This window comes from Scardinius erythrophthalmus (assembly GCF_964197995.2).
Source record: "Scardinius erythrophthalmus genome assembly, chromosome: 9".
Classification (NCBI taxonomy): domain Eukaryota; kingdom Metazoa; phylum Chordata; class Actinopteri; order Cypriniformes; family Leuciscidae; genus Scardinius; species Scardinius erythrophthalmus.
In genome coordinates this window covers 2,377,865-2,520,821 of record NC_138229.1, presented here as the reverse complement: position 1 = coordinate 2,520,821, position 142,957 = coordinate 2,377,865, and the positions used below count along the sequence as shown (strand labels likewise).

Genomic DNA, 142,957 nt, shown 5'->3' with positions numbered 1-142,957 from the left:
AGTAGTACATATATATAAATGCCTCATTCATTCATACATTGGGGATTTGATTAAATTACCTTATGCTGATACATGAGAATGAAATATGTGGATTTCTAACAGCTGGATGTTCGTCATGAGTTTAACAGTGAGAAGCTGCTCGTGCATGAGTTCATGCCAGCAGATCTTCATCCTCAGTCTTCAGCACATGTGACCACACACACACACACACACACACACTCCATCCGGAGCGGCGCGGCCCCTTTAACACGCACGGGCTAGTTTTTCTCTTTGGTTATCTAGCTGTATGAGTCTATGAAATATCATAAAGCTAGAGAACCGAAAGTAGAAACTAATCCACAGACTTCATGAAGCGCAGACCCGAGGCGCGCGCCGGAGAGAAAGAACACACGGGCTCGAGCGCGTGCTGCGAGCGTGTGTCACACAGGATTCTGTGGAAGTGCACGGGCAGAATGCACGCATTAAACTGAATTGCATTAGAAATGTGTGTGTGGGATCCATTAATGACGCATGTTGCGTTCAGGGAGCGTGTGTACGCAAAGCGCGCGAGCGTGCATCACTCCTCATGTGGGCATCATCAGAACGCGCGTTTGTTTCAGGTGCTCCGGGCGAGCTGCACGTGTGTGTGTGTGTGTGTGTGTGTGTTGTATTTTAGCCCTGCAAATGTCCGTGTCGTTCTTTATTGTTCTGCATTTGTTGTCGCAATGTCGCGCGCCGCGGTGTGTGCTGGTCCGGTGATGTTGCTCATTCAATGGTGTGTTAATAGTAAAACCCGCTAAAAGTTTCAGTGCATGCATGCACAAGGAATATTTGGGAATCATATAGGAACACTGACAACGAGAGTCTTTCTAGTGCAATAGTATGCAGAATAAGAATATGGAAATGCATGAGCATGACTAATATAATTTATAAAACATAAGGATGCGTTCCCCATATTAAATGAAGCACATGATATGTTCTTAGAACATAAATGATTTCAGTTGAGCTCATGTTTTATGGATCTGGCTCAACAGAGTCAGACCATACACACATATACCTACACATTATATAATAGGCTACACACAATAGATATCCATAATGCATATTATAGCCAACACAACACAAGCCCATGCAAGGATTTATTCTGATGCAACAGATTCTGATATACATTAACACGCTTTTCTGAAGAGAACATCATGCTATTATTATGATATTGACCATAACATATCTTTAGGTCTGAATGCATGTTAAATATACATCATGCTCATCTCAGGCTCTCCAGGCTGGAGGCGTTTTATGTATTCGACAGCGTATTGTAGATTTATAGTTATTGTACGGATTTTTGACATGATTTTCGGATGTGATGTACGTCTCCTTGTGTTGAGATCCCATGTTTCTTTTCTTCTTCCATGATAATAATCGGCTTTTATGTTCTTTATATCAAGAGAGTGTCAGTGAAATTACTTCTAAATTAAGTTATGAAGCATGGCAGACATTATTATTATTGTTTATGTTGAAACATGATGTATGGTAAGAATTGTAGCATAATCAAGACAATATAGGGTACAGTTCCTCTTTAAATAACATTATTCAATTTAAGAAATATTATACACAGCTGGTGATGATAATAACATTTTAAAAGCACAGAAAATTACCATAAGATCTGTCGAAATATGAAATATGATTTACTTCTAATGTTTTCCTGTCTCTCTAATTTCAGCATGTGGCGAAAGTGTGTCAGCGATGCTGAACTCTACACTTCAGCTCACACACACTTCAGGTAAAACTGCAGTTTTTAATCCGATGCCATTGAAGAAAAGCTGGACATACAGACAGCGTCGTATATTTTAATATGCGTTTCATAAACAGTTTTATGTACAATTTGCCTAATTTGGATGTTTTATTCACAGTACATTTCTAAAATAGAATTAGGATGTTAATGTTTGCCATTTACATGTTTTTTGTGTTGATGTATAGCATTTGTGTTGTGTTTTCATCTCTCTGGATCTAACGCCAGTTTGTGCTATTAATGCATAATGCCAGATTTATGGTTTATTTTATTGCTGATATGAGCAAAAAGTGTTTAAAACAGCAGAATAAACTCAATGCTGAGTTAAGACTAAAGGTCACTCAGAAAAACTCATTAGCTAATCCTTGTTTTCTATTCTAACGTGAACCAAACAAATATCATTACCTGCAGAATACAGAAATATTCAGTGAAGACTATCTTCTATCCTTTTTTCACAATATGATCTCAGCATTATGCGGTTTGGTATGAAACCGATGCAGTAAACAAGCAGAAGATCATGTGAAGAATCCAGAGACCCAGAGGGACTCATTAACAATTAGCACAATTATTAACATTCACTTCCACAAACCACACTTTCCCAATGCACAAACATCTAAACTGAGAACACTCTTATTTCTAGAGCTGAAGAACAAGAAAAATGACAAAAACCCATAATTATTCAAATTTATACTTCCAGAAACGACTCTTTCCTCTTGCACAAACAGTTAAGTATAAAAAGATAAAACTTACTTCCACAAACAAAACTCTCTGAATGCAGCTAAACTGAAGACATGGTTACAAATGATAAAAAAAAAAAAGATTAAGATTTATTTCCACAAACGACTTTTTCTGAATGCACTTACAGCTAAACTACAAACAGTATTATTTTAGCACTCAAGAACAATAAAAAACCCATAATTATTCAAATTCACTTCCACAAACAAATCTTTCCTCATGCACAACCAGCTAAACTGAAAACAGTCTTATTTTAGTGTTGAAGAATGACAACAAAAACATACGGTTATTAAAGGGGTGGTATAATGCCATTTTCACAAGATGTAAAGTAAGTCTCTGATGTCCCCAGAGTGTGTGTGTGAAGTTTTAGCTCAAAATACCCCACAGATATTTTTATATAGCATGTTAAAATTGTCACTTTTTGATGGTGAGCAAAAACACACTGTTTTGTGTGTGTTCCTTTAAATGCAAATGAGCTGCTGCTCCCGGCACAGGGGGCGGAGCTTCGAGAGCTCGTGTCCTTTTACCTCACACACACATGCACTGAACATTTAAAAAACTTTTAGCCTTTTATGTTCAAACCGGAGTCAGAAAGATGGAGAGACTCGAGAAGAAGTGACAACATGTAGACAACATTTCTGAATGATTAGTTGATGAATTTATGAAGCTTATGTGTAGTTATCTTCTAGTCACTGATTAGCATATTCTGCCTTGATAATCTATAAATCGTGTTCAGGGGGCGGGGTTTATGTAAATTCTAGGGTTGGTGATGTCACTAACCCAGGAGGAATGTGGTGTAGTCTCTACCAGCCGTTTGTTGTAGTCCTTAAAAAGCCATTTCTTTAAAAGCAAATATCTCCCTTTGCTCTGAACTTTGAGCGTTGTAACTTTGCAGATGTTGTTTATGCTCAAACAGCAACATTACACACTAACTAAAGTTAGAAAAGTCAAATCATATTCAACCACCCCTTTAAAATTCACTTGCACAAAATCAGTTAAACTGTCTTATTTTAGTGTTGAAGAATGACAACAAAAACACACGATTATTAAGATTCACTTGCACAACGACTCTTTCCGAATGCACAATCAGCTAAAGAAAGAAGCGAGCATGTTTGAGGCTGGTGTTGTTCGGGTCCTCTTTAACATTTCTATGCAAACTAGAGGTTGAATAATGAGCAGTATTTCTGCAGGGCGAGAGAGAGAGAGAGAGAGAGAGAGAGAGAGAGAGAGAGAGAGTCGGGGCCCGGGGCCTCCATTGGTGCTGCGCAGCTGTGAAAAGAGTGGGCTTCTTTTTCCCACGGCCATCCAGACACAAAACACCCCTCGGCCCGCCAGGGTCATGTCACACCGCTAATATATACGACAGAGAGAGACACACACACATCCAAGTTCTGCAAATTAACGAGCTGTCTGACGAGAGAGAGAGAGAGAGAGAGAGAGAGAGAGAGAGGGAGAGAGAGAGAGAGAGAGAGATTGTCTGTGTTTCATGCATGAAGCTTCATCTCAGTTTGTGTTTATGATTCACTGATTCGCATTGATAAATGTTTTAGATCATCTAATTCTGACTGGATGAGCCAAATACTATATCGTTTCATAAACATTGTTGTCTTTTATCATATTGCGACTAAAAGTAGTTGCAGTGATTTTAGTGGTATCATCTTGTGGCATTTTGCTTTAATAATTGGATCAATTTAAGTACAAATATGATATAATATGACTTAATCTACTAGGTAATGGCACTAAATCTGATCCGCAAGAAAAAAAAACTACATTTGCTTTTTAAAGTGCAAAATCAAACCTGATAACTATCAAGCAGCAAAAGATTATTTAATATCAGCAAAAGCTTTTAATAGCATACATACACATTAAAACATGTAAATAAAATACAGGAAATATACAGGAAAATACTATTTCAAAATTTCGCATTTTATTCAATGTGTTACTGGCCGTTTCTTCATTTATGACATTTACTAGCAATTTCTGAGTGAAAATTGTTTCTGTACCAAATTACTTTTCACTGTATGGTTTCTTCTGACTCTAGATCCGGAGAGATGCAAAAAAATTAAACACTGCATTAACATCCTAATTCTATTTCAGGAATGAATAAAACTAAATCAAATTAGTGTATTAAAGTTCATCAAGCAGTAAATGTTATTCATTGTTTTCCATCATCCATCTGTCTGGTTAAACTTGGCCTTGTGAGACTCTATAGACACACACACACACACACACACACACACACACACACACACACACACACACACACACACACACACACTGCGACACATTCAATGAGATCTCTGATCTATGGCCAAATAATAGGGGTCCAGCTGTGTGTGTGTGTGTGTGTGTGTGTGTGTGTGTGTGTGTGTGTGTGTGTGTGTGTGTGTGTGTGTGTGTGTGTGAGGACTGTTGAAACAGTGAATTTGGTCCACTTTTGAACATGGGAAAATGTTTGGAATATAATTTCTGGCTCCAGGAATAACTGTTGACAAGAGTTGCTTCACACTGAACAAAAAGTGAAAGTCTGTGGAAACACAAAAATGACAAACATTTGATGATGTCAGGGCGGATATTTCATTTTAAAATATGCATAACTTTAATGAATTTGAAAATTAAGCTTAAAAGGCCTCGTTGTATGAAAATATTTTACATCATGATTTCTTTGCATTACATGTTTTGTGAATAAATATCATAATACAAGTATATGACGTACACTACCGTTCAAAGTTATTAAATGAATGATTAAATGTGTAAAAGTGGCAAAACAACAAACATTAAAGCTTTAAGAAACATTATATAATGTTTAAAAGGTCAGCTGTCCGTGTACTTTAAGAAATGAATACTTTTATTCAGTGAGGAAGCATTAAATTGATCAAAAGTGACAGTAAGGACATTTATAATGTTACTAAAGATGTCAGATAAATGAACTTTTCTATTCATCAAAGAATCCTGAAAAATAAATTGCATCATGGTTTTCACAAAAATATGAAGCCGTTTTCAACACTGATAATAATCATAAATGTTTCTTGATCATCAAATCATCATATTAGAGTGATTTCTGAAGGATCATGTGACCCTGAAGACTGGAGTAATTGATCACAGGAATAAATTACACTTTACTGTATATTCACATAGAAAACAGATGATTTACATTATAATAATATTTCACAATTTTTTCCAGAATCCATCCTGCTTTAAAGAGCTCAAACATTTAAAGCGACAGCATGCGTTTAGAATAAAAAATGTTATCAATCAGTGGTGTGAACACTAATATAATATCATTATAGTTATTGTTCTTGGTTTGAACTGGTCTTAAAGGGACGGTTCACCAAAAATGAAAATTCTGTCAACATTTACTCAACATTTGAAGAATGTTTCTGGTCTCCATTGACCTCCATAGTATTTTCTACAGGACTACCAACTGTTTGGTTTCCAACGTTCTTCAAAATACCTTCCTTTATGTTCAACAGAAGTTTATGCAGGTTTAGTTGAAGTAAATGACGACAGAATTTTCGGTTATACTTTATTTTAAGGTGTCATTGTTACAGTGTAATTATATATTTAAGTACTGAGTAATATTGATTAACTACATGTACTTACTATAGGGTTAGGGTAGGATTAGGGTTTGGTTGAGGGTTAGTTGCATGTAATTATGCATAATTTACTGTTATTACTATGGTAAGTCCATGTAACAAGGACATTGGAAAATAAAGTGTTACCGAATTTTCTTTTTTGGGTGAACTATCCCTTTAAAAAAATTTAAAATAAAATGTTCACTTAAAAGTTTTTTGAAGAACCAAAAACGATATTTTTAGCGATCAGTGCTGTAATGCTCATCAGTCTCTTCCAGTGTTTTCCTGGTTTTCCCTCTCTCCGCAGGGAATAGCGTTCCGCTCAATTAGCTCGGCGGTTCCTTGTTTACCCTTCTTTATGTTCCTGCAACTCAAAGACACAAGCCTGTCCTTTCAGTAAATACGGCCCGGCGCGTCTCTCCTCCCATGCTGCTTTCTTCCGTTCCCGTGTGATTCAGATGGAAATGTCTGGCTGTAATTAGTTCAATGCGAGGATGCTCAGGGCGATCAGCGTGTGTATTGTTAGGAGATGTATAGGGTGTTAAAAAGGCCCTAAAAGCGGCCAGGGCTGAGCATCTACGCAAACTAATAGAAAACAACCATAACAATCCTAAGTTCTTATTTAACACCGTGGCGAGACTAACAAATAAACAGATGTCTCCTGAACAAAGTATTCCATTACAGTTTAGTAGTAATGATTTCATGAAGTTCTTCACTGAGAAAATAGAAAACATCAGAACCACAATTGTAAACGTTCAATCCTCAATCGCGCCTTATAATTCAGCCTCAATTATCACGCCGCAAGAACAATTACAGTGCTTTTCAACTATAGAACAAAAAGAGTTAAATAAATTTATCATTTCCTCTAAAACAACAACATGTTTATTAGATCCCATACCAACTAAACTATTGAAAGAAGTGTTACCTGTAGTGGAAGAGCCTCTCCTCAATATTATTAACTCGTCTTTATCTTTAGGTCATGTTCCAAGAACATTTAAATTGGCAGTTATAAAACCTCTCATTAAGAAACCACAATTAGATCCGAATAATCTAGTAAATTATAGACCCATTTCAAATCTACCTTTTATGTCTAAAATACTAGAAAAAGTTGTGTCCGCTCAACTGGGCTCTTTCTTACAAGAAAATGACACCTATGAAAAGTTTCAGTCTGGATTCAGGCCGCATCATAGCACTGAAACTGCGCTCGTTAAAATCACAAATGATTTACTTTTAGCTTCTGACCAAGGCTGTATCTCAATATTAGTTTTACTTGATCTTAGTGCTGCGTTCGATACTATAGATCATACAATACTCTTAGATCGACTACAAAATTATACTGGTGTTCAAGGACAAGCATTAAGCTGGTTTAGATCGTATTTATCTGACCGCTACCATTTTGTTTATTTAAATGGAGAAAAATCTATCATAACTCCAGTAAACTATGGAGTGCCGCAGGGATCTGTGTTAGGCCCTCTATTATTCTCAATATATATGCTGCCACTTGGAAATATTATAAGGAAACATGGAATTAGTTTCCATTGTTATGCTGATGACACTCAAATCTATATTTCATCACGGCCAGATGAAAACGCTAAATTATCCAAATTGACAGAGTGTGTTAAAGATATAAAAGATTGGATGACGCATAATTTTCTTTTATTAAATCCAGACAAGACAGAGGTACTACTTATCGGTTCAAAAAACCACCCACAAAACCTCTCACAATACAACTTTAACATAGTAGGATGTCCTGTTACTTCATCCTCTACAGTAAAAGACCTGGGTGTTATATTAGACTGCAACCTGTCTTTTGAAAATCATATTTCATATGTTACAAGAACAGCCTTTTTCCACCTTAGAAACATTGCTAAGCTACGTAATATGCTATCAGTTTCTGACGCAGAAAAGTTAGTTCATGCATTCATGACCTCGAGACTAGATTACTGTAATGCGTTATTAGCCGGTTGTCCTGCATCCTTAATAAACAAGCTACAGTTAGTCCAAAATGCCGCCGCTAGAGTTCTAACTAGATCAAGAAAATATGATCATATAACACCGATTTTATCATCCCTACATTGGTTACCTATAAAGTCCCGTATTAATTACAAGGTATTGCTACTGACTTATAAAGCCCTAAACGGCTTAGCTCCAGTCTATTTAACCGATCTTCTATCGCCCTATAATCCATCGCGCTCTTTAAGATCACTAAATTCGAGGCTTTTGGTCATACCTAGGATATCCAGATCCACCAAAGGAGGGAGAGCATTTTCACATTTAGCACCAAAACTCTGGAATAGTCTTCCGGATACTGTTCGTTGCTCAGACTCACTCTCCCAGTTTAAAACTAGATTAAAGACGCATCTCTTCAGCCAGGCATTCATATAATACTTTTAATCCTACAGTTAAATCCGACCTCTAGTTCATAAACGCCAGAGGAGAACTGGCCCCCGACTGAGCCCGGGTTCTCCCAAGGTTTTTTTTTTTTTCTCCATTAGGTCACCTGATGGAGTTTTTCGGTTCCTTGCCACTGTTGCCTTTGGCTTGCTCAGTTGGGGATATTTGGGGATATTTAATTGAATTAATCAATCAACGATACTATTGATCAGCATTACCGAACGTAGACGTTCCACTAGAAACAAACATTGATGTATTGTTCTAATTTATTACTGTGAAGCTGCTTTGATACAACCTGTGTTGTGAAAAGCGCTATATAAATAAACTTGACTTGACTTGACTTGACTTAATGTACTGAAGGACTGAGCCCAGCTTTTGAAAACTCCTCTTAAAGGACTCGAGGCGCAGGTGATTTCCCAGCGACCGGCCGGCGATGCACACACACAGCTTCACACACACACTTCCACATCAAGAAATGTGAGTGTTCTGCGAGCCTTTACAGACATACAGAGAAATCTATCGGCTGACAGTGATGCAGTCCTTGCTGAACAAAAATTCAGATTTGCATCACATGGAATAAAATACATTTTTAAATATATTCACATAGAAAACAGTTATTTTAATTTTTAATATGTTTCACTATTTTTACTGTATTCTTGATCCAATAAATGCAGCTTTCGTGAGCAGAAGAGACAAAACCTTTTTTTTTTTAAATGAACTTTTGACTGGTAGAGTATGGTGATATGAAATATGATGCTGTCCTTGCTGGTGTTTTCGATAACTCATATAAAATATGTGCAAGTATTTAAAAAAAAAAGAGAAAGTAAAGTAGGCTATATAAAAAATATATATAAAATATTTTTAAAAAAAATCAAGGGAATCATGTTTTTTCTCCTCGTAATAATGCTGTCGCTGCGATTTTTAAAGGGGTTATATGATGCTTTCAATGTTTTCCTTGTATCTGTTTGTGTGTGTATATGATCTGCAAACTCACAAAGCTCATAGTCTCGCACAAAGTGTTTTATTCTGTCTGATAGAGAACACTGATCCAGATAATATGTCCTCAAACATCCACAACACAATGTGAAATATAGGCATAATGCCGTCCAACAAAGACGACGAGGATTCAGGGAATCGTCATCATGTCGTGGAGACGCTGTGTGTTTGGATGCGCTTTTGCTTTCAGAGGTTAAACATAGTGTCCGGCACAGATCCGGCCCAGATCCGGCACGCGTGGAATCCACATCTGGGCCGACACTATGTTGCTGTCTGGGAGGTTACGGTTTATTTATAATGCTATTCCTGAGTAGTATAACACAAAAGTTTGATTTTGCAAAATGCATGTTTCAGAGAACAGCTTCCTGAACCTGGCAGAGTAAAACTGTATAGTAATGCAAGTCATGCAAGTCTGGCTCAGATCAATCAGCTTGATCATCTGCTCTTTCGGGCTATAACCAGCGACATTATTAACTGTGTTTAAAAGAAGCTGAAGAGATTATGGTAAGGGCCGTTACATTTCCGACACACTCTTGGCCAATCACAACGCACTAGGTAAGCTGGCCAATCAGAGCACTTTGAGTTTTTGTGGGAGGGGCTTCGTTGAAACCAGAACTCAATCCGAGCGTTTCAGACAGACTGGGAATAGAGGTGCTGCAATTATGTAATAATGCTTTAAATATTTCATGTTGACCTACTACTGTATTACACCCAATAATCAAAATAATGTACTTTTAATGTACAGCACACCTGTAAAAGCAGCAAAACAAGAATTTACAGTTTTTTACTGTAATTTTACAGTATGTTACTGTTATTAATATGACGCATATGAGATGCATTTAAACTCAAAATTGGTTATAATGCGAATGATTCATCAATGCACGATATCGTAAAGACATTATTTTTTTGTCGTCATTGAATAACTTGCTCCAAATCTGAAAAGACGTTATGATGGTGTTTATTTCTTTAATGTGAAATAATCTTAATTAATAGTCAAATTTCTTTTAGCTATTGCTATCCTGCCATTACAAGATCTATTTCATATAAAAGTTAATGTGTGTTGTCTTGGCCAGGACACTCTTGAAAAAGAGATTTTAAATCTCAGTGAGTCTCTTCCTGGTTAAATAAAGGTAAAAAAAAAATAATATTTTTTTTTATATATATAATAGTAAAGAAAAGCTAGATTTGCTAAAGAAGCATTAGCACTGGAGATGCAGAGATGTTCTGGAGGGTGAACGTGAAAGTGACCTTCAGCCTCTGAGGGCCTGCTGATGTTTGCAGTGAATATGCAGTTTTACTCAGAAATACTTCATAATGTGGTTGCGGATGCAGTTTCATGTCTCTACAGTTGGACACAGATAAACTACTAAAATGAGCGGCTAAGCTCTTTTATTCTGCTCTCTGGCCACCTGCATCTAACTAGCTTATCTGATGCATTCAGACGATCAGCATCAGCAGAAACTGACCCCAAATATTACGACCAATCGCAGTCAGCTTCAGCTTCGGTCCTTCCTTCTCCGTGGCAGAGGGAGCCGGAGAACAGGGTCGTTACTATGGATACAAATTATAAATGCCAACCAGCAGGGAAACAAATAAAAAGCTCTTACGGTCCAGAACGTGTGTGTGTGTGTGTGTGTGTGTGTTTAAGTTCACAGAAAACACGTCTTACACTCGCCAGAGAATCGTACAGTAGCAAACATGCATGCATAACTAATGCTTCCCATTCCTGTCTCCTCATATCCATCAATTTATGAATGCAAGTATGAAAATGTATACCTTGAATGCAATGTAAAAGCATGTATAAATGTAAAATTTAATTACTATTACTAATTGATAAAGAAAAAGCTCACACTTTATGCATTTCTTCAGTGCTCTGTACAGATACAGATTGTTTCAAAGCAGTGATAAGCAGGACAATAACAGTTAATGTTGGAAAATGCATTAATTTCAGCTGTGAAGAAGCTCTACAGGAGACAACTGTGTCCATATATGCTATAAAAACTCAATAATCATGCTTACAAAAACGACAAACACAACAGAAAGTCTGACAGCGTTCTAGATCGAATCTGAGGATGATACTAGGAAAAATCTGAGCGTCATAAAACGATCAAATATCATCCTTATATTGTAGTCACTGCGTTCATAAGCTGTAATTTATGGAACGAATTATGTGCCATAATTAAACAAACAAATCCAGCATTTTGCAAACAAACTCGATCTGCTTCACAAAGGAAAACTCGACTCGCAAACAAACAGAAAGCAATTGTGCAAGTACAAAGGTCAGTTTGAGTGAAAATGCAGTGGAGTAACAAATATGTATTGTGTTTTTCAAATATAAATAAATGAGCCAAGATAATACTTCACAAATAAATACAAACCATCCTACAAATTGCATGTAAACTTTGAACAAATACCAAATCTAGTGCATACAAATCAATATCTGTCTGTTATGATTGTGTGACACTTGGCTTTTTATGAGTTTTCCTTTGTGAAGTAGATCGAGTTTGTTTGCAAAATGCTGGATTTGTTTGTTTAATTATGGCACATAATTCGCTCCATAGAAATTACAGCCTTAGATATTCAGTGTGTCTGTTTAACACATGTCAGACTGCAACTGTGTGTGAAGAAAATCTCTCTCGTGTTGAATTTTGGGGCGAGTTATCGTGACAATAACGCATTAAATTCCAATAATCGCAAAGAGCTTTGTGCTTTGATACTTGTGATAAGAAACAAAGTCTCAGCTTTCAAATTCTGTCCATTTTATCACGAAATTCGAACAATAAATGACGCTTAGACACTCTTAAATGTGAAGTGACGAATCGCTGTAATATCTCAGTCAGTCTTTTCCTCCACTTTACAAGTTATTGCATGAAAAAACATGCATGAACATCAGAAGGAATGTTGAAAGATACAGTAGAACTGACTGAAATATATATCATGGCTCATGTAATCTCTAAATCAGTGTTTCAATCGCGGATAGACGTCAATAAAACCGCTGGTGAACAATGCCACATGGGGCTCTATCTTGCACCCAGTGCAATTGACTTTGTACACCGACGCATGTATCATTCCTATTTTGCACTTGCGCAAAGCGCGCTTTTCCCTCCACAGAAGCACGTCGGTAAACTAGGGAATGAACTTGCGCTCCCTGGGCGGTTCAGCGCAAAAAAGGAGGCGTGTTCCGGCGCAAACGTTCCTTCATGCTATTTTGCAGGTTTAGAAAACAATTGCGCCACTAACCAGGAAAAAATAGTTTTAAGTCAGTGGCGCGTTGCGCATGTTATTCATATGCTATTTTAAGGGCGCATGCTTGGCCATAATCAATGTAGCGTGTGCACAACGCGCATACACTTTGATTCTCTCATCTCCTCAGAAGCAGCAGTTTTCATTTTTGCAAATCACACATTATTACGATAGATAGATAGATAGATAGATAGATAGATAGATAGATAGATAGATAGATAGATAGATAGATAGATAGATAGACAATTTATCATAAAAGCATACATCTAGCTTACACATTTACCCAAATTATCATACGCCTATTTAACCGAAGTTAATTTGGGTGGGTTTCTCCATCCCCAACGTCCCTGACGAGAACGTCGGTCTCCTCGGCTGTGAACCGCTCCTGGCGCGCGCCTGACAAATCCGCCGTTACAATAGGAATCCGCTTTAGAACAAGCGCGCCTGCTCTTAAAGGGAATGTGAGATGACGCTCTGATTGGTTTATTTCACGTTACACCCAAACCACACCTATGAATAATGAAGCTACTTCAGACCAACCCATTTTAGATTTGCGCCTGACGCAAGAGTCATTTATCCCGCCGGGAAAACAGCAACAGCGCCCGAGACCCGCCCACAAAGTTACTTGCGCTTTGCACTTTGACACTTGCGTTTCAGATCGTTAAAATAGGGCCCAAGGTGTTGCATTTAGGAAAGTTATCCACAGTTCATTAGCTGTAAAAACACTAGAGAGATTATTTACTGTTAATTATATATGTATATTTTTGGATAAATTTGCCATGAAGACAAGTGTTTATGAAAACTACCTTATGTGATGTGCAATAAAGTTGCATACAAACTTTTCAGTTTCTTTTTTTTTCCTATTAACTATTGTTATGACATTGGTATCAGCAGATATCATTCTGAACAATCGGCTATCGGTATATCGGCTGATGAATTTAGTATCGGTGGCGGTGCATCTCTAATTATTACCAAAAAACAAAACAAAAACACGACCACATTCACACACACACACTTCTTTCCCCTATTTGTATTTAGAAATACTCACATTTCATTAACTGTAACTATTTGCATGAAGTCTTTTAGACATATCGAGCAATCTGATACTTGTCTTTTTTGTGTCCGCAGAGAAGGCCGTATGAGAGAGACGGAGAGATAGACATGTGAAGTTCACAGACTCTCGTCCTCTGCGGAGACTGGGAGGAGTGGGATGAGGAGACCGGGAAGAGTGGGATGAGGAGACCGGGAAGATAGGGATGAGGAGACCCAGAAGAGTGGGATGAGGAGACCCGGAAGAGTGGGATGAGGAGACCCGGAAGAGTGGGATGAGGAGACTGGGAGAACAGCCCGAGAGATTGATTGATTGGAAAGAGAAAGGAGAATCAGCCGAGGTGAGCGGACCAGCGCTGGGTTTTACTACGCGATCGAGTTTCATTACCAAGATACTGTTCCAATCAACACATTATTAATAAATTACACTCAATACAGCTCTCACTCTCACTCGGTCAGACTCAAAAGATGATTAGCCTTCTTAAACTGTGATGTGTGTCATTTCTGTGGCACCAAACAGAATTGCACAACTTGATTTTTACATCGTATAGAGTGTGTGTTGCTTGTAAAATAGTGTGTTAGTGTTGGTTCTGGAAGGATTTTTTCCATTAATTTTTTCCCATGAAAAACAATCTTTAAAGCGTAATGAGCCGTGAACCAGGCCAAGAACTATAACACTGGTGGAGGTTGAGGAGATTCCCCCTTCTGTACAGCGCTTTGATTGTCCATAAAATCACTATATAAATGTAATGAATTATGATTATAACATTACAAACTTGATTTGAAGCAAAAAAGTATTTGAAAACCAGTCAAGAAGACAAGACTGAACTTAACGGCTTTAGTGAGGGAAAGAACTACAATCCCATTTGCGAATGACATAATCGAATTAAAAACGAGGAATATAAAACTATGTATTTAAAAATGGCGATTCTATCTATAGAAACAATATATTTTAAGTTTATTGCAAAATATGCATATACATACAAATCTTTAAGTATACTGAAGCATAGGAAGATTGACTCGATATGTCATCCGCAGTGCTTCATGGGAGTGGGCGGAGCTAAAGAGATCTTGGTTTGCTTGTGATTGGTGGAATTTTTGGTACAGCATTACATTAGCATTTGGTACAGCAACTTAAAAATAATTTGAATACGGGCTAAGGTGGACGGGGGCTTTGATTGCTAAGGTGTTCTGGGGGGTTTCCAGGTGGTTGCTTACTCAAGAGTCAAAAACAAACAAACAAACAAAAACTAAGTGAGAAGTGTTACTTCTGTGACACTGTCTGCCATTGGTCAAACAGTCCCACTCAGAAGTTGGCAAACAAACTTGTCCATTTGCTCAAACAAACAGAATCACTGCGGCTCCTGCGCTTGAGAACGTGTCTCCATTATCTTTAAAATCCTCGTCAAGCATGGTTATTTTTAAAAAGGACTTGAAGACTTAGTTATTTTAGCGTTTGATTAGGTCTGAGAACTGCGTGATTTTCTTGCTGTCATGTTTTGATGTTATTTTATGTTTCTATTTTAGAGTTATTTACTATTTATGGACAGCGCTTTGGTCCATTCTAATGGTTTTGAAAGTGCTTTATAAATCAAAGTTGAGTTGAGTTGAGATTAGTGTTTTAAAAGCATCACTTTTCAAGAAGTCAATCACTGATTTAAAGTGACTGAATATTAGGGGAAAGTATTCAAAGAAAGGGTTCGGCACACACTTCACCATTTAAGTACATAATGGTTGCTAGATGAATCTTTAGTGTTTCTGTGTTCCCCCACGCACTGATTTGTGGTCTCATTATGTCTGGCCTCTTTGTTTTAACGCTCTCTTTAAGTCGAGCGCATCTCAGTGCCCGTCTGCCAGCGTTCGCCCGTCGCTGTGAAGAGCATCTGGCTGGCACCACAACACACAAAATGGCGGCTACTTCTGCCAACCAGCCGTTTCCCTCCAAAAGATGGCGTCGTCTTCCACCGTTTGCCATCTGTGCGACCGTTAGCGGTTCATAAACTCTGTCTAATTGCATTTGCATATCCTTGATTTAGCTGAAGACGGGGGGGAGGGGTCGGAGAAAGCAGCTGATCGCTCGTGAACGCGGATCGTGAGCATGCAAATCACTTGACGGGAGAAACAATCCATTCAAAGGCGCGTTTTCTGTCGCTGACATATGGAACGTGAGACATGGCGAGACTAGGAGGAGTCTCTAATAGGAGGACTGAGAGTAATTAGTTAGTTTGCTCGGAAAGTGCATGTGGTTGAACATGATAGAAAACAATAGATGAGCTTCATAGATTGTGATTTAGAAGCATGCTATCTTTCGAGGCTCGGGACGCTTAATGGAGGCCTCAGTTGTGTTTTAATGAAATATCAATATGTTTCTCTTAAGAAAGAAATAAAGACAGACACAAATGAGTCAAGAAATGTCATATAGTAGTAGGGCTATAAAATCATTGTGGCTCAGATCATCCGGGCCGTGTGATTGACTGAAATACAACCGGAATCGCGATTATCAAATAACAAAGGCTGTAATTCATTTAAATAAATGGTTTTAGAGTCATTTTTACAGCTCTGCTGTAAAATAGAAAAATAATAATTATTATTATATTTTTTTCGAGTACTAGATTTTTTATTTTACAGTAAAACAATACAACTGTAATATGTATTATTTTTGTTTTATATTTTAATTTAGTAACAATAATAAAATGATAATAATAGTAATTTATTATTATTATTATTATTATTAAATAATAGATGCTTATTTAACAGTAAAATACAAGAGTAATATTTCTTATTTTAATTGAGTAATAATAGTAAAATAACAATAATAGTAATTTGATATTATTATTTTATTTTTCTCTAGAACTAGATGTTTTATTTTACAGTAAAACAATACAACTGTAATATGTATTATTTTGTTTAATATTTTAATTTAGTTATAATAATAAAATGATAATAGTAATTTATTAATCTTATTATATATTTTTAAATACTAGATGTTTATTTACAGTAAAATAATACGACGGTAATATTTCTTATTTTAATATTGAAATTTAGTATTATAATAATAATAATAATAATTATTGTAAAATCGATTTATAATCACAAATTCATTGTGAAAATTGTGCAGCCCTGCGGAGAAACACAGCAAACCATTTTTTAAAAACCTTTTTATTTAGAATTTTTATTTAGAAAGAAAAAAGGAGACATTTTAACTTTTCTTTTTTCCCCTCCAAATGGTGCAGCCCGAGTTCAGCCTGAGATCTTTGACCTTTGATTGAAGACTTTGATATCTGAGCAGAGTTTGAGTCGCTGTTGAGATCTCATCTACAACTACGGCTTCAGCAAAAGTGTCCATTCTCTCTCTGTTTATTTTCAGTGATGTCTGTGTGGAAGAGCTGAGACGTTAGAGACGCCAGTGTGAGCGTGAGGCTCTGTCCACTGTCAGTGTCTTGAAATGAACTGGGTCTAAGACAGTTTTAAATGAGTTTCTAATTCTGCCGCGACACGTTTATTTATAGATGAAGTGAAGCTGTCAGAGATGTAGGACAGAATCCGTGTGTTTCGTTCCCCTTGTGGAAAGGCTTTGACGTCCTCCTGTGGGTTTGAGGACAGAGATGAAACTCAAACATCCTCTTTATTCATCAGTCGCCCGAACTGAACTTCACTGTCCCCGATCCGCGTGTTGTGTTATAAAACTCTTTTTAAAACTGGAGACGCATGCACACATTTCAGTGTGTTCAGTTCACTGTGTTAACTGCTGTTTCTTACTATTAGTTGTGAAATTTTATAGTTTCTACACCAAATTTTGTGTAGATAATATATCAACAATAATAATTAACATACAGTATGTTTTGTTAATATACAGTGTGCAATGGTGGAGACAATGTGTGTGTGTATGCGTGTGTACATGTGTGTGCTTGTGTATAATGTATGTTTGTGTGTGTGTGTGTGTATGTGTGTGTGAAAGTGAGTGAGTGAGTGTGTGTGAATGTGAGTTTATGAGTGAATGTGTGTGTGTATGTGTGTGTGTGTGTGTGTGTGTGTGTGTGTGTGTGTGTGTGTGTACCTACTTAACTATATTTTGGGGACATATTTGTACCCAGAAGTGACTAAAACTGACAAAATCTCCAAAATCCTCCTTTAGGGACGTCCTCACTTGTAAATCTGTTATAAAAATTAAAAATAAAAAAAGCAGAAAGTTTTGTGTGATAAGTAGGTTTAGGGGTCGGGTTAGTGTGAGTGTGTGTGTGTGATGAGTAGGTTTAGTGGTCGTGTTAGTGTGTGTGTGTGTGTGTGTGTGTGTGTGAGATGAGTAGGTTTAGGGGTCGGGTTAGTGTGTGTGAGTGTGTGTGTGTGATGAGTAGGTTTAGTGGTCGTGTTAGTGTGTGTGTGTGTGTGATGAGTAGGTTTAGGGGTCGTGTTAGTGTGTGTGTGTGTGTGTGTGTGATTAGGGTGTGAAGGGGGTTTGCACTTGAACATGAGGGGTTTGGGGTTCATGTCTGGGGTAGTTTTAGGGGAGGGGGGTGTCTGTCTGGGTCTGAATGAAACCCATTAAAACCATCCACGTGTGTGTGTGTGTGTGTGTGTGTGTGTGTGTGTGTCGCAAAGACAGAATAGTGTCTGGATCGGTGCATGTGTCCATTTGCATACTCTTCACTGGCTGAACATATGCCATTCAGTCTGAACAGATGCAATGACAAACACACATGCAAATGACTCTTAAGCTCCGCCCCCTGCGAAACACAAGCTATAAATTCAGCGTATCACGCGTCAACGGACGCTGTGTGTGTTTGGGGGTCGCAGGAACATCGCATTCGCCAAATGTGATGCACAAAACACACTAAATAGTAATGATGTCACAGCCTCCTCCTGCGCATGACGGCAGCCAATCAGAACACAGCAGGAACAGGAAGTGGATGAGAGATGCTGACTGCACCCTTTATGTGCTGAAAAGGAATTAAAAACTAAATGGGCCTGAAATAATAACAATAAGAAGAAACTTGAACTGTCAGAAATGTAATTTTGTTTTTATAGACATTGAATGATGGATTAAATGTGTAAAAGTGGCAAATGCAAACAAACATTAAAGCTTTAAGAAACATTATATAATGCTTTAAAGGTCAGCTGTCCGTGTACTTTAAGAAATTAATACTTTTATTCAGTGAGGATGCATTAAATTGATCAAAAGTGACAGTAAAGGCATTTATAATGTTACTAAAGGTTTCTATATCTAATAAATGCTGTTCTTTTGAACTTTCTATTCATCAAGGAATCCTTAAAATAAAATGCATCACTGTTTCCATAAAAATATTAAGCAGCACAACATTGATAATAATCATAAATGTTTCTCGAGCATCAAATCATCATATTAGAGTGATTTCTGAAGGATCATGTGACCCTGAAGACTGGAGTAATGATGCTGAACATTCAGCTTTGATCACAGGAATAAATTACACTTTACTGTATATTCACATGGAAAACACTTATTTTAAATGGTAATAATATTTCACAATTTGTACTGTATTTTTGATCAATTGATGAGCATAAAAAACATTTTTTAAAAATAATGCTGACCCCAAACTTTTGTTGGTATTATATATCCTAAAAAAAGATTTTCTTCCCTATCGTGAAGTTTATCCGAGTGAAACGGCTTCAAGAACAAATGTGGGCGGGGCTTGATTGTGGCTGTGAGGAACTGATTGGATGGTTGTGGTTTGCTATTGGCTGATCTCATGTGAGTGACAGGTTAAAGCCCCGCCCACATCATCAGAGAAAGAGAAGAGATGCTGCAAGAGGAACTTATTCTTATTCAAGATTTAGATTTAAAACAATAATAATGTGCACAGAAAAATTATTTACATTCACACTTTATTTTAAGGTGTCATTGTTAGTGTAATTATATATTAAGTACTGAGTAATATTAAGCAACTACATGTACTTACTATAGGGTTAGGGTAGGATTAGGGTTTGGTTGAGGGTTAGTTGCATGTAATTATGCATAATTTACTGTTATTACTATGGTAAGTGCATGTAACATGTAACAAGGACACTGTAAAATAAAGTGTTTATGATCAGCACTTCACCTCAACAAGAAACATGATCAATGCACCAGTGTTTATAGTAAACTGAATAGTTACGCTGGACTGTGTGAAAGTTTGAATGAGTGTGTAATGCCGAGAGAAGAAGCACGTGTCCAAATTCTGAAAACTGGAAGATAATTCTGACTAAACCTGAGCATCATGACACACAAACGCCTCTAACCTTCAGTCCCCTCGCAGCTTTCCTCAAATTAAACGAGTATTTCAGGCTCGGGTCTTTCCAGCGCTACGCTAGAGAAGTTCAGGGAGTTTGTGGTTATTAATCTCAGACGGACGTTTGTGGACAGACAATGTGTGTCTAGACGGCTCTGAACGTAAATATTCAGTCGAACGCTCGTCCCGAGTGCTTTTGTGGGGCTCGTCCCGAACCGTGGGAACGCTTGAGCGAGAAGGGCCCTAGAGGTCAAGGTCACAGCGAGGCCCTCGTCTGTATGGCTGCCCTCGTCTGGGCCTGAATGCAAATGAGCCGCTCTGATTAATAAGCAGCGAGAGTGTGTGTTTGCTCAAGTTCACGCTTCTTTTATGAGACACACGGTGACTTTTGTGATGCGGTCTGATGTACGTTCAGACTCTGCTGTTCATTTAGAGTCTCTCTCTCTCTGTGTTGTGTGTGTGTGTGTGTAATCTGACGTTTATCTGTCGCCGTGGTAATGCTCAGAATTCTGAAGACTCGTTACATTCACGCATCTTTAACTTTCATGTCATTTGCCGCTTTATTTGGAATCTTAAGAAATTCTGTTTTTTGAACAGAATCAGTTCACATTACAGACCAAAATCAATTAAATAAAGACATTATATTTTGAATAAAGAATTGTTTTGTTTTTTTGTATTACGACATTTTTTTATGACAAACAAGCACAATTTCCCATTAAATACAGTAGAATCTAGAAACTAGTATGAAAAATGATATAATTATATATTATTAATAAAATTAATGTAATGGTATTATAATTATAACTAAAGTATTTATTATTATGGTTATTCATAATAATAGCACAATTCTTCATTCCAGTTTCATTCTATTGTAATGAGATTACTGTATTAATAATAATAATCATGTTTGTATTTGTTTTACTGCATTTAGTTTGATTTAATTAAAAAATGATTGACTTTCTTACCATAATAAAGTATTACTATGAATTACTGAAAAAATACCGTGAATCTAATAAGAATAACTCAACATTAAAATGTCCATATGCATTACAGTAATGCAAATATGCTTCATTTTCATTAAAATAATGGCACGATGCATAAAGTCTTCATGATCTTAAAATAAGCGTTTTTTTAATGCAAAATAATCTCTTTTGATTTTGGGGTGAAATATGAATCAAGCATGAGTTATAATCATACATGTTTTCCCGCTTCACATCATTCAAACACATTTTATTGAAAAACACAGTTCAGACCTATAAATGAGGTTCAGACATTATTAAACAGGACATCATGTATAAATGTTCATCGCCTGTGTTGTATATTACATACACACAAACAAACATGCACATACTGTGTTATATATCTACACATGTTTTAATTCAATGCGGACAGCACTAGTATAGATCTGCAAAATCAATGTGGAAAGCGGCTCAGATTATTTGCTGATAAATGTTAGAGGCTTGTTTTTGAGATGTTTTCCGAAACGTGAGATTTCTGAGGTCTTTTTCTCATGCTAAACTATATAAATGTGAGTAAGCTCTTGTGAGAGAGCGCTGGAGGAGGGAATGTGCAATTAAACACGAGCACACCATTAACTGTAAATGCGCTGGATGTTAAACGACATGCTGCCGTTAATTCTTTAAGCAGAGAAGACATTACCTCATCAGGAATGCTTCATTTACTTCATAGATCTGAACACGTTCTGTTCCCGTTTCACCTCATATCTTGCTGTATCTTCCCTCCTCTCTCTCTACACATTCAATTCTGTTGAGCTTTATAGGCGTGACTGAAACATTCTAATGTTACGATCTGTAAACAGCATCTATTTGGATAAAATAACAGCAGTAGTTTTGTTCATGCAGTAACTTTAACATTTAGTGTTAGTGAGTTTTTCTAACACCGTGTCCTAACTACACACTACACGCGATAAAAGGTTATTTTCCACATTAGTGTGTTTGTCCTAACCAGCCGCGACGGCGACACGCGACGATTCTTCTGCGACGTCGCGCTGGAACAACAAACACAAAGTGTGGCGATGATAATCTCAGGTGCTGTTTATGTGCTTTATTTAATGTTAAAAACGTGTCATGTGACTCTGAATATCATTTAGTGCTCCAGCTTTGTGGCTGTAAAAGCAGCAATGGATAATTCACCTCAGATCTTCAAATTAAACAAATGGAAACAAGAACGTTCAAACTGTGATCAAACAAGTGTATTCTTTGACAAAGATTGTTTTAGTAACTCAGTAGCCTATGTATTTTTAATAATGTTTAAATGGTGTAATATTTGTGAATTTGATTATGTAGCTACTTATCCATTTTCTTGCGAGTGCCGCGAGACTCCGCCCACACGCTGTTCTGATTGGCTGACTCCACCCACACTCTGTTCTGATTGGCTGTGGGTTTTGGTTGATTTTGGCACATCTCGCAGTTGCATCTAGTGTGGACAGACAAATTATTTGTCGCTGGAATCTTATCGCATCGCGTCTGGTTAGGACACAGTGTTTTCTGAACTCAGTAATGCCGCTTTAGTGCTCATCTCCTCCTCCTCGTCATCAAACTTCATCTCTTTTCTCCCGCCCGCTGCATAAAACCTTTCCAGCATGTCAAGAAAGCGTCCCCTCAGCTGGGGCTCCTGAGGGCCCGCAGGGTTTCTCGTTCCCCCTCCTGTCCATCATATCTCAGGATCTAGAAGATGATTTATCGGGTGGCATGAGGACGACGAGGGCTGACAAACACTCAGGCATAGTTTTTTGTGGATTTGTGGCCTGACATACACATTCATGAATTTGGGAAACCACAAAGTAATCATCCATACTGTTTAAAAAGAATTAAAGGCAACACTTTACAATAAGGTTCATTAGTTAACTCTATATTAACTAACATGAACTAATAACGAGCAATACATTTGTTACTGTATTTGTCAATCTTTGTTAATGTTAATAAAATCCAGCTGTTCATTGTTTGTTCATGTTAGTTCACAGTGCATTAACTAATGTTAACAAATACAACCTTTGATTTTAATAACGTATTAGTAAATGTTGAAATTAATATCAACTAAGATTAGTATTGAAGCATTGTTCATTCTTAGTTCATGTCAACTAATATAGTTAACTAATGAACCTTATTGTAAAGTGTTACCGAATTAAAGTTAGCCCATAAGCAGTAAAAACAGAAAAACAGTAATTTGACCTGGGCTGCACTGTGTTTTTTGACAAAGAACCAGTTCAGAAGAGTCATTTACACTGGGCGCGCTGCAGCAAAAATACGTGTTTTCTTCTCATTATTTTGTGAATTGCAGTGGCACTGAAAAGTGGCAAAGGAAACAAAGCTTGTATTTTTATTTTATATAATTCTGGGGTGGCAATGCTCTTTCTCACGGTGGAAACAATGAAAGGTTTATGCAGGATTACGCTGATTTCTAAGTTACTTTCAGTGCATGTATCTTGCATGGAGAATTCAAGAATGCATTGCGATTAGCACAAGGAGTTCAGATGCAAAAGCCTCTAAGTGCCATCTGAAATCTTCTTATGGAATGATCATTTTTATCAAGCTCGTATACAGTATATAAGTTCAGTAATTTCACTTAAATGACAATTAATAGGTAATTTGAATTGCCATTTAAGTGAAATTACTGAATTTAAATATATGAGCTTGATAAAAATGATCATTCTAGAAGAAAATTTCAGATGGCACTTAGAGGCTTTTGCATCTAAACTCTTCATATATGCTGTGTGTGTGTGTGTGTGTGTGTGTGTGTGTGTGTGTGTGTTGTATGTGTGTGTGTAAGTGAATTAAGTAAATTTTTAAATAAATAAAAGTATATGTATAAATAAAATTGTGTGCAGAAATTGTGTAAAGAAATGCTGTGTAAAAATGGTAAATTTACTTATATTTATATTTTATTCAATATCTGAAAACAGGATGGATGGATGGATAAATGGATGGATATTGGATGGATGGATGGATGGACGGATGGATATTGGATGGAAGGATGGATGGATGGATATTGGATGGATGGATGGATGGATATTTGATGGATGGATAAATGCATGGATGGATGGATGGATATTGGATGGATATTGGATGGATGGATGGATGGATATTGGATGGATGGATGGATGGATGGATGGATGGATGGATGGATGAATGGACGGATGGATGGATAAATGGACGGATGGATATTGGATGGATGGATGGATATTGGATGGATGGATATTGGATGGATGGATGGAAGGATGGATATTGGATGGATGGATGGATATTGGATGGATGGATGGATGGATAAATGGATGGATATTGGATGGAAGGATGGATGGATATTGGATGGATGGATGGATGGATATTGGATGGATGGATGGATGGATGGATATTTGATGGATGGATGGATGGATATTTGATGGATGGATAAATGCATGGATGGATGATGGACATTAAAATATACTGTATATAAGGCAGGTGTTGGACTCGCGCTCCTGAAGTCTTGGTAAACTTTACAGGTGTGCAGAATAAGTCATAAATAGATTGGGCTGAGCTGTGGGCCTGTATGGGGTCAGTTTCTGCTTTCTCATCACTACATTATATTTGGAAGCAGATGACCCGTGCGTTTGAGCCACCTGTGTTTACCGTCTGGCATATGGGTCGGACACCTACAAACCCAGGGGTCCTCGAATCAGCGAATACTCGTTGTTCAGAATGTAATACTAGTGTACTGCATGTATGAACTGCTTATAGTTATTGCATGTGGAAGTATGCAGTAAACGACAATAAATATTTCACTGTTGTCAAATGATCCAAAAAAGGTTATTTGTTATGTATTTTTGAATATAATATCATTACTCCAGTCTTCAGAGTCACATGATCCTTCAGAAATCATTCAAATATGATGATTTGATGTTTGAGAAACATTTAGGATTATTATCAATGCTAAAAAAAGTTGAAACTCTGATACATTTTGTTTTTCAGGATTCTTTAATGAATAGAAAGTTCTAAAGAACAGCATTTATTTGAAATAGAATATTTTGTAACATTATAAATGCCTTTACTGTCACTTTTGATCAATTTAATGCATCTTTACTGAATACTTTTGAATGGTAGTGTAAGTGTGTAGTATTTATACACTATATTACTATACTATATATAAAAATACGAGTGACATTAACTTTAGTGTTTCAGATCTCTGTGTATATCTGTGTATTTTCACCGAATGAAACAGTACGGACGACGTCATTGGAAAGTGACTGATTTAAGAGCAGTGTGTGTGTGTGTGTGTGTGTGTGTGTGTGTGTGTGCCGTACCATCAGTATTTGCCCTCTGGGTCTCATTTCATGGTTTAAAAAAAGATAATGAAAAGCTCTGTGAAAATGGTCTATTAAAACTGTAGATCTCCTATTAACACACACACAGACGAGAGACAGAAACTCTCGAGCTCGACCTCGTTCTGTGTGTCTCCAGAGGATCCAGAGCGGTCAGCAGAAATAGTTTGACCCAACACACACACACACACACACACTGAAGAGAGGGATACGGTGAAGCGGTGCAGAATGAAGCCAGGAAACCACAGGTGATGTTGAACTAATAGAGATCAACACTTCCACAGTTGATTAATCACAGTACATTAAAACAGTTGTAAAGTTTTCTGAAACTTCGTTATGTGTAAACATGCAAACCAGCCGGTATTTAATTAAATCTGCACTAATTTGCATACATTTCCAGGAAATAAATCTGAACGTTGGATAAAGCCAGGCTAAAAATCCTTGTTTCGTTTTATTGACGTGTTAGAGTTAAAGGTTTTACTGAGGGGATTCTGGATATCTCTTTTCATCACTGAATAGATCAGAAAAAATACATATTCATCATGTTTTTTAGGAGTAAAAGGTTCTATAAAGTTGGCTGAATGATGTATGAAGAAACCCCTCAATAAAAACCTTCAGAATATAGATGGGAATAAAACTGTAAAATTTGGTGTGTGTAAGTGTTACTAAAGTGTCTGTACATTCACTACAATAGTTATTAATCTTCGTTAATGTTAGTAAATAAAAATAAAACTGTTCTTTGTTAGTTCATGATAACTCAATCTAATAATTTTAAAGTCCCCCTGTGGTGTAAATCCAGCGTTTAATGTTGTTTATGTGTCTATGTGGTGTTTTTAATCTGCTTTAAGACAAACCATGTGTAAGTTCATAAGTCGACAGCATTGCTGAGTATTTCCTCCTTAAAACTGCAGTGAACCAAAGACAGTCTCAAAAACACGCTTTGAAATCGCTGGTGTTTCTGACGTCACAAACTACCTTGTAACCAATCAGATCAACGTGTGATCGCCAACCAGTGGATCTCTGAGCTGAGTGAGTGAGTGGAGGCGGGGCTCATTTGCATATTCATAGAACTGCGCGTACTAAATGAGGCAAGGGTGTCGAGTTACACTCAAGATATTTTAAGGCATGAAGAATTAAAAATGTTTAAATATGTAATTTTTGGTGATCAAAGATGAGTTTTAAGGGATGAAATGATTGACTTTAACAGATAGGCAACAACTTTTCAACATTTTAATAATGCATTAGTAAATATTGAAATTAAATGCTTTAGAAGTATTTTTCAGAGTATAGTGTATTTCATATGCTAGATAAACTCACCATTAATATTAGTGCTGAATTGCGTTGTAGTTTCTGTCTCTCTGTGCGCTGAGATTTGGGTTTATGCAGTGGATGCAGAATAAAGGATTTCTGGGGTTTAACAGACAGGCTGTGACCTCTGACCCCAGTCACCGGGGGGGTGCGGTTCCCATAGGCTGGTGTGTGTGTGTGTGTGTGTCTTCTGCCGTAGTGGTGCCGTAGCCTTCATTCACTGCACAGTCACGGCCTCTTAATGCAACTCTCAGTCTGATTCAGTGGAGGTGTGATCCGATGACATGTGTTTTTAATGAGGGGCGACGTCTTTGTTGGCCAGACACAATATACCGGCGCTGGAGAATGAGAACGGTCCCGCGTGCAAAATCACACTAGATGTTTTCTCTTTGAATCTGTCACTCTCTTGTTTCTCTACCTCTTTCTCAGAGTTAAAGCGGTGGTATAATGCCCCTTTTCACAAGATGTAAAATAAGTCTCTGATGTCCCCAGAGTGTGTGTGTGAAGTTTCAGCTCAAAATACCCCACAGATATTTTTATATCGCATGTTAAAATTGTCAGTTTTTGAGGGTGAGCAAAAACACACCGTTTGTGTCTGTCCCTTTAAATGCAAATGAGCTGCTGCTCTCGGCACAGGGGGCGGAGCTACAAAAGCTTGTGTCCTTTTACCTCACACACACATGCAATGAAAAACTTTTATAGCCTTTTATGTTCAAACCGATGTCAGACTAAAGTTAGAAAAGGGAAATCACCCCTTTAAGACAAACCCTTTAAAAACCTCAAACACACCCCGACACAAAACCCCTTTAAACTTCTGTTCATTGTCAGATACAGCAAAGATATGGAAAAAAAGTGCCGTAGAAAAGTCATTTGCTGTTACATGCACCAATGATACATTTTTCTAAACGTCATATAATCATTTTATGTATTCATAACTTCAGTGAGCTCACTATTTCTGCCTTAAATTATTTTTATAAAAAATTTTTTTTTTAGCTAACAGTGATTTTGTATATGTACATTTCTGAAATACATAACTTAGATAGTTTCCTCTGATTACAGATCACTCTAAATTGTTATTGTGAAAATGTTATACAAATAAATGTGAATTGAATTGAATGGTTACAGCCTGTGATAATGTCGTCACAAACCAGATCGCAGTGCTACACGTTTAACCAACGGTTTGTGAAAGCACGGGTGAGTTAGGAACTGCAAATCATGGTTTCCACAGAAATATGAAGCAGCACAACTGTTTTCAACATTGATAATAATCTTAAATGTTTCTTGAGCATCAGATCATCATATTAGAGTGATTTCTGAAGGATCATGTGACACTGAAGACTGGAGTAATGATGCTGAACATTCAGCTTTGATCACAGGAATAAAGATGTTTAATAAATAAAACTTAAAAAAAAATTAATCCAAGTCTCATGAGCTTTTTCTCATATTTAACAAGATCTCAGACACAATCAGACACTCAGCACTGGAAAAATCATCATCAGTGTTCAACATGAACACACACACATCACACACAGAAATACATACACCTGCTGTTCATGTCTAAGTGTCTTTCTAATACAGATCAGCTCTCAGACACACTTATATTCCCCTCAGTCTCTCTGTCACACACACACACACACACACACACACACACACACACACACACACACACACACACACACACACACACACACACACACACACACACACACACACACACACACACACACACACACACATCCAGACAGTCTGAAAGTGCTAACTAGACACCCTCCACCCCCAACACACACACACACACACACACACACACACACACACACACACACACACACACACACACACACACACACACACACACACACACACACACACACACACACACACACACGTCTACATATTCAGACTGTCGTTCAGCTCTATTATGTCTACAGACGTTTACACACATCTGTCAGTCAAAGTCAAGTGTGTGTGTGTGTGTGTCTGTATATACAATATAAATAGTGTTTGTGTGTATAGACAGACAGATTGATTCAGCAACTTTAAAGGCTACACAGATGTATAAAGTTAAAATTAGACAAACCTGTAAAAAATGCTTATGAAATAAAATGCCAGTTTGATTTAAAACATTCTTCCAGGTGTAGAAATATTCATGAAGAGATGTGATGTTAAAGACGTTAAATATGGTGTATTTGATGCCGTTTATGATCTGTGTGCTTCCGTTAAGATGAGGTGGAGCTGTTGACCCTGATCTCCCAAAAATAATGATGTCTGAGACTAAACACACACACACACACACACACACACACACACACACACACACACACACACACACACACACACACCAACGACCTCTGTGTCTGTCTATAGGCTCATGTCACTGCACAGTCTGTCTGGCCGCTCAAACACACACACACACACACACACACACACACACACACACACACACACACACACACACACACACACCAACGACCTCTGTGTCTGTCTATAGGCTCATGTCACTGCACAGTCTGTCTGGCCGCTCAAACACACACACACACACACACACACACACACACACACACACACACACACACACACACACACACACACACCAACGACCTCTGTGTCTGTCTATAGGCTCATGTCACTGCACAGTCTGTCTGGCCGCTCAACACACACACACACACACACACACACACACACACACACACACACACACACACACACACACACACACACACACACACACTCTGTCTGGGTTCCGAACGTGACCTTTGGATCCGGGGCAAATTCTGTGTCGGGACCCCCTGAGACCCAAATAACATGACCCACGGGACAATAAAACACACACACACACACACACACTCAAACTCTCTCTCACACACTGTCTCTCTCACACACACACACACACACACACTCAAACTCTCTCTCACACACACCCTCTCTGCATCCATTTTTTTTTGTAAGGGTGTGTATAATATTTAATAATATAAAGACTAATACAGACACATGATGATGGACTGATGTTGTGTTTATGCTCTTCTCCACAGTAAAGACGTGAAAGACAAACTACGGCGATCTGACCTGATGATGAGATCCTCTGTCGCCCCGAAGATTCACTGATGTCACTTCCTGTGACAGGAAGACGGATGAATATAACGTCACCTGAGGACTTCAGCGCTGGTGGGAAGAAGCACAGGCCATCAGACACAGCTTTGGGGGAAACACATTCTGGACATCATCACCTGCAGAAGCACACACACACACACACACACACACACACACACACACACACACACACACACACACACACACACACACACACACACACACACACACACACACACACACACACACACACACACACACACACACACACACACACACACACACACAAAACAACAACAGGTAAGGGAATCTAAAAATGCACATGCTTTTATTTTGTTAAACATGCTTAACAGCTGAATGTGATTGATTCTATATTTCTCTCTCTCTCTCTCACACACACACACACACACACACACACACACACACACACTCTCTCTCTCTCTCTCTCTCTCTCTCTCTCACACACACACACACACACACACACACACACACACACACACACACACACACTCTCTCTCTCTCTCTCTCTCTCTCTCTCTCTCTCTCTCTCTCTCTCTCTCTCTCTCTCTCTCACACACACACACACACACACACACACACACACACACACACACACACACACACACACACACACACACACACACACACACTCTCCTCAAGCACTCTGTATGAATTATAAAATCTGTAAATGAATATTTTAATAACTTTTGGACCTGTAATGTAAAGACCCACAGAAGCCTTCATTCACCCGATTCAATAAATAATACTGAAATGAGCAATTAAATATCAGTAAAGCTGTAATTCATCATTTAAACCTGGAATAATACTGAATATGTGATGATATTAAATAAAGCATCTACATATATAACTCTGTCTGGTGTGAGTATTTAACACTGTGGTTTATGTCATTATCTATCTAAAGGGAAAATCTTCATGAATGTTTTGGGTATTTTATGGATGTGTGTGTATAGTGTGTTTGTGCATCTTTCTTTACAATTATAATTACACTTTACAATACAATGACATTCAGACATGTTTAAGTGCGACTTCACAGTTTCAATCATTTCAGGCTGTTGAGGAAGAGAGAGAACGAGCAAACGCTGTTAATGGTCTAATGGTTTAATCTGGTTTTCCAGCATATATGCAGATGTGGAATATGTATCTCTTCTTGTCAGCTGGTTTGGTGTTGTTAGACACAGACAGTAAAACACTTTATCAGGCAAAAATCATGTGCTGAATTTACACAGAATAAAAGTTGACATTCTGGTGAATTCACCTCTACACCTGAAAGTCCTTAATGTTCATTGTTTATTCATTTTCAACCAAGTCATTAAGATTGAATCTATATACACTGAAATAAATAATGCATAAATTAATGAGTAGAAATAACAGAAATGGCCCAACACACACACACACACACACACATGTGTGTGTGTGTGTGTGTGTGTGTGTGTGTGTAGCCTATGTTTAAAACATTTTACAAAAACAGTTTATTTTTAGTCAGTTACAAATAGTTAAAATTCCATATTGGGAACTACGGAAACCCAAGGTAATAGCGTTTTCAGCATAACAAAATAATTTTATCGTGTTTTTTAGTTATTATTACGCTTCACGAAAGAGAAATACGTCACTCACCATTTCTCTCGTCATCCGCACACCTTTGACCAGCGTCTGTCAATCAATCATCATTCAATCTGCCGTTTTACAGCAGCATAAACTCCTCCTCAAGCGTCTTACTGTCGCCAGGCCAACACAACATCTTTAGAGAAAACTTCGAGAATCGAGATAAACTTCGACCATACAAAACACACTCCAATCATAACGCATGGCCTCTGGGGGCTTCCGTAGAAAAAATGTCAAGAAATGCTTAAAACATGCTTTGGTGAACAGATTGTCAATAAATTAAATCAAATAAAACATCATATCACGAGTAAAAAAATCAATTTAAACTTTTTGGTTAATTATCATATATCTGAATATTAGAAAATATATTAGAATAAAAACTAAAGGGTAATGCAGGCCTATTTGCATATGCATTAATATTCTAATCATATTCAGACTTTTTATTATTATTAGCCCATTATTTTATGTTTTTAATGTATTATAGGCTAATTGTGTGATGTACTGATTTCCGAATAAATCTGTTATTTTCATGCATTTTGAGCCAATGGCCCTTTAAATGGAATAACAAAGATAAATTCATTTCCGTGTGGACACGCCCCTTTCCGACATCCTCCAGTCAGCTGTTTCCATAACTGTGACGTCATTTCCTGTGAGATACAGTGAGCCTCCTTATGTATATTCTTTTATTGGAGCTTTTATTGCAAGGTCATTAAACATATATATGTTCTAAAAATCTATCTATCCATCCATCCATCTATCCGGCCACAGGTCACTTGTTATCGAACATTTTCCTGATTGCAGCATCAAAACAGGATCTTATGTGTGTTTGTTGAGAAAGTATTGTACTGTTTTCCTGACTGGTGTCACACACACTCCTCCTGTTGTCCTCAGTGACTGTCATCAGTGCAGAGGGCCTGTAGTTCAGTAGTTCAGCATCAGTGTCCCAGCGGCGGCTGCTGTGCTCTACATTATTCATGAGCTATTTGAATACACGCAAATACATTGTCACAGCGCCAGGTACCCATGGCAACGACCGGTGACCCCGCCCCCAGCCAGCATCAGCATCAGTCCTGCGTGTCTGCGCGTCTCAACATCAGGGAAATAAACACTCATGATACAATGATTAAATATTCAACAAATGCATACTATTATATTATTAATATTATTATGGGTTTTCAAATATGTTGTTGAGATTCTTAAAACTTGGGTTAACTTAAAAGACTCAGATGAAATATTATAAGTAAAATAAAATGAAATATAAGGGGTTTATCAGGTCAGGTTCAGGGCATCGACACACTCGGGAGATCCTTCAGGATTATTGGGTCTGTAGCGCCATCTAGTGGAGAAAACATCGGACTCTGTGTTCAAATCTGCACATTCATATTTGTCCATTTTGAAAGCAAATCTGATTAAACTGTTTAAAATAACCCCAGTGATAATAATGTGGTGATAATGAATTTAATGTTTTTGAAAGAGTCTCTTCTGCTCACCAAGGCTGCATTTATTTGATTAAAATACAGTAAAAACAGTGAAATATTATTATAATGTAAAAAGCTATTTTCTATGTGAATATATAGTAAAGTGCATCAAAGCTGTATTTTCAGCATCATTACTCCAGTCTTCAGTGTCACATGATCCTTCAGAAATCACTCTAATATGATGATTTGATGCTAAAAAAACATTTATGATTATTATCAATGTTGAAAACAGCTTCATATTTCAGGAAGTTCAGTACATGCACTCTCTATGATGTCATATAGAGGAGATCGGGGCAAGTTGTCACAAGTTCTGTATCTCAGTAACTATCAGGTTTTGAATCAAAAGCATTAAAACACACACGTTTTTCTCTTACGCTTCCTCAAGTCAGAATAATGTGTGTGCATTCTGTCCTTCAGACTAAAATAAATATTATTTGAATATCTGCTGGCTATTAATGCAATTAAATCACACTGACATAAAGATAAGAGTCACTGTATAATGATGAAGGGAGATTTGAACTGTTCTCAGGATCTTTCATATGTTGTAGTTAAATATAGTACATTAATTACAGTGTATGTTGTGCAAAACAATGGTTTGATATCGGTGTGCAACTCTTAGTACATTCATGATTTTAAGTCAGCCTGAAAAGTATAGCTTATGTTATGGAACATGGCTAGACAGTATTTTCAAGGATATTCTTCTCAATAATGTTACATTAAATGGGGACATTAAATTTAATATTCAACAAAAATATCGACCTGCCTGCACTGAAGTAATATTTTATATATATATAAAGTACCAGTCAAAAGTTTGGAAACATTACTATTTAATGTTTTTGAAAGAAGTCTCTTATGCTCATCAAGCCTGCAGTTAAAAAAACAAACAAACAAAAAAAAAAAAACAGTAATATTATGAAATATTGTTACAATTTAAAATAATGGTTCTCTTTTTTGATATACTTTAAAATGTAATTTATTTTTGTGATGCAAAGCTGAATTTTCATCAGCAAGTACTCCAGTGTCTTATGATCCTTCAGAAATCATTCTAATATGATGATTTATGATCAATGTTGGAAACAGTTGTGCTGCTTAATATTTTTTTTATAACCTGAGATACTTTTTTCAGGATTATTAGATGAATAAAAAGTTAAAAAGAACTGTATTTATTTAGAATAGAAATATTTTGTAACAATATACACAATATACAAGTTTGGGAACAATAACTATTTTTTTTTAAGAAATTAGTATTTTAATTCAACAAGGATGCGTTAAATTGATAAAAGGTGATGGTAACGATTTATATTGTTAGAAATGTTTTTATTTTGAATAAATGCTGTTTTTATGAATAAATGCTGTTAACGTTTTACTCATCAATGAATCCTGAAAAAAGTATTCCAAAAAAATATATTAAACAGCACAACTGTTTCCATCATTGATAATAACTGAGTATCAAATCAGCATATTAGAATGATTTCTGAAGGATCATAAGACACCAAAGACTGGAGTACTTGCTGATGAAAATTCAGCTTTGCATCACAAAAATAAATTACATTTTAAAATATATTAAAAAAGAGAACCATTATTTTAAATTGTAACAATATTTCATAATATTACTGTTTTTTTGTTTTGTTTTTTTAACTGCAGGCTTGATGAGCATAAGAGACTTCTTTCAAAAACATTAAAAATAGTAATGTTTCCAAACTTTTGACTGGTACTGTATATATATATATATATATATATTTAAAATGAACTAAACTTTTTTTTACAACAAAAAATAACCATCACTGAACTTACTGAAGCTGGACTGTGACGCTATTTTCTTCTGTAAACAAATCAGTGTGAGTGAACATCAGAGACACAGCTTGAGTTCAGCGGCTGCTTTCTGCTGCCATCTAGAGGAATCACCAACACACCGACTCAACATTCACTCACTCCTTTACGATGTCGAAAACTGACCATTTACAAGTGTGTGTTCAGACAATATGAAGAAATAATGAGGGAAAAAGACTTGATTATAATATCATTAGTTTATTTGGCACAAATCTCTTCGATTTACAAACAGTCTTGAGTCATTTTAGCGCATTAGCATGAGATTCGCTTGATAAACACGGAATGAACTCCTCGATGAATCTCACCAGTGATTCTCCTCAGTTTCATTAATTTCATCAAGCAGTTTCCAGAATTGATCGTTGAGTTGCTCCAGATCAGTCTCAGTGTTTTATTAGGAGTCTCGGATTTATTTAAAAGCCATTTACTAGATTAGAATCGTTGTGCTTGAGCGTCGTGTGATTGTCAGGTTAGTAGGAATAAGAATGAGATGATAACAACAGCCCCAAGAAGCATCTATACTCTTAATACATATCACTGTCATGAAAATATCTAAAAAATATGTTATTTATTGTAACAGGTTTAAAAATGATGAAACAATTAGATTCGGATCTAATGAATCACGTTGACTGAAGTGAACAAATACTTTTTGGAGTCACTGTATATAATTCAATATTCATCCAAGGACAAAATATACTTGTGAGTCCTGTAGCTTCATATTAAAAGTCTCTCCTTTCAGTAACACACCAATGGTTGAAGACTGAATGTGATTTGTTCATTATCCAGCTGAATATTGGTTAATTACAGCAGTTAGTAACACTGTAGTGTCCCTCTGTGAGGGATGATGCTGAAGTTCATGTTTAGTTTCTCTCTCCAGGCACTTGGGAGCTACACACACAAGAGCTACACACACAAGAGCTACACACACAAGAGCTACACACACAAGAGCTACACACACACACACACACACACACACACACACACACACACACACACACACACACACACACACACACACACACACACACACACACACACACACACACAGTCCTGGATCAGCGATAAAGGTAAAACGGGTGAACCTCATGAAGAGATGACCAGCTCATATTTCACCCCAAAATAATAAACAAGGATTTCCGTAACACTTTATATAATACATTACCGTATGCAAGTATTTTTAATGCATTAATAATGCCTTCTTATAATGCCATGCATCATGAATAACTGTAACCTCATCTCTAACACTTATCTATTCATTGTTACACCTTTAGAAATAAACAATTAATTTCAAATTGCACAAGGAATCTGCAAATATTATAATGCATCTGACTACCTTTATAATGAATTAAACATTACGTGTTTTTACTATATTGCAGGAAGGGATGTATTTTTTTAAATTAAAATCAGCAAATCAGCAATTAAATTAAATTCAAAACAACAAATACTACCATATACATACAATTATACTTTTAAGTATATAATTTTGGAAAAAAAGTGTTTAAGTGATGTGTTTTTTTTCAATTATAATCACATAAATTATATTCAAAACAACAAATGCTACCATTAAGTATACGTACAATTATACTTTTAACTAATATTTCATTTGAGGTAAAATGTGTTATTGTTGTGCAAAAATACATAAATCTCAATGGTCCTAAATCAGGATACATGCAATTCATGTAAAATCTTCTTTAGAATATTATATGCATCTTTTGATTTCAGAGTGAAAAATGTCCTGATCATTTTCATGAGTCTCACCCTGATATGAAAGTGATATCCAGACAAACACACGCTGTAAACTCGACGTGTGTGTGTTCAGAAACGCATTCAGTCGGTATTGCACTTACAGGACGTTCAGTCTGTGACGGCGGGACGTACATTCAGCGCGTCTCTGTACCAAACACACACACACACACTCGCTCGCTCGCTCTAAACACAAAACGTTTGCATCAGAAATCAAAAGCTAAACAACTGTTCCTCCTCTTCATTGGCAGCATATTCTCAAAAGAGGGACACTTTACAGTCAGGATCATTAGTTAACGAACTAAGAATGAGTGTTTTTAATCTCAGTTAATATTAATTTCAACATTTACTAATACATTAATCAAATCAAAGATTGCATTTGTTAACATTAGTTAATGCACTGTGAACTAAAGCACTGATTAACTAACACAGTCACAAATGTTAGTTCATTAATACATCAGCTAATGTTAACAAATGAACCTGATTGTAAAGTGTCGCCCAAAAAAAAGAGACTAAATTTGTTCTGTTTTACTCTGGGCCGCTACGCCGCTACCGCGCGCTGTAGTTGAACTGCTGAAACTTGCGCAGCAGGATCTGCGAGAGGTCGAAGGTCATGAAGCTGATGCCCACAGCGATGGGCCCTTTGACCCAGTTCATGCTCAGGCCCTTGTAGAGCCCTCGGATCACGCCCTCCTCCGCCACGATGTCCCTCATGGTGCCGGCGATGGTGCCGTACGTGTGTCCGGTGACGCCGGCCGTCTGCATGCGTCTGCGCACCACATCCAGCGGGTACGAGGAGGACTGACCGATCAGACCCGCGCACGCACCGAACGCCAGGCGCTCGTACGAGTACGGCTGAGAGCGACCCGTGTGCTCTGAAACACAGAGAGAAGAGACCAGTTACTGACATGCACAGTAAAACACAATGCTAACACTTTACAAAACGGTTTATTAGGTAGCTACCTTAGTTAAAGGGTTCGTTCACCCAGAAATTAAAACTCATTACTCTCCCTCATGTTGTTCAACCCCGTCAGACTTTCGTTCATCTTCAGAGACAAATGAAGATATTTCTGATTAAATCTGAGAGCTGTCTCACTCCTCCATAGGCTTCTCTGTTAGTGACACTTGCCGGCCCAGAAGGTTAGTAAAGACAATGTTTAATATAGTCCAAGTGACTACAGCGGCTCAACCTTAAGATTATCAAGCGGCGAGAATACTTTTAGTGCGCAAAATAATGACTTTATTCAACTCTTCATGTTCTTCTGTGTTTCTCTGAGTGAGTTCACGTAGTGTAACAGCGCAGCGCTTCTGGGTCTTATGTCAGAACGGAGGCTCGCTATTGGCCGACGCTGGTCATGTGATGCGTGTGATGCTGGCCAATAGTGATAGTAGTTTAATAAAGTCGTTATTTTTGTTTGTTTTCTGCACTAAAAGTATTCTCGCCGCTTGATAATCTTAAGGTTGAGCCGCTGTAGTCACTTGGACTATTAAACATTGTCTTTACTCACTTTCTGGGCCGGCAAGTGTCACTAACAGAGAAGCCTATGGAGGAGTGAGACAGCTCTCAGATTTAATCAGAAATATCTTAATTAGTGTCTGAAGATGAACGAGAGTCTGACGGGGTTGAACAACATGAGGGAGAGGAATTACTGACAAACTGAACTAACCCTTTAATATGAACTAAGAATGAACAATACTTCTTCAGCATTAATAATTCTCAGTTAATATTAATTTCAACATATGCTCTGAAACACAGAGAGAAGAGACCAGTCACTGAGGGTTAGGAGACAGAGAACATAATAAAACAAACCCCCGGTTTCACAGACAAGGCTTCAAATGCATGTTTGAGTTGTCTTAAAGGCCCTCTGAAATCAAAAGGTACGTATTTTTTTAGCTTTTAGTATGAATATGTTAGCCTTGAGGTTATGAATAAGCTGGTGCGTTCCAAAACAATGGCAAAATTCGCATTTAGGAGATATAAGCATTAATAGTTAAGACTAGTTAACGAGGGTTATGAAACCCATATAGTTGATGCATTAACTAATGTAAAGTGTTACCATGTTTTCTGGTTCAAGAAAATAAAAAGGTACCACTTTACAACAAGGTTAACATTAACTATATTAGTTAACATATGAACAATATATCTAAAGCATTTATTCATCTTAAAGTTAATCTCTATTTGACTAATTTGCTCTTTAAAATCAAAAGTTAACAGTTTATGCATTGTGTACTAACATTAACAAACAATGAACAGTTGTATGTATATTAACTAATATTAGCAAGGACTAATAAATATATTGCTCACTGTTGATTCATGTTAGTTAATACATATTATACATTATACATATTAAAGTCCCCCTGTGGTTGAAAATCCAGCTTTTAATGTTGTTTATATGTTTTTTAATGTGCTTTAAGACAAAGCATGTGTAAGTTCATAAGTCGACAGCATTGCTGAGTATTTCCTCCTTAAAACTGCAGTGAACCAAAGACAGTCTCAAAAACACGCTTTGAAATCGCTGGTGTTTCTGACGTCACAAACTACCTTGTAACCAATCAGATCAACGTGTGATCGTCAACCAGTGGATCTCTGAGCTGAGTGAGGGAGTGGAGGCGGGGCTCATTTGCATATTCATACAACCGCACATACTAAATGAGGCACGGGTGTAGAGTTCATTCAAGATATTTTAAGGCATGAAGAATTTTTTTCAAGGAAAAAACATTTAAATATGTAATTTTGGTGATCAAAGATGAGTTAAGGGATAAAATTAACTACAGGGGGAGTTTAACAAATGAGACCTTAATGTAAAGAGTTACCATAAAACCTAAACTAAAAGCAGTCAATAATTTGAAACTAAAAATGACACTGATACTTAGACAACAAATAAAAAACGGAATGGAAACTCTATAATAACACTGAATCTCTCTCACACACACACACACACACACACACACACACACACACACACACACACACACACACACTGAATCTCTCTCTCTCTCACACACACACACACACACACACACACACACACACACACACACACACACACACACACACACACACACACACACACACACACACACACACACACACACACACACACGGCCTCTACCTGCGTGAACTTTCTTCAGCGTCTCGTATGTAAAGAAACTGATTCCTGCGTACGGCACGACGCCGAGGATGGTGGGAGTGAAGCCCCTGTAGATCGTCTTCAGTCCCTCCTCACGAGAGATGCGCACGAACACGTGCATGATGTTACTGTACCTGAGGACCAATGACATCATCACACACTGACATCACACTCGTGTTTCTTTACAGCAGGTGTTGCCTTAGCAAACTTCCAAGGACGCCTCAAGATGATAAAACAAGCACTGAAAAACATCTGAAAATCAAGATGTTTCTAATTTTAATTCACTCCCTAAACAAATGTTTGTCTTTAAGGACCAGGATTCCCACAGTCCTGGAAAACCTGGATGTCATCGTTGCTGTCGGGCGGAAACCTCATATCTCCATTTTTCGACTTTTTAAATTAATTTTTTTTTTTTAACGGGAACCCATGCGATCCCAATGGATGAATCAATGTCTTCTGAAGTGAAAAGACAGTGCGCTTAAGAAAAATACTTGAAATGAAAGAATGAAAGTGAAGACATTTGTCATTTGATTTTCTTGTTATGTTTCAGCACTTTTCTGGAATGATTTGAGCTCTTATTGTTTTTCTAAAGTTAATATGAACTGTAATTTAATTTTTAAGGATGTTATTTGTCTTTTTGAAAACCCAAAACAAATCTTTATAATCAACTGTTAACTTTCGTATCCTTTATTTTCACAAAGAGTTTCTTAAGAAAACACCAACTTTTATAGATTTATTATGTGAAGTAGAATATTTAATCAAATCACTAAGAGTAATTGAATTTTTTTTTTTAAGAAATATATTTATTTTTTAATGTACCATGATTGAGACCCGTTTTGCTGAGGGTGTTTTTGTTCGTTTGATTTTTTTTTTTGTTTTCTTTGTTTCATTCTTTCCAATTTGTCGTATGTGAGAATATTTCACTGTGCAAGAATGATTGAACTTGTTTAATTTATACTTTTGTTGGAAATATTCTAGATTTCTAAAAGATGTTTGCTTGCACTATTGTAATATTTTCTTGAAATATTAATAAAAAAATTAAATAAAAAATAGACCAGAAGCATTAATTTATAGTTAAAAAAGTTCAAAATACTAGTATTTTTATTACACACACCTAGCGTTTGGCTTCAGAAGGCATTGATTCATCCAGTGGGTTAGTCTGGATTCTTCAAGCAATGGCATTATATGGACTCACAGATATGGAAAAAATCATCGTTTGTGTTTATCTGAAGAAATAAAGTTATATACATCGGGGATGGCATGAGGGCGAGTACATGATGAGAAAATTTAATTAAATTTTTTAAAAAGTTCATTTTTACCCCTTTTTCCCCTTAAGATAGATGGATGAAACGTCTTACATTTCCTTGGGTGTGACGGCCATGCGTGCGCGGACCATGTCCAGTGGGTACGTGATCATGGCAGCCGTTGTTCCCGCCATCGAACCCGCCAGCAGCCGCGGCACAGGCGGCAGAGCTCTGGAAAACAGGACACTTTCACCATTGAATATAATACATCCAAAAACGGCTTGTTTGGATATTGTGGGATCTGTGACATTTGCATATGACTGCCTCCAGAGCGAGACATCGACCAATAGATTTACATCATCACACCATAGGCCCCGCCCACCCTTGCGTAACTGTCATTTGCGTACACTGGATATGAGCGCTTAGTTGTGTCAAAAGCATTATAATTAATGACGCTGTCTACACTGGATCCAGATGCGCGTTCACTTTCTGTCCACATGCTTAAGTCTGTCGATAACAGGACAAAAGGAAGAGCAAATGAAAGTGAAACATCACAACATGCTCGTCCAGCTCATTTCTGTAGACTCCAGAAGGATCCCAGCATCAGAAACAAGTGGATGGTTTATTTTAATGGCATCCCGGATCGTGTTGGAGGAATGTATGTTTGTTTAATTTCTCATTTGTAAGTCGCTTTGGATTAATAAATGTAAATGCCCATGTAAATGTGCAGTGGTGAAGCACCAGTGACTCACTTGCCCTGGAAGCCGTAATGCTGTCCCAGAATCCTCTTGTATTGTTCATGTGCGCAGAACTGGATGGCAGCGTATGGAATAACGCGCACCATAGTGGCCGAGTTTCCCCTCCACAGACTGAAGAAGCCATCCTTGAGATATGTGCGGTAAATTAACCTGTACGCCTCCTGGAAATGACAAAATGTATATATTTATGACCCTGGATCACAAAACCAGTCGCATGTCTCATGGGTTTATTTGTGGCAATAGCCAACAATACATTGTATGGGTCAAAATTATTATGCCAAAAATCATTAGGATATTAAGTAAAGATCATGTTCCGTGAAGATATTTTGTAAATTTCCTACCGTAAATATATCAAACATGTATTTTTGTGAATGAATGCAGCACAATCGTGAACATAAATGCACAACTTTAAAGGAGATTTTCTCAATGTTTCGATTTTTTTGCACCCTCAGATTCCAGATTTTCATAGTCGGACAAATATGGTCCTATCCTAACAAACCACACATCAATGGAAAGCTTATTTATTCAGCTTACAGATGATGTATAAATCTCAATTTCAAAACAATTACCCATGTGACTGGTTTTGTGGTCCAGGGTCACATATATGCATTGTATTCAAAGTGACTTACAAGTATTATTCAAGTATATCAGTTCATACATTCCTAGGAAATCGAACCCATGACGTTGGTGTTGCAAGCGGCCTGATCTACTGTTTGAGCGACAGGAATACAAACATGACATTCATCACAAAATATATGAAGTCATCTGCAGACTGACAGATATATCAAACTTTTAAATGTATATGCAAAACCACTGACAATGTTAGCGCAGAAAAAAAAAAGTTGATTCACATTGAAAAGTAAAACACTCACCTTTGCGGAGAATCTATTCGACGACACTGAAATGAGAAGATGAAGAGAAATATTTAGAGTTTCACTTGTAATTTCAGCTAAAAATAAAACTTGAATATGAATATGAATATAAAACAGCATGAATATGAATTCCTGTAAACATTTATTGTGCAACTACAAGGTTTATTTACAAAACTAAGGGCATCATCATTCTTCAAAATGCCTGGATTTCAACTTTAAAATGTGGATTTACATTTTTAGTATAAAAAGGGTAAAAAAATAAATAACCTTTTAGAGTTTAAAAAATATATATATTTTTAATTAGTTGTTTTTAAGGAACCCATTCAATATGACTATGCAATAACAATAATAATAAGTGCTTTTATTATTTTATGATTATTGTTGTTATTAAATATTATTTATAAGTTCTAAAAATTAAACAAAACAATAAAGAAATACATTACTATAGTAATAATACCATTGCACTGTAAAATATATTATTTAATCAAATAATCTTACAGTAAAATGACACTAATATACATTTTATTTTGGCGGAAATGTGTGGGTTTTTGGGGGAATTTTGGAAATTTTAAAGCTTTTGTTGACAACAGATTTATAAACAATTCTCATTACAAATTTGGGATGTTGGTTGGCACATTGCATTTTCAATTGCACATTATATGTTGAAATATCTGCGCACATATATTCAAACGCACATAACTATAGATACAATTCTTAATGCGCATGTGAACGCCATGTGGTGTCGTCTTAGCGGCCCCTAATTTAATAACAAATGATCGTTGCGACGGAAGCGAATCAATCAAAACTAACTTTAGCTGGAAAATAACTTTATTAAAATAATATACTATAAAGTAATAAAATAACTATAAAGCCAAAACAATTTCTGTTACCTTAAATTATATGTTTATCTCTGTAAAGCTGCTTTGAAACAATCTACATTGTTAAAAGCGCTATATAAATGAAGATGACTTGACTTGACTATAATTGACCCGAACTCATCAGATCTACATGAATCACACAAATGACCTATTTTCGGTGAAAGGTGACAAGTTTGCACCCCTGTTAGGTGGATGTATTAAGTCAGTTCTCCTCAAGTTCACACAGGTGACATTAATGATAACCGAGATCTTATAGTGTGACATTAATAACTGAGATCTTACAGTGTGACATGACTTACAGCGATGATCATGTTCGTACAGTCTGACAAGCAACAATCGTAAAGCATGATAATAAATTGCACAGTGTGCACCCGGCTTAAGTGTATTTGAAGTGTTTAAAATACTTTAGTGCCCTGCAAATGTGTAGGAAGGTTAATAAGAGTTGTTCTTGCCTTGGAAGATAATCTTGGTTCGATCCAGTGGGGCGACAGCGGTTTTAGCCACGGCTCCTGCAAACGCCCCCGAGACCAGGGAGTTCAAGACCGACCGGCCCTGTTTAAAACCCTACACACACACACACACAGATTAGTTATGATTCATGAATATTTTCACGTAGAACCAAATAAATACCTTAGTCCACATCTTCTAATAGTTAAACACACCCAGTGTTAATCAGTAAGAATGTGATGGAGTAAACATGTCCAGGCATGACCACATACTGAGGCTTCTGGGAAGGACTCAAGCCTTCCCTCTAATCTTTATAAAGCAGAACAGGTTTATATTCACACTCTTAATCCGTTTCCACACATAAACTCATGACCTGAATAATTGTCTGAATACCTTATTTATCAAACCTCAAGTCCCAGCATGCCGAACGACTGAATGACTACAGACTACAGATTCATCCGCCCTGTTCATCATAATATGAAGGATCCAACATTATCCTGTACCTTATAGAAGCAATTAAAAAGTTCTCCACATGCAACATTTAAAATTACACAATTATCCAAATATTGCAAATGTATCATATAAAGCTCATGGATAATTGTGCATGCATTTGTTAATAATTTTAAGACAAATTTCATCCCATTCTATGGTAATTTGGCTGCACAATTGGCCAAAGTTTTGTGATTATATATCAATATGGCTAAAAAAATTATTATTATTATAATTACTTAAAAATATATAAAACTGACTAAAAGGTAATATTTGATAATCGCACTAAGCCATAATGCGATTTTGGTTTAATCCAGACACTTTTAACCTGTGAACGCTCGTAAAACACTGAGACGGCTGATGGGATTTACTGTAAACGAGACGATCAGCAGCCCACATGGAAATAAAAACAAAAATATCATGCAAAATAATGAATGATGGTCATGATAATGACTATAATAACAGCTAACTGAAATAGAAACTGTCTCTTATTCTAAATATAAAAGTGTATGACATTATTTTGAGCATGAAATCGTCCCACATTTCTGGATAATCATAGATTAAAAAAAAAAAGAATTATAATATTCTCTCTCAACACTTCTTATTGTTACTATAAAACATTCATAAAATGATACAAATATTAAATGTTCATTACAAATGTTACTTTATGGCATTACACATTACTACATCACTGCTGGAACACTAGATTGACCAATCAGAAGACAGGAACAGGACTACATTAAACATTAAAGCACACAGTGACTCGAGAGAGGACCCGAGAGAGGAGAGTCACCGGTTAAAGAAAACACTGGAAAACACTACGGTTATCTAGAGATAGAGACGACGAGGAACTTTCTTCCAACAGACATTTGATCCCAAGATCACTGATGGAAAGCTGAACTCATGACTGAAGATCTCAGTCGGCTTGTAAATAGATGATGAAGTCACACACTTTCCACTGATATAATGGACAATCCGTCCATTTAAAGGGGTATTAGATGTTAAAGTGATTTTTTTCTTGCATGCCATCTTAACTCTACTGCGTCATATATTTGATATGCAAATTTCGAAGGCCTCTAAATGATCAAAACTTTGATTAAAAACCTGTTGCACACAATCTACTACAGTCCTTCTGATTGATAGCTCATACTTTCAAGTAAAAGCTTATTAGTATAATTGTAAAAACGTCCACGGCTCGTGGTTCACGTGTCTTTTTTTCTGTCAAATCTTTAATGATTTAATAGAGTAGACGTAAAAACTTTGATATTGTCAGTAATGTTTTGAAGATGAACACTTACTGGACTGAAGCAACTTCGGTTTATTTGATTATCCAAACATCATTTATTTGAAATATCATGTTAAAATGTGAGTCTCGAATATGATCATCAGGCTTTTGAGGAAGGTTTATTTGTTCATCTCTCAATCATGAAATGTAATGCAATACAATGATAGAGAGATGAACAAATATGCTTTAAAAATAGAGTTTTGATCATAAAACTAAGCATTTAAATATCATCAAGACATTGGGAGATATAGAGTGACGACTGATATCTATATGCATTTTATGCATATTTTGTGTCATCATGATGTTATAAAGACCTCATTTTTTAACATTACAAGCATCAGAATTTCATCTTGTGTTTTGTACATATAAATATCTGCACTAAATTGCATATCTTTGCTAAGTTTGGGCCTCTGAATAAAACTGAGCTGTGTTTTCCTCCATATTCTCACTATATCAGACTATCTGAGCCATCAAAGCTGATGTATCAACAAAAAACACACATGCAATCGATTTTTCTCATATTTTGTTTCAATAAACTGTTTCAAAAATAGACTATTATTTCATTTGTCAGGCTTTACAGGGTTGATCTCAACTATGAGTAATTCATTTGTGGTTTGACTTCCTGTAGACGGTAAACTCTGTGACTCTTTCAATATAATCTTCTGTTCTTCCTGTTGCACAAATAAAGACTAGCCCGAAACACCTCACAAACCGGTTTCTACTTCTGCATTCTTTAACAACACAATGAATGTTGATTGATATGGTTAATGTGCAATTATTTCTACAGAAATACAATGGTTCTGTCATCATTCACAGGCCCGAATCCTCACGGATAAAGTCATACGGCTTCAGAACGACATGAGGACGAGTCAAAACATTTAAAATGTAAACGTAACCCTTGTGTTGTGTTGAAAACCCTGCAACACCTTTGGTGTTCCTAGCTAAAAATGACCAGCCTTTCTTGTAAATCTCTTGTTATGCTTCATCATCACCAAATATTGCATTCGATCGTTTTTTGTCAAATTGTTTTCATTCAATTAGCAGAGGTTTTGTATTTATTTTTTTAAACTGACTGATCATAGGCCTCATTGATCTGAGCTTATGCACCTCTGTTTTTGAGTGAAAAAGGCATTATTTGTGGATAAATTTGTCAATATTCGACAAAATATGGGAAAAATGTCCAGTTTATCACACTACTGTGACCAGGAAGTTTGTTTTTAAATACTTTTATTTTGTACAAAATGGAACTGTAACTTAGTTATCTGATTGTACAGATACATTTTATTAAATATTGCCAAATTAACCCACAAATAATGTTTTTTGGTCAAAAATTTAGGCTCATAAGCGCAAATAAAAGGAGGCCTACGATCAACCAGAGCCAAAAAGAAATACAAAACATGTGATAACTGAAAGAAAACAAAGACTGGATACAATATTTGGTGATAATATAGAGTAATGAGATATTTATTCAAAAAAATAATAATAGGCCTAATTGTAGGCCGGTCATTTTTGACCTGGAACACCAAAGTATAACTAGGTGAAGGCGGGGTGACAAAAAAAAAAACCCAATTTTTTTTTTTTAGGGGAAGTAGTTATACCCTGGGTGAGTAGAGTCAGTAAGTTTTCGTCCAATGTGATCATGTTACCTAGCATTTTCGGGAAAAAGAAAATGACCCAATAGTCAGAATCAGTCGGAACCAAATGGTGCAATCTTACTGGCTGTTCTCTGCAGTGGGCGTGTTCAGAAGTGAGTGTTCTTACCTCTGATTGGCTGGAGGCGGGGCGTGGCAGCACTTCACCCGGTGCCAGCGCCCCCTGGCGCTCCTGAACTGCATTACCCATGCCAACCTGATCCATTCATACACGCCAGCACACCGGGGGCTCGCCGGCCGACACGCTGACACTCACACCACACCTGGAGAGACACGAGATTAATATTAGAATGTACATCCCATCATATCCACCTTTTTCCTAACAAGCCTACTGCGTTTTAGATGATCCGTCAACTCAAAGATTAAGTTCAACTCAAAAAGACTGAAACAAATCATTTCAAAACAAAAGGTTGCGCAACATCTGTGAAACTTCCTTCATGTTCTCGTGTTCAGACTTCAAGAGAATAACGTAACGCTTGGTATTTTAATGTGATGTGTAATGAATGCAATCACTGAAATCTTTTCCTCCTGATTATTTTCTTTTTTTCCCCTTTGTATTCCGCTGTAACAGTATGAAAAAAGACAACTCAACATATACAAGGCATTAGTAATGCACGATATATTCATTTTTAATGACATCGGCTCGATAAGAAAATTTGCCTGATATCTTAAAGCTGATAAATAATGTATTATTTCCTTCAGCTGAGACACTTCAGATGCGCACTGTTCAACATGATGGTTTTAAATTGCTTGAAATAAGTTTGTTATAATGTGACCCTGGACCACAAAACCAGTCACATGGGTACATTTTTTGAAATTGAGATTTACACATCATTTATAAGCAGAATAAATAAGCTTTCCATTGATGTATGGTTTGTTAGGATAGGACAATATTTGGCCGAGATACAACTATTAAAATCTGGAATCTGAGAAAATCGAAAACAGAGAAAATCTCCTTTAAAGTTGTTCATTTATGTTCACGATTGTGCTGCATTCACTCACAAAAATACATGTTTGATATATTTACGGTAGGAAATTTACAAAATATCTTCACGGAACATGATCTTTACTTAATATCGTAATTATTTTTGGCATAATAATTTTGACCCATACAATGTATTGTTGGCTATTGGCACAAATATACCAGTGAGACATGTGACTGGTGATGTGATCCAGGGTCATATATAGGCTACATAAAATTATAATGAGAACATCATTATAATTGTGTGCTTGGGACATGGTGAGACTTTTGCTTTTGTAATCAGGCTCTCAAAAATTATATAAAATTTGGATTTAGATTTATCGGCCAATATATCGTTTATCGGCTTTCGAATATCCAGAATTATCGGTTATCGGTATCGGCCAAAATGTTAATATCTTACTGGGCATCTGTGTTCTGCTCTGCTTAATTTATATTATATCTCATGAATAATTCACTGCACTAAGTAACAATCTTTAATATTTCTCCCCAAATCCTCACGTCTCTTTTCCGGGTTTGTTTTCACACGGATGCTTTAAAATGTAATCGTCTCCTCTTTCCGCTTCTAATATTACCAGCGTTACTGGAATATTTCTAAAGCTGGTAAACACAATGTTTATTCTCTGTCAAAATTACGGAAATCATTTTGAAATATTACCAATGATGCAGTTAATGAACATTTTTGATTATGTCAACGCATGCTACATAATACAGACATATATTAATTACACAGTGATATTTAATATTGCTGAAGAAATAAATCAAGCGTTTGGGGTTATTCATGGTCTAATTTGTGAATGCTTTTACACTTTTTTTTTGCACAAAAAAAAGCTAATCTTGCAAATAATCCTACAAAATGTTTAAGTTTGTTTATGCAAAATAAATAATCAGATTTTTTCTTTTGATTTTGAAGTGACATGTCTTTTTATGTGATTATCTATGTGTATTATCAATCATATTCACAAGATTTTCATCACAATACAGATTAAACATAAATGTCAAATACTGAATTATTAATCTGTGTGTGTTCAATGAATATGAAATTCACTCATTCAGCAAATAAAAAGTGGATTGGTTTGCAGAAGCAGGTCAGAGGAACTGATATGTGACGTGCCGACAGGAATCCAGAAGCGCCTGGATCGAATCACATCTGAAAGGGTCACACAGATGGACCTCTAATAATAGCGCGAATGCTGAATTATTCAAGGTCCTGGAAGCCTGTGAGACGAACAAGGCCTGAGCAACACAGCTTAATATAGCACACAACTTTATGTATCCTTCTGAATGTAATCCATGCATGATTTATTCTGCTAATGGTTCTGTGACACTAGTTGGCACTGCAGCACAATAATACCAGAAGTGATCAAGAGGACGTTAATAAGGTGTTGTCAAACACTACTTTTATGATTGATAATGTGCTTTTTGGAGCTTCAAAAACTCAGGCACTATTCAATGCCATTAAAGCTGGGAAGAGCCAGGATAATAATTAAAGGGGTGGTTGATTATGATTTCACTTTTCTAACTTTAGTTAGTGTGTAATGTTGCTGTTTGAGCATAAACAACATCTGCAAAGTTACAACGCTCAAAGTTCAAAGCAAAGGGAGATATTTGCTTTTAAAGAAATGGCTTTTTAAGGACTACAACAAACGGCTGGTAGAGACTACACCACATTCCTCCCGGGTTAGTGACATCACCAACTCTAGAATTTACATAAACCCCGCCCCCTGAACACGATTTATAGATTATCAAGGCAGAATATGCTAATCAGTGACTAGAAGATAACTACACATAAGCTTCATAAATTCATCAACTAACCATTCAGAAATGTTGTCTACATGTTGTCACTTCTTCTCGAGTCTCTCCATCTTTCTGACTCCGGTTTGAACATAAAAGGCTAAACGTTTTTGAACTTTTCAGTGCATGTGTGTGTGAGGTAAAAGGACACAAGCTTTTGAAGCTCCGCCCCCTGTGCCGGGAGCAGCAGCTCATTTGCATTTAAAGGGACAGACACAAAAACGGTGCGTTTTTTGCTCACCCTCAAAAAGTGACAATTTTAACATGCTATATAGCTTCAAAAACTCAGGCACTATTCAATGCCATTAAAATTGGGACGAGCCAGGATATTATTAATATAACTGATGAAAAGAAGAAAATCACACACCTAGGATGGCTTGCGGGCAAGGAAATTATGGGATAATTCACATTTTTGGGTGAACTATCCCTTTAAACAGCGTCCATTAGGGATCTTAGTCAAAAAGTGTGCATATTTGGAGAAATATTGATTTATCATCACATGTTTGTAAAATATTTCATCATACAGAATACCATTTCTATTCATATTTCACTGAATTATGCGATCTGAAGAGCGTTACTCTCACGTTACTGGTTTGATCGGATTAATACAAACACTCAATGGTGGTTTAAAGTGAGTTTTGAGTAAAAGGGTGATATATTTCAGATAATAGGTGGATTAATGTAGAGTGGGATGAAAGTGGTAATAAAGGCTAATAATGGCTAAAATACAAACAAAATAATAACGATGAAAGAATAATAAAGATTAAGTCTCATGGCAGAGGAGTGAAAGGTTCGTCGAGTGAGAACAATAGATATTAGATATTAGACAATCGCTTACAAATGTGTGTTTAAAGGGCAATAAAATATTTTATTAGCATCTTATCAGCCTTCTCTAAAAACACACATGAATTAATAATTTAATTCAACATAATTTTAAAGCATGAGAAGACTTGTGGCTTCAGCTTAATTGTGGTTATAAGTTGTGATACCACACATACACATGATATAGTTTTATACATTTAAAATATATATTAATTAAATAGTTTTATTTTATGTTTGAGCTTGTATATGAACGAACGAGGCATTTAAATATATCTCCATATTTATAATAGTCTGAGTAATTCTTGAACTGTAAACTCTCAAGTGTTAACTTTCTAAATATATGTTGGTTATGTGTCTATTCAGAATTAATTATGAGCAGCAACCTTTTTATTTTGGGCATGTCATTTACGTCCCACTTGCCAAAATGGGGGGTGTTTGGTAATGGGTTTCAGACAGGAGAAAACCTGCGGTCTATTCTATGTGTGTCGAGGTGAACTGGAGCCAGAAGATAAGTGTGTGAAAGGTCCTTCACGCTGACACACATTCAGTGCACACACACACACTAAACCCCTGCAGACGGCATGTCACATGACGCGCTCGATTACACCTGACTATTCAGAGTGACTTTAGTAATTCACGACTTTCACGCAACAGATTAACAGCTTTTAAACCCTGGGTTAACCAACATTTCACAATTGAGATTGTCATACACGGAACTGTCATTTTTAATTGTCTGCAAATTGTTGAGAAATCTTAAAAGTCCCCCTGTGGTGTAAATCAAGTTTTTAATGTTGTTTATGTGTCTATGTGGTGTTTTATATATGCTTTAAGACAAAGCATGTGTAAATTCATAAGTCGACAGCATTGCTGAGTATTTCCTCCTTCAAACTGCAGTGAACCAAAGAGTCTCAAAAACACGCTTTGAAATCGCTGGTGTTTCTGTCACAAACTACCTTGTAACCAATCAGATCAACGCGTGATCGCCAACCAGTGGATCTCTGAGCTGAGTGAGTGAGTGGAGGCGGGGCTCATTTGCATATTCATAGAACCGCGCATACTAAATGAGGCAAGGGTGTCGAGTTACATTCAAGATATTTTAAGGCATGAGAAATTTTTTTCAAGGAAAAAAAATTTTAAATATGTCATTTTGGTGATCAAAGATAAAATTAGGCTATTGACTACAGGGGGACTTCAATGCAAAATTCAACGCAACTCAATGCACCTTGACACAAATCTATACAATAACAATAATCCTATAACAGTAACTAATTAAAGTTCAATTTAAAACAACATTTGTGGGATTCTGTTGATCTAAAATGGGTTTTTATGTAAATTCAATTTATATTTCTTAGTATGTGCATCTTAAAAGTTCCTGTACGCTGGAAAATGTTTAGTTACTTTTTTCTTTCTTTTTTAACAGTGCATCGCACTAGCAAGATAACCTAGGATTGTTAACCCAGGGTTAAAAATGAATGACACAGGGTTAAAGGATCTCAAGTGTGAAAGGGTTTTTTAAAGATTAGGTCACCAAAGGAACTGATCTGTTTCCTCATTGGGTTGAAGTGTGGGACGGTTTCCAACACCCCTCCCGCTCGCCTCGCTCTATCCCAGTCTTTTATGTTCCCAGAGGATCAGATGACAGACCCAATGAAAGCCTATTGTGATTCGCAAAGAGCGAAAATACAGACAACCAACAAAAATAACGACAGTGTTTAACAAACGGCGACGGTATAAACACAAGAAATATCTTATATGGAACTGCACATAGTAATGCATGCATAAAAATGGCTTAAAAAACTGATGTTTACATGCGAAGATGAATATGATCATATTTCAAATATGATCATTCTTGTGCATGGAATCCTAAAATTGATACTGCATTAATTTTCATGTAATATATATATATACATTGTTACTACTTTTTCTACTGGCTATTTATTATTCCATTTTAAACATTTTTATTTTATCACTATTTTTATTATTTATTTGGTTTAATCTTGGTGTTTTTACACTGTTTTTCTCACAAATTTTGGCTTCCCTCAGTTTGATGTGTTATTTATGAAACATTACATAAGATTTCTCTTGTTGTAAAATCAACAGATATCAAATATAACACCAACATCAGCCAAATAATGCTTATTATTTATGAAAAATATCAATCATTTTACGTTGTTTATTTTGCAGAATCAGCCAAGGATTATATCTTACCAAGTAAAAGCATCAAATATAAAATACTTGTCATCACCAATGGACCATAAATGCTTGTTTATGAAACGTATCCAGATTAATTTACAACCACTGAGCATGCAAATCCATCAAATAAAACACTTGTCAACACCAAAACAGATCATAGCCTAAATGCCTATTGTCCTCTTACATACCATGACTGTTTACGTTGTTTGTTTAGCAAAACGACGTCAACTGAAAATGGTCCATTGTTAAATATTTACTCGGAGACAGATATGAACTCATGACACAATTCTAAAAGTCAATATCAAAGTGCTTTAACCTTTTAGCCAGTTAGCAAAACGACTGTTATTAGCATTACATTTCAATGGAGCTTCTGGCTTACCTGACAGTCTGACAGCACCTGTTGTGGCTCTGCGGAAAGATCGAGAACAAAAACACCAACTTTAATGGAATCTGATAGCAGTCTCCTCAAACATTCCCATGGTGTGTTGGACTACTGACCTCATACACAAAAATATGATGAAGTGATAAACTCCAGTCACCATCCACTTACATAAACAGTAACGTTAGCCAGTCACCATCCACTGACATAGAAAAACAAGCTCGCGTCAAACCACACGGGTCAGTTCTGCAGGAGAGCTGGTTAAACACATTTTACTCCACTTTTACTGCTGCTGCTGTGACTTTGAGCTGGTCTACTTGCACATTTCACGCGTCTGCTGTGCTGTCACACACTAGCATGCGAGCGTTGAAGGGCGAGTCCGCGTGCATTGTGGGAGTTGTAGTCCAGAACGGGAGCGCGCTTGACGTGGATAGGCTCGCTCGAGGGGCGTCAAAGCGGGTAAACATTAGAGAGGGTGGGGTTTGAAGTTTCAGCGAGAACAATGCTTCATTTTGGCATAAATAAGATTTTGCCGATAGATAGGCATGAATAAACCTGCTGTCATCATGTTTCCCGTTCTTTCCGACAATAAAGCATGCGACGTGCTGGTAATCACGACTTAACAAGTGGGAATGTAGGAAGTTTCCGATAGCACGTGAATGCAGCGTAAAAGCCTGTAATGCTGAGAAAGGAGTGGACATGATGATACCATGGTCTTATCAGGGAGTGGCATATAATTACTATGGTAATCAGAACAGTACCATGGTATAGGTCAAATACAATCTTCAGATCAGATATGTACTATAATAGAGGCACTTTAATTATTTATATACACTGAAGAAACAGTATTTTGCAGAAAAGGATTAGTAGTTTGTTGTATATTTTTGTCATTTTAATTACTTAAAAAATGTATGTAGTCTTTATTATTTTTATTTAAGTTTTAGTTATTTTCATACACCAAGTTAAACTAGCTGAAATTGAATGAAACTATATGACATCAAACTGAAATTAAATGAAATGAATGAGCTGAAATTGAAGTTATTTTAATATTTAATTTTATATATTATTTTTAAGGTGATTTTATTTCAGGGTAACAAAAGTTATTTTTGGTTTTGGTTTTAGTTAACTCAAGTGTCTCATAACATTAGAATCCTTGGCTGAAAACGAACAAAACGTGGATTTGATCGTCACTTTGGCGAAATTTTCAGGTATTTTGGATTTTTCGAAAAACCTACTTTTGCAGTACTATTTTTTTTTGCACGATCGGAACCAAACCAACGCAGAAAGATTCTTAGGAGTCTGGTTGCCAATAGTAAACAATTGAAATTTTGATTCACGTCCGTGACGCGACACCAAAATGGTCGAAGTGGGCATGGCCACTTTTACTAAAACGGCTATCCGTATTGAACTGAATCAAATAACTTCACCAAACTCGGTACACCTATGTACGGACTCGGTCTGAGATCGCATGGAAAAGGATGCACTGACTGGCCACTTGATGGCGCTACAATGAAAAAACACGAAAATGGCTATAGCTTCGCAACAGTCAGTCCGATTGACTTGAAAACTTGCAAGTGGTGTCTTTGTCCAAGGTGCCATGATTGTCTATGAGGACATTCGCGTATCTCGAAAAACACGTCCGCCGTCGGCCAATGAAGTTCGAGCGGCTGTCAGAAAAGGTTAATAGAGGCCGATCGGAACGAAACTCGCGGGGCCTGTTTGACTCACGGCTCTACAGGCCTGTGAGAATTTTTTTTAAGAATCGGCCACCAGGGGGCGCCTTTGCATCTTTTTCTGCGCAAAGGATTGGATATCACCTGATTTTTTGCAAATACCACGAAGTAGAATTCTTATTCCAAACAATTTTGCCTCTAGAACTACCGCTGTCAATCAAACCGTTCGTTAAATATTGGAGATTATTTCGACAACCCATTTTCGTGAACTGGACCGAGATTTTTGGCTCAAGCACGAAAATTGATAAAAAGCTTTAAAACATATTTCCTAAGTAAATAACCCGATTTGGCTGCAAACGGCCTATTCCATCTATGATTCTAGTGGTCACAGGTTTGCAAAATAAAACATAATACCTTTTTATGCATGTGCTTAAAGGCCTTAAAGCACTTGAACCCGGTAATTGCTGCTTGCAGCTATATTTTATTTGATTTTGTAGTTGCAACTATAACAACAATAACCTATTTATTTTAGTATACATTTACAATGGTACATTTTTGTACCGGAATATTGAGCTGGACACTGTAAAATCCTAAAGATGTGTAATATAAACATGCCAATGTGCCTCTAGAGCTGCTTGGTTTAATCAACAAACACAATCGGTTCTAGTACAGAGCAGGTGTAAACAGAGCGTCAAGTACTGCAACACATACAACTGAGAACACATAGGTGGCTCTAATTTTGGCTCACCATGTCTTGTTGTGTGCATGAAAGGGTATTTTGGCATTAAGCATCAAATGCACTGCAGTGAACGCACATATGGGATACGGCGCTGGATGATGGTCTTTACATTAAATATACTAAGGGTTAAATGCACTTCTGTTAATGTCAGCTCAAATTAATCCAGACCAAGAACAGTGGTCATTCAAGGTTAAAAAACATTGTACAAACTATAAATAACTGCAATAACATGTTTAGACACAAAAAAACAACTGTAAATTGTAATGCATCTTATGCACGTGGTCTGATATCACTGGAAGGATGTTTGATCACATACATCTAGCACGACCTCCACAGTTAGGACATGTTTCCACATGGCTTCATCGTGATTGTTTGAGTGTAGCAGACGTTTGGTTTGACAACACGTTGGTTCAGTGACTCAGGCTTCCCTTCGTCCCTGTCCAGAGTTCCCGCAGCTCCACCTGGCAGCCGAGGTCTCTGAGAGCGGCTCGACCCACGTCACCACAGTCCCTGTGAGCCGCCAGAGCCTGCGAGATCAGCGCCTCCGCCCCCATCTCCAGAATGGGCTGAGTGTAGTCGCGCGAGCGGGCCACCAGGTTCCTCAGCAGCATGCAGGACTGTTTCTGAAACAGCAGGAGACACCACATCACAGCAAACACGGGACAGAGCTTCATAAATCAACACAGCCTGAGGAAAGACACGTCACTACAGCATCTGAAGAACATGTGTTCAGGTTTTTGTTTTGGCTTTTTAAGAAAAAGAAAAGAAAGGGAACAGAAGTACTTAGAGAGTAAATATATGGTTCAAATGGGTTCAAAGTATCTGTCAAGAAGCAATATTAGAATTGTATTAAAATAATATATCCAGTAAAATATATTTTTTATTATTTTAAAGTTTTAGTAATTTTGTTGAGATTTGTTTTCATTATTATTATTTTTTTTAAAGTCTATAATAATTTTTATAAAAAAAAATGTAATTATAAACTTTTATTTATAATAAAAGTTTGTAATACATTTTTAGTGATTTGTTCATTTGTTTTATTTATTGAAGTTAATGTCTAATGTCAGCTCCCTACATACAACTGTAAAGGCACGCCCCTTACTGCTGATTGGAGCTGATTGGATTACTGCCACTAACTGCATCATGAGTGGACACACCCCGTCCTGCTGATTGGCACTCTCGCTCTCTACTTCCCCATCATGAGTGGACACACCCCGTCCTGCTGATTGGCACTCTCGCTCTCTACTTCCCCATCATGAGTGGACACGCCCCTTCCTGCTGATTGGCTCTCTCGCTCTCTCCTCCTCCATCATGAGTGGACACGCCCCTTCCTGCTGATTGTCTCTATCTCTCTCTCCCCCATCATGAGTGGACACGCCCCTTCCTGCTGATTGGCTCTCTCCCCCCTCCCCCATCATGAGTGGACACGCCCCTTCCTGCTGATTGGCTCTCTCTCCCCCTCCCCCATCATGAGTGGACACGCCCCTTCCTGCTGATTGGCTCTCTCTCTCCCCTCACCCATCATGAGTGGACACGTCCCTTCCTGCTGATTGGCTCTCTCTCTCCCCTCCCCCATCATGAGTGGACACGCCCCTTCCTGCTGATTGGCTCTCTCTCTCCCCCCTCCCCCATCATGAGTGGACACGCCCCTTCCTGCTGATTGGCTCTCTCTCTCCCCTCCCCCATCATGAGTGGACACGCCCCTTCTTGCTGATTGGCTCTCTCCTCCCCCATTATGAGTGGACACGCCCCTTCCTGCTGATTGGCTCTCTCTCCCCCTCCCCCATCATGAGTGGACACGCCCCTTCCTGCTGATTGGCTCTCTCTCTCCCCCCTCCCCCATCAGGAGTGGACACGCCCCTTCCTGCTGATTGGCTCTCTCTCTCCCCCCTCCCCCATCATGAGTGGACACGCCCCTTCCTGGTGATTGGCTCTCTCTCTCCCCTCCCCCATCATGAGTGGACACGCCCCTTCTTGCTGATTGGCTCTCTCCTCCCCCATTATGAGTGGACACGCCCCTTACTGCTGATTGACTACAAGTGTGTTTTGGTGCTCAGTCTGATCCACTTTTCAACAGCGTTTTTCAAAATCGCTTACTGCACCTTTAAAGAGACATTGACCAAGATCACAGGTTTTGCATGAGCCTTGAATGCAATGCAAGTTTCTTAGGATAATAGCATCTGCTAAACGCATGAAAGAGGACGTGCTTTACCTGCACATTAACGTTAGATGGGTGATTCTTCATGGCCTGCAGGGCCGCCAGCGCGCCGCCACACTCCATGATGACTTTACAGTTGTTGGGTTTGCGGAGGGCGAGAACACACAGCGCCGCACATCCCTGCTCACACACCTGAACCACACACAGGAAGAACAGAGCAAAACACATGAGGAACTAACTGGGTTTACGAGGAGCTTCAGAATTAGCTCAGATTAACAAGTGATTTTGAGCTGAATTAGTTACCCAACAGTCACATAGATGACAAAAAAAATCATTGCATTATTGTAACTAATTTTCATGAAATAGCTGATGATTAGACATTTTTCTCTTCAATACTGTTGAAACAATGAACACAGCCAATTCTAGACTTTCATTTTGTTGTATAGAAGCGCAAATTGTTTTCAGATTAATTTATAACAATGCACTACTGTTAAAAGATTTGGGGTCAGAACACTTTTTTTATTCAACAAGGATTGATCAATTGATCAAAAGTGACAGTAAAGACATTTATAATGTTACAAAAGATTCTTTCAAATAAATGCTTAATGAATAAATTCATCAAAGAATCCTGCACAGAAATATGAACTCTTTCAACATTGATAATAATCATAAATGTTTCTTGATCATCAAATCATCATATAAGAATGATTTCTGAAGGATCATGTGACACTTAAGACTGGAGTAATGATGCTGAATATTCAGCTTTGATCACAGGAATAAATTACACTTTACTATATATTCACATAGAAAACAGCTGATTTACATTGTAAACATTTTTACTGTATTTTAGATAAAATAAATATCGCTCTGGTGAGCAGAGGAGACTTTTAAAAAATGTTAATAAACTTCTAACAAACTTTTGAACAGTAGTAGCACTGAAAATGTGAATCTATTAATTAGTCTCAACTTCCAGGCCAATTTCCTGGTAATTAGCAGCATTTCATTATATAATTGATCTTCTTTAGAAGGCATTTTAAATACTGAACATTATTCATTATTATTATAATCAGATGTTTCTGGAAATAGCCCTTGTGTTGAGTGTATGATGTATTTATACAGTAGTCAACATTTCAAAACCTTTCAACAAAGTTATACATGAATTTTAAACAATACTGTTCGGTAATACCATATACATTCATTTTGAGTTTACCAGACATTCTGGATAATAATTAAAGGGGTGGTTGATTATGATTTGACTTTATTGGCAACAAACGGCTGGTAGAGACTACACCACATTCCTCCTGGGTTAGTGACATCACCAACCCTAGAATTTACATAAACCCCGCCCCCTGAACACGATTTATAGATTATCAAGACATAATATGCTGATCAATGACTAGAAGATAACTACACATAAGCTTCATAAATTCATCAACTAACCATTCAGAAATGTTGTCTACATGTTGTCACTTCTTCTCGAGTCTCTCCATCTTTCTGACTCCGGTTTGAACATAAAAGGCTAAACGTTTTTTAAATGTTCAGTGCATGTGTGTGTGAGGTAAAAGGACACGAGCTCTCGAAGCTCCGCCCCCTGTGCCGGGAGCAGCAGCTCATTTGCATTTAAAGGGATAGAGACACAAAAACGGTGCGTTTTTGCTCACCCTCAAAAAGTGACAATTTTAACATGCGATATAAAAATATCTGTGGGGTATTTTGAGCTAAAACTTCACACACACACTCTGGGGACATCAGAGACTTATTTTACATCTTGTGAAAAGGGCATTATACCACCCCTTTAAATAATAATCAGCACTGTTTAAAGGGGACACACCTGTGCATTGCCCATGTGACGGTTCATCGCCATCATGATGAGTTCCCCCCCGCCTGCATTCACGACAGCGTCTTTAACATCATCATTTCCAGCGATGGCCTTCAATGCACTGAGCACCTGCTTCACGAGCTCCTGGGAAACCATTTCACAAATCAACAGATGATCACATCAACAAGCCGTTCAAACTCTTGAGCTTTATTTCAGTTCACAGTGCTGAGACTCACCTGACTATCCAGACCGTCGGCCAGGAGTGTGATCATGAAGTTCAGGCCTCCGAGGTCCACGATGTCCTGACAGAACTCGTTTCTCACGGCCAGACGGGACAGAGTGGCACAGAGTTCACTGAGAACTGAGGTGTTTTCTGAGTGAGCTGAGACCAGCAGAAATAAACATCATCACCACCGGTCATTCATAAACTAATACACACTGGCGGTCAATTAAAGGGATACTTCACCGATTAGCATTAAGCTTTGTATCAGTTGAAGCCCGGTAGTATTTTCGAGAGGCCGTGCTTCCCTCCCTCATGTCCCCCTGAGACGAGAGATTTCTGTATTGTGTGTCTGGAAAAAAACCTCAGATGACTCAAAAATCATCATTTATCGTCATCTGAGGCTCTTTTGTCCAGAGGCGAGAGACTCCAGCCAGTAGGAGGCGCTCGTCCCGCATGTGTTCAACCCGCCCATAGGGGGATCTCACCATAAAACACCGTCTTTTCAGTTTCCAGTCGACTAGTAGCCTAGCTGTATCATTTCTCCCGATACTGCCCTCTGTAACCGGTGGGCGTGGCTTGGGAGTCTCCTCGTAGGGCAGCGAAGCAAGTGCATTCTGGGAGTTGTTGTCTTTCATCCACATAAGCCAAAAATACATTTTCTGGCATTTCTCAGTCTAGAAGGCACCAACTTCTAGAATAATTTCACATTTCTACTACATAAATGACCCAATTTAATACACACATTCATCTTCCCAGTGGTGAAATATGATTTTTTATGTTTTTGAAGGAACTCTTGTGTTCGACAAGGCTGCATTTATTTGAACAAAAATACTGTAAAAACAGTGAAATGTTAAAACATGTTTTCTATGTGAATATATAGTAAAGTGTAATTTATTCCTGTGATCAAAGCTGAATGTTCAGCATCATTACTCCAGTCTTCAGTGTCACATGATCCTTCAGAAATCACTCTAATATGATGATTTGATGATCAAGAAACATTTATGATTATTATCAATGTTAAAAACAGTTGTGTTGCTTCATATTTATGAGGAAACTGTGATGGACTACTGTTCAAAAATGTGGAGCGAAAGTTAAAAAATTACTTTTATTAATTAATGATACATTAAACTGATCAAAAGTGTCAGTAAGGACATTTATAATGTTACAAAAGATTCTATTTCAAATAAACAAAGAATCCTGAAAAACAAAACGTTGCATGGTTTCCACAAAAATATGAAGCATCTCAACTGTTTTCAACACTGATAATAATCATAAATGTTTCTTGAGCATCAAATCATCATATTAGAGTGATTTCTGAAGGATCATGTGACACTGGAGTAATGATGCTGAAAATCCAGCTTTGATCACAGGAATAAATTACACTTTACTATATATTCACATAGAAAACAGCTTTTTTACATTATAATAATATTTCACTGTTTTACTGTATTTTTGATCAAATAAATGCAGCCTTAGAGATTTCCATCAAAAAAAGTCTTAGATAGTGTATATGCAGATATTCTTTGCCTGGTCATTACAGTTAAATTTATTGGTAACACTTCACAATTAGGTTTGTTAGTTAACATTAGCGAACTACATTCGTTAACATGAACTAGTAATGAACTGTTAATGTTAATTTCACCATTTACTAATACTTTATTAAAATCTTGTTAACATTAGTTAATGCACTGTGAACTAACCATGAACAGCTGGATTTTTATTAACTAACGTTAACAAAGATTAACAAAAACAGTAACAAATGTATTGCTCATGCTTAGTTCATGTTAGTTAATAATGTTAACTAATGAACTTTATTGTAAAGTGTTACCAATTTATGTAATGATTTATTAATTATTGCATGCCTAGTGGCAACTTGGCTCACCTTTAGCAGCTTCAACAATGACTTTCAGTCCGTTCTGCTCAACCACGATCATCCTGGCGTGTTCATGAGCCTGTCCAAAGGGAACACGCAGGTCATCGTCGAAGGTCATGACCCTGAGCGCGGCACAGGCCTCCCTCACGACCTCGGGGTGTTCGGTGTGGCGTGTGATGCTGCGGGTGAGCAGCGGCAGCACGCCTGCCTTCACCAAAGCCTGCCTGTTGTTCTCGTGCTTCAGACTGAAGTGGCGTACGATGCGCACACACAGGGAGGTGAGAGAGGCGTCCGTCTGGTGCGCAGTTAAAGCGCCGATTAAAAACTCTCGGCCTTCGGCGTCCAGGAGATCCGGCTGGCCGTCTGTCAGCACTGAGAGAGCGGAAAGAGCAGCAGAGAGCGCTTCTTTCTCTTCACCGGCTCTCCGGCAGCAAGCGAGGATTGTGGGATACGCCTCCTTCTGAGCGGCCAGGTATCGTTGTGCGAAGCCGAGAGAACACTGTTCGGTGAAGACTCTCAGATCCTCCCGGACACATGCGGATGGTGACTCCAGTGCAGTTTTGAGGGACTCTAGAGCCTGAAAATATGCCACCGGTTAAATAGAGGAATAATGAAAAGAATAATGATTTAAATAGAGAACATGCAAGTGTCTGTGGAAGTGAGGTAGTGAGGTTAGTTTAGCTGCTAAACACCTCATATGAAGATATACCTGAAGAACCTTGTGAGTTTGAGTTTCTGCGTTTTCTTCAGAACTGACTTTCGGCACTGCTTTAACGATGAAGGTGAGATCCACACCTGTGTGTAATAATCACATCACTTCATTATCATGCATCATATGTATCATATCACATATCTACAAAACAATGTGATAGTGTGAAGTAAAAAAAAAGTATTATTAACATTTTAAATCACCTTTTTGTAGTTCACTTTAATAGTCATTCAATGCAAAAATTTCATTTTCAAAAGTACACAAATATTCCATGTAGACTCTCAATTTATGAGCTATATGAGATACCTAGGTAAATGTTGTTTGAACTAGTTTTAGATGGAGTTCAGCATGTTGCACTGAAGTATGTGTGTGTGTATATATTTTTTTATGTTTAAATATGCATTCATATACACAAATGCATGCATGCATATACATGTTCATATGTCCACATGCATGCATATATATTTTCATATACATGTACACGTGCATGCATATACATATTCATATATATGTCCACATCCATTCATCTACTTATTAATATATATGTCCACATGCATGCATATACATGTTCATATGTCCACATGCATGCATATATATTTTCATATACATGTACACATGCATGCATATACATATTAATATATATGTCCACATCCATTCATCTACTTATTAATATACATGTCCACATGCATGCATACACACATATATATATACGCAGGGTGCACAAAATAATTTAGCAGACACATGAAATAAAACTAAATGCAGAGATGATTTTTCATTTGTTAAACAAGTTAGGATTTGAACCTCGAGTGGAATTACCACACAACTCACCCTGAGACTCAAACTGCTCGATGGCCTCTTTCAAAGCTTCGCTGCCCTCCATGTCGAACTCCTCGATGTTTTCTCTGACCACAGCATCGAAGGTCTCCTGAGTGATCCTGCGCTTCGCCATGATGAACTGATGCTGAATAAAACATCACAGAAGGGGTGCAGTTTCAGTGCTGCTGATTGCTTTTATAGTCTGTTTCTTAGGCATGTACCATGATAATACCATGGTATTCAGTAAAGTACCTTTGAGAAACTTCAAATACCATAGTACATTTGGAAATCGTTCAATATTATAGTATCACAATCTGATAACGTCACTAACGTACCATTATAGAGACGCAGTACACTGCAATCAAGCGTGACTAACACAAAAACATTGTTTGTTAAGGTAAAACACTCGCTGTAGGTTACAGTACCTGGGAGTGACATTTATTTGTAGCCAAAGCGATTTAAAAACAAAACTGATAATGATCCTGAAACTCACCAACACCCAAGCTGGAAGCCCTGATGATAAAAGCCTCCCTGGAGATGAGAAGACAGTGGGCAGTACGCAAACAGCGCAAGTGTAGAACAGCGGCTGAGCCCAACGGAATTTAACTGACGCAAATGCTTCGTGAATTACGAGTTACGACAAAACCCTGCGTTGCGTTGTCTTTAATGTGGCTCGGGTGAGATCTGTGAGAGAAATAGGTTCCGCCTCATTTAACAGTGACAAACAATATATTTCTTCAATTTTTCTAAAAGTGTATGTTATATTGACAGCATTTTTTTCCACGAAGAAATTATATTATTATTTAAACTATTTAAACACACCTCGCATTTAATTATAAAGGGGCATTTGACCACACATACTTTTCAAAGTTATGTAATTGTTTCAAGTAAAGCATTAAAACATTAATATACGAATGAATGAATGAATGAATGAATGAATGAATTATAGATTAACATAAAAGTAATGCAATAGACACAACATTGAAAATTGATAGCGTTTATTTTGTATGTATTTATTCTGTTATTTACTTAAACATTATCCCATTAAATAACGTCCTATTTAAGCAGTTATATGTGCATGTATTTTACTGTTTATTTATTTATATGTTTATTTAACGTCCCATTTAATTAATTAATTAATATTTATTTGTTTCTTTGTTAATTTATTTATTTACTTACTTAAATATTGTACAACTAGCGTCATATTTAAACATTTATATATTCGTGGATGGTTCCGTTTATTTGTTTATTATACAACTAACGTCCCATTTAATGTGAATGGATGTGGAATTTAATTATTTATGTATTTATTTACATAAATATTGTACAACTAGCGACCCATTTAAGCATTTATGTGTGCATGGATGTGGCCTTTATTTATGTATTTGTTTGTTTGTTTGCTTGTACAATTAGCGTCATATTTAAACATTTAAATTTTAATGGATGTGGCATTTATTTATTTACTGAAATATTGTACAACTAGCGTCATATTAAGCATTTATATATGGATTTGGCATTTATTTATTTATTTACTGAAATATTGTACAACTAGCGTCATATTTACGCATTTATATATGGATATGGCATTTAATAATTTGTACGATTGATTTCAGCCATGCCATATGACTAGTAAATGCACATTGGGTTTTGCTCCTGTGTGACGCTAGGAGGAGCTATAAATGTCCGCGTTGTCTCTGCGTCATGACGCTAGGATGAACGCGTCATCTGGATATAAGCGCGCGCTGCGCGTGACGCGTCCTTCTCCCTGCCTGTCCCCACCAGCGGAAGGCAGCGTGCTCTCTGTTCCAATATCAGTGCTGAGTGAATCCAGAACCATCTGCCAAAATGGTGCGTATCTTACATATTGCTTGATTGGATACCGCTGTGCGGAGAGCGGATTCAGGTGTTAGATTAATCATTTTTGTATTTAACGGGATTTTCGGTTCGATGTTTAAGGGAAAAGGCCGGCTAGTTTTCCACAAAACAAAATGGCAGCGGCTGTTTTGCGGCATGACTCATTTATTAAAATACTTTATAAATTATTTGTCGTTGTTTTGTAAATGTGTTATAAGTAGTTTATTACATTCTCAGCGTAATGACTCAAATCAGAGCCTTATTGTTCAATTTTGAGTCGTTTAGTTTGGTTTTCCCGGTTCCGTTAGACCGGGCCGGGCTAGCCTGTTAGCTCACGATGCCACGTATTGTGAGGGAAAAAAATCGTGTGTGAGGAAAATCTAATATATAACTCACTGGGAGCCCTTTTTGTATTCCTGTATCTTTTTATATTGTATTTCTACTCCTAGTTATTACGTTTTCCGCCTGTTTGTGCGGGTCTGTGTGTGGTTTTATTCACTTTGCCGGTCGGTGTAACGGCAGGTGTCGGGAGTGTTCAGGCTGGCCGCACGCGCACCGGCGCTCCGCAGTCACATGTGACCAGTGACGTAACCACTGCGTGTCCCGCATGTGCGGTTATCAGCGTGGCCACATCATCATCACGCACATGGCCGCCTATTGTTTGCGCCACGGCTTCCGGGATAAAAGGCGCAAAGCGATTAATATTTATGGAAGTTCATTTATCCGGTGCTTTATTCGCCATTGCGTTTAATGTTACACCGCGGTAAAGTAATGCTAAACAACCCATTAACGCGTTACTGCCAGTTTATTGTAGTTTTGACAAGCTCATATGACAAGCACATGACACTTTTGATATTGACCATGACACATTTGATGTTTATATGTGGATAGCACCATTTGCATCGTACGTGTTCATATATGTATGGGAGTCTCTCTCTCTCTCTCTCTCTCTCTCTCTCTATATATATATATATATATATATATATATATATATATATATATATATATATATATATATATATATATAAAATTATGTGTTTGTATGTGACAACATACTGACAGTAGAGCATTGGCGCTTCCTGGGTTCGATTCCCAGGGAAAGCAAGAACTGATAAGAATGAAAATGTGAACTGTGAAATGCAGTGCGAGTCGCTTTGGTTTAAAGCGTCTACCAAATGCATAAGTGTTAACATTTCAAGTGGATCAAAGTTAGACAAGACAAGAACGGGTATTCAAAATTCATATAACTTTGATGAAAGGTTTTGATCCACTTCAGATGTTGACTACTGTGTGTGTTTTTATATATTTATATATTTTATATGTATACTCGCACACAGTAGTCAACATTTTATACAATATAATTTATTGTCCCCTTAGGGAAATTTGTCTTGGGCTTAGTGTATTCTGCACTTCCAAATCTCACAAAAAATAAATGAATCAATCACATTTATCTCACCTAAACAATCCATACATTGGAGCAGAACGTGTAGGTGGGCATCATATTGCACTGGTTATTGCACAAATAACGGCTGCATAAACCACAAGACCAGCAATAAATAACCAACAGTAAATAAGAATTATAATGTGAATCAATAAATAATGTTAGATAAGTGATAACCAGAGACTATCATATGCTATGCCTTTGTCCATGCCATTCAAGATTCTAACAGAGGCAGGCACAAGAGTTGTTAGTCGAGTTGAAGTCGACATTTGGGCACTAAGTAACGTCTCCCTGAAGGCAGAACCACCACTCCTCAGGGTAAAGCATGTGAGAAGGGTCACAATTTTATATATAATATCTCGCTGCTCTTCTCCAGGTGAACTTCACAGTCGACCAGATCCGTGCCATCATGGACAAGAAGTCCAACATCCGTAACATGTCCGTGATTGCGCACGTAGACCACGGGAAATCCACACTGACCGACTCTCTGGTGTCCAAGGCTGGGATCATCGCTTCCGCCCGCGCCGGAGAGACCCGCTTCACTGACACACGCAAAGACGAGCAGGAGCGCTGCATCACCATCAAGTCAACGTAAGGCGCCTGGAAACATCAGAGTTTTAATATCGCAGTGCAATTAAATGCATAGAAACATTATCATCATGCATAACTAAACCTGGAAATATCAGGAAGTTTTTAAATTTCAAGCCTGTAAATGAAATGCATAGAAACATTTTCATGCATAACAGGGGATTTTAATATTGCAAGCCTGTAAATAAAATGCAGTAAAATGCTTAGAAACATTTTCATGCATAACTGGGAATATTAATATTGCAAGCCTGTAAATAAAATGCAGTAAAATGCATAGAAACATTTTCATGCATAACTGGGAATTTTAATATGGCAAGCCTCTAAATAAAATACAGTAAAATGCATAGAAACATTTTCATGCATAACTGGGAATTTTAATATTGCAAGCCTCTAAATAAAATGCATAGAAACATTTTCATGCATAACTGGGAATTTTAATATTGCAAGCCTCTAAATAAAATGCATAGAAACATTTTCATGCATAACTGGGAATTTTAATATGGCAAGCCTCTAAATAAAATACAGTAAAATGCATAGAAACATTTTCATGCATAACTGGGAATTTTAATATTGCAACCCTCTAAATAAAATGCATAGAAACATTTTCATGCATAACTGGGAATTTTAATATGGCAAGCCTCTAAATAAAATGCAGTAAAATGCATAGAAACATTTTCATGCATAACTGGGAATTTTAATATGGCAAGCCTCTAAATAAAATACAGTAAAATGCATAGAAACATTTTCATGCATAACTGGGAATTTTAATATTGCAAGCCTCTAAATAAAATGCATAGAAACATTTTCATGCATAACTGGGAATTTTAATATGGCAAGCCTCTAAATAAAATGCAGTAAAATGCATAGAAACATTATCATGCATAACTGGGAATTTTAATATCGCAAGCCTGTAAATAAAACGCAATTGAATGCATAGAAACATTATCATGCATAACTAAACCTGGAATTAGCAGGGAATTTTAATGTTGCTTCTCTGTAATCAAAATTCAATCAAATAAAGAAACTTATCATCCATGTAATGACTATAAATGATATGCAGGGAGTGGTTGTGATGTGCATGAGGGCAAAGTGCTGTTTACCTGCCATGTCATTGCTTTATGGTATTGAGTCATACAATTATTCCCACTCTGAAACAAAATATTTGTGCTACACCCTGTTATGACTGAAGCCCTGTTCGCACGGGATTAGCATTACCTAGTGACTAGGGATGCAAATTATCGATTAATTCATTAATCATTAGTTGATTGACCTTATCGATCGAATAACGATTAATTGATAAGCGGCTATTTTCCTGAGAATGTAAATTTCTCACGGTATCAATAGTGTCATTAACATGAAAAAGCAAAATATTGCTTATATACTGAATAAAAATGCATGTTATATTGCTCAACTGATGTTTTATTGTAACAGTTGGGATACGGTACAGATAATGGAATTTATGTAGTTTAACGAAATAAATTATGCACAGAAAATTAAAATACATAAAAAAAATGTAAAAATAATTGTAAAAAAAAAATTGCATCACAATAAGTGTATTGTGATTGTCACTAACATTTTAGTAACTAAACTGAATTTTATTAGGTTTAGTGACAACATGTTACAATGTTTACATGGTACAATTTCTGGTAAGCTACGCTTTATTTCAATTCAATTACCGGTATTGTGATTTTATTTAATATTGACTCATTTGGATAAATATTAGGTAGGCTACACAAGATAGACATTAATTTTTCTCAAGAAAAAAAAACAACTCACCTAATGCTGTAAACATACAGAAAGCCCTAAAAGCTGGTAGTAGGCTATTATTTAAGGTTAAAAATAATTAAATATGATGCGTTTTTTATTATAATAACTTTATTTAATGATACAAGTAAAAATATAATAAATATGTAATATAGAACACATATTTAGCAAAATACTCTCTATAGCTATTTCTTTTCTTGCCAACTACGTGCTATAGCCTATATTATGTTCATTAAATGGCTTTCCTGAGGTAAATGTGAGATAATTGTTCTCCAGCTATGTTATTGACCTATTCACGCTGATGAAAAACACTGATTGATCGATATTATGTATGAGAAATATACATTTCGGTAAGTTGTACTGTATCTTTCAACAGTGTTCGTGTTTTTTTTTTACTATTAGCTAGTAACGTTTGAGATGATCGGTTCACGTGCGCTAGGGATCTGTCACTTAACATTTACAAGCGCTAAAACGGTATTTATTGTTTGAATTTCGTAATAAAATTGACAGAATCTGAGAGCTGAGTTTTTATATATCATAGCTAACCTGGGGTGCGTTTCCCGAAAGCATCGTTGGCCAACTATGGTCGCAAGTTCCGTCGTTACCAATAGAGTTCAATGGACATTGCGATGAACTTGCGACCATAGTTGGCCAACGATGCTTTCGGGAAACGCACCCCGCCTCTGTCTAGCTTCGCGATTTTTCTGTGCATGAGATAATGGATGTGTGGTGTGATGTGTGAGGGCTGGCAGTAGAGGTCTGCGCGGGACTGTTTTTTAGGTCCCGCTCCCGCCCGCTCCCGCTGGGGTTATATCCCGCACCCACCCGTTCCCGCTATATATACACTATTTGTTCACCCGCTGTCTGCTTAGAATAATTTTCTTCCCGACCCGACCATCCCGCTTTAATATAGATCTCCCAGAATTTCACATGTAGCCTACATTTTCACAGAGAAAATAAAAATGTAGTCTGCACAAACATTTTTTTATTATTATTTTATTCGCCTTGTCAATATACAAAATTTAACATTTTGCTGCAGACAGTAGTAGGGGAAAAAATATCGCAGCGAAAAAAAAGAAGTGTAGGCTATTATTTTTATTCGTATTATCAAAATTCGTAACATTTTGCTGTTAGGCAAATACAATCAATGCATGACAGAAAGAACCGTTACTGGTCCGTGCGTGCAGCGCGTGCATAACGGTCCTGATTAGCCTACATGGCAGACCCTGTTGGTCGATAAGATTAAGATTAGGTAAAGCGAAGATATGCTGTTCTGAAAGAACGTCGGCGTCGGGAACGTGATATTGAATGACCGACCGCTCCCGTTCAAATTACACCAGAGTTACCGACCGCTACCGTTTTTTAGTCGGAAATTTAATCCCGCGGCGCAAAATATCTGGTCGGGTCCCGCGGATCCCGCGGGACAGCCGCGGGAATGCAGACCTCTAGCTGGCAGCTCTGTTTCTGAAATGCTCCCACATTCCCCTCCGTTTTGACCGCCTCATGTTTGGTTTCTTTTTTGCCGCCTCAAGTTTGTGTCGGGTCTCTCGCCGCCCGCGAGAATCTCGTGCACGTTCGCAATGTTCAATTAACCGACAATAATTTTATTTAATCGAGTAAATTCTTGTCGACAATTAATCGATAATCGATTAACCGTTTACATCCCTACTAGTGACCTCTAGTTATTATTAATAATTGCGGAGGTCGTCTGTGATCTTAATCTTGTGCGAATCGGCATCTCTGATTTGTAAAGTAAAAATCCCCCCGCAAGTGACCTTCCTTATTTCACCGAACACGAGGTCCTGTGATGATATTAATGCCGTGCGAATCGGCATCGCTATGATTTGACACGGTTGTATATATTAAGGTTTTTGTTTCCTGTGCACCTTTATATCCATCGTTCATGAAGAATAAAGGCTGTGTTGGAGTGTTTTGAAGTGTTTTGGGTGCTTGTTAATATTGCTATACACCATATGATACAACTATACAATTTGCAGAAAGAGAAAGCTGAAAATCATCAGAAGCACGAAAACAAAAAGAATGATTAGATGGAGGATATGTATAGCAGAGGAATGTTCCTCACCACATGCTGTTTATGATATATCATACAGCTAGACCTATAATTGGTGATAGAGACCTATAAAAGATGAGTCAGTAAATGTGTAAAATCACAGGCTTCGCTGATCCTGTGCGAATGCACCACATGACATTCATTGATTTCTAAATCACACGAGGTCCTCAGATGATACTAATCAGTGCGAATAGGGTTTAACACAACCCAAACCAATTGTCTGACATGCTCACTAGAACAGAAACTAAAGCACAGTCGCGTGTCTAATGCTGATGTACGAAGAGCGTGTTGTTGAGTCCTCTTCTGTTGTGCCTCTTCAACAGCGCCATCTCCTTGTACTACGAGCTGAACGAGAATGACATGGCCTTCATCAAGCAGTGCAAGGATGGGCTGGGTTTCCTCATCAACCTGATCGACTCTCCCGGCCACGTGGACTTCTCCTCGGAGGTCACGGCTGCTCTGCGTGTCACAGACGGAGCTCTGGTTGTGGTGGACTGCGTCTCTGGTAAGTGTTTACCGTGCATCATACTGTCATTAATGTGTAGCACTGAATGAATCGCCAAATTCGGTCTTAAAAAGAAACGATTTCATACAAGGGATCGTACAAGGTTGTTGAAGGGCTTGATTTTGACGTTTTAAGGCGAGTAGTGTACAGGTGAATAGGGTAAAACTTTTAACTAGCAGATATCACCATGAAACTTTCCCAGTTGATTATCTACATTAAGATGAGAAAAAAAAATGTATTACAAGTTTTCTGTAATTTAATGTTTAAATATGCAAATTAGGCCATATCTAATTAAATATGCACTAATTTGCATATAAAAAAAGAAATCTGAGTATTGGATAGTTATTTTTTCATTGTGTTCACATTATTAGATGAGGGGGAAAAATTACAGAGGGATTTATGGGTATCTACTTTTGTTATCCTGCAAATCAAGAATATACTGTCAATAGCCTTAAAATTATTTGCCATGTTTTTTGGAATAAAATGTTATATAAATCAGGCTAGGAACAATATATTTACAAATCCTAATAATATAACTAGGTACAAGACTGGAAACTTTGGTGTATATCTGTGCTACTGAAGTGGAGATTTCAGAGAGAAAAGTCATTTTGAGAAAACGGGCTTTAAAGGTCCCGTTCTATGCCCCTTTTCACAAGATGTAAAATAAGTCTCTGATGTCCCCAGAGTGTGTATGTGAAGTTTGAGCTCAAAATACCCAACAGATCATTTTTTACAGCATGTTTAAATTGACATTTTTTGGGGCTCAGAAAAACGAGCCGTTTCAGTGTGTCCCCTTTAAATGCAAATGAGGTGCTGCTGGACGACACAGGGGGCGGAGCTTCATGAGCTCGCGCTCAGTCTCTCAGGACAATTTCATCTCACGGAATGATGATAATATCAGAAACTCTCAGTAACGGTGTTCATTTCGAGTCGGACAATAATGCCTACAGAGTCAGAGTGCTGTATAGAGATGAAACAGGTATGGTTTAGTAGTTTAATTACGGTTATTATAACGTATTTGTCATCTGCTTGTAGGCTATGTATCCATTACTTACTAATAGCCTACAAGTCTGCTGTCTGAATGATGATCAAACATATACTGATGAGTATAATAAAGTTTATTGTACATCACACAAAAGATGAAGCGTCAGTTTTACTTCAGAAAATCACCGTAAGAGCTGAGTAAACACAGTAGGCTAAGTTATAAGAAGTGCGCCAGTAGAGTTGAGGGAGCATTCCTGTGGGCGGAGGTTAGTCAAGAAACGGTTCTGGTGATGTCACTAATGCAGGATGTAGAGGGGTGTAGTCCAATCGAGCCGTTTTTTGTAGTCAACTTCTGTTAAATAAAATATCTCGCTTGGCATTAAACTTTGAGCTTTATAATTTTACAGATATTATTTATGCTCTAACAGCAACATTACACACTAACTAAAGTTTGAAACATGGAATCGCATGCAACGGGACCTTTAAAGATTTATCATCAGCCAATGAGATTGCGCATTCAGCCCTTTTACTTTCACGATTGGTTGCTGATAAAAAGTAAATTACCATATTTGGATCCGACAGCACTGTACAGGAGAGAGAGCTTTCTAACAGTGTATGTGATTTAGAAAGCCAACTTTTGTTGAATTTATGAGAAATCTACAGACGCAAACAGACAAAGTGTAATAAAATAAAGACCTAAATGTGTATTTCAGACTTTTTTACACCACAAGTCTGAAAGAAGACATGTTATTGAAGACAAATATCCAAAAATCTCAAAATTGACCAGTGAAAAAAACGATGTTTTTGCCTTCCGTGTCTCGCATTATCGTATCGCATTATTTAATGAGTTATCGCATTTTTCTTCAATATCGTGCAGCCCTAGTTATGGCCTTCATGGGGTTTAAAATGTGCCGTTGCTGAATCTACAGGATGCTGAGTGTGCTTTGTGCCCAGGTGTGTGCGTGCAGACCGAGACGGTGCTGAGACAGGCCATCGCCGAGCGCATCAAGCCCGTGCTGATGATGAATAAGATGGACCGGGCCCTGCTGGAGCTGCAGCTGGAGCCTGAAGAGCTTTACCAAACCTTCCAGCGTATCGTGGAGAACGTGAACGTGATCATCTCCACGTACGGAGAGGACGAGAATGGACCCATGGGAAACATCATGGTGAGAACATGCACTCCTTCACTTGACCTTTAACATGCTGAAATGGTCTATGAGGAGAAATCATGCACCACTCTGATGAGCTGACGAACCACTACTAACCCAATATCTAAGACCTGTAGGGATACTGGTAACATTTTACAATAAGGTTCATTAGTTAATATTAACGTATTAACTAACAATGAGAAATACATTGTTCATGTTAGTTTACGGTGCATTTTTTGAGGTATGATGCAAATATGCTATTTTCTAAATTTAATTATCATTTCTTAAAGGTATAGCGGAGGATCTTTCTGAATTTTAGATCAGTCCTGTCCTCTCAACTTTTTGAAAAATTTGATTCACCAGAATGATTGACAGTTAGGAGGACCAATAGTATAGGTGATCCACCCGGAAGTAAAAAATCCTCCGCTATACCTTTAACTAACAAGTATTCATTACTTCAATGAGCTCATCGTTTCTGCATCAAATTACATTGTTTAAATTAATACGTTTTTAGCTAACAGTGATTTTGTATATGCACATTTCTGAAATGCATAACTTAGACGGTTTCCTCTGATAACAGATCACTGTAAATTGACCGTTCGCAAAGACCCGCCCCCTTTAGTTACTGTTGCTATGTCTGACAAGCCACGCCTCTCTCACACTACACGTTCTCACACAGTGAAACACGCAGAGCAGAGAGGACACTGACAACACACTGAGACAGGACAGACCAGCTTACTTTTGATATGAAACAAAGTCTCATATTAAAATTGTCATTTAAAAAAAAAAGAAATTTAACAATAAATACCGTTTTGTGGCTCTTAAATGTGTCTGGCTCAGTTAAAGCTGCCCGTGAACCGATCATCTTCCTTCTAGTTTATTTATAGCATAAAATAAACATGAATGAACATTAGGGATGGGAACGACACGGGATTTGGGAAATCGACTGTCGAGGCCCATGTGTCGACTTTTTGTCGGATTGTCTGCCTTTTTTTTTTCTTTTTTTTTTTTTTTTTAAAGAGCAGCAGCAAAGCGGAGGGTGGAAAATATTCTACATCAGGGTCCGAAATTAAGGCCAAATGCGGGTAGATTTTCTGTTTGGCGAGTAAATCTCAAAAGGCTATCCGCCACACTGGCGGGTGAATGTTCATAACAAAATATGAAATTTTAAGCACGCACGAGCAGAGAGATAGAGCGAGTCCCGGCCAGGCGTCCTTTTGACAAGCGTCCTTGACAGGGCGGCCAGAGCTTCTTTGCAGCCCAAGTCGGCGGCGGTGTGTACGTACCTGGCCACAGTTAACGCTCTTTCTGTTGACGGCGCTGGGGAAAAAACTCCCGCCACTGTAAGGAGCTGTCGCCGCCCACTTGTGTCCTCCTGCGCACCCATCAAAGCTGTGCAGAACGTTCAGCACTCGCGGATCGTGCTTATTTCCGCTGCTGCTTCTGTTTACACACCATGGTCATTCTTTTCTCGAGAAAAGGAGTTTTCTCATAGCGTTTGCAACGCAATACTCGTTCCCTTATCTCTCAGGGAACCGAGGTTAAAGTAACCGAGGAAATGTAATAAATTAAAAGCCAAAAAAAAATGCAATTTGGAAATCCCACAAGCCCCGCCCCCTCGACATGTCGACACTATTTTTTTTTGTCGAGTGAAGCATGTGTCGAATGTCGATCGTTTTGTCGAGAAAAAGTCCCATCCCTAATGAACATAAGGAATGTTACTGTTTTTCAAGTTCAAATCCTCCGTTAATCTACTAACACTCCTGACCGCTTTGTCGGACAAAAATGGCGGATTATGATTGGTCAGATCGCCTGTCAATCAAACTCCCTGCGATGTAATGTGGACTCGTGCACTTTCTGTAAAGCTGCTTTGAAATAATGTGTATTGTGAAAAGCGCGATACATATAAATGTGAATCGAATTAACTTAATACAACCTTTGATTTTAATAACGTATTAGTAAATGTTTAAATTAATATGAACTAAGATTAATTGATGCTGTAGAAGTATTGTTCATGTTAACTAATGAACCTTATTGTAAAGTGTTACCGTGATTTTTAATAGCGATAGCCAATGGCGTTAGAGCAGTGATGTAGTTAGGCTGATTTCTGATCCGTGTTTACTCTGCGTTCTCTCAGATTGATCCAGTGATCGGTACCGTGGGTTTTGGTTCCGGTCTGCACGGCTGGGCCTTCACTCTGAAGCAGTTTGCTGAGATGTACGTGGCCAAGTTTGCTGCTAAAGGTGAAGGTCAGCTGAGCCCGGCTGAGCGCTGTAAGAAAGTGGAGGACATGATGAAGAAACTCTGGGGTGACAGGTGAGACTCACCAGGATAACACAACGAAATGAACCATAAATATCATTTTATTCATTCATGTGAATTGAATAATCGTCAAAAGTTCTCGAATGCTCAGCAATGCTGTTCATTTGATTTAAAAAAATTTAATCAATATTATGAAATATTGCAATTTCAAGTTTACTATGTGAATATATAGTAAACTGTAATTTATTCTTGTGATCAAAGCTGAATGTACAGCATCATTACTGCAGTCTACACTGTCACATGATCCTTCATCAGGTTTGTATGATATGCTGATTTGCTGCTCAAGACACATTTGATTATCAATTATGAAAATATTTAATTTTTTTCAGTATTTTGATGAATGGAAAGTTCAAAAGATTTAAAAAAAATGAATCTTTTGTAACATTAAGCAGGCTTTACCCATCATCTGATTAATGCATCTTGCTGAAATAACTTGTGAACCCAAAAATTTGAACTTATAAATTACTCGTGCTTATTAAATTCAGCGGTTGCGTGTTACTCATCCTCTGCTCCTCTTCCAGGTACTTTGACCCGGCCAATGGTAAATTCAGCAAGTCCGCCACCAACCCTGAAGGAAAGAAACTGCCCCGCACCTTCGCCCAGCTCATCCTGGACCCAATCTTCAAGGTATAAATCAGTTTACAGAACCGAACAATTAGGGTTGGGGACCTGCATTTTAATCGGTACCTGAAATTTGGTGCCGGTACCCAACGGTACTTAAGGCATGTTTACCTCAATAACTGTAAAGAAACTAAGTCATTTGTAGAAGTGTTGTTGACATTATGCCAGAGCTTCCTTCGTCGCTGTCTGCCAATGTCTGATACTTGAATATTAATAAAAAACACAGTTTTAGTATATATTTTTTTTAATTCTCTGAAATGTTGTTTTCCACAAATTCGGTTGTGAATTTTCTAGTAATCAAATGAAGACATAAAACGTTAATTTAATTGATCTTTTATATGAAATTAAACTTTTTCTTTTTTTTCAAACATGCGGGACAACTGAGCTTTATACTGTTAAAATTACAACATGGATGAAAGTGTGATTTATTCCTTAAAATAATTTATTAGTAGTAGTAGTAGTAGTAGGATTATTATTAAATTAAGATATCTAAATTCTACTGTACAACAGTAATATTAAGTTAAACCGAACTTTTATTTTGACTTAAAATAAAAAAAACTTCTTGTTGTGGTGAAGACCTTTTGAGCTTCCGTGTGTTGATATAGCGATATGCTGATGAACTTCAGTGAGACTCAGAGCGGCTCTGGAAATGCATTCATGTTCTCATATAGTGAGACTGAAGAGGCCGAAAAACACTGAGCGTCACATGCGCTTGTGTGGTAAATGAACCGCGCATCTGTGCCACTCATTCACGCACAACATGCAGGATTCGTATTTAGTCTCGCGTCCAGATGTGTTCTCGGGTACCAAAATTTGATCGAGTGAATTGGTACTCGGTAGTACCGAGTCAGTGCCATTAAAAGTACCAAGTTCAGTACCCAACCCTACGAACAAGCCTCAATCAAATCTGTTTTTCTCAATACTCTGGTGATCATACCTCACTTCCTCAATCTCCAGGTGTTCTTTAGTTGAGGTAAACATCCCTAAAGTACTGAAAAAGGTACAGTTGGGTACCGGCACCGAATTTCAGATACCGGTTAAAATGTGAACGGTACCCAACCCTATCGCAAATGCAATTAATCGTTCAGTTCTATTGCTAACCGAAGCCTCGAATCAGTTTTTTTCGATACTCTGGTGATCATACCTCACTTCCTCAATCTCCAGGTGTTCGATGCCATCATGAACTTCAAGAAGGAGGACACCGCCAAGCTGATCGAGAAGCTGGACATCAAGCTGGACGCCGAGGATAAGGAGAAGGAAGGCAAGCCTCTGCTGAAGGCTGTGATGCGCCGCTGGCTGCCCGCCGGAGAGGCTCTGCTTCAGATGATCACCATCCACCTGCCCTCTCCCGTCACGGCCCAGAGGTACCGCTGCGAGCTGCTCTACGAAGGACCTGGAGATGATGAAGCTGCCATGGGTACGATAGTCGTCTTATACGAGATCACTTCACTCATCTCTCTCTCTCAATAATTAATTGAAATTAACTTTATCAGTGTCTGATCTAAAGCCGGGAAAATGATCTGTATCTAATGAGCCGTAACTGATGAAAATAACCGTAATGCTTACCCTTCCGGTCAAATATTGTGCTACTAACAGCTTTAACTTGTCAATGCTTGTAAATGATGGTATAAGTGGGAGAATCCAGAGCTAGGTGTGCATGCACCATGTCGGGTGGTTCTTTGCTTCTGCGTTATGCATTAAAATAGTTGTAATGCACGGTTAGCCTTTGACTATCTCTTGCATGTCTGATTTGGTTGTTCTCGTCACAGGTGTTAAGAACTGCGACCCGAAGGCTCCCCTCATGATGTACATCTCAAAAATGGTGCCGACCACCGATAAGGGCCGTTTCTACGCTTTTGGCCGTGTGTTCTCCGGTGTCGTGTCCACTGGGCTGAAAGTGCGTATCATGGGACCAAACTTCACCCCTGGGAAGAAGGAGGATCTTTACATAAAACCCATCCAGAGGTTTGTAGCGCTCCAGATGCATTAACACTACTGATGTACTCAAATAATATGATGTTTTTAGTAGGGCTGGACAATGATTAATCGCATCCAACATAAAAGTGTGCGTTAACATATGTGTTCTGTTTAATAATTTTGTATATATAAATGTGCGTGTATATATGCAAGAAATATTTGCATCTATATACTGTATGCATAATTTATATTCTATATAAATATTTTATATAAATGTTTTAAATTTATACATGCATGTGTATGTATATACAAAATTATTATACACAGTACACACACATGTAAACACACTTTAATTTTGGATGTGATTAATCGTTGCCCAGCCCTAGTGTTTTGTTAACTGAAAAATAGTTAAATCAAACTCAAACAGAGCTGTATATAATGCATTAAAAATATTTGGCGTTTTGGTTTCTGCCGTATATATTCATTGCCAAAATTTCTGATTAACATGATTAGCTCTTAAACCAGGTATATAAAAAAAAGTGTACCTCCATTCTGACCCTGAATGTCAATTCCAGGACCATCTTGATGATGGGTCGTTACGTTGAGCCCATTGAAGACGTGCCATGCGGTAACATCGTGGGTCTGGTTGGTGTGGACCAGTTTTTGGTGAAGACCGGGACCATCACGACCTTCGAGCAGGCCCACAACATGCGCGTGATGAAGTTCAGCGTCAGCCCTGTGGTGCGAGTGGCGGTGGAGGCCAAGAATCCTGCTGACCTGCCCAAACTAGTGGAGGGACTCAAACGTCTGGCCAAGTCCGACCCCATGGTGCAGTGCATCATTGAGGAGTCTGGAGAGCACATCATCGCTGGTGCTGGAGAACTTCACCTGGAAATCTGCCTTAAAGATCTGGAGGAGGACCACGCTTGCATTCCACTTAAGGTTTGTGCATGAACAACTGTCTTTAATCCTGGTGTGTCACTTTAAAAAAAAGTTACAGATGGGTCATCATAGAGGACATAAATGTCGGTGTCAAAACTCATTAAAATGAGACCAAACCTAAGTCTGTGCTCCTAAACTTCACATTTTTAAGACCCTTGACAGATTATTGTTGAAGTGAAGAAGAGAAAAAAAAGTTTATGAAAATGATTTAACTGTTTCAAATTAAATATATATTTTATGAAACATGAACTCTAAAACTGCTAGAAAATCAAAGCCATAAATCTAAACAAGTTGAAATGTGAAAAAATGAGCTTTCAGTAAGATTTTGTTTGGGTGCAGTACCAGATTTTCCGCATTAGATGGCAGCAAAACTCACTGGGACACAGTGGCTGGATTTGTGATTTGCTGTAGTTTTTCTATCCAATATTACACACACATATTACACTCATACAAACCACACTCTTGACATCCATAGCAACACACCCACACAAAACTATAGCTGAATAATTCGCTCTAAAATATGCAGAATAAAACGAGTATTTGCTTTATTGGCCAAACCTGAGAAAATTGCACCATCTGGTTAAAAGTGGAGAACTTAAAGCAAAAACTTGTCCGTTTTAAGCGTACCCTAAAACAGTGTTTCAGGCAGTGCTGCAGCAATAGGCTATACAGTTTATAAAGTGTATTCTAGCAGACCCCAAAAAATTTAATTCTGAACTTGTACATGTGCATAATATGGGCACTTTAACTAACTAGTTTCTTTAGTGATTTTGTAAGATGGACCCAGGAAAAACTTGTTAAATTTTAGTGTTTTGTATCTGTCGTATTCCACTCAGTCTGTGAGGCTGATTTAGCAGTAAATTGAAATGCAACTAACCTGATGTAACCTATGACCCGTCGACCTTGTTCTCCAACAGAAATCGGACCCCGTTGTGTCATACAGGGAGACGGTCAGTGCAGAATCAGACCAGATGTGCTTGTCCAAGTCCCCCAACAAACACAACCGTCTCTACATGAAGGCCAGACCGTTCCCAGACGGTCTCGCCGAAGACATCGACAAGGGTGAGGTGTCGTCCCGTCAGGAGCTCAAGACCCGCGCCCGTTATCTGGCCGACAAATACGAGTGGGAGGTCACAGAGGCCCGTAAGATCTGGTGCTTTGGACCCGACGGAACCGGACCCAATGTCCTGGTGGACGTGACCAAGGGAGTGCAGTACCTTAACGAGATCAAGGACAGCGTTGTTGCTGGGTTCCAGTGGGCCACTAAAGAGGTGAGAGATGCTCAGAATCAAATAAGATTTGGTTTGCGTTAGGGCTGCACTATATATACACACCGGCTGTGTTGATGTCCTGGCTGGTCTATGATGAGAAATCATGCACCACTCTGATGAAGTGATGGATAACCCCTACCACTAATATCTGAGACCTCCACAGACATGAACACAGTCAGATCTACAGTGTTGGCTTGAAGGACAAGTGTTCCTGGACATTCATTTTGAATATTTTATTATAATTAGGGGTGTCATGATGCATTCGTCACGATTCAATACAAATACTGAACTCGTGATATGATAATCACAATATTTTTAGCCTTCAATAACATATTAAAGCCTTTGTGTCTCAGAAGACTTGGGTTTGGATTAGACCTGATTATCTCACGATGCCTTTGACACTCCTAATGGACTTTAAGTGGAGAGACTGAAATCTCTCAGGTTTAGATTTTATAATAATTAGGGGTGTCACGATAGATGAGCAACGATTTGATACAAATCTTGATACTGAACTCATGATATATCGCAATATTTCTTAGCCAAAATAAAGTTTATTACTATCAGGACCCACAAATATTCCCCCACTGCATTATACAATATAATCAACAGTATATCTAGTATTTTATTGTAGTAATGTGAAACTTAGAACAAATTTTTTCTCTCTTGCACAAACTCTCCCAGTGCTATTAATGCACTTAAGAATAAACCATCTAAAATACTTTGAATAATCATACTTCTAAAACTAAATGTGATATGGTGATAAATTGTTTGCACTTTTATTTTGAGGGCCGTTCCAGCGCGTCGTCCTCAGAGGATCAATGCAATCAATCCGTTTTAATTGCAAGAAAGCATGTCAAAATGACTATTCCTGAACTCTAAAGGGTTACTCATCAAGATTTTTTATAATTTTGCATTCTCATTCATGTTTTTGCATGTCACTTAAGCATTTGAACATGCATGTTATCTACAGTACGCGCGTTGTAAATCTGTTCATCATATTAAGCCTTCGTGTCTCTTCAGAAGATTTGGATCAGACATGATTTTACGATGTCTTTGAAAAGACAGAAAGCGGAGCCTTGCATAAAATTAGTCAATCACGAATCATCATCATCGTCGCATTTTTATATTGTGACTATAATGATGTATCATTACACCCCGAATTATATATTTTTATAAATATTAATGCTAATATTTTAAGACTACTTTTTTTACTTTCTTGCTCCTGATGTTCCGCTTGATCTGCTGAGATATTGAAGTGTTGCGAGTGAGGAGGACGCATGCTCACGGTCTCGTTTCTCTCTCCTCAGGGTGTGCTGTGCGAGGAGAACATGCGTGCCGTCCGCTTCGACATCCACGACGTGACTCTCCACACGGACGCCATCCATCGCGGCGGTGGCCAGATCATCCCCACGGCCCGCAGGGTCCTGTACGCCTGCCAGATCACAGCCGAGCCCAGACTCATGGAGCCCGTCTACCTGGTGGAGATTCAGGTGAGATTCACCTGCAAGAATCATGAGCTGTATGAAGTTCATCTAACGGTTCTGTGTATCAGGGTTCCCACGGGTTTGTGAAACTGAGAAAAATTCAAGACCCTGGAAAGTTTGTGGAAATAAACATAAGGCCCTTTCTATGGAAGCTTGTTTCCGCCACAGAATAAAACATTTTAAAATATAATTGTGACTTTTTCTCACAATTGCGAGTTTATATCTCGCAATTCTGACATCTTTTCTCAGAATTGTGAGATAAAGTCCAATTCTAAGGAAAAATAAGTTTCTTTTTTCTTTTTTTTACCTCAGAATAGTTTATATCTCACAATTCTGACTTTATATCTGCCAGTTAAGTATTATAAAGTCAAAATTGCGTGATATAAAGTCGCAATTGCAAGAAAAGTCAGAATTCTGATTTCTGACTTTATAATACGCAATTGCGACTTTTTCACGCAATTCTGACTTTATAACACGCAATTAAGAGATAAAAAGTCGCAATTATCTTTTTAAATGTTTTGTTCTGTGGCGGAAACGAGCTTCCACACCTTTCACACTGAGATTCCGGAAAATACACGGATAATGTGTCTCAGGATCGTTTGATTTTTGGTTCATTCACTCTGCCAGTGATTTTCCGGAATCTGTGAGTGTGTTCACACACCTCCCGTAAAGACTCAATGTCAGGATAGCATGTGACGTGTGTCAAACATGGTACAACAGTGGAAGTTAGCTTCTTTTTTTTTCAGGATTCGGTCGTACACTAACGCATCGCATACCGTTCCACAAAGCTGCCGCATGATCTCAGGCCCTGGAAAGGTTTTGATGATAAACACACACAGATACAGGTCCTCGAAAGTGCTTGAATTTGAAGTTTTCTGGGGAAAAATCCACATTTCCTCCGGTCCGCTAATGTTATGTGCCAACACTTCGTGGCCTACGCACACTAGCTAGCATTCATGCTTGATTTACGTTAGTTACTCACATTTACGTGCTACATTAAGTGTTTCCCGCGCGAGGTACTTTGTGTTGTATGTTGCCATGACGTTCACGCTCGTATGAAACTACTACAATAGTACCTCAATATTTCGCAGACAGGCGTGAAACATTGCAAAAATAGGCTGAAACTTGCTCTCACTTGAAATGTGTCCCACATTAAGTCCTTGAACTTGAAGTTAGCCGAGGTGTGGGAACCCTGTTCATGTCCTGGCTGGTCTATGATGAGAAATCATGCACCACTCTGATGAAGTGATGGATAACCCCTACCACTAATATCTGAGACCTCCACAGACATGAACACAGTCAGATCTACAGTGTTGTCTTGAAGGACAAGTGTTCCTGGACATTCATTTTGAATATTAAATTATAATTAGGGGTGTCATAATACACTCGTCACGATTCAATACAAATACTGAACTTGAGATATGATACTAGCGTTTATCATATGATATGATACTAGCATATACTCCATCACTATATGGTTGAGTGTTTCTCACCCGCATCTCTCTCTCTCTCTCTCTCTCTCTCTCTCTCTCTCACACACACAGTGCCCAGAGCAGGTGGTCGGCGGCATCTACGGCGTGTTGAACAGGAAACGAGGCCACGTGTTCGAGGAGTCACAGGTCATGGGAACGCCCATGTTTGTCGTTAAGGCCTTCCTTCCCGTCAACGAGTCTTTCGGTGAGTAACCGTTCCGATTCCTCCTAAACTGCTGCTTTCTTCATTGCATTTAATGACCTTTTTCTTTTTTTAATCAGACAAAAGCGTTGTATTAGAAGTCATTTAAGTCACATTTGATTTAATATAAAAGCGTGTCTGTTTCTTTGCTGATGTCCTCTGTCTGTGTGCAGGTTTCACAGCTGACCTGCGCTCCAACACCGGCGGTCAGGCATTCCCTCAGTGTGTGTTCGACCACTGGCAGATTCTGCCCGGCGACCCCAAAGACGCCGCATCCAAGCCTTTCCAGATCGTCGCCGACACACGCAAACGCAAGGGCCTGAAGGAGGGCATGCCGGCACTCGACAACTTCCTGGACAAGTTATAAACCGCTGAACGACTCGTCTCCCACTGTTAGCCCAACCTCTGCGCTTTACTCTCCTCATTCCCATCTCGTTCCTTCCCTCCTGCACTCGCTTCCTTCCCTCAGAGTACACGAGAGGGACTGGACTGTACAGGGCACAAACATCACTTTCTCACATGCAAACAGGGAAGTTAAGTGGATTATGTAAATCTAAATAAAGAAAATAAAAATTGAAAATTACTGGAGTGTGTGGCGTGTCATTGCTGGTCAGTTCATGTGTTTATGGGCTTTAGGTGCAGTTTTGCCTTTTCTAGTCTGCTAAACATTTCTATGATATAACGAAGTTCAAATATGTGGTCTTTATGAACCATGGTCATAAGACAGAATTTTGATTTTAATTACAGTAATCAACATTTTGAATGATATCCTAGTCAAAGTCATACCTTGAATGGTTGTAAAGATTTACACATTTGAATTATGGTCGTCTGCCCTCTTTTTCCAATTGAAAACCTGAGAAAATCGCTTTGAACGTTTTTTTTTTGCCTGTTTTTTTTAGTTTATCTTTCAAAATCCATTGCATTTAAAGGGATAAACTATTTATTTTACAACTTAATTTGACCAAAGACATTAATATATATAAATGCTATTAAACCAGGCTGAAGCTCAAATTATTTTAAAGTTTATATTTGAATAAATAATTTAAAAGGCACTTTTACAAAAATTTACTAAAATCAGAAAAATTTAAGAGGTACTACATTTTTTTGATTGAGAGAGAGGGTGTGTGTGTGTGTGTGTGCCCTTGTTTATATTACATTGTGTGGACCAAATGTCCCCATAAGAATAGTAAAACCTGAGATCACCTACATTGTGGGAACCAGCCAGCAGTCCCCACTTTTCAAAAGGCTTATAAATCACACAGGATGAGTTGTTTTGAGAAAGTAAAAATGCAGAATGTTTCCTGTGATGGGTAGGTTTAGGGGTAGGGTTAGTGTAAGGGGACAGAATATACAGTTTGTACGGTATAAAAACCATTACGTCTATGGAGAGTCCCCACAAAGATAGTGAACCAGACATGAGTGTGTGTGAGAGAGAGGGTGGGTGGGTGTGTGTGTGTGTGTGTCTGTGTGAGAGAGAGGGTGTGTCTGTGTGAGAGAGCCAGAGAGACAAGGAAACCGAGAACAAATAATGCTAGCCTATGCAGTCATATCTTTGTCTAGGCTAGTTGACAATAACAGTGTAACAAATTCATAAAGGAGATACCAACAGTTAAATATTGGGTTAAAATAAATCAAACACATTGTAATGGATTCTCCTTGCAGACAAATACACTCACTCACATCCATACACAATAAATACACTCATTCAGATTCAAATTGCACATTAAATTCACATTTCAGCTCTTTCCTTCTTAGCTGGGCAGGGAGAGGGACAACTTACTTTCTCAACTGGCGGTTTTGGGCATGTAATGTCCTTTGTATTTCTTTTGGTACAGATAAGTCTTTCTGTTCAAATCCAGGCCAGGGGGCTTGATGACAGGGGGTCTCTGGATTGGTGGTGCGTCCTCTTGGAGCAAGCATATTCCTTGTTCCTCAGAGGTGGCAAAGGCCTTGTAAAGTACCCAGCCAGGATGGTCACTGCTCATTCTGAAAAACACAGAAGATTGGGGAAAACTAGTTGTAAAAGATCCATTCACTATTATATGCAGATACCCATGTAACACAGAAGCACACACCCACACACACCGCACTTGAGCATAATAGATACGCCATTAGTATTATAGTACCATAAATTACATACCGATAATGCTGGTGTCGGGTTATTTCCGGGAGATGTCGGAAGAATGGCTTCAGGAATGACTGTCTATCACGCTGCTTCACTATGACTTCCCCATCTTCCCGTCCAACCAGTTGCGGGATGTTAACTCCAGTCAGTGTGCTGCTTCGAACAACATCAGCAATATCGTCCAGACATGATACCATCTTTCGGCGATAGCTTTGTTTCACCAAGTCAAATGCCCACAATGAGGAAGTTCAATTAAATTGTTTCATGCAATCCATGAAGAACTCTCCATAGCAGGTACTGTAGCACAGTATCGTTCTTGTTCTGGCCTACACAGTTGTCACAATGTAGCTGGACATGCTTTTCACCCATGCCATATTGAGTGAAGAAATTATCAAGGAATGACACCACAGCAATTGGCCCTTTGGTGATCGATAAGGTAGTTAACCTGTCTTGGAATAGCCTCACGGTTAATTAACGGTTAATAGCCACATTTTCAAGGGGTCAATAAGTACACAGGATCGGGCTGAAGTGGATTGGAGGGAAAATGCACCTGCTGGGCAAAATCAAACGAGTAATGCATTGTGATTTCTCTGGAGCATGGATCACAAGGACCGAGTTCATGAATGCCATGGTCTTTTACAGTATCCTTGGCTTTCTGAACCATGTCTTCCTGATACAGTGAGCGTTGTAATATAACTTTCATGAGGTGGTCTTCCTGGTTTCTGCATCGCTCGGATTTCTCTGCTTCGGTCAGGTTGGCAGACTTGTAGATGGTCGAGTTGTTTTTTTGGCATTCCCAACACAAGTCAGTCATTGGCTTCGTCCGGACTATGAAGGGCACAAGGGTCTTCCACAGGCGCCGAAAGGTCACAATGTTGACCACCCGATGTTCTGATAAAACAAAGTTTGGGAAGAACTTCCTCAATTTGGTTTTGATGCACTATTAATGCACTTTTATGCCAAAATTTCCATCAATTACAGTCTATCATTAACTGACAAGCCTTTCACTAAAGATCACTCAGCAAGCATAGGCTACATGTGCAAACTAATGAATGACATTCTGTAACGTGCTCCAAGAACCAAGTTAGAGTCAGGATCTAGATGCAGATAAAAATTATGTTTAATTGCTCAAAACAGTAAACCACGGCTTGAGCGTAGAACACGTGACATAGAGCGTAGAGCTTCACCATAGCAATGAACCATGAAGGGCACGTCCACATGAACATTAGAACAAACTAACATTCAAACAATAATCCGTCCAGGTAAGAAAGAACACCATGGTTAAATAACAGGACTAATTAGATAACACTGGACACCTGAGAGAGTGAGTCTAATTAGCAAACAAAACTACAAAGACCATGAACAGAACTACAAAAGGAACATGAACTAACAATTTTCACAATAAGAGACATGACAAAGCACAGGTTCCTTACACATTCATTATCACATTGTTAAGTTATTTTTCAGCATAATAGGTTTATCAATTCAGCACTGAAATGCTCATTAATAAAGAATACCTACCTCCTGACATAACTGTCTGTTCATAGGCACAAAAAACTGTGGCCTTGGTGTAATGAGAGGGCAGCAACTTGATATCAAAACATTTGTAGCCAGGGACTCGACCTGGAAGAACCAGTCCGTGAAGCTCCGCGAAGTTGACGATGAATGATACCACACGACAGATGTCATCATACGTGAGCAGGCGCTTGTCTGATTTCTGACGGCCACCGGATGTTTTTACACGGGGGGTTAACCCATGTTCTTTGTAATGCTTCAGGGGCCTGTACCATGAAGCCGGTTTAGGTGGCTAGCCAGCTATGTTTCAGTTTAGTTTCCGCCAACCCTGGGTTTTAGGTACTATGAAAGTAGCTTGGCTTTAAAGGGACTATGTGTAGCTTTTTAGGTATTATATTATCTAAAATCAATATTTTTATTAATAAATATGCCCTCAATGGTGTACAAATACCTCTGCCAATGATCAGACTAATCCTCGTAAACGAAGAATTTATTATCTTTATATACATGGGACGGGTAGGTCCACGGAGGCTTCCATGTAGTTCCGCCATCTTGAAAAACTATAATAGCAGCGAGGGACAAAAAGTACTAGGCCAACGCGTTTCCACAACGCGTTTCGTTCAGAGCCAGCGTCACGTGACTGAAGCCAGCAGACGCGGAGGAGCAGAGCAGTGAGAGGCGCTTGTCACTGCTGCGGCAAGTTTAAAAGGATGCACTGCACGGTTATTTATACACCGTTCATTCATACATACGCTGAGTCACAGGATAAGGAGTCCTCGTCGACGAAAAAGTCCAAAATAGACCGTAAAAGGAAACGTGACCGGAGATTACAAAAACAAGGGTTAATGTCGGGATTGCTAATGCAGGAGAAAGCTTTCAAAAGAGACCCTGAAGTTGCCTGCTTTCTTCTCGACAGGTAAGTCAATGTTGCGGTCTTAATTACAAGCTTTTTTTTCATTGCTTGGTTGTGTACTTTATTATATAGAGAGTAGAACATTTATAGTTAAAAGTTAAACAGGCTCTTTGATGAATAGCAGCTATTGAGTAAAGTAACGTTAGAGAAGGCTCTGGTGATGATGATATCTAACAATGCACGTACTTCAAAAAATATAACGAGTAAAGAAGGCATTACTACTGTTAGGGGTTAACAGTTTAGGACCCAAGGACCAGATGTTTGAAAGAAGACCCGGAGTCAGATTTATAAAAAAATTGAAGAAAAGTTTTACTTAAGATAGTTTGCAGTTTCATCAGCAGAAGTCAGCTTCAAGACTCACACAGGAGTTCGTAGGACGTCCAGCTTACAGTTACAAAGATCACAGCAGTTATACCATTTCCAAGGTCTAAGCTACATCATTGCTTACAGGCTGAATGATTCTTATTGGCCAAGAAATTGATAAACATAGTAATTTTCCACACATATACAGATAGACAGAAGCATATCTCCATAGATTATGCCGCTGACACTCGGACCCTGAAGTTAGGCACGTCATGACCTTCCAGGTCGCAAATTTGGGTTGCTGGGTGCCAGCATGTCTCGAACAACAACTCAGTCAATCTCCAACAATGCCAGTGGTTCCTTAACCTGTAAGCAAGAAGACTAACACACACACCCGGCACACATCTTTTCCAAGGCTGGATTTGGCCAGGCTCTAACTATAAACAGGAGTCTCGTCTCAAAACATCAAGATAACAAGTTCTTTCTCTCAGGATAGGACACTTTATCCTAAATGGAAACTATAGGCTTTAACTGACAAATGGTACCTTAAACTTTAGACTTAAATGACCCCTATGTGTTTTAACATGTTGAAGACCATTCTCAAACACAAAACAAGTCCCTATTTAATTTCTGGAAGCTGGGATAAATAGGCAAGCACTGTTACTGCATTCAGATATCAAATACTGACATTAATGAATACATGAAAAGAACATTTCAGTAATCACACTGGTAACTTCTATAACAAAGTAAAATCTTCAGAGAAGTCATTCAACTCATTTGATATAGAAGGAAAAGTATTGATTAATACCTTGATTATAATCACTCATTACATATACATTGAAGCAGCAGTGGATTCCAATCCACTCCCTTCAATATATAGTAAGCTTGATGTGTATATTGCCTAATTGTAAGCTTGTTCAGAAATGGTGACAAAAAAACAAAAACAAAAAAAACTTAAAAAATAACGGCTTTCTCGTTAAACATAATTTTAAATAAACGAATATTAGCTTTTTATGAGCCCAAATTAGGGATGCATGATGATATCGGCACAACATCGGTATCGGCCGATAAAAGCTTTAAATGACCATCATCGGCATCAGCCGATATGATAATTTCTGCCAATGAGCCTTGCCATTAGGGTGGCGTGTTTCCTATGTGCATGTGACGACCGTGCATGAGGGCCAGCAACTTAACATGTGGAGGCATTTCGAGCATGGGCGTCAGTTTGGTTTGAGATGTGCTGGGGACAGAGACGCATTCGCAAGTGCATTTTCAGAAGTGCTGGGTACAATGACTCAGTCATTTTTTTTCTCTTTCGTGCAGATCATGTTTTGAAAGACGATGTCCTGTCGCTTACTAATGTAAACTCTCCAAGCTACTATGCTCTCCACAGAGCATAAAATATTCATTTTATTTTATTTTTCATGTTCGCATTTATGAGGAAAAACAGTGACAGTTCTCGCTTACGGACGCGAGCGCTCTGAAAGCGGCACTATAAAAAGAGACTGCTTTAAAACTTCCACAGAGACCTCAAACAGAAAGCACAAAGCCTTTCTAAGTGAATTTCGTTTTGTATTAATTGTATCTTAATTTTAATCAATGTTTCATCAACCAATTGCCTGGATTTAATAAATAATAAGTAAAGCAGATAATAGATATCACGACACGGAGGCGGCCGCGATTGAACTGGAGCTAGTCTCATAAATGAAACGAAACTCAGCATAGCCTACTTGCCTCACAGACCTGAGAAATATATCTATTATCTACAGAACGCTTGAAATCATATTTTTAAACAGAACAATTCAAAACGAAAGAAAACTATGTAATCCGTTCTGCGAAGATCGCGAGTCATCGTCAACTTCATCTTTGCAGCCGACACAGAAAACACTTGTTTATTAATAAACAATTAAAATGTCTCCTTGCTATATTTGACATAATCATAATCATTACTTTTGCGGTTCGTTGTGACAGCTTTTAGTTGCTTTATTGGCAGCGCCACCCTTACATGTTACATGAACGGGTCGCCACTGCATCAGCACCGGAAAACAGGGGAGCATTTGGTAGACCTGTTCAAGTAGAAGATGTACATTTTTTATTTGAAAATTTATTTTTATTTATTTTACTCCTAAGGACTAAAGTTTGAAGTCTGAAATTAAAAATAAAATGTGGCACTGGCATATCATTTATTCTCCAAGTGAAATAATTTCCCTAATTTTCAGGGGTGAATGTCTGTCTACATTTGTAAAATTATACATTTATGGTAGAATCAAATGTTGTTTTGTTTGTCTTGTGTATTGCCTTATCTACAACACATGAGTGTGATACGGTAAAGGTACAGGAGAGAGACTTGGATTTCTCTTCAGTAAAATTAAAGTGTAAATCAGGGGGAAAATGTGTATATATATCGGTATCGGCATCGGACAAGATTAGTTTGAAAATATCGGCATATCGAATATCGGACAAAATGCAATATCGTGCATCCCTAGTCCAAATATTCGAATACAATATGTTTGAAAAATGCCCATCCCTAACTAGTCTACAGGTTTGCAAAGCTGTTTTACAAAGAGGTGCCTTTTGGAAAATCAATTTGTGGCGGGCAGTGATGATATTGTGAACCAATGTATGGGAAACACTGTAATATAATTTGACAGCTATCTATTATAGTTTAACCTATCCATCTTCACCGTCACGCTAAGTAACACATACAGCTGTGCCCCATCACAGTGCAAAACTGAAAATGGACCCTCTCAAACAGTGTCGCGCCACATTCCGAACGTTGTTGTAAGCAACATAAGCATGTACACCAATATTGCGATATATAAAAAATTAATATCATAACAAAAATAAACTAAGAAGAGGAGGAAAATGGCAGCCTTCAGCATGAGGCTTCAGTCTGTCCGAGACGATAACGTACATAATACATAATGAATTTGTTCTTCACTCGCTGAAATTAAATCGTGAATGATCACGGAAACCGAGTGAAATACTTTACACTACATGCTAAAGAGAAAAAACGCCAATCCAATTGAAAACCTTTACCGGGTCAGTGAACATCATTCAACATGTTGTACATTATATTTTGACAGACATTTTGAAAGATGATACTTTTTACATGATTTGTTACATTTAATTACCCCTTAGCAAATTCATATCAATCTGAGATTAAAGCAATATGATTTATGCTGTCCACTAATTTAATGAGACAACTGCTATACCCCTTATAGTTTTAGTAATAGTTATCGTTAAATATTGTGTCGTCAAAATTATAAATGTCAACATTATAAAGACACAATTTCTCTTTTATTCATTTGATATACTTCAAGTTTTCTTAGTGTCTTCATGCTTATCATGCTTCTTTGATCTTCTTGGGAAAAGTTTTGAGATAATGTTCACACCAAGTGCTCGTCTGGTTCCTGAATGTTCCTCAGACTCCGGGATGGACCGCAAAGACCCGAATCCTGAGCTGTGAAATGAGACTTCTGAGCGTGATGCGCTACAAACTGAATCACTGTCTGCTCCTGATAGTGATCTTAATGAACTGTAAGCAGAACTTCCCACAGACAATGTGTCCGACTGCTGATCTCCACTCACTGGGGGAAAAATATTTAGGCCTAAATCAGTAAAAGGTTTGAAACTCTTATAGAACAAAATTCTAAGATTTAAAACTTTAAATATGTTCCTAAAAATAACGCAGTCTATTGGTAATCATTAAAACATAATACAAATACTTTATTAATCAGACGGTATTTTAGGCCTACATGTTTTGGCCCTGTTTTACCTATGATAACTTTATTACCTGATTGCTATTTAATGCAATCATTTAAAGTTGACCATATAGATGTATAGAGAAGAAGCAATGATCATTATAAACAGGTGCTTAAACTCCAGAAAATGTTGATCATCAACATAAGAAGATCAAACTAAATATTACATGTGCTTTTTTATTTTATTTTATATCAGGTTTGCATTTATTGTCATAAATTAAATGATCAAAAATTGAGAAAAGGGAAGGAGATGTAGGCTAGAAAGGGTCCAAATTTTATTATGGGGGAAAATATGTGGTGACAAATTTACGACAATGTAGACTAAATATTATATTTTCACAACAAAACAGATGGTATTCATGGAAAACATGAGCTCTAACGCTGTAAAGATGCTCACAGGGAGACCAAAATGTACTGAAAGTGGCAAATAAAACAAGACACTCACTGTTTGGTGGTGGCCATTCAATGCTGTTATGTCGTTTTATGGCCCCTGACTCGTAACTTGTGTGAGATGAATCTCTGGAATGTGATGAACCGAAAATTGGGTCTGCTCCTGATCGTGATCTGGATGAACCATAAGCAGAACTTCCCACAGACCATGAATCAGATCCATCATCTCCACTCACTATAATAATGAAAGCAGAGAGCAGATCAGTAGAACATTTACAACATGCATTTGACAGACACTTTCGTCCAAAGCAACTGACATGGCATTGGAGGAATATATTCATCAGGTCATGTAATTGTAATTTATTCAGATGGTCAACTTTATGTCAACTCTAAATGTGTCAGGGAAGGAGGATTCACTTCATTGCAGAAATTTGGTTCACACAGAAACAGAACATTAGGTATATGATTACAATATCCAATGTTGTTTGACCCTGCAGCTTTTGCCTGGTTTCCTAATGAAGGGGGTTAAACCCAATTATAGTATAGAACAGTAATAGGAGTTACCAGATCAGTGGGTGAGGCCATTAACAGAGGGGCGTTTTCGACTGTTCCCTGATTTGCCCACATCACAGTCTGGGTAGGGTTTAGGGGTGGGGATGGGTGAAGGACATAATTTTCATTGCATGATTTATAAACACCAACCAGTTTGAAAACACCCACAAATTTAAAAATGCCCACTTTTGTTCCTCAGAGACCCCATACTCGTTGAACCTGGTCAGTATCAGGAAGGTAAAATGCAGTCTTGGTAATAGAACTTATATGAGATTGAAATGTAAGCGACGAATCAAATGTTTCACCCATATTTTTAACAGTATGAGATGGAATTAATGTAGCCCCACCAATAGATAAATTCAGTTCAGACTTTTTAAACTTTAAAAAGGGCAAGACCATAAAGAGAAATCACAATTAGAATTTTTGAATTTTTTGGGACACAAATGATAGAATTTCATGTTTTTTATTTTATTTTAAACTTCACCTAATAGGCATGGAAAGCTGCTATTAATGCCACATAAGCGTGGACAGGGTAAGACCAGCAGAGAAGCGATCTTGGAGGAACTCCAGCACTGAAGCCACCGGGCACTGGGTCCAAACCACTCTCCCTACACCAAACGGTGAAAACATTCCATTTTAGGCCGTACAGTCTCCTTGTGGATGGAGCTCTAGAGTTGAGTATGGTCTTGATCACTCCTGCTGACAGGCCAGCCTCTAGATACAGAGCCCCCTCAGGGGCCAGATCCACAATTTCCACAGCTCTGGGAAAGCAGGTTCCTCCTGAGGAATCTCCCACGGAAGACCTGCCAGGAGTGATATGATGTCCGAGAAGCTTACTCGGGCCGGCCAGAACGTGGCTACCAAGAGTAGACTGACCCTGTCCCGACGGACCCTCTCTTGAACTCCCGGGACCAGATCGATCTGGGGAAATGCATACAGACGTAGCCTCAGCCTGTACCATGGCATGCAGCCCCAGAGGAGCTGGATGCGTGAGGGACAACCACAGCGGTCAGTGGGTCGTCTGATGAGATGCGAATAGATCCACTACCGCTGGGCCGAATCTCTCCAATATCGACTCCACCATCGGAGTGGAGTCTCCATTCCCCAGGCCTCAGCCCCTGCCTCGACCGGACATCTGCTCCCAAATTCTGGTCCCCAGGGACATATGTGACCAGTCACGGAAAGTAGGGACACAAGTCGGTTCTGGGGCATTTTGAGTTATTAACAGATTCTGAAAGTGTAGTCTCCAAGCTTTCCAACGATGTGTAACACATGGAAATCTGATAATATTTGGAGAAGTTATGGCCATTTAAAGGTAGGCACTCACAAACGCACAAAGGGGAGAAAACAGCGTCTAAAGATTCTCACCTCTCTCCTGCTGGGAGTGACAATAGGGCTCATTTACATCTCATTTAGATAAGCCATACCCCCCTGTAAAGCTGTAAGCACGGGGGGAGCAGAAAGGCCAGGAAAATGTGCCATCAAATAAAAAATAAAAAATAAAGTTTGCAGGTAATATATAAATAAATGTCTCTTAGCATCTACCGATAAAACTGTATAGGCAACTCTTGTGTACACTGAATAAAAAATAAGATAAACTCTAGACAATGTTCAAATCAAAAACAGGATGTGCTATGTGATATATATATATATATATATATATATATATAGTATGAGTAGGCTATTAGTAGGCTATAGCATTCATTTCGTTCGTTTTTTAAATAAGATACTAGCTGAAATGTGTTTTTTTTTAAATCAAGTGATCAAAGTGCTCGTTGCCGCGGCGATCATTGGCGCAGGTGCAGTGTTTTCTCGTGTGGCTCGCGCACACACCCCATTGTCTTCACTCGACGCACGCGTCAATCCGTTGCGGATACTCTCTATTCGTTCTGTTTAATATCACAAAGCATAATGCAAACGTTTGTGTGTCCCTGCTTGATATACAACCACTGCTGAACATAATCGTTTTGATGAGAGAAAAAAACTATACGAAAAAAAAAAAACTGGACTATTACGATACATGTTAAGTAAGTTGGCGGATCTATATATTGGCACTGACAACATGTATTAGGCTACATCTCATTAAACGACAAATTAAACCCCATGTAACCTACTATTTAAATCGATTGCTGGACATCGTAATGTTATTGGCGTCCATCTTCATTGGATTTTGAAATCAGATAGAGCCGGCCAGAGCGCTGCATAATAAGTAGCCACGCCGGCTTATTCAGTATGGAAATACAAACCGACAATGACACGCCCCTACTGCGTGCTAGAATCTCCGAAAAACAAGCCGATTTCAACATCAAAATGTACGCTTTTAAATATACCAATACTGCTATCTCAAACATTCAGAGGCTTCTTCGTGATCTCAACTAACAGATTCTGCAAAAAAACGAAAATCACAAATTTTTAAAAAAAAAGCTTCTTTCTCATTTTGCTCGAAAGTTGTGATGCCGACTTGTGTCCCTGGTTTCCGTGACGGGTCACATATATTGCCCAGAGGGACAACAGTTTCCCCTGGGACCACAGGAGGATCTGACCAGTCTGCAAAGCGGCTGCAACCTCAGACCCCCGATGATTTATATAGGAGACCACCGACATGCTGTCAAACTGAATCAAGACATGGTCACTGAGTGAACCAGTTGTAGACCAGTGTGGTTGTGATTGTGATTTGACTCACAATGGTGGGAACTGTCAACATCCTGAACCTGGATCTCCTCAGAGAACGGTTCAGATGCAGATCTATAATGGGACGCAATCCCCCATCCTTCTTTGGAACCAAGAGGTACCAGCTGTAGAGCCTGGACTCTTGTTCGGGAGGAGGAATACATTCTATGGCCTCCTTCACCAAGAGGGAGTGCACTTCCTTCCTGGAAACCGGTGTGTGCCGAAGCGCACTTGATGGCATATCAAGATATCAATTTCCTGAAGATTCCATGGAGGAGCAATTCTCACTCCCCTTCTTCGCAAGAAGAATTGTCTTCAGATCCGTTTTCTTGCTCAAAGGCTTTGGGCCAGAGTGTTGCTTAGACCCACAAGCAATATTTTATCATTATTACATTTTAGGAAGTTGCTATATAACCAGATCTTAAACCTTCCTACATTTGTAAATGTGTAGAAACCTTTTTACATTTGATCTTACGATAATTTCTCCAATGTGTGTTCGTGACACAAAAAAACCTACGTACGCCACTATTGCAGATGTGAAATTTATAAAATCGCAAATGATTTTGAAATTGTGCGTAGCAGAATGGTTTCTAATTTCTGCATTGTAAATGCTGCCTTATTAATGTCATTAACATGTAAAAGAGCAACAGTCAACGTACAAATCTTTTACTTGAGAATGAAGAACGGCAAGAATTGCTTAGATTTCCAAATACCTGCAGTACTCCGACTCTCTGTCACAAGGAAAAAGTGTATATGTCTGCTTAGACCCTGATGTGGCGATAAGCACTTTTCCATGACAAAGACCATTTTTTTAAAAATTAATGTTGGCATGGATTTTAGAGTACACATTATAAGATCAATTCTGTGTGTTCACATGTTTAAAAAAAATAGGCCCATAGTCTAGAACAATGAGGAGGAAACATCTGAGACTATATGTAGATAATTTTCATAAACTGTTATGATTTCACTCACTAGTCTGTGATCTGGATTCCTCTCTCCATTTGTCCAGTTTCTCTTCTGTTTTATTTCTACCATCCATCTCTTGTAAAATCTTTCTGTCTATTTCAAAATGGCAGCCGTTGTTTAGTGCCACTGTCTCCTCAATCTTCTCCAGCAGCTCCTTGATCTGAGTGTCGTCACTCCTGTTGTGATTGTTGAGAACATGAAACCTGTTCCCACATTTGTCCAGCAGCCGCTGGAGATCCGGCCCTTCACTCTCAATGTGCCGCTCTATAGATGTGTCTAACAGAGAGTCTCCATGAGTGAACAGCACTATAGTGTGACTCCAGACTCTCTCACTGAGAAGATCCAGATGCTCCTGCAATGCTTTTCTCTCAGTCTCTTTAAATCTAATGTCCACACGTATGATCAGTAGTACAGCGTGTGGTCCTGGAGGACACAGAGACACACTGAGCAAAATCTCCTGTTTCAGTAACTCAGGACTGGACTCTACAGAGAAATTCCCCCACCATCCTGGAGCTTCAACGACAGTGATGTGTCTGTCTCCTACTTCTCCATGTCTCTTCACACACTGAGCAGATTTCTTCAAGTCAAACTCATCTCTGCCCAGGATGGTGTTTCCAGCTGAACTCTTACCAGCTCTTCTATATCCCATCAACACAATCCTGAGCTCTGAGAGATGTTGGGCATCACCTGCAACAAATACAGAACAAACACACTTCTTAAGGTGGGTGACATCTTAAATCTTCTTAAATAATCTCTCTTTGTGAAAAAGGAGTTACTGAAATTAAATTGTCCCTCTAAACCCAATGAATAAATCTCTCTCTTGTGTGTGTTCTCACCGGGGAAAGCATTATCAATGCACTGGTGGCTATTAGCACCAGCAAATACATGACTATTACATTTACATTCATTTACTAGATGGAAAGAAAGCCAAAAAAGACCATGTGTGACTACTTATATTCATAAAAGACTTTATGAAAAAAAAAAACAGCCTAAATTGGCATAAACAGATCCAAAATCTAATCTGTATTGACCAATATGAAAGCAGTAAAAGTTTTTTGCAAAATATGTTGACATTTCTTCTTTCATAAAAATAGCTTCTAATCTTACAAATGTCCATTTTACATGACATATTTTTGCCTAAAAAAAAGAAGCTTTTTTTTTAACCAAATCAAATATAGTTCCTCCAGCAGTCTAGTAGTTTTTACTTGTACTTTCAAAGTGTTTGACGGGACTCACTTCCTGGCACTTCAGAACAGCAACAAACATGAGGCGTGTCTATAGGTGTAAAGCTGATGTTGAAGATTATATTCAAGACATTATGTTTACTTTGCAGTTTTATTTTCTTTCTTTCTTTCTTTCTTTCTTTCTTTATTTTTGTATAGTTTTCTATGGATTAGGTAAATTGATTTCTGTTATCAAAAGCACACATGAAGAACACGATTGGTTAAGAAATGAAAGTGCTTATTTCCTTCAGTAACAGATTTTAGGGGCCGTCACTGTGAGCTGAACCCATCTATTGGGAATGCCTCTACAAATAGCGGTTAATGATGAGAAGTTTCTTGCTATTATTGCTGTGACTGTTACATTTTCATGATTACTTAATAATATACTCAGTGTGTATCTGCACTATAAAGTATATTGACTCACTCATCTGTGATCTGATGTTTTCTCTCCTTTTTTGCGTCCTCTTCATTCGTTCTTCTGCTCTCTCTTCCTCTGCTCTTCTTCTCTCTTTCATCTCCTGTAAAATCTTTCTGTCTATTTCAAAATGGCAGCCGTTGTTTTGTGCCACTGTCTCCTCAATCTTCTCCAGCAGCTCCTTGATCTGAGTGTCGTCACTCCTGTTGTGATTGTTGAGAACATGAAACCTGTTCCCACATTTGTCCAGCAGCCTCTGGAGATCCGGCCCTTCACTCTCAATGTGCCGCTCTATAGATGTGTGTAATAGAGAGTCTCCGACAGTGAACAGCACTATAGTGTGACTCCAGACTCTCTCACTGAGAAGATCCAGATGCTCCTGCAATGCTTTTCTCTCAGTCTCTTTAAATCTAGCGTCCACACGTATGATCAGTAGTACAGCGTGTGGTCCTGGAGGACACAGAGACACACTGAGCAAAATCTCCTGTTTCAGTAACTCAGGACTCTTCTCTACAGAGTAATTCCTCCACCATCCTGGAGCTTCAATGACAGTGATGTGTCTGTCTGCTACTTCTCCATGTCTCTTCACACACTGAGCAGATCTCTTCAAGTCAAACTCCTCTCTGCCCAGGATGGTGTTTCCAGCTGAACTCTTACCAGCTTCTCTATATCCCATCAACACAATCCTGAGCTCTGAGAGATGTTGGGCGTCACCTGCAACAACTACAGAACAAACACACTTCTTAAGGTGGGTGACATCTTAAATCTCCTTAAATAATCTCTCTTGTGAAAAAGGAGTTACTGAAATTTAAATGAAATTGTCCCTCTAAACCAATGAATAAATCTCCCTCTTGTGAGTGTTCTCACCTGGAAAAGCATTATCAATGCATTGGTGGCTATTAGCACCGGCAAATTCATGACTGTATTACATTTACATTCATTTACTAGATGGAAAGAAAGCCAAAAAAGACCATTTGTGACTGCTTATATTTATAAAAGACTTTATGGGGGAAGAAACTGCCTAAATTGGCATAAACAGATCCAAAATCTTATCTGTATTGACCAATATGAAAGCAGTAAAAGTGTCTCACAAAAAACTGTGAACATGTTGCCATTTTTTCTTTCATAAAAATAGCTTCTAATCTTACAAATGTCCATTTTACATGACATATTTTTGCCTTAGTTGGAGCTCCAAATAAAATATAGTTCCACCAGCAGTCTAGTATGTTATGTTATGTTATGTTATGTTTCTTTATTATCTTTACTGACGGCAAGAGCCGAAACTCTGCGTGTAGAGGGTGATAAGGGTCTGCCAAAATGGCATTTGCCCTCCGGACACACCTAATCTGGTAGACCTGGCTCAGATCATTAAGATTGACACCAGTGATCTTCCGACACTGTTTAACAAAACTTCCCAGCCTATTCTTTCTAATCAAATTAAGATTGCCGAACCAGCAAATCATTGAAAATGTGAGAATTCACTCAACAAATGATAAATAAAACATTTTCATAAGTGAACTTTCAACATTCAAACTACTCAGTTTCCTTAAAGGAGAACTTGGTAACTTTTTTAACTTAATAAAACTGTCTAGAAATCATTTGGATGGTTAAACAACCTGTTCTGGTGATATTGGTGACTTTCCCCACTCCCCCCAGCGTTTCCAGGCGGAAAACCAACCTTGCCACTTGGGCACTACCGTCCCGGCAAGATAGAAATTGGAAGTCTCGTGAGAAGCGACAACTAGAACGAGAACGAGCGCGAAAGACAAATTGCTTTACAGCAATTCGACATAAACACACACGCATGTATGATGTATTACCAGATTACCCACCTCGGTAGACATAGCTCCACACAATACAGTTGACTTTCTCCGATCAAAACAAACGCACATGAGCAGCGGTAGAGAGGGGGAGGAGGCCGCCGCAAGTGAGTTTTCTACGACCGTGTTGTGAAATATACGCCCCCCCACAGCTGTAGGGGGAGCTCGTGGGGAAAACATGCGACAACAAAAGGGAAAATCAGCGAAGAAGTGACTAGAGTTTGCTAGAGTTACCGAGTTCTCCTTTAAAATAAAACAGTTTTTGATTGACCTTTTTGCAGATCCTATCTGTGTTGGCCTCAAAGGTCAGTTTATCATCCAGTATAATTCCCAGGTACTTATACTGACTGACAGTCTCCACTGCTGAGCCATTTATAATGGTACATGGCAAGGCAGGTGGTTTCCTACGGAAGTCAAACCGCATGTCTTTGGTTTTTGCGACATTTAACTGTAGGAATGACTTCTCGCACCATTCTATAAAACTGTCCAAAACTGGACCATGACCCACCTCATGGTCCTGCAGAAAACTAAGTATCACTGAATCATCAGCATATTTGATTATGGATGATGATTCAGAAGTACTGCGACAGCAATTTGTATACAATACAAATAACAATGGCGATAAGACACACCCCTGGGGTGATCCAGTAGAGCACACCAAGGCCTCAGACAAGGTGTCATTTACACGGACTCTCTGTGGCCTCCTAGTCAGCCAGCCAACCAACCAACATATAGTACCAACATCTATTGCAGGAATCTCAGAGAGCCTCTGAGCAAGAATATGGGGCTGCATGCAATTAAAAGCTGATGAGAAATCAATAAAAGTAGCCAGTACATGTGTCTTTGTGCCCTCTAAGTGCCCCGTAACACGGTCCAGCAGTGTTGCTGTGGCATCCTCCACCCCTTTGCCTGCCTGATATGCAAATTGGAGTGGGTCAATAATATTCTGTGACATAGCAAGCAAGCTCTTCTTCACAATCTTTTATAGCCCTTTCATGACTAATGACGTAAGAGCCACAGGGCGGTAATCATTCAATCCCTTAGGTGATGGAATCTTAGCCACAGGAACAATAATTGATTCTTTCCATAATGCAGGAACATCCATCTGAGCTAAGGAAAGCTTGAAAATACAAGAAAAGATATCACATAAAAATAAACCACAATTTTTGAGCAGGCGGCCACAAACGCCGTCAGGCCCGGGACTTTTTCTCTGGTCAGTCCCCTCCAAAATTCTACAGACATCCATTTCACTAATCTGAATTTTACTGCCCTCAGGAACCTCCCTAAATTTAGACAAATCCTCAGAGAAATCATGACAGTCAAATCTCACATAGAATTGGTTCAACTCCTCAGCCAGGGCAGTGTCAGACTTATCAGGGTGAAACACCCCCTTTTTTTTATCTTTAATACAGACCATAGATTTAATTCCCTTCCAGGCATCACGAAGGTTATTGTTCTTCAGTTCATCCTCTACTTTATCTTTAAACCTTTTTTTGGCCAGCTTTATCTCTTTCTTAACCAGTTTATGGGCCTCTCGTTGCTGGTGAATATTACCCTGACGGAAAGCTAACTTCTTCTGATTAAGGACACTTTTAAGGGATTTACTAACCCAGGGTTTGTTATTTGGATATATTCTAATTGTCTTCTTGGGAATAATAATATCTTGCATGTGTAGTACATAACTTGTTACAGTATCAAGCAATTCATCCAAATCATTAAAAGCATATTTAAAAACATCCCAATCAGTGTTATAAAAACAACCATTTAGTTCTTTAATGGCACTCTCTGTCCAAAGAGCAACCTCTTTGTGTTCAATCTTCCCTCTCTTAAGGGCTGGCTGATAGACAGGGGCTAGAAGAACACAATTATGGTCAGAGGATCCTAACGGAGCCATTGCATATGATTTATACGCCCCTTTTATAGTGCCATAACACAAGTCTAGCACTTTGCCATGTCTAGTTGGGCAATTTACATATTGGTAGAAATGACCGAGGGGCTTTTTAAGACAGCAAGAGTTAAAATCCCCCAAAAATAAAATGTGGAGCATCAGGAGAATGATGGATGTGGCATCTGCCAAACTGGCTTTAGGATGGATGTACACCACCGTCAAAAATACTTGCGGAATTTCACGTGGCAAGTAGAATGGACGCAGTGAAATAGATAAGAGTTCAATATTGGAAGTGCAGATCGATTCTCTCACTATGACTGTCTTACACCAGCGTTGATTGACATACAGGGCCACGCCCCCTCCCTGTGTCTTTCCGGTCAGCTGCTCATCACGATCGAGCCGGATAGGTTGACCAAAGCCATCGATTTCATAGTCGTGGCTCGGGTACTGATCTTTCAACCAGGTTTCAGTCAAAGCAATCACACACGACACGCGTTTTTATATTCAGGAATACTCTTAACATTTGCCTGCAGCTCGTCGATCTTATTCCTCAGTGAATGCACGTTTCCTAAAATAATAGAAGGCAGTGGCAGGCGACGAAGCCCTCGCCTGCGTAGCCTCTGTCGCACTCCTCCTCTTCGGCCCCGCTTCCGCTTTCGTCCAGCGGACCGCTGCCGGCTGCCTCCGGTCCAGTGTCTATATGACAAGTGTAGCCACACTTGCCCTCCTCCTTCCCGGCCGCGCCTCCTCGCTCGCACCGCTGTCAACACATCCAAATTAGCAGCTCCGTGACTATAGATCTCCGGCGGAATGCAGCTGGGTATCGGCAAAGTCCCGACAACTGATTTGCCGCACCCTATGAGAAAGTCCCGGCTGTATTGGAGCCTGCACGGCTGGTTGTTTGCTCCGTAGCACTGGACATTTGTTTGGAAGCTCAAGATGGTACCAAAAGTGACAATGTTCATAAGCAAAGCATTCATAAATTCCATGATGATTTCACGCAGTTAAAAAGTGTCAAAGAATGTTAAAAAGTTAAAAACACCATGTGCACGACGAAAAACAAAACATGAATAGACAAATACACGCAGACCCAACCACTGCTGTTCGTCGCCGCAATGCAGTGCCGCTTCCGACTTCAGTCCAAAGTAGTTTTTACTTGTAATGGACTTTCAAAGTGTTTGACGGGACTCACTTCCTGGTGCTTCAGAACAGCGACAAACATGAGGCGTTGTCTATAGGTGTAAAGCTGATGTTTAAGATTATATTCAAGACAAGATCTTTTCAGTTTTCTTTTTCTTTTGTATTGTTTTCTATGGATTAGGTAAAGGGATTTCCGTTATCAAAAGCACACCCTATGAAGAACAGGATTGTTTAAGAAATGAAAGTACTTATTTCCTTCAGTAACAGATTTTAGGGGCCGTCACTGTGAGCTGCTTTGAACCCATTGTAACGAGGTTCAGATGTTATGGGAAGAAGGAGGCGGGAACCGGCGAACATTCAACATATTTTAATGATAAAAATAAACCAAATACAAAATGAAAGTAAAAGCCAGCAGCCCCTCACGGACGACTGCTGGCCACACAAAACAGAAACAAAACATCAACTAAAACACAGGCCTGTTCCTCTCTCGCTCTTCACTGTCGTTGCTCCTCCTTTATGCTTCCGCTCCTCTGTGAGAGATGCGAGACCGGTGCGTAGCGCACGTGTCGCTCATTATCAATCACGCCACCGGCCTCGCGCCGTCCTACCACGGCCCTCGACCTCGTCGTGCTTGCCACATACCCACATCGCCCCTCGCAGGCCGGGGGGCACCCACGAGACTGCGCCTACTCCCCCCCCCCCCCTCCCCGGGGGGACCGATCACGGCGGCTGCGGTACCTGGGCTGGGGGTATGGATAGACGAGGTGAGGGAAAAGGAAACGGAAGCACGAGGAGCGACAGAGACGAGAGAGGGGAGAGAGAAAAAATAAATAAAAATCTTGCTCCGGTTCCCGGACACACTGCCGCTCGGTCCTCAACCAGCTGAGAGTCACTCGCGGTGCCATGCGATGGTACTGGACATCCGTTGGGGGACGGCTCGACGCTCCTCCGCCTCCTGGCGGACGGCGACGGCTCCTCCGGTTGAGGGCAGCCGGCAGCGAGTCTCCCGTTCCCTGCTCCGCCCCCATCATGGCCAACGGCAACAGGCTCCGGCCCATGGCGAACGGGACTCCTTCGCTCCCTCTTGGACGGCAGCCACCCCTCCTCGACCCAGGAGCACGGCAGCGAGCTCTCCGTCCCACCAGATCTTCCATCGCTCCAGCACCATCACCTCGGGCAGCAATCGGCGGCCATCGCTCCCTCGTGCTGCCCGACCTCCTCAGCACCGCGATCCCCCCCAGCAGCGAGGGCTCTCCGACAGCGTGTCCCTCCTTCCTCCCGGGTTTCGGCACCAGTGTAACGAGGTATGTTGTTACGGGAAGAAGGAGGCGGGAACCGGCGAACATTCAACATTTTAATGATAAAAATAAACCAAATACAAAATGAAAGTAAAAGCCAGCAGCCCCTCACGGACGACTGCTGGCCACACAAAACAGAAACAAAACATCAACTAAAACACAGGCCTGTTCCTCTCTCGCTCTTCACTGTCGTCGCTCCTCCTTTATGCTTCCGCTCCTCCGCGAGAGATGCGAGACCGGTGCGTCGCGCACGTGTCGCTCATTATCAATCACGCCACCGGCCTCGCGCCGTCCTACCACGGCCCTCGACCTCGTCGTGCTCGCCACACCCATCTATTGGGAATGCCTCTACAAATAGCGGTTAATGATGATAAGTTTCTTGCTATTATTGCTGTGACTGTTACATTTTCATGATTTACTTAATATACTCAGTGTGTATCTGCACTATAAAGTATATTGACTCACTCATCTGTGATCTGATGTTTTCTCTCCTTTTTTGTGTCCTCTTCATTCGTTCTTCTGCTCTCTCTTCCTCTGCTCTTCTTCTCTCTTTCACTTCCTGTAAAATCTTTCTGTCTATTTCAAAATGGCAGCCGTTGTTTTGTGCCACTGTCTCCTCAATCTTCTCCAGCAGCTCCTTGATCTGAGTGTTGTCACTCCTGTTGTGATTGTTGAGAACATGAAACCTGTTCCCACATTTGTCCAGCAGCCGCTGGAGATCCGGCCCTTCACTCTCAATGTGCCGCTCTATAGATGTGTCTAACAGAGAGTCTCCATGAGTGAACAGCACTATAGTGTGACTCCAGACTCTCTCACTGAGAAGATCCAGATGCTCCTGCAATGCTTTTCTCTCAGTCTCTTTAAATCTAGCGTCCACACGTATGATCAGTAGTACAGCGTGTGGTCCTGGAGGACACAGAGACACACTGAGCAAAATCTCCTGTTTCAGTAACTCAGGACTCTTCTCTACAGAGTTATTACTCCACCATCCTGGAGCTTCAATGACAGTGATGTGTCTGTCTGCTACTTCTCCATGTCTCTTCACACACTGAGCAGATTTCTTCAAGTCAAACTCCTCTCTGCCCAGGATGGTGTTTCCAGCTGAACTCTTACCAGCTCTTCTATATCCCATCAACACAATCCTGAGCTCTGAGAGATGTTGGGCGTCACCTGCAACAAATACAGAACAAACACACTTCTTAAGGTGGGTGACATCTTAAATCTTCTTAAATAATCTCTCTTGTGAAAAAGGGGCTCCTGAAATTTAGATGAAATTGTCCCTCTAAACCAATGAATAAATCTCTCTCTTGTGTGTGTTCTCACCTGGGAAAGCATTATCAATGCACTGGTAGCTATTAGCACCGGCAAATTCATGACTGTATTACATTTACATTCATTTACTAGATGGAAAGAAAGCCAAAAAAGACCATGTGTGACTGCTTATATTTATAAAAGTCTTTATGAAAAAAATAAAAACTGCCTAAATTGGCATAAACAGATCCCAAATCTAATCTGTATTGACCAATATGAAAGCAGTAAAAGTGTCTCACAAAAACTGTGAACATGTTGCCATTTTTTCTTTCATAAAAATAGCTTCTAATCTTACAAATGTCCATTTTACATGACATATTTTTGCCTTAGTTGGAGCTCCAAATAAAATATAGATCCACCAGCAGTCTAGTAGTTTTTACTAGTAATGTACTTTCAAAGTGTGTTTGACGGGACTCACTTCCTGGTGCTTCAGAACAGCGACAAACATGAGGCGTTGTCTATAGGTGTAAAGCTGATGTTTAAGATTATATTCAAGACAAGATCTTTTCAGTTTTCTTTTTCTTTTGTATTGTTTTCTATGGATTAGGTAAAGGGATTTCTGTTATCAAAAGCACACATGAAGAACAGGATTGGTTAAGAAATGAAAGTGCTTATTTCCTTCAGTAACAGATTTTAGGGGCCGTCACTGTGAGCTGAACCCATCTATTGGGAATGCCTCTACAAATAGCGGTTAATGATGAGAAGTTTCTTGCTATTATTGCTGTGACTGTTACATTTTCATGATTTACTTAATATACTCAGTGGGTATCTGCACTATAAAGTATATGGACTCACTCATCTGTGATCTGATGTTTTCTCTCCTTTTTTGCATCCTCTTCATTCGTTCTTCTGCTCTCTCTTCCTCTGCTCTTCTTCTCTCTTTCACTTCCTGTAAAATCTTTCTGTCTATTTCAAAATGGCAGCCGTTGTTTTGTGCCACTGTCTCCTCAATCTTCTCCAGCAGCTCCTTGATCTGAGTGTCGTCACTCCTGTTGTGATTGTTGAGAACATGAAACCTGTTCCCACATTTGTCCATTAGCCGCTGGAGATCCGGCCCTTCACTCTCAATGTGCCGCTCTATAGATGTTTGTAACAGAGAGTCTCCACCAGTGAACAGCACTATAGTGTGACTCCAGACTCTCTTACTAAGAAGATCCAGATGCTCCTGCAATGCTTTTCTCTCAGTCTCTTTAAATCTAGTGTCCACGCGTATGATCAGTAGTACAGCGTGTGGTCCTGGAGGACACAGAGACACACTGAGCAAAATCTCCTGTTTCAGTAACTCAGGACTCTTCTCTACAGAGTAATTCCCCCACCATCCTGGAGCTTCAATGACAGTGATGTGTCTGTCTGCTACTTCTCCATGTCTCTTCACACACTGAGCAGATTTCTTCAAGTCAAACTCCTCTCTGCACAGGATGGTGTTTCCAGCTGAACTCTTACCAGCATATCTATATCCCATCAACACAATCCTGAGCTCTGAGAGATGTTGGGCGTCACCTGCAACAAATACAGAACAAACAGACTCAGGGTATCATGTTGTGTTTGCTTTCTGAACATTTAACAAGAAAGCTGATGAATACAAATCAAACAGTTAATACAATACAACCCTCATGAATGGAGTTACGTTAATCATCCATGGACCATGGTTAACTAAATAATGAAGAAATGAGAATTGTTTAATTTTCTCAATCAAGAGAAAACAAAAATACAGATCACATAAAACTCAGGGCTAAATTGGCTTTCATTGCAAAAAAACAACAACATGTTTTCAGTAATTCTATATCCTTTAAAAATATGCAAAATGAAAAAAGGAGAACTAAATTAATGAATAAATCTCTCTTGCGTGCGCACACTCCTGACACACACATAATTGCACAGCCACGTACTTTAAAATACATGACAGTATTCTACAAATTAACCTAAAACGCAATCCATGACAAGCCATATGTATAAGCATAAACGACTATGGAGAACAAAAAGCAAGCTCTAAGTGTCTTACAAATAAATCTTAGCTAGACTAATATGAAAGTGAAAGCAGAAGCAATGTATCACAGAACCAGTAGGTTAAACACGTCGAGTTTAAAAAGTGATATTTACTATGAATTAACAAGAAAAAGACGATTAGTTTTGTAAAATAATAAATTCTTACTTAAGTCCATTTTCATTCACACTCTATTGATCCACCAGCAGTCTAGTAGTTTTTACTTGTAATGGACTTTCAAAGTGTTTGACGGGACTCACTTCCTGGTGCTTCAGAACAGCGACAAACATAAGGCATGTCTATGAACATGAGGCGTGTCTATAAGCTGATGTTTAAGATTATATTCAAGACAAAATTGGGGGGGGGGGGGGTATGTGTTGTTGTTTATAGGTATTGTTTTATATGGATTACGATAAACGACTATGGAGAACAAAAAGCAAGCTCTAAGTGTCTTACAAAAAAATCTTACACTGTTAGAAAAATCTGTAGAAATTACAGTATTACTGGCAGCTACTTGCCAGTAACTTATTGTAGATTTAAATTGATGTTATTTACTGGCAACAATTTGTTCAAAATTAAATGAACATTAAACATTAACAAGTCTTTATCGTTACAGAATAAAACTAAAATAACAGCCTCATGCAAAGCATTCTGGGAACCAAAATCTGAAGGAAAAAAAACAGAAAAAGGTTGATGAAGATTTCTGGTTCCCAGAATGCTTTGCATTAGATTGTTATTTTATAATTTTATTCTGTAAAGACAAAGACTTGTTAATGTTTAATGTTCATTTAACTTTGAACAAACTAAATTTATGTTATTTACTGGAGGTTATTTGCCTCCAGTAAATAACATAAATTTAAATCTACAGTAAGTTACTGGCAAACAGCTGCATAACTACAGCAATTTTTTTACAGTGTAGCTAGACAAATATGAAAGTGAAAGCAGAAGCAGAAGCAATGTCTCACAGATGTCACAGAAGCAATGTCTCTCAGAACCAGTAGGTTAAACACGTCGAGTTTGATTAAAAGTCATATTTACTATGAATTAACAAGGAAAAGACGATTATTTTTTTTAAATAATAAATGCTTAATTATGTAGCATCTGGACCAATCAGACACACACAAATTATTCGTTATATTTAATGAATAATCCAGCAAACTCACTCACCCAACAAAGGTCTATGAAACCCCCAAAACTAACATCACAAATGAAGGTAACACACTGGCAAAACTCGGTGTCCTGTTACAGGACACATTAAGACTGATAAGAAGTTTTACGACCCCAAAAGGAATTTCCAGAGAGTTGTGACTCTCACTTAATTTTTGCTGAGAAGGATAAATAAACCCTGTTAATCCTATATATTCTATATATAACCACTTGAGAAATGTATAAACATGTATCTAATTTTCCCATCTCATGATTTTTCCTTTTATGTGGTTTGGCCTATGTATTCTTGTAAACTCTTTTGGGTTAATGTTTCAGACTTTGCATACTATGGTTGAGCAAAATCATATGTGTGGCATGTTTAGTCTCTATAAACTCCAATCTTTGTCCCCCATTTGTTAATTTACATTACATTTTGCTAACTTTGTGATGCAAAGAATCTTGAAGATTCTTTTTCTTAAACACCCAATGAAATTACATATTCAAATGCCCTCCTAGAACACAAAGGGTCGTAAAGTCTCCCTCCAAAGCGAACAACTTCTTATTGGCTCACACAGGGTGTGACATCTTCACGCTTTAAAAATCACTGATCACAAGATCACATCTTTCTTTTTAGTCCTCTTCTGGAATCCTGATGTGAAGATGATGCTGAACTAGAAGATTTCTAAGGACCCCCAAGCTTGTGCCAGGCTGCGGCCTTGTCTTTCCATTCACCAAAGATCCTCTGACTCCCACTGGTTCTCTCTCAGCAAGACCACATCAGCAAAGCTCAACTGGAGCCTCAACAAATTGCATCAGGACAGTTTAATTCAAATCGGCGAGACATGCAAGTATCAAACTTAGTCTCATTATTTGATACTTTAAGTATCCTTACCCCTTTTAAAGAAATGAGTGTTAGAACTAAACTGATGGTTTGCTCAAGGCTGTTGATCTGCTGGATTTCAAACAATGCTATAACTTCTTGCTTTCCTGTATTCTGCTTCAACTCTCTTTCCCTTGGTAAACTGTATGTATTTATGTGTATGTTAGAATAGTTTAAGTGTTAAGTCTAGTTAATAAAGTCTTGTTCATGTCACACGTAAAGTTGTCCATGTCTCAAGCTCATACTGGAGTCCCTAATCATAGATCTTGACTACTTGCTCTTAGTAGTACTGTAAAGTAAGATAGAAATTTCCCATGCCCTGGCAATGTACATTTCTTAGAATTAATAAACAATTAACACTGAGTGTTCACAGGAAAAACAGGTTAATTGATTGTAATATTAATTTGCAACATTAAGTTAATTCTATTAACTGATCCAAATATTAATAATCAATTATAACAAGTCATTATTGATTATTAATAATTCATAGAGCTAATTTACTACACTTAAGTCCATTTCCGTCTTAGTCTGAGTTCCAGAGTAAATTTATGTTTGACTGAACTTACTTACAGGTGCACATGGGCGGGTCTAGCTGTAGGTGTACGTGTAGGGTGTAAATGTTCAAGTTTATTTTACACATGCATAAAAAGTATGATGTTAGCAGTTTTTTTCAAAAGCGATAATCTTTAAATACAGATATTTTGGAAAGTGACTTCATCAGGCAAACTTAAACCTATTAACCACTCTTAATCCCACAATGAATAGATATTATATACTTTTATTAATAACTATTAACAGTTGCATTAACAGATTATTTAGTCTCCCTGCAGTCGATAATAATTATTATATCCATTAAAATTAATGTTTGATAACCAAAATGACATATTAAAACATTCTTAAAATAATTTCTTCATGTCCAAAAATATCTAGAGTGTAACTCTTCACCTTTGCTTCATTTAGTATAAGAGCAAAGTCCCCGCCTCCATATATTAGCTCGTATACTTAACGTCTCAGTTACTTATATATAAAGTCAGAATTGTGAGATAAAAGTTGCAATTGTTTGTTATAAAGTCAGAATTGTGAGATATAAAGTCAGGATTGACCCTTCGCTAAGCTCCGCCCTCCTTAGTTACTGTTGCTACGCCTGACAAGCTTTCGCGCCTGGCACGTCTATTACAGTATGCATGCAGCGGTGTCAGACATTCCCAAGGAGATAATTAGTCATTTTTGGAGAACAGGTGAAATATCTGAGAGAGAAAGACAAAAGGGACTGCAGTATGCATTCAAGGGATATATCCACTACATAACATGCAAACGATTAGAGAATAATTTTATCAAAATTGAAGCTAAAGCCTGTAGGTCCCAGCGCAAGCAGCAGCCGCCTCATACGCTGACCATTCAAATGGGAAACACACAAATTGAGGAACAGCTGTTCATGCACAGCAGGGTGAGTGAAATTTGAAAATAATCGAATAATTACAAATCAAACAGCTTATCCATAAATCTTGTGGAATAAACACAAGACATTAGCCTGACCACTTTGCAATGATAACATTCTCCCGCTTAAATTTTTAGTACGACCTTCTGGGACCGAGGGTTACATACGTATCGAGACGTTCCCTTTCAGTCGGTCACGTTCTACGTACATTGACATACCGACATATTAGGATCCCAAGTAAAACGCCATCTATTACTGCTACCTTCCAGAGCCAAACGTAAACCTCCTGATCCCCCCCACACCTTGGGGCAGAAGATGGGACAGGGCTAAAGCCTGTTTTATGCTTCTGCGTCGAACTGCCGCCGTAGCTACGTCGTAGGCTGTGTGTAGCGCGCGTACCCTACGGCGTACCCTGACGTGCACCTCTCCAAAAATGTAACAACGCGTCAATTCTACGCGGACACAAGCACTGTGATTGGTTAAAATTAAAACCAACACGTTGCCTACGGCGTATAGGCTCCGGCGTAGGTCCGACGCAGAAGTATAATGAGGCCTTAACGCTAGCCAGGCTCCCAGACACCGCACTGGGGGACCAGTGGGACCACAGACGCACCCGCAGTGGAAGGCAGGGAGCCGACTCGGACAGCATAGTGGCCCGAACTGGGGTCTGAGTGTGCGGTGCAACACTGCACTGATTGGAAGAGGACGCGTGAGAAGGCATTCCTGCGTTCTCAAAGCGCATCAGGCTGCCGGCTGGCGATGCAAGAGGGTGCTGAGGGTGGCAAGGCATAGTGTCGCACAATGCCAACCTCGCCCTCTTGGGACCCAGGAACAGAGGAAATTGCTCTTTTATTGAAAATTGGGTGCCACTGGCTGTGGGGCCAGTAGCGGAACAGAACAGAAAACAACCTGAAGATTCTCCACCCGGCCCTCTTCCAGGGTAGGGAGTGATGCGGACACCATCTCCCGAATAGCTACTTCCTCCATCCCTGGGTTGCCCGTCTTAGGGACACTTGTTCTTACGCTTGCCATCTGGTTTGGCAGCGGCCGGGACGGGCTGGGTGGCCTTCCTGCGGCCGGCTCCACGCTGAGGCCTGGGTGAAGGCTGCTGCGCAGACCGAGCGGGAGTGGAGGAGTCAGCAGGAGGACACCTTCGGAGCGGGTGAGGTCAGTTGCCGTATGGAGCTCAGCCATGAGCTCACGGTCAGGGCTACCCTCGTGCATGTCCATGAGTGCTTTGGCCATGATGGACATGCTGCAACGCCATGGCATGCAAGGAGGAAGCGGCCTGTCCACAGGCTCTGTAAGCCTTGCCCGTGAGAACGGACGAGAACTCACAGGCCTTGGATGGGAGACACGGATTAGTCCTCCAGCAATTAGTGGACACAGCTGCATCACGACAAACTGCTCAACCAGAGGAATATTCACGTAACCTTTGGCCGAACCACTGTCAAGGGTAGCGAGGGGGAAGGAGGTAACAGCTCTGTTTCGGGCAGAAAAAGGTGTCGTCCACGACCTGGTAACCTCCTCATGCACTTCCGGAATGAAAGGCACTGAGGCGCCATGCTGAGAACCAGCACGGCCCGCCCCGAGATACCAATCGTCCAGCCTCGAGGTTTCGGGACATGGTGGAGGGTTTCACTTGAGCATAGTCATCAATTCTGGATCAGGCTCGAGCAACTCAACTCTCCCAGAAAGAGGAAGCGCAGCTGAGTCCTCATCTCCAGATTCAAGCTCACCCTCCGATGCTGTGATAGATATCTGGTCAGCAAGGGGAGCCCCGAATTAAACAACTGGTCGGTCATGAGAGGGGCCAGCACGCTCAACCGGAAGCTCCACAGTTTGCAGTGTTTGAGAGGAGTGAGGGGCCTACAGGGATTGGGTACTAGGCGGGGAACCCCTCACCGTGATCCTCAAGTCACCCTGGCTATTTGTTGAAGTAGCCCTCTTTTTTTGAGTTGGCCAATGACCAGTAGCTGGACGATGACATCACGGTTTTCTTCAGAGCAGCTATATATATATATATAATTGAACCAAATTAATAACTTTTTTACAACAAAAATGAAACATCACTGAACTTACTTAAGCTGGACTGTGACACTATTTTCTTCTGGAAACAAACTTTGTTGCATTATTTTCCTGTTATCTCTGTAAAGCTGCTTTGAAACTATTTGCATTGTAAAAAGCGCAATATAAATAAATGTGACTTGACTTTAACCTCGTGTACGAACAGATCCATTTCCTCTCTGGAGAAGCGTACAGTCTTGCAAATTCCGGCATGGTGCGAGCGCTACTGACTTTTAAAGGGAATGGGAAATGAGACTCTGATTGGTTTATTGCACGTTACGCCCAAAACACACCCATTACTCATTAAGAGAATAGGGACAACCTTTTTAGATTATGCGCCGGGAGCGCCGACCATTTTTCCCTTTGTTTAATTAGCAAAAGTGGAAGACAGGCACTATCAAAAAGTTGGGAAATGGGATCAGCACATTGAAGAACTGATGTTTCATGTTAATTTTACAGAGATTAAATTAAAGACTGCAGCACTGGAGAAGCAGCCAGAGGACTGATGCCAAGTAGGAGACGACGTCTGAATCAGGTTGGACAATAAAACAACAAATAAACCATTTAAAGATTTAATTACTAAAAAAGATAAAATAATTAAGATAGTTGATAAACATTCTGTAGAATTAGCTTAAAATGGCCTCTGGAGTAAAAGGAAATTGCTGGTATAGCAATGTTTCTCATTTTAATTTAGTTCAACTTAATATACTAAAATAACTAAAACAATAGTTATTGTCTAATATAGACAAAAACGATATAGACTTTAAAAAAACAAACAAATAAAATGACAAAACAAAACGTGTGTGTCAACATTAAATACAGTCTGAAGTTCTTAAAAACAAGTGGACAAAAACATTCAAATGTAAAGAATGATTAAACTTTATTGGACATGAGCAGTCATACAAAGACCCAATATAACCGACCCATCTACAATCAAGACACATCAGACTGAGGCTCATCCTGTAAATAAATACTGTGTTCCTGAATGGATTTTCACCCTCTAGTTCAATTAAGTGCTGAATGTATCTAAGGAAACCTTGGCACAGAAGAAAAGAAGTTCCCAAAGACTTCTGGTCTACAATCACACTGCTAGACCAAAAGCTGAACGCAGGAACTACTCCAACATGGAAACTGATTGATTTGATATAATTAGCTTTATTCAAATAATAATCTAAAAGACCATTTCAGTCCAAACTCAATGACAAAAATATGTACAGTAATTACTTCTGTAGGGCTGAAGACAGGGCTGGACTGGGACAAAAAATCGGCCCGGGCATTTTGGCCCAGACCGGCCCACTGTATAATCATAAACACCACCCATCTTTGCACGCCCTTAATTATATGCATACCAACTCCTATTCATTAAAACCACTAATGCCATGTAATGAGTGAGTATAGGAACGAGTGAGAGTTTACAGATGAAATAAGTACAAATTTGACATTTATTAATACAGTCGAACTATACTCCACAGTGGTGAATCCTAAAACAAGCTATAAGCGGCTCTGGCATAGCAAAACAAGTGTTTCTTACAGGATTTTTTGTTAAAACTGTGGTGGGTGGACCTTGGTTCTTCTAGGGGGGTTCGGGGGCATGCCCCCCCGTGAGAAAATGTTGTGCATTTTAATGTTAAATTCATCAATCTGGTGCACTTTGAGAGTTCAAAATTAAAAGCTCCAACCCATATTCAGTGTGCAAATTAAACAAAGAAAAATTCAAACCTCTTTAAGTTACAGTGTCTATTTACATTACACCTACTATATAGGCTAATAGTTATAATATTAATCCAATGACAGTAATAGCCATATTTTGTAAAACGCTCGCTCACTCGTTTAAAGTTGTGATTGGGCCAGCCCAGTGTCAATCAAGGAAAGAACCAATGGGCCGCTGATCTACGTGTTTCATGGGCTGGTCTGTCAGAAAAAAAACTAACACTGACTTTTTTTGACCAATGCATTACACCGGCACAAACCCAAAACGCAAGCAAAACAAAACAAAACGAATGGCCCGCCGATGTACACATTTTATGGGCCGTAAAAAAAAAAAAAAAAAAAAAATATTTATGAGATGTATCGGCCCAAAAAGCACGTCGGCCCACCGGGCCCACCCGGTATGCCCAATGGCCAGTCCAGCCGTGGCTGAAGAACCACGAATCAGTTGCATACACATCAAGTCATTTTTCCTGTATAATGGAGTTAAATGTAAACCTCTTTTTTGGCAAGATCTTTTAATCACAACCCAGATCGACTGATGCAAAATCCGATACACAAAAATAAAGATACAGTGCCATTTTAAAGGCCTAATGTTGTTTTGGAGTCTCCTACAACAGCTTTACATGCGTCCATTATCTCATAATCTCCACTGCATCATCAGCTCTTTTCTCTCAGTGTCTGAAACAGTTCGAAGATTCAGGCCACATCCACACGAAGCCAGAGCTTTCCCTATCCAATCTTTTTTCTAAAAAGAAATCCGTAAACACGACGTCGTCTCAAGAAATATCTGCGTACACACGAAACCACTTCTTCTTCTTCTTCTTCTTTTAGGTTTTATGGCAGTTGGCATCCAAAATTGTTGCATTACCGCCACCTACTGAATTAAATAGTTTTCCCCATGCAGTATATTTACAGTGACCACCCTAAAGATCACTGCCCGTTCTGTATGTCATACTCAATTGTCTGAGATGGTATAAATTCTTTCCTCAGCGTATTATCTAGTTCTTCTCCTGATATGTCCACAATGTCCAAAAATCTTCTCGCCGCATCCAACACCATCTTGATCCTCTCTGATTTCCCTTTAATTTCCACAGCACAATTGACCACCATAGCAATAAATCCTAGAAATCGCTTCTTGTCCATGCCAATAACGTTATTCTGATCATCTCCCTTCTTTCCCGTCTCCTGTTCTGTTTGCACTACTGCTCGTTCCATTCTCTTAGTAGCTTCTGCATATGTTAGCCCTTCTTCTGCTCTGATTTTACTCACTTTTACCTGTTTGATTTTTTCAGGACATTGCGTTGACCCCGCATGGTGATTTCCCAAACAGTGAATGCATTTTACTTGTTCCTCTTCACACTCCCCGCTTACACAAGTATTTTTCCCACATCTCCCACATCTCCTGACTCCTCTACACACTGCAGCCACATGTCCATACTCCTGACAGCAAAAACACCTTAACGGAGCTCTTTCATAAGTCCTCGCCCTGTAGCATATATAGTCTAAATATATCCTCTCTGGCAAATCTCCCACAAAAGTCAGACACACAGAAGTACTTTCTTCCCTTTCTCCTTGCCGGAATCTTGTCAGTCTTCTGGCCTCACAAACTCCTTCAACAGCCCGAAACTCCTCGTCTTCCACTGACAGCGGTACGCCACTTACTACTCCTTTCTTTTTGTATTCTGTCCTGAGTGGGAAGCATTTCACAGCTCTGTACTCTGTATACAACTTAATCTTTAGAGCTTGTTCTCTCTGACGTCTTGACACGCAGTCAATAATAACCATCCCACTCCTTGTTGTTTTAATGTACCGAACATCTCCTAGTTTCTTTCCAATGAATTTTCCAACCTCATGCGAGTCCTTAAAGATGCCGTCACTTCTTGTTACTGCTATCATTCCTACTTGATATCTCTCAACAGTTCTTCTTGTCTGGCTTCCGTCACTTGAAACACTGTTCTTTTTCCTTTTCCTGTTCTCAACTCCTCTTGTATCTTCTTCATTTCCCTCGCTCTCGTCTGACTCCATTTCCCCTGCGAGTGGTGTCTCTCGTTTCCGGGTTCACACGAAACCACTGAAACAGACTCAAAACCATATAGTATTCATGCCAGACCAGTATGTGGCGCTGTAATTCTGCCACGGAGATACACTAAAAACGGAGAAGACTTGGAGCATGCGCATAAACAAGCATCATAGCATAATAAGAAATAAAATATAAATAAATAAAGAAGTAAAATAAAGAAATAAAATAAAAATACATTCAAGTAAATAATAAATAAAGAAATAAAAGAGGCTCAGTAGCTTCTGCAGGAAGAACACAAGCATGTCGTCCGCAGTTGTTGCTGTTACTTGAGGTAGTGTGTCTGACTCGGGTCGACACATGACAGGGGTGATGACATCATCGTTTCACAAAATAAACGGATTGGCTGCACACACGAAAAAGCAAGGGTGTTGTTTTCAGATTTATCCACTCTGGGACCCGGTTTAAAAAAGCAGTGGTTTCAGGCTCCCAAACGCCGGATCCGATACCACTTCATATATACACACACACATAAATCTGGGATTAAAAATGAAAAGATTTAAAAAGAAAGTAAACTAGAAAGAAAAATAAACACAAATTTTTGACAAAATAATAAAAAAAACACTAGTTTCAGCCTGACACAGTTTCCACACTTTGCTTATTACACACACAGGGATGCACAGCAAATATAAAGGATTACAATGTAAAAGATTAATATTGTGCTCATAAAGATGGAGGAATCCAGCTTTTCCCATAGATGGTCTCGCTTTAACCTTTAATCTCGCGCATAAACCGTTTGCGCTCTGGAGAAGCGTTCAGTCTTTCTGTTTGTAAATAGCGAATCCGCCCTGGCGCAAGTGCAACTGACTTTTAAAGAGAATGGGAAATTACACTCTGATTGTTTTTTTGCACGTTACGCCCAAAACACCCATTACACATTAGGAGAATAGGGACAACGCTTTTAGACCATGTGCCGGGACTGCCGACCATTTTTCCCCTCATTAAACTGGCAAAAGTGGATTTAAGTGCACTTGCGCCCTGCGCTTTAGACCATGCGCTTAGATCATTAAAGGCAGATTCTGTCATTAATAGAGCCCTTAATGTTAATTACATATCAATATAACTTATGTTTAAACATCTCCACTAATTTATTAAACAACTGCATATACCTTATAGTTTTAGTAATAGTTATCTTTAAATATTATGTCGTCAAAATTATAAATGTCAACATTATAAAGACACAATTTCTCTTTTATTCATTTGATATACTTCAAGTTTTCTTAGTGTCTTCATGATTATCATGCTTCTTTGATCTTCTTTGGAAAAGTTTTGAGATCATGGTCCCACCAAGTGCTCGTCCGGTTCCTGAATGTTCCTCAGACTCCGGGATGGACCGCAAAGACCCGAATCCTGAGCTGTGAGATGAGACTTTTGAGCGCAACGAGCTAAAAACTGAATCACTGTCTGCTCCTGATCGTGATCTTAATGAACTGTAAGCAGAACTTCCCACAGACAATGTGTCCGACCGCTGATCTCCACTCACTAGGGAAAAAATATTTAAATCAGTAAAAGGTTTGAAACTCTTATAGAACAAAATTCTGAGATTCAAAACTTTCAATATGTTCCTAAAAATAACGCAGTCTATTGGTAATCATTAAAACGCCATACAAATACTTTATTAATCAGACGGTATTTTACATGTTTTGTCCCCGTTTATCTATGAAATTTCTTTATCACAAGCCTGATTGCTATTTAATGTAATCATTTAAAGTTGACCATATAGATGTATAGAGAAGAAGAAATGATCAGCATTTAAACAGGTGCTTAAACTCCAGAAAATGTTGATCATCAACATAAGAAGATCAAACTAAATATTATATGTGCTTTTTTATTTTATTTCATATCAGGTTTGCATTTATTGTCATAAATTAAATTATCAAAAATTGAGAAAACTGAAGGAGATGTAGGCTAGAAAGGTTCCAAATTTTATTATGGGGGAAAATATGTGGTGACAAATTTACGACAATGTAGACTAAATATTATATTTTCACAACAAAACAGATGGTATTCATGGAAAACATGAGCTCTAATGCTGTAAAGAAGGTCACAGGGAGACCAAAATGTACTGAAAGTGCCAAATAAAGCAAGACACTCACTGTTTGGTCGTGACCATTCCATGCTGTCATATTGTTTTATGGCCCCTGACTCGTAACTTGTGTGAGATGAATCTCTGGAATGTGATGAACGGAAAATTGGGTCTGCTCCTGATCGTGATCTGAATGAACCATAAGCAGAACTTCCCACAGACAGTGAATCAGATCCATGATCTCCACTCACTATAATAATGAAAGCAGAGAGCAGATCAGAAGAACATTTACAACATGAATGCATTGGACAGACACTTTTATCCAAAGCAACTGACATGGCATTGAAGGAATATATTCATCAGTTCATGTAATTGTAATTAATTCAGATGCTCAACTTTATGTTAACTCTAAATGGGCCAGGGAAGGAGGATTCACTTGGTTCACACAGAAACAGAAAATTAGGTATATGATTACAATGTTCAATGTTGTTTGACCCTGCAGCTTTTGCCTGGTTTCCTAATGAAGCTAAACAGGGTTGAACCCAAGTATAGGTCTCTGCAGGACAGTAATAGTCAAGTCAAGTCATCTTCATTTATATAGCGCTTTTAACAACGTAGATTGTTTCAAAGCAGCTTTACAGAGATAAGCGTATAATTTAAGGTAAGATTGTTTTGGCTTTATAGCGGTTCTTTAATAAAGTTATTTTCCAGCTAAAGTTAGTTTTGATTGATTCGCTTCCATCGCAACGATCATTTGTTATTAAATTAGGGGCCGCTAAGACGACACCATTCCCTCTACACAGACTTTAAACGTGAACCTGTGAGAAACGCTGATGGCGTTCACATGCGCATTAAGAATTGGTTCTATAGTTATGTGCGTTTGAATATATGTGCGCAGGTTTGTAATTCCCTACAAACCAGGCCTAAACAAAGTACTGGTGTATATAATTATATAACTTATAATTTTGATACAGAATTTTATTTTATCAATTCGGGGTAGATACGCGAATTGAGTTTTCAGATGACGCTTTATCTGTAGAGTGGTAAAGGGATCCTCCATAGGGAGAGACTAGTTGGCACTTCAGCACTGCATTGTCATCGGGTCCAGATGAAGGTCATTCATCAGATCTGGATTACTGCGGGAAAACCTCGGGATAAACAAAGACACTAAAATTAGCGTAGATACCATTCTTCTCATGATGTAACGAGTACATCAGGATTTATGGGAAGTGTTCCCGGTTCCAGCTGACCTAATCTATGCAGCCTAACATTGAATTATAGAAGTCTATAATGTATTATGTGAAAGCTAGGTCAAAGAGATGTGTCTTTAATCTAGCTTTGAACTGACAGAGTGAGTCTGCTTCCCGGACAATGTTAGGAAGACTGTTCCAGAGTTTTGGTGCTAAATAGGAAAAGGATCTACCACCAGCAGTCGATTTTGATATTCTAGGTATTATTAACTGGCCGGAATTTTGAGATCGCAATAGACGTGAAGGACTATAATGCGTTAAGAGCTCGCTCAGGTACTGCGGAGCTAAACCATTTAGTGCTTTGTAAGTAATCAGCAATATTTTAAAATTGATGCGATGTTTAATAGGGAGCCAGTGCAGTGTTGACAGAACTGGGCTAATATGGTCATACTTCCTAGTTCTGGTAAGAACTCGAGCTGCTGTGTTTTGAACTAGCTGTAGTTTGTTTATTAAGCGTGCAGGACAACCACCCAGTAGAGCATTACAATAATCTAGCCTTGAGGTCATGAACGCATGAACTAATTGTTCCGCATTTGTCAATGAGAGCATATGACGTAATTTAGATATATTTTTAAGATGGAAAAATGCGGTTTTACAGATACTAGACACATGACTTACAAATGAAAGGTTGGTATCAAAGAGCACACCCAGGTTCCTAACCGACGATGGAGACTTAACAGAGCAGCCATCAAGTGTTAGACAGTATTTTAGGTTATTACGTGAGGACGTTTTTTGTCCAGTAATTAGAATCTCTGTTTTTTCAGAATTTAGAAGTAGAAAATTACGAGTCATCTAATTTTTTATATCAGCTATGCTTTCCGTTCATTTTGTGAATTGGTAAGTTTCATTCGGTTTTGAAGAAATATAGAGCTGAATATCGTCAGCATTACAGTGAAAGCTAATTCCATGTTTCCTAATGATATCTCCTAATGGCAGCATGTACAGAGTGAACAGCAGTGGTCCTAGTACTGAGCCTTGTGGTACGCCATACTGAACTTGTAATCGATAAGACATCTCATCATTTACTGCTACAAACTGATAACGGTCAGATAAGTATGATTTAAACCATGCTAGTGCAATTCCACTAATGCCAACATAGTTTTCTAGTCTATTTAAAAGAATGTTGTGGTCAATGGTGTCAAATGCAGCACTAAGATCGAGTAACACTAATAGAGAGATACAACCACGATCGGATGATAAGAGCAAATCATTTGTGACTAATGAGAGCAGTCTTGGTACTGTGGTATGGTCTAAATCCTGACTGGAAATCCTCGCAGATATCATTTCTTTCAAGAAAGGAACACAGTTGTGAGGATACTGCTTTTTCTAATATCTTTGACAGAAAAGGTAGATTCGAGATCGGCCTGTAATTGACTAATTCTGTAGGATCCAGTTGCAGTTTTTTAACAAGCGGTTTAATCATAGCCAGCTTAAAGTTTTTTGGTACGTATCCTAGAGACAAAGACGAATTAATGATATTAAGAAGAGGATCTATGACCTCTGGGAGCATCTCTTTCAGTAGCTTAGTCGGTATAGGGTCTTACATACATGTTGTAGATTTAGATGATTTAATGAGTTTAGTAAATTCTTCCTCTCCTATAGCAACGAATGAATCAAATTTTTCCTCAGGGAGACTACAATGCACTGCCTGATGCGATACTGTAGTAGACGGTTGCATAGTTATAATTTTGTCCCTGACATTATCAATCTTATAAGTGAAGAAGTTCATAAAGTCATTACTGCTTTGTTGCTTGGAAACTACGGTGCTTGAAGCTTTCTTTTTCGTTAGTTTAGCCACCGTTTCAAATAAATACCTAGGATTTTGTTTATTTTCTTCTAATAGGGTTGAAAAATAAGCAGATCTAGCAGCTTTTAAAGCCTCTCTGTATGCAATCGAGCTCTCTTTCCATGAAATGGAAATAGGAGTTACCAGATCAGTGGGTGAGGCCATAAACAGAGGGGCGTTTACAACCGTGTTCCCTGATTTGCCCACGTCACAGTGTGGGTAGGGTTTAGGGGTGGGGTTGGGTGAAGGGCATCATTTTCATTGCATGATTTATAAACACCAACCAGTTTGAAAACACCCACAAATTTAGAAACGTCCACTTGTTCCTCAGAGACCCCATACTCGTTGAACCTGGTCAGTATCAGGAAGGTAAAATGCAGTCTTGCTAATAGAACTTATATGAGATTGAAATGCAACGAATCAAATGTTACACCCATATTTTTAGCATTGTGAGATGGAATTAATGTAGCCCCACCAATAGATAAATTCAGTTCAGACATTTTAAACCTTAAAAAGGGCAAGACCATAAAGAGAAATCAGAATTATAATTTTATAATTTTTTGGGACACAAATGATACAGGTCGCGGGGGCAGCAGTCTAAGCAGAGATGCCCAGACTTCCCTCTCCCTAGACACTTCCTCCAGCTCTTCCGGGGGGACACCAAGGCGTTCCCAGGCCAGCCGGGAGACTCTCCAGCGTGTCCTAGGTCTTCCCCGGGGTCTCCTCCCAGTGGGACGCGCCCGGAACACCTTTCCGGGAAGGCGTCCAGGAGGCATCCGGGACAAATGCCCGAGTCACCTCAGCTGGCCCCTCTCGATGTGGAGGAGCAGCGGCTCTACTCTGAGCTCCTCCCGAGTGACAGAGCTTCTCACCCTATCTCTAAGGGATTGCCCAGCCACCCTGCGGAGAAAGCTCATTTCGGCTGCCTGTATCCGGGATCTTGTCCTTTTGGTCATGAGCTTTGGGTCATAGGTGAGAGTAGGAACGTAGATTGACCGGTAAATCGAGAGCTTCGCCTTGCGGCTCAGCTCTTTCTTCACCACGACAGACCCGTAGATCGACCGCATTACTGCAGAAGCTGCACCGATCTGTCTGTCAATCTCCCGTTCCATCCTTCCATCACTCGTGAACAAAACCCCAAGATACTTAAACTCCTCCACTTGAGGCAGGAACTCTCCACCAACCTGAAGTGGGCAAGCCACCATTTTCCGACTGAGGACCATGACCTCGGATTTGGAGGTGCTGATTCTCATCCCAGCCGCTTCACACTCGGCTGTAAACCGTCCCAGTGCATGCTGAAGGTCCTGGCTTGATGAGGCCAACACAACAACATCATCCGCAAAGAGCAGAGACGAAATCGTCTTGTCACCAAACCTGACACCCTCAGGGATCATGGAGGAACTCCAGCACTGAAGCCACCGGGCACTGGGTCCAAACCACGCTCCCTACACCAAACGGTGAAAACATTCCACTTTAGGCCGCACAGTCTCCTTGTGGATGGAGCTCTAGAGTTGAGTATGGTCTTGATCTCTCCGGCTGATAGGCCAGCCTCTAGATACTGAGCCCCCTCAGGGGCCAGACCCACAGTTTCCACAGCTCTGGGAAAGAAGGTCCTTCCCAAGGGGAATCTCCCACGGAGGACCTGCCAGGAGTGATCTGATGTCCGAGAATCTTATTCGTGCCGGCCAGAACGTGGCTACCAAGAACTCCCGGGAGCAGATCGATCGGGGTGATGCATACAGGTACAGCCTCGGCCTGTACCATGGCATGCAGCTCGTCTGGGGTATGGGGAGAACCACAGCGGTCAGTGGGTCGTCTGATGAGATGCGAATAGATCCACTTCCGCTGGGCCGAATCTCTCCAATATCGACTACACCATCAGAGTGGAGTCTCCATTCCCCAGGCCTCAGCCCCTGCCTCGACCAGACGTCTGCTCCCAAATTCTGGTCCCCAGGGACATATATTGCCCAGAGGGACCACAGGAGGATCTGGCCAGTCTGCAAAGCGGCCGCAACCTCAGACCCCACGATGATTTATATAGGAGACCACAGACATGCTGTCAAACTGAATCAGGACATGGTGGAACCAGTTGTAGACCAGTGTGGTTGTGATTGTGATTTGACTCACAATGGGGTGGGAACTGTCAACATCCTGAATCTGGATCTCCTCAGAGAACGGTTCAGATGTCGCAGATCTATAATGGGACGCAATCCCCCATCCTTCTTTGGAACCAAGAGGTACCGGCTGTAGAACCTGGACTCTTGTTCGGGAGGAGGGATACATTCTATGGCCTTGTCTTCAGAATTGTCTTCAGATCTGTTTTCTTGCTCAAAGGCTTTGGGCCAGAGTGTTGCTTAGACCCACAAGCAATATTTTATCATTATTACATTTTAGGAAGTTGCTATATAACCAGATATTAAACCTTCCTACATTTGGAAATGCGTAGAAACCTTTTTACATTTGATCTTACGATAATTTCTCCAATGTGCGTACGTGACACAAAAAAACCTGCGTACGCCTCTATTGCAGATGAGAAATGTATAAATCGCAAATGATTTTGAAATTGTGCGCAGAAGAATGGTTTCCGATTTCTGCATTGTAAATGCTGCCTTATTAATGTCATTAACATGTAAAAGAGCACCAGTCAACGTCGAAATCTTTTACTTGAGAATGAAGAACGGCAAGAATTGCTTAGATTTCCAAATACCAGCAGTACTCCGACTCTCTGTCACAAGGAAAAAAAGTGTGTATGTCTGCTTAGACCCTGATGTGTCGATAAGCACTTTTCCACATCAAAGACCATTTTTATAAACATTAATGTTGGCATGGATTTTAGAGTACACATTATAAGATCAATTCTGTGCGTTCACACGTTTTAAAAATTAGGCCCATAGTCTAGAACAATGAGGAGGAAACACATCTGAGACTATATGTAAGCTAGATAATATTCATAAAATGTTATGATGTCACTCACTAGTCTGTGATCTGGATTCCTCTCTCCATTTGTCCAGTCGCTCTTCTGTTTTATTTCTACCATCTATCTCCTGTAAAATCATTCTGTCTATTTCAAAATGGCAGCCGTTGTTTTGTGCCACTGTCTCCTCAATCTTCTCCAGCAGCTCCTTGATCTGAGTGTCGTCACTCCTGTTGCGATTGTTGAGAACATGAAACCTGTTCCCACATTTGTCCAGCAGCCTCTGGAGATCCGGCCCTTCACTCTCAATGTGCTGCTCTATAGATGTGTGTAACAGAGAGTCTCCACCAGTGAACAGCACTATAGTGTGACTCCAGACTCTCTCACTGAGAAGATCCAGATGCTCCTGCAATGCTTTTCTCTCAGTCTCTTTAAATGTGTCGTCCACACGTATGATCAGTAGTACAGCGTGTGGTCCTGGAGGACACAGAGACACACTGAGCAAAATCTCCTGTTTCAGTAACTCAGGACTCTTCTCTACAGAGCTATTACTCCACCATCCTGGAGCTTCAATGACAGTGATGTGTCTGTCTGCTACTTCTCCATGTCTCTTCACACACTGAGCAGATTTCTTCAAGTCAAACTCCTCTCTGCCCAGGATGGTGTTTCCAGCTGAACTCTTACCAGCATATCTATATCCCATCAACACAATCCTGAGCTCTGAGAGATGTTGGGCATCACCTGCAACAAATACAGAACAAACACACTTCTTAAGGTGGGTGACATCTTAAATCTTCTTAAATAATCTCTCTTTGAGAAAAAGCTGTTCCTGAAATAAGGTTCACCTTATCTGTATGAGTGTCAAACTACACATTATTGATTAAAAATGACATATAAGTGTATCTCACATTAATTAAACTCTTAAATCAGAGTTGAACAAAGGTTATCGATGGATAATAATTATGAAGAAAAACATTGCTTAGTTTCAATGATCTGCAGACAAAACAACAGAACACACTGATTAAGCAAGACTAAATTCCAAATAGCTTTAAAAATAATTAGGCTAACTTGTTCCTCTAAACCAATTAATAAATCTCTCTCTTGTGAGTGTTCTCACTGGGGAAAGCATTATCAATGGACTGGTGGCTATTAGCACCAGCAAATACATGACTGTATTACATTTACATTCATTTACTAGATGGAAAGAAAGCCAAAAAAGACCATTTGTGACTGCTTATATTTATAAAAGACTTTATGGGGGAAGTAACAGTCTAAAGTGGCATAAACAGATCCAAAATCTTATCTGTATTGACCAATATGAAAGCAGTAAAAGTGTCTCGCAAAAAAACTGAACATGTTGACATTTTTTCTTTCATAAAAATAGCTTCTAATCTTACAAATGTCGATTTTACATGACATATTTTACCTTAGTTGGAGCTCCAAATAAAATATAGTTCCACCAGCAGTCTAGTAGTTTTTACTTGTAATGTACTTTCAAAGTGTGTTTGACGGAACAAACATGAGGCGTGTCTATCAGTGTAAAGCTGATGTTTAAGATTATATTCAAGACAAGATGTTTGCAGGTTTTTTGTTGTTGTTGTTGTTGTTGTATTGTTTTCTATAGATTAGGTAAAGGGATTTCCGTTATCAAAAGCACATCCTATGAAGAACAGGATAATTTAAGAAATGAAAGCGCTTATTTTCTTCAGTAACAGATTTTAGGGGCCGTCACTGTGAGCTGCCTTGAACCCATCTATTGGGAATGCCTCTACAAATAGCGGTTAATGACAAGAAGTTTCTTGCTATTATTGATGTGACTGTTACATTTTCATGATTAACTTAATATACTCAGTGTGTATCTGCAATATAAAGTATATTGACTCACTCATCTGTGATCTGATGTTTTCTCTCCTTTTTTGCGTCCTCTTCATTCGTTCTTCTGCTCTCTCTTCCTCTGCTCTTCTTCTCTCTTTCATCTCCTGTAAAATCTTTCTGTCTATTTCAAAATGGCAGCCGTTGTTTTGTGCCACTGTCTCCTTAATCTTCTCCAGCAGCTCCTTGATCTGAGTGTCGTCACTCCTGTTGTGATTGTTGAGAACATGAAACCTGTTCCCACATTTGTCCAGCAGCCGCTGGAGATCCGGCCCTTCTCTCTCAATGTGCTGCTCTATAGATGTGTCTAACAGAGAGTCTCCACCAGTAAACAGGACTATAGTGTGACTCCAGACTCTCTCACTGAGAAGATCCAGATGCTCCTGCAATGCTTTTCTCTCAGTCTCTTTAAATGTGTAGTCCACACGTATGATCAGTAGTACAGCGTGTGGTCCTGGAGGACACAGAGACACACTGAGCAAAATCTCCTGTTTCAGTAACTCAGGACTGAACTTTACAGAGTAATTCCCCCACCATCCTGGAGCTTCAATGACAGTGATGTGTCTGTCTGCTACTTCTCCATGTCTCTTCACACACTGAGCAGATTTCTTCAAGTCAAACTCCTCTCTGCCCAGGATGGTGTTTCCAGCTGAACTCTTACCAGCTTTTCTATATCCCATCAACACAATCCTGAGCTCTGAGAGACGTTGAGTGTCACCTGCAACAAATACAGAACAAACACACTTCTTAAGGTGGGTGACATCTTAAATCAGAGTTGAACAAAGGTTATCGTTGGAGAATAATTATGAAGAAAAGAAAATAGCTTAATTTCAATGATCTGCAGACAAAACAACAGATTACAGAACACACTGATTAAGCAAGACTTAATTCCAAATAGCTTCAGAATAATGTTTTCAAAAAGTATATTCTTTAAAAATAATTAGGCTAAATTATCTCTCTAAACCAATGAATAAATCTCTCTCTTGTGCGTGTTCTCACCGGGGAAAGCATTATCAATGCACTGGTGGCTATTAGCACCAGCAAATACATGACTGTATTACATTTATATAAGACTTTATGGGGGAAGTAACAGCCTAAAGTGGCATAAACAGATCCAAAATATTATCTGTACTGACCAATATGAAAGCAGTAAAAGTGTCTCGCAAAAAACTGTGACCATGATTACATTTTTGTCTTTCATAAAAATAGCTTCTAATCTTACAAATGTCCATTGATTTTACATGACATATTTTTGCCTTAGTTGGAGCTCCAGATAAAATATAGTTCCACCAGCAGTCTTGTAGTTCCCTTTCAGTCGCTCACGTTCGACGTAACGTCGATGTGACGACGTAATTGGGATCACTTCAGGGAGCCCTATCAACTTCGAGTGTCTACAGAATGAGCCAATGAACGTTGGCGTGCGTGAATCGTGTCACGCGCCCCCGTCCGCAGCGCGGGTATAAACAGGGAGCGGGCGCACACACACATTGTCTTTCACTTCGGAGCCGAGCTTTTGCTTTCACTTCCGAAATCTACAGGAAAAGACTGCCTTTGAGAACGAGAGGACTCTCCTTCGTGTTGGTGTGACGGCGCAATCATACTCTTGCAGGTCCACCAGGCCCAGGCGATGGACATGAACGAGGGTGGTTCTGACCCAGAGCTCCTCCGGGAGCTCCGTGTGGCAACCGACCACGCTCTCCAGGCGACGAAGGAAACTGCACGTTCAGTCGGTCAGGCGATGTTCAGCTTGGTGGTCCAGGAGTGCCACCTTTGGCTCAACCTGGCGGATATGAGGGACACCGATAAATATCGGTTCCTGGATGCCCCTCTTTCCCAGCAGCAACCATCCAGGCCTCAGCGTGGAGCAAGCCGTAGGAAGCCGATCCCGCCCGTCCAGGCCGCTGCCAAACCAGGAGGCAAGCGACGGTGCAAATGACCCTGAGACGGGCGGCCCAGAGGTGGATCAAGTTGCTCTTCAGGAGATGGCGAACATGCCACTCCTTCCCCCGGTGGAGGGCCGGGCGGAGAATCTTTTGTTTCCTTTTCTTTTTGTTCTGCCACTTACCCACGGGTCAGTGTTACCCACCTTTTCCAAAAAAGAGCAATTTCTGAAACCTCTGGGCCCCAATAGCTTGGCGGTCGACGACGCTATGCCTTGTCACCCCCGAGCCCCTCTTTCATCGCCAGCGGGCAGCAGTGGCTGTGTCCTGGACACGCCGACGCCTCCGCACACTCACTCTGCCCTTCAACGGAAGCAGGTATGTGCTGCACCACACACTCAGACCCCACTTCGGGCTGCTGTGCCGTCCGAGTCGGGTCCCTGCATTCCGCCGCACTGCCCCACCCCGGGTACATCTGTGGTGCCATTGGTCCCGCTTGCTCGGTCTCTGGGAGCCTGGTTAACACTTCCTAGCCCATCTCGCTGGCTCATCCGTACCATCAGACTCGGCTATGTGATTCAGTTCGCCCCCCTGCTTTCAAGGGCATTCTGTTCACCCGTGTTCTGGCGGACAATGCCCCTGTGCTCAGGGCAGAGATCGCAGTCCTACTGGCGAAGGACGCGATCGAGCCGGTCCCTGCAGCCCGTACTTCATTGTACCCAAGAAAGGTGGTGGATTACGACCAATCTTGGACCTGCGCGTCCTGAACCGGTCCCTTCACAGACTACCGTTCAAGATGCTTACGCAGAAACACATTTTCAAATGCATCCGTCCCCAAGATTGGTTTGCAGCGATTGACCTGAAGGACACATACTTACTGTACATGTCTCGATTCTCCCTCGACACAGACCGTTTCTTCGCTTTGCTTTCGAGGGGCGGGCATATCAGTACAAGGTCTTACCCTTCGGGCTGGCCCTGTCGCCCCGCGTCTTCACTAAAGTTGCGGAAGCGGCCATTGCTCCCATGTGCGAGCGTGGTGTTCGCATCCTCAACTACCTCGATGACTGGCTTATTCTGGCCCAGTCGAGAGAGCAGTTGTGCGAACACAGGGACATGGTGTTCAGTCACCTCAGCCACCTAGGGCTTCGGGTCAACTGGGAAAAGAGCAAACTCACCCCCGGGCAGAGGATCTCTTTTCTCGGTATGGAGCTGGACTCGATCAACATGACAGCGCGCCTCACTGAGGCCCGGGTCCAGTCAGTGTTGAACTGCGTGAGCACGCTCAGATGCAGAATAGCGGGCATCTGCAGCCGCGGTTACGCCGCTCGGATTGCTTCATATGAGGCCGCTCCAACACTGGCTCCCCGATCGAGTCCCGAGATGGGCGTGGCAGAGCGGCTCGTGCCGGGTCCAAGTGACTCCGCACTGTTGCCGAACTCTCAGCTTGTGGTCAGACCCTTTGTTCCTGCGCGCAGGTGTTCCCCTGGAACAAGTGTCCAGGCACTCTGTGGTCTCCACGGATGCCTCTGCCACCGGCTGGGGGGCCACGTACAACAGGCATGCAGCTTCAGGTCTGTGGATGGGGCCTCAACTGCATTGGCACATCAACTGCCTCGAGTTGTTAGCAGTACGTCTTGCGCTGAGCTGCTTCAAAACACTGCTACTAGGCAAGCACGTACTAGTCCGTACGGACAGCACTGCGACTGTTGCGTACATCAACCAAGGTGGTCTACACTCCCGCCGAATGTCACAACTCGCCCGCCATCTCCTCCTCTGGACTCAGAAGCATCTGAGGTCGCTTCGTGCCGTTTACATTCCGGGCCTGCTCAACCATGCAGCCGACGAGCTCTCACGGCAGCAGGTCCTACCGGGAGAGTGGCGACTCCATCCCCAGGTGGTCCAGCTGATTTTCTTGGCTTACGAAGACCGCACAGGTAGATCTCTTTGCCTCCCCGGACACATCTCACTGCCAGTTGTTCTATTCCCTGACCGAGGGGACCCTCGGCACGGATGCTCTGGCACACAGCTGGCCCCGGGGCCTACGCAAGTATGCGTTTCCCCCAGTGAGTCTTCTTGCACAGACCTTGTGCAAAGTCAGGGAGGACGAGGAGCAGGTCTTGCTAGTTGTGCCGTATTGGCCCAACCGGACCTGGTTCCCGGAACTAGTGCTCCTCACGACAGCAATTCCCTGGCCCATCCCTCTGAGAGAGGACCTGCTCTCTCAGAGAAGGGGCACCCTATGGCACCCGCGTCCAGACCTCTGGAAACTCCATGTCTGGTCCCTGGACAGGACGCGGAGGTTCTAGGTGACCTACCCCCTGCGGTAGTTGACACCATCACTTCCGCTAGAGCTGTTGATGGTAAGTCTCTGGGAAAGCACGACCTGATCTTCAGGTTCCTGAGGGGAGCGAGGAGACTGAATCCTCCTCGCCCACTCTCTATACCCTCATTGGGATTTCTCTCTGGTCCTTTCGGCACTTCAGAGACCACCCTTTGAGCCTCTGCAATCAGCTGAGTTAAAAATCCTGTCCTGCAAGACAGTACTCCTGGTTGCTTTGGCCTCTATCAAAAGGGTAGGGGACTTGCATGCATTTTCGGTCAACGAATCGTGCCTAGAATTCGGCCCGGATAACTCTCACGTGATCCTGAGACCCCGGCCCGGAATACGTGCCCAAGGTTCCTACCACTCCCTTCCGGGACCAGGTGGTGAACCTGCAAGTGCTGCCTTCGGAGGAGGCAGACCCAGCCCTGGCTTTTCTCTGTCCCGTTCGCGCTCTGCGTCTGTACGTGGACAGAACGCAAAGCCTCGGGACCTCAGATCAGCTCTTCGTCTGTTACGGAGGCCAGCAGAAGGGAAAGGCTGTCTCCAAGCAGAGGACAGCCCACTGGATAGTGGATGCCATCGCCTTGGCTTACGAAGCCCAAGGTGTGCCCTACCCGCCCGGTTGAAAGCCCACTCCACTAGGGGTGTCGCTTCTTCTTGGGCACTGGCAAACGGCACCTCACTGACAGACATAGAGCTGCGGGCTGGGCAACACCTAACACGTTCGCTAGGTTTTATAGCCTACGTGTTGAGCCGGTTTCTTCCTGTGTGCTCGCTTCAACTAGCCGGTAACACCTAAGTTCCCGCTCTAGTGTCGGCTTGCTGCGCCACTCCCTTCCTCGGAAAGGATACGTGCACTTTTTGCTCCAGTCGAGTTCCCCACTTAGGCGAACCCTGTAAGTTCCTCCGCACCCTCCGGCAGTCGGACGTTGCGGAGCGTCCGACGCCAGGCCTAGTGCTCGTATGCTTGTGTAACTTGTGCTAGGCTGGGTTCCATATGTGTGATCCCTGCGGCGATCCCATATGCGTATTCTTCCACATCCAGCTCCCTGCGGTGAGCCCGTGTCTTTCCCTTGGCAGAGTTTGCTCTGCCGTCAATGTCCCTTCGGGCTGTTGCACTGCCCCTTCGGCCAGTCCATATGTGTATTCTCTACATGTTACCTCCCTTCGGGCTGGATGTGGCTCCGCAGCGTCCTTCCTCCGGAAAGGCATGCTTTCCCAGTGTTATCCAAAGAGTTCCTCTGTGTGGGGTATAATGGAACAGCAGTTGAACTCCCTCTACGCAGATCTTTCGCCCCAGCCAATTGGGGGTCTGAGAGTCTTGCGTAGGGCGCTGGATGTGACAGCAACCGGGGCGTTTTCCAAGGGATCCCAATTACGTCGTCACGTCGACGTTACGTTGAACGTGAGTGATTGAAAGGGATCGTCTCGCTTACTAATGTAACCCTCGTTCCCTGAAGGAGGGAACGGGAGACGTAACGTCCCGTCGCCACCGTTGCTGACCATCGCTGCATGGCCGTCACAAATCTCGGCTCCTCAGCAAAAAACAATGTGTGTGTGCTCCCGCTTCCGGTTTATACCCGTGCTGTGGGGCGGTGGCGCGTGACGCGATTCACGCACGCCAACATTCATTGGCTCGTTCTGTAGACACTCGAAGTTGACAGGGCTCCCTGAAGTGATCCCAATTATGTCATCACGTCGACTTTACGTCTCCCGTTCCCTCCTTCAGGGAACGAGGGTTACATCAGTAACCAAAACGTTTTTACTTGTAATGGACTTTCAAAGTGTGTTTGACGGGACTCACTTCCTGGTGCTTCAGAACAGCGGCAAACATGAGACGTGTCTATAGGTGTAAAGCTGATGTTTAAGATTATATTCAAGACAAGATGTTTGCAGGGTTTTTGTTTTTGTTTGTATTGTTTTCTATTGATTAGGTAAAGTGATTTCCGTTATCAGAAGCACACATGAAGAACAGGATTGCTTAAAAAATTAAAGTGCTTATGTCCTTCAGTAACAGATTTTAGGGGCCGTCACTGTGAGCTGCTTTGAACCCATCTATTGGGAATGCCTCTACAAATAGCGGTTAATGACAAGAAGTTTCTTGCTATTATTGCTGTGACTGTACATTTTCATGATTTACTTAATATACTTAGTGGGTATCTGCACTATAAAGTATATGAACTCACTCATCTGTGATCTGATGTTTTCTCTCCTTTTTTGCATCCTCTTCATTCGTTCTTCTGCTCTTCTTTTCTCTGCTCTTCTTCTCTCTTTCACCTCCTGTAAAATCTTTCTGTCTATTTCAAAATGGCAGCCGTTGTTTTGTGCCACTGTCTCCTCAATCTTCTCCAGCAGCTCCTTGATCTGAGTGTCGTCACTCCTGTTGAGATTGTTGAGAACATGAAACCTGTTCCCACATTTGTCCAGCAGCCACTGGAGATCCGGCCCTTCACTCTCAATGTGCTGCTCTATAGATGTGTGTAACAGAGAGTCTCCACCAGTGAACAGCACTATAGTGTGACTCCAGACTCTCTCACTGAGAAGATCCAGATGCTCCTGCAATGCTTTTCTCTTAGTCTCTTTAAATCTAGTGTCCACGCGTATGATCAGTAGTACAGCGTGTGGTCCTGGAGGACACAGAGACACACTGAGCAAAATCTCCTGTTTCAGTAACTCAGGACTGGACTCTACAGAGAAATTCCCCCACCATCCTGGAGCTTCAATGACAGTGATGTGTCTGTCTGCTACTTCTCCATGTCTCTTCACACACTGAGCAGATTTCTTCAAGTCAAACTCCTCTCTGCCCAGGATGGTGTTTCCAGCTGAACTCTTACCAGCTTTTCTATATCCCATCAACACAATCCTGAGCTGTGAGAGATGTTGGGCGTCACCTGCAACAAATACAGAACAAACACACTTCTTAAGGTGGAAACAGACTCAGGGTATCCTGTAGTGTGTGCTTTCTGAACAGTTAATTTGTAAGTCATTTGTAAGTTGCTTTGGACAAAGGCATCTGCTAAATGGCTAACTGTAAATGTAAGTTAACAAGAAAGCTGTGCTTAAAAAATTCTAATCATAATACAAATACAAATGCCTCATGAATGGAGTTACGTTAATCATCATCCATGGACCATGGTTAACTAAATTATGAAGAAATGAGAATTGTTTAATTTTCTCATTCAAGAGAAAACAAAAACACAGATTACATAAAACTCAGGGCTAAATTGCCATTTATTGCAAAAAAAAAAACCATGTTTTCAGTAATTATATATCCTTTAAAAATATGCAACATGTAAAAAGGCAAACTAAATTAATGAATAAATCTCTCTCTTGCGAGAGAGCATAATTGCACAGCCAAGCACTTTAAAATACATGACTGTATTCTACAAATTAACCTAAAACGCAATCTGTGACAAGTCATGTAGCCTATAGGAAACGACTATATGGAGAACAAAAAGCAAGCCTTAAGTGTCTTACAAAAAAATCTTAGCTGGGTCATTCCACGAAATAGGTGCCTAACTCACAATGGATATTTTTGAAATATTTCTTTGAAATTCATTTAATGTTGATTGCATCAAGTGAGGTCTTCTATACAATACATTTTCTATAGCAATATTGTATCTGATGTGATATTATTAATATTCATATTATTTTCTTTTTTATATTACTTTATTATTGTAAAATGAGATTGTCTGCATATTGTGAACTCGCTTCAGTCCACGGGAGGTCTGAGCAGAGCGAGGAGCAGGCCGATTATACTGATTAAATACAACGATTTATAACTGCGTTTTCCAATTTATGCAGATTATGCCTCTAAAGAGCCACTGAACAGCAGACTTGAGTCCAGTCTTTATTCAACATCGCACAACACAACACAACAACGCAGACGGGTAGCTGATTTGTATAGAGACACACATGCACGCCCAAACCTACTACATTATAGCCACACTGTTTTTAAAGTTTATCTGTGTAAAATGCAAACATTTTTAAAGGTTATCCTGGATGTATAATTGAGCTAATGCCTATATCATTCAGTTTGGGTGGCATATGAGCAACAGTTACATTTTTAGTTAGTATTGTTAGTACATGCACTGCAAAAAGTACTTTTTTACATAGTATTTTTGTCTTGTTTCCAGTCCAAAGAAAAATAATCTGAACTCATATGGAAAATAAGTTTAAAAAATATATATTCTTAATTCATCTTAACAAACAAGAGCAGTGACTGCAGACCCTCTCATTGTAAACAAATTTCAGCATCAAGATCTGATCATCTTCCTTGCCTAATAATTGAACCAAATCTGTATATTTTAAGTTCTGTGAGGGGACATACTCACACAGACAAACAGAGGGACACATGGGTCTAATTATAATACCATTAAAACATTAGGGGCCCTATTTTAACGATCTGAAACGCAAGTGTCAAAGCGCAAAGCGCAAGTAACTTTGTGGGCGGGTCTTGGCGCTGTTGCTATTTTCCCGGCGGGATAAATGACTCTTGCGCCCGGCGCAAATCTAAAATGGGTTGGTCTGAAGTAGCTTCATTATTCATAGGTGTGGTTTGGGCGTAACGTGAAATAAACCAATCAGAGCCTCATCTCACATTCCCTTTAAGAGCAGGCGCGCTTGTTCTAAAGCGGATCCTATTATAACGGCGGATTTGCCAGGCGCGCGTCAGGAGCGGTTCACAGCCAAGGAGAGCAACGCTCTCGTCAGGGACGTTGGGGATGGAGAAACCCACCCAAATTAACTTCGGTTAAAAAGGCGTATGATAATTTGGGTAAATGTGTAAGCTAGATGTATGCTTTTATAATAAATTGTCTATCTATCTATCTATCTATCTATCTATCTATCTATCTATCTATCTATCTATCTATCTATCTATCGTAATAATGTATGATTTGCAAAAATTAAAACTGCTGCTTCTGTGTAGATGAGAGAATCCAAGTGTATGCGCGTTGTGCTCACGCTACATTGATTATGGCCAAGCATGCGCCCTTAAAATAGCATATGAATAACATGCGCAACGCACCACTGACTTTAAACTGACTTTAAACACTGACTTTAAACACTGACTGTAAACTATTAAGCGCAAGTTCATTCCCTAGTTTAGTGACGTGCTTCTGTGGAGGGAAAAGCGCGCTTTGCGCGGGTGCAAAATAGGAATGATACATGCGTCGGTGTACAAAGTCAATTGCGCTGGGTGCAAGATAGAGCTATAGATCTCTTAGAAATGTAATGTGCTTCACTAATACAACTGCAGTGCAACAGTGCAAAACTTGTGCAAACATGTACAGTGTATGCTGAAGAATGTGTGCTGTCGTCCGTTACTCGTCAGTCCTGTTTCTATCAATCCTATTACTGTCATTAATTTCATAAAAAATATAAAAATTATATTTGAAATGGCCTTTCAAGTTTTTCCATTAACTTTATGGGGCAAGTAACCATATTTAGTCACTTCCGCACACATCCAAAATGCCCTCCCCCTGCCTCCATTTGGAGTTGTAGAGTCATGTGGTTTTCTCTCAGTCAATCATGGGAGATCAAGCTATCTGACAGATATTGACATCAAGGCATCTGACCAATCAGCAGTGGCCTGGAGCACCTCAAACACAGCCATCTTGCAGAAATCATAAATATTGCTTTTTTGAACCTGTCTTCTCCCACAGCAATTGTAATAACATCATAACTAAACGTGGTAAGTTGATGTAACTCACACATTATTTGGTTGAATAGTTGTGTGAAAGATTAAGATTGTTGTTATTTGCATAGCATTTGTAAAAATTAGCTTAATGTTTGGCTGAAAACTAAATGCACCATATTTGATCATATGCCCCGTTCACCTAAGTGGCACAAGTGTCCATTTTTAGACATATGCTTTATGAATGTATGTTTCTTTATTATAGTTAAATGGCATACACAGGTGCTTATTGTTAGTGTGAGGCCTAGTACTGTGTGAATTGATTTTAATTACTGAATATTGGTTTGTAATAAAACACAATTATGAGCAAATATAAGTGGTACTAACAATAATTATAATTGTATTTTCTGTTTTTATTCCATCCATCCATCCATCCATCCATACATTCATCCATCTTCTTCCGCTTATCTGGGGCCGGGTCGTGGGGGCAGCAGTCTAAGCAGGGATGCCCAGACTTCCCTCTCCCTAGACACTTCCTCCAGCTCTTCCGGGGGGACACCGAGGCGTTCCCAGGCCAGCCGGGAGACATAGTCCCTCAGGACATACACCTTTCCGGGAAGGCGTCCAGAAATTCTAGTCCATAAAAATTATGAACAGAACCGGTGACAAAGGGCAGCCCTGCCAGAGTCCAACATGCACCGGGAACAAGTCTGACTTACTGCCGGCAATGCGAATCAAGCTCCTGCTCCGGTCGTACAGGGACCGGATATCCCTTAGCGAAGGGCCCCGAACCCCATACTCCCAGAGCACCCTCCACAAGATGCCAGTATCAGTACCTCAAGACAGAGATGTCTATAAATGCTCCTTGCAGTTTGTGCGTATAATAAATAAATGTTCCTTGCAGTTTGTGTGTGTTTTTCTCATATTTTTTTAAATTCACTCTCGGTAATTTCTTTTACCCTAGACAGGCAAGTGCTCATATATGGTAACTTCATTGACCTTGATTTGCAATGCAAAGATGAATTAAAAAAAAAAATAATAATTTTTAATGCCCTGTAACATCCCCCATTAGCTTTCTGAGGTTAAAATTGTGAATTTCCAAATATTTCAATGAGTGCCCTATAAAGGTTTAATCTTATATATATATTGTATCTATGACAAAGCCCTTCTTTTAATACCTCTCTTGCAAAAATATATTTTTTCTTATTTGACATGTGATCATCCTCCAAAATGACAAATATAAGATTGTCAAAGCATATCAAATATCAAAACATGAGGTAGATAAATAGTCATAAAATAAAAAAATGACATAGCCTGAGATTTTTCAAAGTTGAAAAGGCACTGAATTCGTGGAATGACCCAGTTGTAGCCTATAGACCGATATGAAAGTGAAAGCATTAGCGTATCTCACAGAAACAGTAGGTTAAACACGTCGAGTTTGATTAAAAGTCATGTTTACTATGAATTAACACGCAAAAGACGATTAGTTTTTACAATAATAAATGCTTACTTGAGTCCATTTTCATTCACACTGTCTCAGTCGGAGTTCCAGAGTAAATGTAGGTTTACCAGCACTCTAGTAGCCTAGTGTTTTTTCCCCGATGTATGTTTTGTCTGGACTTGCTTCAGAACAGTGGTGCACATGGGTGGGTCTACAGGTGTAGGAGAGTTTCAAGTGCTCCCGGGAAGGTCGTGTTTAAAGAAGTGGTTAGTCGTGTTTATGACGGGAGGTTCGTTCAAGTCACTTTTGTCGGTGTGAGATTGCTTTGCACCAAAATTATTGAGATAAATATATTTTTTTTCTTAGGTCATGCAAAAGCTTTTTCTGTATAAATTACTGAGAATTTACCTACTCTGGGGATCCTCAGAGAAATTCAGTCTTGTCCAGAGAGGAGTATCAATGATGGCACAATCATTTTGACTTTCTTTGAATTCTGTAACTAAAGCTAAATTTCTTGCTCTGCTGCTCATTCATTATGGATTTTAACCAAGCGGCAACCTTCCGGGTTGTATTCCGGATTCTGTATTTTTTTTCCTGCAAATAAACCTAAAACGCAATCTGTGACAAGCCATGTGTACGACTATATGGAGAACAAAAAGCAAGCCCTAAGTGTCTTAGAAAAAAACATCTTAATGTGGCGTTCAAATCACTAGATGGCGGTTGTAACGGTCACCAGCTGGAGTGCCCTTCCCATATGGAAAAGGTTTGCTAAAAACTCCTGTGATTCTTATATGTTCCAACAGAATATTGTAAGGGACATATATGCTGCAAAAACCACATATATAAATTGTATAATATTAGTGTATTTTTAATCATATTATGTCATATATGTCCTACATACAACTAAAGCCATATAGATTTTCATGATGTAAAAACATAGGAAAATAATGCTAATTTAATATGAATGTCCAGCATGGATGTGTATAAAACACAGTGCAGTTTACCAGTCAGTATAAGGCTGTACTTCACTCATGCTTGTTCTTATCTTGTCCTAAGTCGAGCCCTATGCCTGTAGTCAATCATGGTTACTGTATACTGTATAATCAGCCTTAGATGAAACACAACATTTAAACTACACACACAAGCACACATTTTAATTACAAAATTATTTATTAGAGTGTGTTCTACAAGATACAGTTGCATATTTCACATATCATTTTAAATCCTGCATCACCAGATTTCATTTTCATTTGTGACAATTTCTCTAAACTTTATCACAGTACTACTATGGTATACAACAGTTCTATTCTTAACCTACAAGCATAAAACTTTCCTAAATGTCTAAGTGTTTCTTATGGGTAAAATAAAAAATAAATTCTAAAAAATCAAAAAAATAATTCAGTGGCTTAGTAAATATCACAGCAATAATTAACTTTATTCACTTAATAAAATCTCTGAATATCATTTACTTGATAGTTTGAGATGAACATACCGAAATAATTGACTAAAACTCCAACAATTAATTTTGTCTGAAATTTACAGTTATATTTAAGTTTGAAGTTTTTCACTAAAATAATTTAGTATTTGACTAACCAATTATTTATTTAAAATACACTGAGCTAATATATTTGTGAAATTTCCATCACCATATTTGAGAATGGATCATTAAACTGATGTTTCAAGAACCACAAATATTACTTAAATAAAATCAATATTATTAATATTTAACACGCATAAGAAATTAAGTTTACTCAATTAAAACAATGCGCACCTCCCCCCTCCACTCCTACGTGACGACAGCTCAACGGCGAGAGCGCAGCGCGCGCTGTTTGAACTCTCTCCAGTCTCCAGAGCAACAGTTCTCCTCTTCTCTTCTCAGCGGCGCAGAATTGGTGCATTTCCTCTGTGAAATTCAGATGTGTGCATGTTTTATTTTATCTATATAATCATTAATGTGCTTTAAATCATTTTATTTAATGCGAAAGAACATACAGAGACGCAATGTTACTCACCTTAAACGAGCTAAACGAGTGTCGACTCGCGCCTGTCTTTTCGCATGATTAACGCCTTGCATAAAAAACACACGACTAGGCTATATTCCTAAAGATATATGAATATAACTAATTTGGATGATAAAATGTCCTCAGAACTGTGCACTGTTTGTTTATTGGCAGGTTATAGAGTCAGTCGCGTCGCAGCATCTCTCGGCTGTGAGTGACGCAGGACGGCGGTGTAAAGTTAGAGGCTCCCCCGCAGAGGCGAGTCCATCTCCGGCTTGGTAACCAGCGCTCATCCGGTGGATATTGGATAACAGACCGGTTGATTACACTTGAATTACTTGAATGTTTAGGCCTAAATGTTTCAGTTTTACATCGAAAATGTTTCTTACATGAGTTTAAATGTAGGCAATATTGTATATGTGTTAAAAAATAGTATAAAATATGCTGTATTGCTGTAGGCTACTCATCGACAATAAAGGCCAATGTCATGTAGTTATACCGGTGGTTGTATGGAATATTTTTACAAAGGTTTAGAGGAAATAAAAAAGTTAATATTACTGGCATATAAACACAGTTAATATTACTCATAAATATTTGTTTTTAAATGCCCCCCCCCCCCAATTATTTCTACTCAATTTTATTTGTTAATGTAGCCTACCAAATGCAGTTACTCAGATCTATTTAATTAGTTTTACTTACATTTACTCAGTTAATACAGTGTATGTAATTTATTTCACTGCTTAAAAATCTAATTAATATTCTAAGTGTAAAAATGTTTCACCAAACACAAATCATATTAAAAGTTTTTAGAGTGCATCACCACCAGAGTTCATATAGAAAAAAATATTCCAGCCAATTTTCAACATTTTAATCACTGTTCTAGAAACATATTTGACTCAACTTTGTTCATTTGCAATAATATGTTATGATTTGTTCACAAACAACAGGCCCAGACAGTTCACAATTAATGTAAATACAATTAATGTGTCTTACAATGTCATTGCTTTATTCTGCTCTTTCAAATCCTGTAGGAAAATTAACAGTCTTCATAAAGGTCAGTGATATTCTGACAGCTAGTAATCCTCGAACCGGCTTCTGCAGTGTACAATTTAAAGGGATACTCCACTTTAAAATGAAAATTCTGTCATCATATACTCACCCTCATGTTGTTTCAAACCTGTATGAATTTCTTTCTTCTGCTGAACAGAAAGGAAGATATTTAGAAGAATGTCAGTAACCAGACAGTTTCTGGTCTCATTGACTTCCATAGTAGGAAAAAAATATACTATGGAAGTCAATGAGACCAGAAACTGTGGTTACTGATATTCTTCTAAATATCTTCCTTTCTGTTCAGCAGAAGAAAGAAATTCATACAGGTTTGAAACAACATGAGGGTGAGTATATGATGACAGAATTTTCATTTTAAAGTGGAGTATCCCTTTAAAAATGTGCCAACTGCATATAAGTGAATCAGGGGCATGTTCAAGTTCAAAACGGTGCGCAACGTTTTGCTACGGTTTCCGGGTTGAAAGTCATGTTTCCTGGAAACGGCGTGCACCGGTGTGCAACGGGGTTTGAGATACGTTTTCTCTTGTTTGGTGGGTGTGTCAGAACTGCAGTCCAGTCAGCAGCAACTTGTATATAAAGCACGCTGTATTAAAGTGAACTCGCACAATGGGTTCGAGGAAAGTAATTTACATGTGTTCGATGCAGCTCGGTATACGCAACAACTGAGGATAGTTTGTCGAAAGTTTTATTGTAAAAAATATAGGATATCAACATAATGATGTAGTTGTTTATATTTTTAGCTTCATTGCAAGTGTATTGGTATAGAAATAAACAATGGTAATTAAGTACTTTTCCTAAAAATGAGAAAGAAAATACAGGGTATTAAAACAGTATGACCTACAAATAAAGTCAGTATGTGAGGCTAAATAGATGTGTTTTTTAGTCTGAATTAGGTAAGATGTGTGCTTCCATTTCAGTTTCAGCAATCCCTTCACTCGATTGGGATGTTCTCTTTTGTTCTGGGCGGCAAGTGCAGTAACTGTAACATCGGGCATATTTTGTAGTATTAAACACATATTTATACCGACTTCATCAGGCTCTGAAAATTCTTCACAAAGAACACAAAGAATGGCCTTCTCAGCTGCCATAGTTGCAACTCTTGCGTCATCATAACAGTGTGTTCAACGCATCACCGTTTCTGTTTAAAAAACGTTGTGCAACGTTTTGTCGGGGCTGAACGCAGCCCAGATGTTGGTCATCAAAACATGAAATCTGTATGAAGCATATAAACAAATGACACAAAACGTGTATAAATTCTATAT

General features: G+C 39.3%; 4 protein-coding genes across 14 annotated transcripts; 1 reads left to right on the top strand and 3 right to left on the bottom strand.

The window, feature by feature from the left end:
• Positions 1–34,823: 34,823 nt before the first annotated feature.
• slc25a42 (solute carrier family 25 member 42) lies at positions 34,824–53,696 on the bottom strand. Of its 4 annotated transcripts, none has more exons than XR_014030803.1 (10): positions 53,426–53,674; positions 53,307–53,335; positions 47,249–47,402; positions 43,719–43,830; positions 42,389–42,414; positions 41,511–41,677; positions 40,873–40,989; positions 39,497–39,648; positions 35,613–37,258; positions 34,824–35,573 (listed from the first exon to the last, which is right to left on the bottom strand). XR_014030803.1 is itself a non-coding variant. In XM_081374789.1 (9 exons), exons 3-9 carry the CDS (start codon positions 47,342–47,344, stop codon positions 36,933–36,935), a joined length of 996 nt encoding a protein of 331 aa, XP_081230915.1. In that variant the 5' UTR covers positions 47,345–47,402; positions 53,307–53,335; positions 53,426–53,696; the 3' UTR covers positions 34,824–36,932. The 4 variants fall into 4 exon arrangements, 2 of the variants coding, with proteins under 2 accessions (XP_081230915.1, XP_081230916.1); XR_014030804.1 differs by having other exon boundaries at positions 35,619–37,258; positions 53,478–53,647; XM_081374789.1 differs by having other exon boundaries at positions 34,824–37,258; positions 53,426–53,696.
• Positions 53,697–55,599: 1,903 nt separating this feature from the next.
• On the bottom strand, positions 55,600–63,867 carry armc6 (armadillo repeat containing 6). 7 transcript variants are annotated; one of them, XM_081375312.1, is made up of 8 exons: positions 63,810–63,867; positions 63,329–63,461; positions 62,501–62,586; positions 61,801–62,368; positions 59,932–60,077; positions 59,708–59,839; positions 57,931–58,068; positions 55,600–56,341 (listed from the first exon to the last, which is right to left on the bottom strand). In XM_081375312.1, the coding sequence occupies exons 2-8, from the start codon at positions 63,447–63,449 to the stop codon at positions 56,129–56,131; spliced, it is 1,404 nt and encodes a 467-aa protein (XP_081231438.1). In that variant the 5' UTR covers positions 63,450–63,461; positions 63,810–63,867; the 3' UTR covers positions 55,600–56,128. The 7 variants fall into 7 exon arrangements, with proteins under 7 accessions (XP_081231438.1, XP_081231441.1, XP_081231437.1 ...); XM_081375315.1 differs by having other exon boundaries at positions 59,932–60,056; positions 63,810–63,865; XM_081375311.1 differs by having other exon boundaries at positions 63,742–63,817.
• Positions 63,868–65,019: 1,152 nt separating this feature from the next.
• eef2b (eukaryotic translation elongation factor 2b) lies at positions 65,020–84,485 on the top strand. Of its 2 annotated transcripts, XM_081375297.1 has the most exons (13): positions 65,020–65,164; positions 66,988–67,202; positions 71,358–71,539; positions 73,478–73,689; positions 75,809–75,987; positions 76,515–76,620; positions 77,779–78,031; positions 78,384–78,579; positions 79,107–79,473; positions 80,391–80,744; positions 82,052–82,234; positions 83,773–83,905; positions 84,076–84,485. In XM_081375297.1, the coding sequence occupies exons 1-13, from the start codon at positions 65,162–65,164 to the stop codon at positions 84,267–84,269; spliced, it is 2,577 nt and encodes an 858-aa protein (XP_081231423.1). In that variant the 5' UTR covers positions 65,020–65,161; the 3' UTR covers positions 84,270–84,485. The 2 variants fall into 2 exon arrangements, with proteins under 2 accessions (XP_081231423.1, XP_081231424.1); XM_081375298.1 differs by lacking the exons at positions 65,020–65,164; positions 66,988–67,202; positions 71,358–71,539 and adding an exon at positions 71,653–72,168 and having other exon boundaries at positions 73,012–73,689.
• Positions 84,486–88,742: 4,257 nt separating this feature from the next.
• On the bottom strand, positions 88,743–138,706 carry LOC308695802 (uncharacterized protein; the record flags this gene model as incomplete). The annotated part of the gene is made up of 10 exons (XM_081374018.1): positions 88,743–92,348; positions 92,968–93,147; positions 97,107–97,787; positions 98,748–99,461; positions 105,350–106,054; positions 106,991–107,695; positions 125,534–126,214; positions 127,359–128,063; positions 133,735–134,439; positions 138,697–138,706. The coding sequence occupies 10 exons, from the start codon at positions 138,704–138,706 to the stop codon at positions 92,077–92,079; spliced, it is 5,358 nt and encodes a 1,785-aa protein (XP_081230144.1). The 3' UTR covers positions 88,743–92,076.
• Positions 138,707–142,957: the final 4,251 nt, after the last annotated feature.

Bases quoted from the DNA above. Each gene is read 5' to 3' on its own strand.
- slc25a42 (XM_081374789.1), bottom strand. From the start codon at position 47,344: ATGGATCAGGTTGGCATGGGTAATGCAGTTCAGGAGCGCCAGGGGGCG. The intron at 42,415-43,718 runs GCAAGAACAACT...TTCTCATTTCAG, and splicing joins AACCAAGATTATCTTCCAAG to TGTCGTCGAATAGATTCTCC. The intron at 37,259-39,496 runs GTAGAGGCCGTG...TCTGTGTTTCAG, and splicing joins GCTGAAGAAAGTTCACGCAG to AGCACACGGGTCGCTCTCAG.
- armc6 (XM_081375313.1), bottom strand. The intron at 59,840-59,931 runs GTGAGTCTCAGC...ATGGTTTCCCAG, and splicing joins CCGACGGTCTGGATAGTCAG to GAGCTCGTGAAGCAGGTGCT. The intron at 58,069-59,707 runs GTGTGTCCCCTT...TGTGTGGTTCAG, and splicing joins GTCACATGGGCAATGCACAG to GTGTGTGAGCAGGGATGTGC.
- eef2b (XM_081375297.1), top strand. The intron at 73,690-75,808 runs GTGAGAACATGC...GCGTTCTCTCAG, and splicing joins GACCCATGGGAAACATCATG to ATTGATCCAGTGATCGGTAC. The intron at 75,988-76,514 runs GTGAGACTCACC...CTCCTCTTCCAG, and splicing joins AAGAAACTCTGGGGTGACAG to GTACTTTGACCCGGCCAATG.